The sequence below is a fragment of the Lutjanus erythropterus genome, chromosome 18 (assembly GCF_056507025.1).
Source record: "Lutjanus erythropterus isolate fLutEry1 chromosome 18, fLutEry1.hap2, whole genome shotgun sequence".
In the NCBI taxonomy this organism is placed as follows: domain Eukaryota; kingdom Metazoa; phylum Chordata; class Actinopteri; order Lutjaniformes; family Lutjanidae; genus Lutjanus; species Lutjanus erythropterus.
In genome coordinates this window covers 7,116,976-7,241,093 of record NC_139334.1, presented here as the reverse complement: position 1 = coordinate 7,241,093, position 124,118 = coordinate 7,116,976, and the positions used below count along the sequence as shown (strand labels likewise).

Here is a 124,118-nt window from a genome sequence, read left to right as displayed (position 1 = left end):
TTGCCTGCCAGTGTGGCAGATGGTGTGCTGCGGTTGACTTGCCAGAGAGAGAATTCACTCAGTTCTGATGACTAGTGGGTGTTAATCTCCAAGCACAATCAGGATTTCATCAGATCTACAAGGCACATAGGTATGCAGGGCTGCCGTGTTGGCGGCCGCTATGCTGTGCGTTATCCAGATAATTCAGTGACCCTAAAAAACACGATGTGGTTTTGTGTTAGGATGAGCTTTTATTTTGGAGGATTACTGCGTGTGCGGAGAGAGACTGGAGGATGAGAGCTGACGTCACGCATCAGCGGAAGGTAATGAGCTGCTGATTAGACACACCTGCGCTGTGGAAGAGATGTTCCTATACTACGCTGTAATCATGTTTGTTTGGACTGTATAATGTCTTTAAACGTTATCATCCACATTTTACCTGTAAATAACACTTCAGCTGCTTGCTGTGCATCAATTAAAGGCAGAGGAAGCCCGCGAGACCGTTTCCATTGAAGTGTGCCTGAGTCCAGACCTTCAATTACAGGTGAGTCAAAACTGCATCCTCACGTCAAGTTGGCGGCATACAAACAAACATACATACATTTTTCTGGTTGTCCTCTGTGACAGTAAACCAAATATCTTTAGGTTGTGGACAAAACAAGACATTTGAGGACGGCACTTAAGTTTTGGGAAATACTGATCAACATTTTTCACCATTTCCTGACATTTTATAGATCAAACAACTAATTGATTATTTAAGAAAATAATTGCTAAATTAATTGACTATGAAAATTATTTGCAGCCCTGCATCTTACTGCTGCAGCCGACCGAGGTCGTCTCAACTCCTGCTAAAGTAAACGTAAGTATTAAATTATTATCAAATGTTTAAGTATTCATTACGCAGAAAAATGGTACCTGTCAGTCTATAACAGTGTTACTGTTATACTGTATATTGTCATATTGTAGCATTTCCATGAGAACCGTCTATCTCTTAAAAGTCAACTCTTCTGATTTTATGTTTTGGCATTTTCCAGATTCCATTTTCCTTTAAAAAAAAAAAAAAACAACCTTATTTATCTTAAGAAGTATAAGCTGCAGCTTAATAAAGAAAAGTTAATCCTTAAGTTTATCAGAAAAAATCGATTCAAAATCACTAAATTTGGAGATCCAGTTTTCACTGGACAGGCAGGATAGGGAAAATGTATAGTTAATTATAGCTGTCAAATAGATGCATTTGAGTAAAAAGTACAATATTTGCCTCTGAGATGTGGTGGAGTAGAAGTAGAAAGTTGCATAAAATGGAAATACTAAAGTATGTCAAAATAAATATGAATATAGAACATGCCCCTCTGAAATATCATGAGGAATAAATTGGCATCAAGTACACTTTCTACACATGTCATAACGCATTTGTTATGACTAATGTGTTATGACATGTGCAATATGATAGCATTATCTATGCTATATTACACATGCTATGAGCTATGTGTGGTCTGACAACTGTGATGTTAAGAGGTGTCCAGACTCAAGAGTGCAAGACTGTGGCAGGTTAGAGGTGATCATTGGAGAATGATTTTACATTTTCAGTCATTCCCAGACAAAATGAGTGTAAATCAATCTGACAAAATTTGGCATAAATCAAGAATAATGATCCTCATCCGACCACTCTTCAGAATTAACGTGGATTGCTTTGAGCGTGGTTTTCAAACCATTAAACTGCCACAGCTGTCTATCTTTGAACGGTAACCACATAAATCACACCACCAGACCCGAACAAAACAGTTTTATCCTCCTGGTCAGATGACTCTCACTTCAGCTGCTACCAAGCCACCACCACCAGAAAAGATTCACTCCAAGTGATTTGTCACAGGTTATGAAGTGCAATGACTCTTAAAAAAAACTGAAAAAACACAAGATACTTTCTCTGCCAACATTGCCTGTCCACACACATTGTTGGTGCTTCATTTTCATGCTTAACTGCATGGTGGTTCCCCACACTGGTATACAGTGTCAGCAGATAATCCTGCATGTCTGGCTGAATGAAGAACCAAAATACTCATCACAGTTTGACATGTAACTTTCCTTGTGTAGCTTAGTGGAGTGCATCAAAGTGAACAGATGGTGGGTTGGTAGCAGGTTCTAAAAAGGGTCTGTCCCAATGAACCAATTCATTGTTTTTTGCTTAAAAACATTAGTTTTTTATTTCATTTTTTTGATGCTTTAACTGGCCTGTTGTGCTATTTATCCATCTAAATTGTTTTGGTTGCCAAATTTTGGAGATGTCTGCCTTCTTTTAAATATAATGGAACTAGATGACACTTGGCTCGTGGTGCTCAAAACGCCAAAACAATACACTTCAGACGTAAAAATGAGGTCTGTGGTTTATTTTGAGTAACTGGGCCACGATTTCTAGAAAGATACGTTGCTTTTGAGTTTTTCAGATGTGTTCCTTCAGTGCTTTTGTGCACCACAAGCTTAGTGCCATTTAATCTGTTATATTGGACAGGCAGACATCTTTACAATATCTCCAAAACTCTGCAACTCACACCAAAACATCCTAGATAGATAAACAGCACTACAGGGAAGAGGAAAATATGTATTTCTGATTGGGGGATAAATTATCCTTGCAGTGTTACACTGTGTAATGTGTGTATGTATGTGATGTAACAAAAAAATCACACATTTCCCCTTACAAGTAAGTTTTAAGCAATAGTGGAAAGTAACAGAGTACTTTTTTAAAGTACAGTACTTAAGCACAGATTCAAGATACCAGTATTTTACTTGAGTATTTCCATCGTATGCAGCTTAATACTTATACTCTACTACATCTAAGGCAAATGTTACTTATATTTTTTTTACTCCACTACATTTATTTGTCAGCTGTAGTTACAAGTTAATTTTCAGAATATAATTTTTCATATCAGTCTTCTGTAGTGAAAATGTCTCTTCCAAAATAGGTGAAATTGAATTGGTCTGGTAAAGGAACAGTTCATTCTGCATTATATTGGTTGAGGAAATTCTATTTCTTTACATAAATAATAAACAAAATAGTTTAAACTTAGAGGTATTCTCAAAAAGACAACAGTGCTACAAGTTATCTATTGTACAATAGTAAAACACTGATAGGGACAATACAAATTCGTATTCAAGTAATGTCTTGAATGCAGGACTTTAACTTGTATTTTCGCAGTGTGGTATTAGTAGTTTCATTATTTAACAAAGAGCCCGAATCTGCTCAAGTTTTCTGCCTTTCTGTTCTGTCTTGGTGGGAGCGATTGAGTTTACATAGTGCCCTGAGATAAGTTTGATTTGTCATCCAAATAATAAATAAAAACTACTAAAATTTAATTGAAGGAGGAGAAATGAATGCGACTAAGAAAACAATTTAACTGATAACGTGGTTGTTTTCAGCCTGCTGGGTTTAATGCGAAAGAGAACAACAGAAAAAACGAATTAATTGTCTTGTGGAGATGCTAAATGTGCTCAGCCAATTGAACATTTCCCAACGTATATCTGCTAATTTCACACATGCCTGTGTATGAAATCCAAGCTCCGCAGTAAAGCTTTCTTTCTTCGTGTAACTGTGTCCCACTTCTGTCAGATAATTATGAATTCTACTGAGGATATATACCTTTTCTTCCAATACCAGGATATAGACTTATGCGTATCTTATGACAGCTAATCAGGGACTGGTGGCAGGTCTAACCAGGGGACCAAACCTGAGATCAGACACTTACTCCCCAGCACTGCTTCACCTGTCAATAGAACAGAAAGGATATGTAAAACTGAACTGACGGCTGAACTGAAAGTTTAAAGCATTGTTCTCCAGGCGTCGTTCACAGATAAAACTTTTATTTATAAAACAATTCCATAAGAACGGGGCATTCACATTCATTGGTATGCTAGCATTAAAGGCATGGTAAAGATGAGCTGAGAAGGTAAAGACTGTAGTAGTGGTTTGCCTTTTTTATAGTACCCCAACATGTACTTTCTGCTCTGGCAAACAAAACTGTTTACAAAAATATCAGCTGCTTTAATTGGAAATTCCTGCCTTGTTTCTGATCTGTACAGTGTCAAGTATGTTTAAGAGAATACATAAATGTTTCAAAGATAGAAAAGTTTATATACACAGGACACATAAACAAAGGGAAACATTGGGCTTTAAACATTATTGCAATTTAAATCATTCAATTAAGCAGCCATTTCTCAAAAAAAACACTTCCAATGCATACACTGGAAATTACAATCTTCAGCAAAAGACAACCCAAATCCAGTAGGCTACATTTAAAAGAGGCGGGGGAAAAAAACATCAAGCTGTGTATTGCATCTTTTTTTATTTACTAATGGACCAAATCTTTAGCCAACAGTTCAAGCCTTCACCCAAAAGGTTACTTTGCTAAGATATACATAATCAAACCTATTAATAAATAAAAACAGAGTTAATTACATTAAAACCTGTACAGATAAAAAATATTTAAAATATATAGGCAAACAGTGTACTTTAGTGCACAAAATACAGCAAAAAGGCTTAGTGGCCAACATCATCTCTTCTCATGAAGTCTGACTCAGCCGCTGTAGCTCTTTGGGTCTTTTGGGTCTGTGATAGCCTTCACTCAGTGCCTCCTTTCATCTTAATTTTAGCCATAATGCAATTTGTAATCAGCAGTTACCTACAGTGTTGGGTTGTCAGAGACCAAATACAAATGAATACTTTACCAAGCCCGAACACTAGACCTCTGTGTGACAGCCTGCTGCAAACTGTGAACAACATGTAGCACAATAAAGACTCAACAAACTTCTTTCATCTCTGTATCCCGTGGCTCTAGTTGCATTGTGGACTTCCCTCCTCCTTTTAACTTTTGAGTCAAACAGACCAAGGACATTCTCCCTGTTTCCTCATAGAAAAGGTCAAAAACCAAATAAAAACTGCCAATCAGCATGAGCCACATGGAGTACGTCACTCAGACGGTTTGCTGGGAGGAGGCAAAGCCCAGAGAGCTGAGGAGATCACAGGAACACATCAGTGCTTGGCAGATTCATTGCAGTCATTATCACTGGGACAGAAATCACCTCGCTGCTCCTCTCTGGGAGGAGAAGCTGGTACTGTCAGCCAATGGGCCTCCATCAGAACAGATCGTTTAAACCTGACTTTTAGCAGGCTGGTGTGCGGCTTCATAGACATATACGTGGATGCTGCATTGTTTCGGCTTACTGCTGCAGTACATAAACGCCGCCTACATATTGGACTGGTCATGACTATCCTGTGAACAAATACATGTAAATGGGGGAGCTGCCATTTTTTTGATAAAAAACACTATAATGTTTACATTTCTCAACCGATTTCAATGAGTAAGTATGTTTTTGGGTTCATGATCTACATGGAGTACAGGTGAGAATCTCTTAGCACCTTACAGTTTGATTTCGAGGGCTATGATGCAACCATAAAATGATTACCAGTGCATCAAGATTTTACAAGAGAATTGCAGTGCATCTAAGAATTGATTATTTTCCCCCACCCCATGTTAGGGTTGGGGGAAAGTTTTATTTTGTCTAACTGTACTTGTACTTTGTATAACTTACTCCATGTTGATGAAGAACCCTTGAATAAAACTCAACTCAGAGACTGGATAAGGAACATAAACATTATAGTGCTTTTTATCCAGAAAAATGACAGTTCCCCCATTTACATGCATATGTTCAAAGGCCAGTCTCGACGAGTCCAGTATGGCAGTGATGTATGATCCAAAGGCCAACACTGTGCCCACCTATATGTGTCTTACTAAACCAACTTCTGAGCTGAGGCACAGCTTCACAGCCACCCTGGTAAAGCCTGCAGTGAGCCACAGGGGTTTCCCCTCTTGTGAAGCAGGGGCTTTGGTCAGCAAATCTCAGCTTTGTGACCTTTAACTTCTGGCCCAGTTACAGTCTGCTCTGTCCATCCAGCCCCCTATGAGGAGGTGGTATTTCCAGAGTCAGTGGCACAGCTCTCAGCTGGGTCATAGAAACAGTCTTCATTCACCACAGACGTCAGACTCTGGACGCTGAACTCTTTTTCCAGCAACATGTTGAGGTCCACCACCCCTGACGGTGATGCCGCATCTGCCTGGCTGTCCAGCGACCTGCTGTGTGCCTTCATGTTCAACAGAGCACCCTGGCTCCTCCTGAAGCTGTTGGATTTCCTCTTCACAGCATTGAAGTGTCCGCGCAACAGTTTGGGTTGAGTCTCTGGAGTGTCCCCCGATCCCTCCGGTTGGACACAGGGAGCCGGTGCACATTTTGACACGGCATCCTCCGACAGCTGAAGATGGAGGAACTGAGCCTCAATGGCGCTTGTTGGGGAATTGCTGTCTCCACTGTCTCTCCTTGTTCCCCCCTCGCTAAAGCCGTCATCGTCCTCATCACTTAGTATATCTGACTCTTTCACAGCCGAGGTCGAGCGGGGCTGCAAGTTGGATCCAGGGAGGGTTTGCGAATCAGAGGAGGTGCAAGGTTGAGGAGCCCCAGACAAACTGTAGGTCCCGCTGCTCAGGCTTCCCTCATCTGAGTCTGGCCCCAGCTTGAGATTCCCAGTCTGGGCGGAGAGATCTCCAAGTGGTTGCTTACACAACCAGGAAGCCCTGGAGGAACCTGGTAACACATGTGGAGATGGGAGTCAGAAATGCCACTCTTATCTGAACACAACACTCACACCATTAGCCCCTGTAGCATTTATGACCTAAAAAGATAGGATCATCTCTAAAGTACACGCATACTTGGCCTTACACAGTTGATTTTTAAAGCCAAATGACCTTAAAGATTTAATACCAGTCAGCAAGAATCACTGTGGACATGTTTTTTTTAGGAAACTTTCCCAGCAAGCAGTGCCTGGTACTCAAATGTCAAGTGCTGTTTATAGATCTTTAATTGACAGAAATATCTCTTCCATTTAAAAAAAAAAAGATATTTTTCATAAGAATACTTCTGAGCACTCACCCAGCTTAGCAGAGGAGGGCAGGGTGCTGCGGAGGGGGGCCAGGCGCTCCTTACAGCCCCTCTCCAACGTGCCCTCACTCCTCATGTTCCTCCTCACGTTCTCCCTGAGGATGGAGCGGATCACCTTGATGATGTTGACCTTGCTCTCAGGCACACTGAGGAGGACACAGCAAAGGTACCATAGTAACATGAGCACAGGGTATGTTAAACTTGATTTCACAAGCTAAATATAGCTTGGAACTTTGTCACCAATCCCCTTCCCTTCATTGTGTCCCCAGTGGAATGGTTGATTTAATTCATTAGGAGTGATCCCAATTTCACAGTGTGTAATGAGAATTACCAGTTTGGTCACAGGCTTCAGTCTCACCACCATCCTCATGTAGACAGTTTATACTGTTAAATTCTAAAACAACAGCAAACATACGCTCTGTGGGAATAAATGCCCAGGTAATAGTTATATCCTACTGTGTCTTCTTTGGGGAGCATGATATGAAAACCAAAATGGCTTTATTAGATTACATTAGAACTGCATAGGAATGTTTAAGTGCCACACGAAAAAAAAAACTGTCAAATTAAAACATTTTGTATTTTTTGTATTTTCTAGCGCAGGGGTTTTCAAAGTCTGAGACTATGGGTCCCTCCTTAGTTAGTTTTTACCAACAATTATAAATACTGCATCTCTTTAATCAGATCACACACATATGGGCTTTTCTATATGAGCTCGTGTTGAGAATTAATGCAATATTTATTTAATTTCCATTCACTGAGCGTCTCCTAAAATGTTGGGAGCCTGCCCCCACTTTGACCTTTGTTCTAGTGGATAAATGTTTTTTAGTTTTACGAGTATTATAAATCATTATTTCAGGTATAGTATAATACTGGGAAATATGAGGAAGAACGGTGGAGAGAGTCCAAGTCTGTACGCAAAGATGGCTGTAAATTTATATATATAATGTATATATAAGGCTAAATTTCTGGAAACTGCTTTTTTCCCCCAAGCTCTTCAAAAAGCATTTTCCCACGTGACCTGAAGTAGGTTTCTTCATGATGATGTAGCTACATATAAAACCCCCTACACTGAGTGAGAAGAAGGGAGAGCAGCGGCGCTCAAACCTACGTCACTGCTTTTTGCTAACAGCTGAGTGGATGTTTTCACTTCCAAAACCCCAGAAAAGAATGCAGAAGGAGTCGCCCTTTAATGAGGTTGGAAGTATGTTTGATAGAGTTAAAAGATAATACTAGTGTATAACAATTTGGGTCTTTTTTTGTAGACTTGACCATCCTGTCCATCAGCATTAGCAAAATTAAGATCAGAGAACGCTGCAATATGACTAAAAAGAAAATGAGACCAAAGTTTTGTGTACAGTCCCATGAATTGAGAGCTTATTAGCGGTAAACTGTTGGCTTATTTACAGCCGCTCTGACCACCTGACTGCTTGTATTTTTTCATCCTGTTGTGATGATGCTGTGTTCCAGATCTCAGCAATTTACTTTGGTGAATAGAACATTATCCTAACCAATAGAATGATAATGAAAAATACTAAAATAAGACCAAAGTTGTAACCTCTCCTTTAAAATTATCCTAATTCTGGTGTGTGTAGTGAGTAAAAAAAACAACTCTGAAATCCACCAGAATTACTCATCGCTGCTTCCACCTTAAAGTTTAATCTCTGACCTGCTGCACAGCTGGAAGACTGTCTCCGGTCTGCCTTCCACTTCGGACCTGGAGTGAATCAGCTCCCAGATGCAGCTGCTTTCTGTGCCCGTTCCTGGGAGAGTGAGGAAATAAAGGAGAGGCTTTTAATCACACAGTCCAAATATGGTTTATGGTTTCAGAAGGCGATAAGGAGGGAGGGTGGGAGCTGAATAGAAATGCCAGAAGACGTGTGTGTATGTGTGTGGGCGAAGAGAATGAGCTTAGGGGTGTGTGTGTGTGTGTGTGTGGGGAAATATGAAGGGAGAGAAAAAACAAAAAGATTTAGTGGATGTACTTTGTGAGTGATTTAGTGGGGATAACGTGGTCGTGTGCCGACCTCTTACCTGCAGTATTTCCTAATCTGACCTGCAGCGCTGAGAGCGGGATGAGCCAGCGGAACTTAAACGGGTCCGAATCTCCGTGGGAAAGTGCTGAGCGAGGGTTCGTCTGGTCATCACATGGAGAAAAGAGAGAAAAATGCCACTTTTCACACCAAAAGAAGACACCATTTGTGGCATGTGAGAGTAAATGAGTGCAACAGACACAATGCTTACCATCTTCTTCTTCAGCTTGTTTTCCCTGTAGACCAATATCACTGCTTTCTTGAACACTGGTGAGAGAGAACACATCAGCGTCTTAGTTTTGACTGCGAATGCCTCTTGGGGAAAGCCGACTGAAGGAGTGCAACCCACAGAAGCATTTTAGATGCCAGCTTGAATCCTTAAAGCATACATCAGTGCTACAGCTACTGATATTGAAATAGTGTTACTGCAGACACGTTTCTGTGTGGCTGTACAACAAACCCAACACACTTGGTTTGTACTGATTAAACTTTTAACTGCAACCAGCCATGGGTGACATAAAAAATGGATCCAATATTAAAAATTGTCCTCTATTTGGTCGTTTGTGCCCAAAGCCTGTGAAATAAAACAGTATGTGGAGCTTGATGGGAATAGCAGCCAACAGCACACTAATTTTCCACTGTGATACCAAATATTACAGTATACTGAATATGATACAGGTCATGTAAATTGCATGTTTCATTTGCATATTCCTAATTAAGCCTTATTCTTAAGCATTTTCCAGTGAAGACATGTTTGGTATACCGATATTATTCTGGATTGTAAGAGCTTTCTTTTTATACATGTATACAGCACATTCAGAATATGTGTCTGAACAGGGGTTTTTAGTGTTTTCAATCAGCTCTGTGTTGTAAAAGAAACAACGAGCCAGCAGTTTGCAAGGCTAAGGTAGAGTACTTTTCTTGCATTTCAAGGTGCATTTTCAAGCTTTTCCAGTACCTTGCATCTGTGCTAATTTCCATACTTCTATACAGAAACTCAAAATGATCATTTCACTTCTCCATCACATTTAATCAGATGTTATTATGATCTAGCAAAATTATTTTTGTGATGAAATTCTACAGAAAGGAGACACATTAAAAGAAAACTCAACACAGTTTCATGTTTCAAAATGTGTCACCTCTCTATAAAGTAGACTTGGAATCCATTTAACCTGGCTGAACTAATGTCTGACTTATTTTATTTCTTCATGTAAAAAGCAAACTATTCAGTCAGGTTGCAAATTATTATTAGATTAGTTCAAGGAGGTTCAAGCACTTAATCCAAAATCCAAGTACTTTTCAAACCTTTAACACTACATTAAAATTAAAGTGTTTCCAAGGATTTTCAGCACCCATTAACCCTAAAAACATTATAAAAGACTTGTATATCAACATTTTTTTTGATTTGCTTTGAATATGATATTTAAGCCATAGGACATAACTTATATCATCGCATTAATTAAGAGTATGTATGGTTGTATGTTATCAGAAATATTAGTGGAATATTCATTTTCATTAGCCTTGTAAAAAAAAATGCAAAAAACAATATTTTGGGCATGTAGTCATTGTTGAGTCTGGCGAGGGTAGGGGGATATGGGTAGGAACATGTCAGGGACACAGTGGTGGCAGCGGCAGTGTGCACACTCACCAAACACGGTCATTTCAGGGTCTTTTCTCATGCGACCGAGCGACGCATGCGGGTTGAGCCAGACCACTGAGGAATGCATGAGAAACTCTCCCATCGAGATCTCCGTGACCTGCAAGAGACATGCAGAAGCAGGTTTAAAACAGAGTGGGGGCAGAGGGAGAAGAACAACAAGCCAGACTTTTGGCTTTTTCACAGCTGTGTGAGATACATACTAACTACCCGCCTCTATGAATGGAGTTCACATACAATACAAAGTAGTGTGTGTACATGAGGTGAAAGCTGAAACCTTTATCTGTTTTTAATCTGAGAGCTGTTGAAAACACACAGTACCCCAGACAACATTATTTAGCATTCACTTTGAATATTCATGCAGTGGTTACCAACTAAATATTCCATCAATTTGTAAATGTATTCAATCCCTGGAGGCAATGCACAGAAGACGGCGTAAACAACATAAACTGAACAGCTCCACACTGATGTACTGGTAGTTAACTGGATTGAAGTAGTTTAAATGTGGTAAGTATTCAGTATTTGTATATTGTAGCAGGTGTCTTGTGCAGCTCCGCGTGATGTCGTGTCACCAAAGCAGCTTGATGATTAGAAATCTGATCCTGAAATGTGTATCTACCTCTTTATCATGGCCGGTCTGCTCAGCAACTAGCTGATCAAACACGGAGCCGTAATCCTCGTAGATCTTCTGCATCTCATTGATGTGACTGGCCACCTTCTCCATGGCTTTCAGAGCCTCTGCAGGGACCAGAACAGAATGAGGGGTAAACAGGGATCACTTCGTGACTGTATATGTGGCTGCTTTGCATTACAGTAGCGGGTTTTATTTGCTCTTGTACGTGTGTTTTGTGCACTGGGAAGAAAGCCCGTTCTTATATGCCAAGAACTGTCACTTAATGTTCCCATGCCTGATGGAATGACAACATGACAAAGAAATGACAAGTGTGAACATTGTCTGTATTTTTAGCACATCCTTCTCTGTGTGTGTGTGTGGGTGTTAATGTATGTTTTCTCTCCATACCGGTGAGGTGGTAGTGCTCCTCACTGTCAGCATCGGTGAGGGACACCAGCTCCCTGAGCAGCAGGGGGTACTTGAGCACCCTCTGCACCGGTTTAATCAGGTATGACTCCAGCGTGGACGAGTGTTGATTGGTGGGGTTCCTCGCATCCAGAAATTCCTTGAAGGCCTGATCCGTCTTAGCTGAAAGACAAACGCATACTAAATTAATATGAATCTTTCAGCAGTTTACCATCTTTTTCTTTGGTGTTTGTGTTTCCTGATGTACTCTGGTGGTCTCATGCATACACAGCGAGATAGAAGTGTGCTTATATTTCTAAGTCTGTGTAGGGTAGTGCAGAAACATGGTGCAATAAACTGTCTCCAGCAGGGGGTAGTGTAGGCTTCTCCTCAACTTACCATGACCACTGCAGCATTTAAGTGCATTTATTATCTTGAGCATATCACCTCTGTGTATTGTGATAAATTGAAGACAAGATGTTTAAAAGTTTAAAAAAATCAAGCAGAACTGTGATGAGCTCCTTAAATACTGCAGCTGTCTTATTTACGATGTGGTGACGATCAAGATGGGACTGAAAAGCGTAGTGTGAAATGGCAGGTATAATACAGAACGAGCCTTCTGTAAAGGTGATGACATTTTCCCTGAGCAGTATGCTTCCACCGCGCTTACCGAGGGGGGCCATTAAAGTATTAATTATAGCACTCGCAGCCACAGACAGGCAGCAGCATCGACACCTCCCAGAGTAATTGGCAGGCAATTAACGAGTCGACAAATAAACAGAGAAACTAAGGCAACCCAGGGCCCTTGGCATGATGGGAAAGGGAGGGGAGGTAATGAAGATGGCAGAGACGGGCATATAATTACTTAAAGGGCTGACAAACTCCCACAGATTTCTTAGATGTCTGTGTCCTTGGATCAGCTGGTTGTGACCAGGCTGCACTGGGGGTGTGGTAACATGCTGAGCCAACTATACACTCAGTGCAGCTATCACCTTGTTATACTTGGCTATCCTTATCTGCACTGTGCAATTACTCTGCTACATGTTAGCTAATATTAGTTTGTGTGCACCATCTATAATACTTTACACCCACCATTTAAAGCTTTGGTTAGGGAATAGGACGTATGAACCTTGTAAGTTGAGAACTTTAAATCTGACTTCTTTTCCCTTCACTCAAGCATTTGTGACCATTTTGTGCCGAGCTGGCGCTGCCCACAGAGAAGGACCAACCCAGACAATAATCATTATACCAAGATCTGTCTGAAGAGGACTGTCAGTCATTATTGAACATAAAATCATAAGTAAAAAAGACCACAACATTAAAACCACCTGCTTACTACTGTAATATCGTATAGATCCTCATAATGCTGCCAAAACAGCCAACGTGGTGAGATAAGGACTCCATCAGACCTCTGAGTGTGTCTTGTGGTATCTGGCACAGAGACATTAGCAGCCCTGTAAATTCTGAGGTGGGGCCTCCATGGATAAGACTTGTTGTTCCAGCACATCCCACAGGTGCAGGTTTTGGTCTTTGAAAAGCTATGTCAGTGTGAATAAACAAACTTTAAAGAGAACGCCTGTTTGTTTCTTCACTGGGAAAAAAAGTGTGAGAGTGACATAGTAAAAGTGCAATGGTTTTGGGGTATCTCAGTGGTTGAAAACACAGACACATATATGTAGACATTGCACTGACTGGTTTGGCTTGTTTCTGACATTTTCACTAGGTCAAGACTGACCTGTGGACAAATACGTGGAAATTAGGAAGCTGCATTTTTTTTATGAGTAAAAAGCACTTTAACATATATTTTCAATTTCAGTGAGTGGTGTTGCATTCAAGGGGTTCTGAGCTACATGAAGTCAAAAAAGAAAAAAAAAGGTTTTTTTTCTCACTCCATGTAGATCACAAACCTTCGAATAAAACTGCCCTGATTAAAATTGGTCAAGAAATAAAGTGTTTTTTATCCAGAAGAACCATGTCTCCCCTGTTTACATGTATTTGTTAATAGGTCAGTCTTGATCTAAGGAAAATGATGGCGATGGCGACGTACGATCCAAAGGCCAATGTGGAGTCTATCTTTACTCTATGGTTGAAACAGGTGCCATTGTAATAAAATCATCAGTGGTTTTAATGTTATGGTTGATCAATGTGTAGGATTAGATTTAGTTTTTTTAACAGTGCATCTCTAAAAAGTAATAAGAGGGTTCCCCTTGAAGGATTGAGGCAAAGGATATTTTTAAAGCCTGATGAGCGCACAATACATCATTAAATATTATTTTCATGATCTTTCAAAATATTTTACACCAAAGAAAACAATTTCATGCAGCAGTGTTGCTTTGCTAAACACGTTTACCACACTTTATTCTCCTCAAGGTAATTCTGACCCATCAGAGACTCTTCTGAGTGTTTTCCACCTAATCCTATTAAATATCCATCCTGCTGCTTACTTCGAGGAATATCCCACGCCATTCTAGTAATGGGGCAGATTTAAGCAGCACAAGGGGGTAATTTACCCACCCCATCCCCCCATGTCGGCAAAGAAGCCAATCTCCTTACAGTACATTTCTCTCAGTACTGGGCAGCGTTCCCAAATAGCGGCAGAACGGCCGGCGTCTTAGCAGGCATAAATCAACTTTAAAATTTCAACTTTGTCACATGCTGAGGGCAACGCAAGGAATTATTAGGGCTCTGAGGTTGTCACAGTCACATATCTGCTGCTGGCGGACAAGGTTATCCAAAGTCTGCGTATTAATAGATGTATTTGTTTTAAATTTGTCTGCTTGTGAAACAGGTAATAGCTTTGACTGTTTAGAAACCATATATCACAAAATGAAAAGTGGAAAATTTTGCTTCTCCCTCTACATTTTGTGCCTGTGCATGATGTTTGAGATGGAACAGGGTTTGCACTGAATTGGAGAGGCATCACTCACCTCACTTTCAACTACTGTGTCACTCCAAGAAATTTTCTTTCGTACATAATGGATTTATCTCTCAAGAGAGGAGGACAAACCTTCCAACAGTGGTTGCCGTGAGGTGTCTCTGATGCAACGTAGGTGCAAGGAAGCTGAATTTAGCAGCAGTGTGGGACACTTTGGATTAGCAGATGTATTTTTTTTATATATGCAACTTTTCAGTTGCATGCTGTGCAGCACAACTACAGCAGCCTTGAAAGTAATAAATGATTTTAGTGTATCCCTAGATATCAAGCAACATTGTGCAGCCCTTTTCACAGACGTAGCCAATGCTTTTAATGTTGTGGATTTATATGCCATACTGAAGATTTATCAGTAGAGGCCCATCAGAACAAACTGTTTATTAGTTTGAAAACTATCTGCCTTGGATCTCAGTGTGTGCAGGCAGAATGTTTCACTTCTAGCTCCCCTAATGTATCCAGCGGTGTGCCCCAGGGACTGGATCTTGGACCATTACTATTCATTACACAGTATATTGTATGTATCAACAGTCTTGCTCAGAATGCTAATGTACACTTTTATACTAGTGATACTGTGATATATTGTTGTGCAGCTACACCAAACCAGGCTCTTTGTCAGCTTCAACTTGCTATTAATACTGTTAAATGCACCCTGTGTGATTTAAAACAAAACTAAACACATGGCACTTTCAAATGCAGAATCAAATCATCCAGCTTCACCACCCTGCAGGGCTCCTGCAGCCTCACATTCAGCAACTGGTAAAAACGCTGTAACTGAAATTGGGTTTTCACTTCAGAAACGTCCTGTTTTTTCTTCAAAGCCAAAAAGAGACTTGTTGCTACCACCTTTCTGTCTGTGCTGGACTACAGGGATGTCATGTATTCTTCATGTGTTCAGGTGTATGTTGTACCTCTCTCCAGGACCTTCTGGACCTTGATGTGGTTGGCACAGAAGCCACTGTAGAGCTTGAAGTGGTCAGCATAATAGAGGAACGAACCCCCGAGGGAAAACAGTAGCTTCTGTAAACATAGAGGGCGACAGAAGAAAAACAAAGACAGGGACTGAGTGTCACACAGAGATGGAGAGAGAGAGTGATGCCACACAAAGCCCAATGAGCACAGAGAGAGATGAAAGAGTGCGAACATGTGAAGTCATGACCAGACAACTGTGTCCTCTCTCTCTTGGGAGACTATTCCAACGCCCTCCTCCATCCTCTCCCTCTCGCCTAACCTCTTGAGTACACTAGCTTTCAGCAGCTCACATTCCAACCAGTGAACCGCTGCCTCGATCAATAGACCCCACACCTTGTCATGTCAAGCTTATAAATCAGCCGGCGATGCTCCTGTCACACCAACTCAATTATTTATAAACCTTGAGATCTCAAAGATCATGCCTTTCTTTTAGAAAAGATGCTAAAAATGACCTGGTTGGAAAATAATGTTATTCTGTGTACTATCTACATTGAATATCTGGACATTTAATCAATAATGTGATGTGTAACTGTGTGTGCAGCTCACCTTGAACTGTGACGGGGTCTCCAGGGTGCTGAAGTCAGGTGAGGAGGCAATCCTCTCTTCCAGGGTCTGTAGAAAGACCCTCTGAAAGTCCAACATCTCTGGCAGGCTGCCAAACAGACTCTCCATCTGGGGAAGAGAACAGAGGTTAATGGATAGAAAGAGGTGAAGAAAGGAGAGGCAGCATGGAATTGTGGGAAGGTGATGGATAAGGATGTATGAGAGGAAAATGGCAAAGAAAGTGAGTGGGAGGGGAAGAAGAAGGGAGAGAGTGAAGGAATATGAGGCTACAAGAAAAAAAGAGCCAAGATGGCTTGTAATTCATAACAGTCAGTCCAACAGGCACCCTGGAGTGTTATAAAACCTCCACTCTGATGGCTCCATCGCTGACAAAGGCACTTAGGGACAAGCTATGGCCCTGCTACAAGTGCAGCACACACAAACTTCTACCATCTAACACACCCTCTCCGACACACATACCCAGAGTCAACACTTCCCTTCATTAAAAGCTGTTCGGGGCTAACATGACCTCGTCCATTTTATGTCTGGACACATCCCGCTGTCCCATAATGGCCTTTTAATTTGCCCCAGTGTTCAGTGGCCTATCGACTAGTGTGTCTTCGGAGAGGCTTCCTGTGTTTGAGGTCACGCCTGGTACATCACTGCACAAACGACTGGAAACTGTAACACTACGGTCATTAGCATGCTGCTACAGCAACAAGGACTGGACAATTAATCAACATTTTATTGAAATTGCAATATAGCCCACTGCAACTTTTAAATTATGGGAGGTGCACTATGGTGAAATGTGAGTCAAAACACCATTTCAAATTAAATATTGTTGTGCTGGAGATGTCCTGACCTACGCATCATGATTTATAGACTATAGAAAACATCTTTCTTTGGTGTCAGTTTCTGTTGGTGTAAAAGCTTGTTATACTGAAAACTAAAGCCCATTGCTCCAAAAATACACACTCTGGAGCTTGAGTTCAGTGACTGCCTGCCAGACTCCATTAACATATTGGTCAATTTAATTGTTATAAACATCTACTCCTTCAAAAAGATTCTGAATGATTTCTTATTACTCATAAACAGACACTAACACATTTGATGAACATTCAGCATTAATTTGAACTCTAATAAAGGTGAAATGGCAAACAGATCAAAATGGAAATTTCCTCAATCTCTTATGACATATCAGTCATTTTATGATTTAGTACAGTAAATATTTTACAGATTTCTCCTTTAATTGTATTGCATTTTTAAATGGAGAAAAACAATTTTTTTCAGTGAAAACGCTCTGTTTTCTGAAATCAGCACGCCACTATCCTGCGGTGTGTGAATCTGAGGAGGCTTAAAGGGTGCGTTTACTCTAAAGCTGGCCTTTATTGGTGTGTCCCTGTGGGATGATAGAAGGTCAGTGTAGGGGAATGCTAATTTGTCCTCCAGCCAGTCACAGTGGTAATGAGGGAGGATACAGCCTAGCGGAGTTCATCGACGTCACCTCTGGGTAATGAAGACTCAATGAATTCAACGTCCTATAGAGCCTCGATACCTTCCAGGACACACTGCTGGGCGTCACGCCGCTCGTCATGTTTACCATACTTAACACAAGCACTTACAACACACACTTGCCACCCACCTCATCCAGTGTGAGGAAGGTTTCATTCTGCAGCGGTTTCAGGTAGATCTCGAACAAACAGGTCAGGTCCTGCGGGAAAAAAAAGACACAGAAGAAGGTCAGTGATGAGGAATCAAAAGGCAACATTATCCCTTAATCTGGCAGTCTCTCAAAATCCCTTCAATCATCAGATCACTTCTTGTTTCTCCCTTTATAACCTCCAACTGGTCTCCCTCCCACAATCCCTCATCTCATTTCTCCATCTTCCCTCTCTATCTCGTCTCCCCCCACTACTTTAATGTGGCTGTAGCTTGTCTTGGTATCACTGGGGATATTCTCATTAGGTTGATTTATGAGCTTCCTCCTCCTCCTCCTCCTCACCCCCTCCTCAAGCAGTTGCTAGTGGTGCATGGATACGGGCGAGCAGGCCTGCATCAAGGCACATCTCCTCCCTCAATTACAAATCAGCGGCAGGTTGAAGGAGAGGAGTGTGTGGGGAGAGGGACTTAATGAAAAATGAAGAGATGAAGAAGAAAGGGAAAAAATGCCAGCAATGACAAGTGTTGCCGAGTCAAGAAGATCATGAATGTGGCTCTTTAATGTGCATCAGCGAGGAAAAGGTCGTATTGAAAAACATGAGGGCAGCAAAATGATTGGGCGGAGGGAAGATAAATAAGACTAGACAGGAGGTGGAGGGAAGGAGGAGCTCTAACTGTGACACAGGAAATAGCATCTCTTTCATGTTCTCTTGTTTATTTTAAGGCCACATTCAGATAGAATCAGGCGTTGCGGCAAAAATGCCAGTCATCTCATTCATTTTGAATGGGTGTAGTGCATTTAGGCTGCAGCAGTGGGGGCTGCAGGGGATGCCGCAAAAAAAAAATGCAGCTGAGTTTGCTTTTGGGAAAATGCAATCCAGTGTAACTCTGCGGTGGCCAATCATAAAAGCTGGCCATCAGACTCCTCCACAGCTTGAAATACCTCTGAAACTGGATCCTATCAAGAACTGAACAATTAATCAAAATGTTATTGATATCTCAATGACATACAAAATGTCAAAATATCATTTTAAATTAATATTGTCGTGCTACAGAGACTACACATTGTGTATTACAGACTTAAGAAAACATCTTTGTTTGGTGCAGATCTTCTGTAAGATCATTATCATGTTTTGTTTTTCAATGAAAATGAGAATAATGACTTAAAAAGTTCCCCGAATATCGCAAATTCTATCACAATTGCAATATTTGTAAAATAATCACAATTAAATATTCTAGCGCTATCCAGGTGGAATTTAGTGTCCTTGATTGGTTTTTTTTGTGTACCCAGCTTCAACGTCTCTTGTCTGGCTTGCAGTTTATGCACAAATTAGTCACACCAAGAGATCTCTTTTGGTGTGTGTCCATTTGTTTGATAACTGTGTTTGTGCAAGGCAAAGACTGAGGCCAGTGAATTAGAAAAACAAAACATTATTTCCTGATTGTTTCACAGCAGCTCCATTTTAAGTACAAATAAACAGCCCTGCACACACCCAACACTGCCACACAACCCTGCAGCTAATTGCTGCAGTGCCTGATTCTGTCTGAATACAGCCTGTCCCATGTCCCTCTTAAGCATAATATTTTATATTAAAGTTAAACATTTTGGGAATAAACGTTCTGTTTTCTTATTGAAAGTTAGATGATACCATTCTCATGTCTGTGCAATAATTATGTTGCAGCCAGTTAGCTTAGCATAAAAACTGGAAACAGTAAAACGGCTAGCCGGTACAGTATCTGTGTGAACAAAATCCATCTACCAGCACTTAATTAGCATGCCAGCTCTCTTTTTTTAATTAGTATATATCAAACTATAAAAAAAAAACTGCAGTTCTCCATTTAACATGGTGTTATGTGCTAAATTATTTCTTGGCTGGGAGCAATAACTTCCTTTAGTCACAACTGCTTACAGCCTAGAAATAATCTTGCACATAACCCCCCAACTTATCATTGTTTTCACACTGTACTTTCTGTACAGATTAAACAAACAAGATATGTGTTAATTAGGAAGCTTGAGAAGTGCTGATAGGCAGTTTTTGTTACCTCAGGACAGAGCCAAGCATGCCGATCCCCTATTTCCACTGTCTGTGCTAAGCTAAGCTATCCAGCTGCTGGCTCCAGCTACATATTTACAGTATGAATCTTCTCATTTAACTTTCAACAAGAAACCAAAAAAGCATATTTCCAAATATGTTAAATTTGTCCATTAAGGAGTTAGCAATTGCCAGTGATAGTGTCTTTTATTTTGTATGATGTGCAGCAGTTCAGTCATAAAAAAAAAAAATACCATAGTGCTTCTTTGTCTTGGAAAAAAAAAAAGAAAAAAGTATATAATTTTATAACCAAGGAATAAAAATGGGACAGTGAAACAGTTTTCTAAACCTTTAAAAAGCATGAGGAAGAGTTTAATAAAATATTCATGTTAGCTTCTTATAAGATGACAGAAGTGAAAGCTTTGTGCTCTCACCTTCACGTAGGACTTCTCTGTGTCCACGAGCTCCTGGATGACCTTGCGTAACCTCTCGGTGGCACTCATATGCTTGGGACAAGGTCTGAGCAGTGTTGCGTCTCCCGCTGCACCCCCTGCATGCCTCGCTGGGGGCTCCTTGGTGTCGTCCATCAAACCCCCGGGGCCTGAGCCCGTCCCCTCCTGGAAGGACTGGTAGAGTGTGCACACTGTATCCACGCTCTGTAGGGGGCGACAGAGAGAAGGAGGTGTATTTAGATTAGGCAGCTCATGGATTACAACAGCCAGCTGGATAAAATGAGGATGCATGCAGTGCATCTACACAGAAACATATTCTCAAGGATTTATTAAAATATAAAAATATAAGTAATTTACCTTCCTCATTTAAACAATTCAGCACTAATGATTTCAGCTCCATACTGTAGCTGAATGAAATAATGATGTATGTAATTCTACAGTGTACATGGCCAGTGATTCCCCTGAGTATACTAAGAGCGTTATAGAGATTTAGTTATGCACTCTATGCTAATTGGCTTTGCATCAAAGACTTTACAGTGCATCTGAAAGACTAACTGGATATCCCAGCAGATAGCATTATAGCACATTACATTATTCCTCTAAATCCATAATGGACAGTTATTCAGCTTTGTGTCTCATCAATTCCAGGAAATGTGACATGCCAAGAGATCCCAAGTGGTCATGTAGCAGTTTGTATTAGAGTGAATGGGGGAGGGGGCTGGAAGCATGTTATTTTATATCTCTGCTCATTCACAAAAAGTATCATTTCCTCCAGCCTGCTTTGTACTTCTTTGATAGGTGGGACCCCATGAAGAACTCAGCGTCACACCATTTATAGACAGAAACAGATCATCCGCTTTACTTTACACTGGACTGGATTGCCTAGGGTAGGCAAATTAACATCAGCCGTAGGCGCCACGCTGCGAAGTCTTGCCTGTGGCGGGTAAGATTTTGTAGTCTGTGAGGAACTGTGGCAGAAAATGAACCATTATCAGTCTCTCTGTTCTATTCCCTGGGATATAAAAAAGAAGCAGTGAAGGAAAAACCTCTCCCATCTCTATATTACACACCATGGTTACCACTGTATATTATATGCTCTTCAAGCACGACGGTAAATGTATGAGCTCTAAAATCAGAATCCATCCTAATTTCTTACCTGACAAGCTACTCAAGCACAACACTCCATCAGCTGCACCGAACGCTGCTAGACAGACATCAATTATGATGTGATTTCTGTGCTAAAAATAGCTCAGTGATGACCAGCCTTCCTTATTCCGAGTCAATTACATGATGTAGCATTATAATCTGTGGCCAGTCACTAGAATCAGCAGGGTGGATGACAAGTGCCAGTAATAGCAGGTTCCAATTCACTGCACAGCAACACAGCACAGTGGGACGGCCAAGATGCCAGGCAAAACAGCTGCTCAGCACTCTGCACCTTCCTGTGCGTTTGTGTGCATCGCATGAGCAAGCATTTAAGAGCAGCTCACTGCTATACAACACTGTACAGCAACATATATGGATCAATAAACCCCTTCATTCTGACACTGCAGGCATCGATATGCACACGTACACACCAAGTGGTGTGCGAGAGCTTGTCTGAGTCGTTCGGCTCTGAAACTGGTGTGAGCTACCACCCATAACCCCCCCCATCCACTCCCAGGGAGCCTGCAGACAATCAAGGCTTCCATTAATAAGCCCACGACTCATCAGCTAGCTCATTATAGCATGGTCACTCCAGAGACGGCCCTCCAATGCTTCAATATAGACTGTGTGAGGGTGACAGACTGAGAGGGAGAGAAAAGAAAAGAGAGACAGAAGGGGAAAATGCCTCTCCGTGTCCTCTATGTACGTCTGGGCTAAGCCTCTTTCAAGTGATCCACCGCCCACAGAAGCACTCCACTCTGGAGCTCTTTGAATGTGGGATGATAATTATGAAGGGACTTAATGTCTCCCTCTGCGCTGGTGGAGGGACCAGTGCTCTCATTGGAGAGCGCAGGCAAGACACGCACATGCACTCCAAAAATGGACACACCTGTACATGTAAACACAAAGAGACTGGATTGACAACAAACATCATGCTCTATCAATAATCAAAACAAGCCTACAGCCAGTTAGGATGCTAACATTTACCAATTAGATCTAAACACAGAGTGCAGCTGAAGATGATGGGATGCCATTTGTTTAGCTGGTGTTTAGTTAAAAACCAAAGAAGTGGACAAATATGATCTCATGGTGACAAATCAGTGGCTCATCAAAGTTATTATAATGCAACCTGAGGGGGAAATTAAGGTCTGACAAATATTGTCTTTGCCTTAACGTGCATTGCTTTAGTTTAATTGTTTGCCTTGGTCCTATGTCATGCTTTCACAAAAAGATAAATATGTAACAATAGGTAACAAAAGAGTCATTAAATTAAGATAAAAGGTGTAGCCTCAAGCTTCAGCTTACTATACCTAGTCTTTTTACTTAACATGTCAAATAGGCAACATTTTCACTCCTGGGTTTAAGCTTCACAAAAACAAGACAAGTCAGAAGAGAAAGATGATGTTCCTAAAACAAAATGGACAGACATTTCATACACAATAATGTTCTTTCTTCATTATTACACTGGTTTACCAACTCATTTTTCAATATATATATTTTTTTAATTTACAAAGTGAACTACACATTCTTAATATTCTCATTACAACTGTTCCACAAGTTTACTTTATAAATGCTTATAAATGTTCTTAAGTTTTAACTAAGTATAAAGGAACGTCTGTCTGAGGTCCACTGTTGTTATAGTATGTAAAGTGAATGTACCTAAAGTTATTTTCTTTGACCCACACTGATGAAAAAATACATTTCTTAACTCCACATTACTCCAGTGAGGAAATGAATTCATGTCATGACCATTTTAAGTTTTAAGTCAAGTGTTTAAGTAAAAATGACTAATTCAATCTATGTGTCACAGGAATCCTTTTGAAGGTTTGATGGTGAAGGTTAACCCTCTTCTTACATGGCTCTAGTTATACCATCTTATTTGAGTTTGAATGTTAATGTTTCAAACTGGCACCTTTTGAACACTGCACTAGACTAGTATGAAAGTACTATGTTCTCTAGTTGGAGTACATAATATATGCACTCATTTACTTCAACGTCTGATGATGGAAAACAATTTTTTTGCAAACATTTATTCTGATTATGTGCATGTCAACATCTCCCACGTAACTACAGATGCTGACACACACTATCCCATTAAACAAAATACACTCCCAACAGTGATGATGCAGCCACAGCCAGCCTTCATTCACTGATACACACTGTGGGAAAACTCCATATTGTGCCAGGCGGGTGGACAGGAGCAGATTGCCAGAAGGAAACACAGAAGTTGAAAGATATCAGAGTGACATATTCATGAAATAGCCCACTGGTAGCTCCAGACAGGGGAGAGCAGCCTTCTGGAGACAGCTAACAGTCATATCTATCGTTTTATTTCAGCTAGAGGCGCCCAGAGGAAAAGGAGGCCTGCCGGGGTCTCTAGAAACGTGTGTGTGCGCTGGGTAGCACACACCGCCACTCAAGTGCTGAGTTAATTCTCATCACACCCACACTCTGGAAGGATATGGGCTCATGTTCGTCTCGCACACACAAATGAGATGATGGAGGAGCCACAGAGCTCGAGGGGGGAAAAAAAAGAAAAAAGAGTGCTTGATTGGGCGCTCGGGAGTGTGTGCACATGGAAACACACTTTTACCTCTCACACAGCTTCCTAACCAACTCAACACTTAATGGCAGACACCTGCACTGGAGCGTGACAAGAAAAGGTGGGCAGAAAGCAAGAAAGAGAGAGGAAGAGGACGATGGGAGGAGGGGGGCAGTATACCACCATGACTCAGGAATTGCAATTGCCTCACAACAATCCCACCAAGACAGCCTGACAGCTAGCCCAAATAACCAATTAAGAGCCGAAGACGGGAGCCAGCGGAGGCGGGAGGAAAGCCCAAGAGCGCCAGGGAAGGCGAGTGGATCTGACAGCGTTGCTGTGAATTCCTATTCAGGTTTTCTTGCTGACAGGTGACAGCTCTGGATCATGTTTCTACCTTTTCTTGCCATGTATGCCCTTTAGTCAATTTAGAACAAGAGGTCTTTGTCGACCTGCAGGTAAGAAAAAAATGAAGTGAGAGGCTGTTGAATCATTTTGTCTCCATCTACTCTTTTCTTCTGACAGCATCCATCAGCATTTCTTTTCATTTTCACTCAACAGTACATTATGTCCACTTCCTAGATCACCTAAATGTCAAAGCAAAGGGTTTCATTACAAAATGCTTTTTAAAGTGAAGGAGTCCTTATTTCTAGAAAATCCCTCACATTTGCATTCCCAGCTAGCTGAAGACATGACTCACACAACTTAAACCTATATGGCAGCCTTCTCCAGACATCTCCGCACATCTATACCAACATTAATCTAAAAAGCCTTTAAAGGACCCACTCACTTTCAGGAGCAGTGATGCTTGAAAATACAGTTGGAGTGCTGATGACTTTCTATCCTCTCTTACAATGAGGACCCTTCAAGTAATGCATTAAATATTACAACATTAATAGTTTTCATCTCTAAATATTCCCTTGCTGTCCCAATCCTCTGCTCACCATGAAGAGCAGTCTGTAGAGGAGCCTCCATGCTGCTGTGGCCTGCCGCTGGGTCCTTCGGGCCAGTGAGCAGCCCTTCCTACGCAGTCTGCCGCCCCTGGACGCTGGCATGACAGCTCCACAAACAGTGTGTGGTTATACAACCGAGAAAATATCCGTAGCTTGACCGTCTTGGAGATCCTCTACCTTCTTGCTCTGTCCAACCTCTGCTTTTTATCTGATGGTCGGTCAATCCCTTCAACTTTTCTCACCGTCCTCCTTCCCCACTCTCTCATTAGAGTCCCCTGGTGCCCACCGCTCTACAAGGCCCGGGTCAGAAGCCTCACTCTTGAGTACACCTATGCCTCTGAGGCTGAGGGCGCTTTGATGGGGATCGAGCCATTGATCCTGCGTCCCGCCGTTCTGTGAGCGTCGGCAGAGAAAAAGTGCTTGCTGCCGGCTTGTTTTGCATATCAATCAGTAGAGGACGGTCTGGCCACTTGGCTTGTGCAAATAGAGGGGAGTTCTTCCACTGGCAACTATTTCCTCTCTCACTGTCTGTCTCTTTCCATCAGCACTGGTCTTCCTACATCTCTTCTTTCACATCCTGCCATCAATCCTACTTCCCCCTGTCCGTTTGCCTCCAGGTTATCCCCATCCCTCCTTCCTCTTCCTCTGGTTCTTCCCCTCCTTTTCGGCTCCATGTGACCTCGGTGTAATTTCCAGAGAGCTGAATGGAGAGGCCAGGGGCTGTATCAGTGTCCAGTCTCTCAATAGCAGCAGTACAATGCAGACTGTTCTGGCTTGTTACCTCCACACACAGAGGAATGGCTGACTCAAAAATGGGAGGCTCTGAGCCTGTGGGGGTAACAGGGCAGGAATGTTAACTATGGCCTCGCACAAGAATAAAACGTGACATGTATTGCTCATTGCACAGGGTGCTTTCACGGGAATAAATAAGCAGATGAAGGCTTAACTTGTTTTCCAAACTGGCTTGATTATCACCAATTTGTAAGAGCTAATTCCTTGTGAGAGTAGCCAATTAATTGAAGGGATAACAATTTGGCAGGCAAGGGCCAAAGGCTTTCTTCTGGTATCCTCAAAGAAGACAATGCAGGGTGAAGGTGTGTGTCAAGGTCCTTCTACTGTTCCTCTACTTCCCCTACTTAATTCAGGGAGATAACAGTTGGGACTTCTTTTAAAGTATGTGGGGATTTTGGGGCGGATTTTATTCCTTTATTAGAGAGAGACAGTACAGGAGACAGGAAGCAAGACGAGAGAGAGAACAGACCCCAGCTGGATGCTAACCAGGGCTATTGCGTTTCATGGTTAACGCCTTAATGCCTAAACAACCAGGGCACCTTAGAGGGCAGGACTTTTTATCCCAAACAAACAGAAAAGGTTTGAATGTGTCTTCAAAACATATTGTGAGGCAATTGTGTCCAAAGGGCCATACAATGCCAAGGATTCTGTCTTCATCATCTTTGTTAGCCTATGAACCAGACAAATCAGTAAGCTTGTGTTTCAAATTCAAGTCAAATTTTATCAATATAGCCCAGTATCACAACTCACAATTTGCCTCAGAGGGCTTTACCGTCTGTACAGTGTTTGACATACCCTGCCCTGTAGACCCTTGAAAGGAAAGAAAGGAAGGGAAAAACTCAATTCAAACTCAAAAAATTAAACATGTTTCATTTGCTCTGGTTGATGTGGCCATCTTCCTGTTCAGACATACTTCTACCACTCCTAGCTCTTGTAAGGCCAATCACAACTGTTTTAATATGGGGAGGGGTTGATACGATGTCTGACAGAGGAGCTTTGCTGGTCCTGGTTGTGAATCAAAAATGAACTGAGAGATTCCAGACTAATTACCATTTGTAAATTGGTCACACTAGTGAATTAGTCTGGCAATGCCAGGTCACATCTTTGTATTCTTAATCTGTTGAATGGTACAAAAGGACAGTGGAGCAGAATTTTGGACTGTTGCTTCTCGAAGGCATTTGTGGTGTTGCACTTTATTGTACATAAAAAGTGATGACAGTAAAAGAATCAACAGAAAAGAAGCTTGAACCACTCCAATTTTGAGTGTCCACACAACTGGCCATTCGCTGTGTAAAGTGGATGTGGGACGTTCTTGATGGTGGTACACGATCCAACAAGCAGTTTGTTTGGATCACTGTCATACAGGATTTTAGGCCCTATTTTGGCACATGCAAACACTAAATATTATTTAGTCTCACGTGTGTCATATTCCATAACTTGTTTTTTCCAAATAATGGGTGTGAACACCCACAAAAAAAAAGCCCAGCTCTGTCAGACTGGGAGGTTGCAAGATAAACACTAAACACTGTCTCCATCTCCCTTTAACGGTCCAATGGAGTCATTATGTACAGAGCTCAGTCTGCTTTGCAGATAAAACGCTGCTCAAATCAAAGGAGAAGCCTTGTGCTTTAGCAGCAGAGAGGCCCCATCTTAGCTAATATAAACAAACAAACATGGGGAGGGAGAGGATAAAGAAGGGGGGATGAAATACAGGCATGTCCCTGGGGCTGGCTTCACCCATCTCTCACATGAAACAGCCTTGTCATGACACTATGACAGGGGGAGGGAGAGTGAGTCAGAGAGTCCGAGAGAGAGAGGGGAGGCCCGGTGGCCGGACGGCAGGCCAGTGATTCATTTGCCATGTTAGTGGGCTATAGTGCCACGATGCCATCTTCTTTTCAAAGCTCAATAAAAGAAGACGCATGCTCATAAATCAGACTGAGTGGAGGGGAGGAGAGAGGAAGACGAGGGGGAGGGCTGGTCCCGTCTCGCTCCACTCAAGCCCATTTATGCCTTTTATTATTCATTCTAAACAAATATTATTCCGCCAAGTCTCGGAGGACTTTGGGAGAGGAGTGTGTTTTAATAATGAAGCCAGCTTCAGATTAAAGCACCCATTCTACCCCATCCCCTAGGCTATTCAGATCCTCTCCACTGCATGACTGCCAGTACAAAGGCAAACTAATGCTAGCACTATACGCTTTTCTCACTCCACCAAGATGCCTAAAACTAAATGAAAGGTTAAGTGGAAATGCTTGTTCCCAACATTAAACATAGCTTGATGACAAACAAGTCTGTGGAATAACTAATGGCAACCCCCTGGGCTGGCCCCAGTCCCCTTCCTGACCTGAAAAATGCTCAATCTGTGTGATTCAGAAGTGACCGAAGCACCCTGAACTATCCGCACCATACAACTGCCAAAGATGACATGATGCTAACAGATAATAGACCCGCCAGGCGCACAAGGTGACCGTTTGAGAGTGAATACACGACCATAAAGTCTGTAACTGCTAGTCAAACCAATACAATTAATTCTAATAGAGCCCATACTGCTGAGATAACATCATAGGTAGCAATAAAGGGAAGAGAGGCAGAGCAAAATAAGTAACACCATGACCTTTTGACCTGCTTCAATCTGCCTACACTATAAATCTTACAAGTGAACAGTTGAATTAAAGATCATCAGGATAGGGTTGAGCAGAGAGGGCTTACTGGGACAAACTGGTAGAAAAGTCTGTAGTCAGCTAGCAGCTCTGTGAATGACACTTTCTAAATGGGAAAGTCAGCATGCTAACATGCTTACAATGACGATGCTAACATGCTGATGTTGAGCAGGTAATGTTGACAGTATTCACAATCTTGGAGCCATGGTTGTGGCTGTGTTCCAAGGCGAGAACACGTTAAGTCTGCATCAATAGTGTGTAAAGGGTCGCGATGTGACAAAGCAAGCAGCACAAAGTACAGCAGAGTTTTGTAGGTATTTGGTCATAAATCAAAGTACTGGACAAATTAAATTGAAGATGGTGATGGTACTAAATGAATGTACAGGGACTCCTCTAAGCATCATGGGCATATGTGCCAAACTTCGTAACACAGTAATTCATTTCGTAGTTGTTGAGATAATTCAGTCTAAAATGTTGGTGATCAACCAACTAACATTGCCATCCCTAGAGCATGGCTGAAAATGTAACAAATATTTCATATACAGTGCACATGATACTATAAATCTATGATGTAATGCATGAGCTCATTAAAAATAAGGCTGAATACTAATAAAATGCAAATGAAAGGCATGAATTTTCTGACTGTAAACTAGATATTTTTATCAAATACAGACAGAAGGTTGTGGGAGTTGTGAGAAAGTTTGCAGCATAAGTGTGAACACTCATAGTATCAGCTACTTCTGTTAGAACTCCCACAAGCAAGGAGCACATCAGCCTATCCTATAGTTACCGCTTGTTTGTCCCCTTTGACGTCTCTCCGGCAGGACAGGCAGGCAGCCATGTCCCGAACCAGGCAGGACAGCTTGTCTTTGAGGAGCTGTCCCAAACTGAGCAGCACAGAGCCAAGGAACAGGTTCTTCTCCTCTGCCCCGCAGCTGGACGGCCAGAACCAGCACATTGCCAGGAGGGAGCACAGAGCCTGGGCAGGCGACTGGTCCCGCATGAAGAGCTCGATTAAGGTGGTGAGGAAAAGGCACGGCTGGGGGTCTTCATTGTTTGCTGTTGGTGCTGCGATCGGTATAGCTACTGCCATGTCTGCACCAGGCAGCCCTGGTGTGGTCATTCCGGCCAGATCGGGGTCATGTTGGATATGGGTCCCTGTTGGTCCCTCCGTCGCTGTTTCTTCTAAGTTTTTTTTTTCTGGTTCTGTCTTTTCTAACTTGTTTTCAATGGAGTGGACAAGGGCAGACTAGCAGTAACTGCGCTGACACCAGTAAGCCCAGATTATTAGCCTGCTCATGGCCAGATGGCAGCTGATGGGCTTAGTCATAACACACACACAGACACACACCTCCCTAAATTACCCCTCCAACTCCGATCCCACAGACAGACACGCACACCAGGCGAGCAAAGTAGATTCTCTAAATTTTGGGAAGGGGATGTTTTGTAGCTCCAAGGAAGACGGGATCATGTTTGAAGAAGATGATACAACCTATTATCCGTAAGGCATCTACAGTATCTTTTTGAAGTCTAGGGCTCATGATAAGAGAGGAGAGTCGAAACTGAATAATTCAACTTTCTGTTAGTCACACATTTTTAAAAAAGTGTTAAAACACCTCTCAGCCTCCTCGTCCTCTGAGACAGGAAAAAAGTAAGATAAGAAGAAAAGGGAAAAGTAAGAGAAACAGGACAAATGTTACCATCTGCTTATGTATATTATTCTAATTCAGAGAAGAATCATAACATCGTGACTTAAAATCAAGTAAAATCTCTCATAGTGACAACCAGACAGAGGACGGCTTCAGTCATAGCTGTCTTCATAAGTCCATTTAAATGCTCTTACTGAAACGTCTAGTCTGGACAAATGCAAAGAGGCTTAATATGTCTGTCCGCTGTTTAACCTTTGCTTTAATACAAGACATGACTAGCTACTTTACAGTGTGTAAAACATCTCGCTGCTATTTATAGCAGAAAAATAAACTACATAATGGCAGCAGTCCATCAGCAAGACTTTGTCATATAAAAGACATAACAGAATTATTGGCTTTCATTAGGTTCAACAAACACTACAAAAACAGATGAAAGCAGGGTTATAACTATTGGTTAATTTCATTATTGATTAACCTCAAAACTATTTTGGCTGTTTGGTCGATGAAATAAAAAAAAAAGTGAACAATTCCCACAACTTAATCCTAGAGCAAATACTTGCATTTTAAAAAGCTGAAACCAGTGAAATTTTACATTTTTGCTTACACAGAAATGACTTTTGATAATTAATTATCAAAAACGTTTCTGTCTAATTTTCTGTCATTCACCAAATAAATTACTTGACTGATCAGCTTTCCATTAACATCTCTTAACTGGATACATATATGTATGAACTAATGGTGAAACTTTTGTTTCAGATTGTTTCATCAGCACATTTAAGGAAAGATTTTTTACTGTTACATCCTGTTATGTCCATCTGCACATGCATGGATACATGTGTGCGAGTTTCCCGCAGTGGACTGGTGCCATGTGGTGAAACCAGACTGTGCCAGATTACTTCCCACGTAGTTCCATCTGTCTGTTGAGATCGCCTGGTACACTATAGACGTGAGTGTTCATGTGTGTGCGTGAGAATGTGTTTATGACCTGACCTGCCACCAATAAATCCCCATCAAGCCTCTTCTCAGGCTATTCAGTTGCAAACTAGTGGCGATTAGGTGTGGCATGAGCAAAATGGATGCAGCCATTCCGATTGCGCCTATACACATCCTTACAACTCGTACAACGCATGTCAAATCAATTCAATTGGAAGCGTCTCATGGGAGTTATTCACAACCAATTCAATTGTCTTTTGCAATCGATTGGTTAAGCTCATAATGGTACCACAACACTGTGTTAAACCAATTGATATGGCGCTCTATAGCCAAATATATCAGTAAGTAATTCACAGGCACTGCAATCACAATCAGTATCCTGATGGCAAACAACATTGTTAACTGTGCCAAGTAAGCATTTCACCTCAGAAACACACACAAACACACAAATCTCTCATGTAATAAGCCGAAATTGGAATGCAACGGACCAATTAATCAAAGGTAGTCAGTCTAGTGAGGCGGGCGATTACAGGGTGTGACAAGAGGCTTGAAATTAGTCCTTCCCTTCCATCCATCTCTATTGACTTTCAGAGCGCCGTGTGCACGCATGTGTGCACCTATATGCTGATACATGGCTGATTTTCTACCCGGTGACTCGATTTCTTTCTCTCCGCCCCAGAGAACAAACTGATGGCCGTGCGGTGATTAAATTCTGCTCTTCGTGACAGCAAAAATCTGATTTACCAGCACCAATATCTCACCCTGTGTTCTTTTTTTTTTTCTTTATTTTATCGCCTTCACAGTGGCTGACTCTCCCTGATGGAGGCAAGAAAGCCTTTTCCCCCTTTTGTGCCTCAAATGTGCACGTATGCAGTGACATAAGCACACACATTCATAAACCACACACCCCCTCACACACACGCGTGCGCACACACACACCTATCTTCCATTCATTCCTCAGTAAAAGACAAACGGCAGGGAGCTGAGCATCAGCAGCAGTGGTGCAGTGCAGATCCCGGCGCGGTGGGACTGACTCATGTCGCCAGGCAAACAAAAAGAGGGATGAATTGAGCCAGAATAGAGAGAGGAGAAGAGGGCAAGTTGTCCTCTCTAATCCACCTCCTGGCCGACCTCGGGTCAAACACTGGATGGCATCTTCTGACACAGGCAATTAGAATAAAGCCATGGCAGCCACAACAATTAGAGAGAGTTTCTGGATATTTAGCCTGGATTTACTATCAATGAATCATTAATGCAATGAGCACAACATGACTGCCTATTCCCTTTTTCATTTAGCCCAGATTACATAATGAGCAGGTTGGTGCCAAACATGCACTCACATTGTTTGAACAACGATGTTTAAAAAGATGCTAAATATTAGTTGAGTGACGCAGGAGAAGGTGAATATGCATGAATGCACGCATACATCGGCTCTCAGGCTTCCAGTCACATCTACATCATTAACGCATGGCTTTTTCATGATGACCACAAACACTCATTAGCTGCTCTCGATAAACACGGGCGCACACAGTCTCCTGTATTACATTACCACAGCGCTGACTGAGACGTAATTCCCGACGGGCAAGGCTCATGCTCAGTTTAATGACTTCAATAAAGTTGGTTTACATATCAAAAACCTGACCAGATATTCAACAACAGACGGGACAGAAATAGGCGTACAATCTGCCATAAACCATGAGGGACGACCATGTGACATATTTATAGAGGAGATATTTCTTTACAACTGTTTTGAGAGGGAAATCAAGTTATTAATTGCAGGGTACCTATATTGTGTTTAAAACCAAACCTAGGACAGTCAAGGCAGAAATAAGCAACAAGAATCAGGGGTGTATTTAGTCATTTTGGGGCATAAGGAAAACATAGCCATGGGGGGGCCTGGAAATCCCTAGTTCTCAACCTTTTTAACTCCTTAGTAGGGTGAACAGCCTGTGGCTGGGGTGCATATTGTCTTGTTTTTTTCCAGCACCACTGGGGTAGCTTTACTTCATTTTCAACCGTCTGTACACCAAGTTGAGCCGTTTGTTTAGACTTCACGAGTTGGCTACTGTCGTCTTCAACAGGCTGTGGCTGTGGTGGATATAATCTTTTAGCATCCTCCAACTTTGTCCTTTTTTCAACACAGCTAGGGTCACTTCACTTCATTTTCCAACAGTCTGTGCACCACGTCGAGCCATTCATTTAGCCTACATGAGTTGGCTACTGTCCTGCTCAATCATTTACGAACAGTCCAATGTTACGGGGACTGGGAGGAGGATACCTTTTTAGTGTGGGTATTTTTTAAAAAGACAGTTAATTAGTGAAAAGTTAAAAAAAAAAACTTTAGTGTAGGAGATGTTTTATTGGGCTGTAGGTAGCTGGAGCCTCAGGCACTTGCCGGCCTTTGCCTGACCTCTGCTTGAAATATGTGACAAGCAAGAAGATGTCTGCCCATCTTCAATATATTCACTACATTAACCACTGTAGCTCTTAGCAGAATGATAGATGTGTTTGTTTGAGTGAAGTTGAAGATGACAGAAGCATATTAGACAACTGTTTCTTCTGAGACATTTGGCTTTGCCCCCAGGCATGTATGTTTTCATGTGCATGTATATATGTGTGTGTAGGAGGTAGTGGGAGAGTGACACAGCCTCCTCTCTCAGTCTGCATGGCAGTAATAAGCTGTGTTTATACCTGTGGCTATGATGGAGTGTCCTAATTATGGTAATGCTAAGGATTGGTGCCAGTCTGGTTTCTGACAGCCCCACAGCTGACACTGTGAGTGGGCACAAGCACACACACACAACAATGTGCACATTTTATTCACACAAACAGATCTGGGAGGAGAGAGAGGTAGCGTGCGTGGACGTCGAAACAATAGAAATACACAGTCAAACACTCAAATACACACCCCTGTACTTCCTACCTTGCTGTGCTGGACAGGTCTGTGTGCGCAGTGGGAGTGACGGTTCTCCAGTCCTACGCACAGGGACTCATCACCACCAGCTGCAGTGCACACATCTGGAGAGAGAAAGAGGACAGTTTTAGCATTAGGTTTCGTGTCATTCTGTGCGTGTGTGTGTGTGTGCGTGTGTGGTAGTGTTTTATGCCCACACCACCCATCACTGCATGTGTACTGTGGTGGTTTTTGCTGAAATGCATCTTTCTACTGACCACAAAACACAAACAATGCCTGATAGTTATGCTCTAAAAAAAATCATGGGTGCCTGCCAGTCGCACAGAACTTAAATATGTCTCCAGTCTAAAAATGGCAAAGGCATTCAGTCAGCCCAAAAAAGAACACTTGGCAATCCTAATTAAAGACTCTGTTATCTCTCCCCCATCTGACTTCAACCCTGTAATGCCACTTGCATCACATTTGATACATGAGTTTCTGAGATCTCTACAACATTTATATGATTAGTATTTTACTGAAAAAAGCTGTTGTATGCAATCTGATACATAAATCACATGTTTTTGGCAGTAAGAATAGCTTTCATATGGTTACTAATATTCCAATATGAATATTTTCTTTAGTGAAACAACTTACAGTTACTCCATATATTGTACCTTTTTACTAAAATGTGTGTGAAAATGTGTGTATCAAATAAATTAAAGACTAAAATGCCATTTTAAAATAAATTAAAGTGGAAATTGAGATATTTCTATCCATCTTTTATACTTGCAACCTGCTCTCATTATAATCACCAGGATGTTGCAAACAAAAATTAGCAAGGGAGGAGTTCCTAATAATTTTTTAAAATCAATTTTCACTAAAATCTTCCTTGACTATCAAAATGTGTATGGAATCTTGACTTATTCAGATTATATTATAAATTATATTATATTATTTGCCCATCACAAAGTAAAATAAAAAGGTTCCTGTTTGGAAAAACAGAACAAAACCAATTGAATGCAAGATATTTCTCAAGCAATGAACAATATTTGTTTTTTGTTTCTAAAATAAAGTAAAAAAAAAAACATTATTATGAACAATTAATTTCTATAATCATCAATACATCTCCATAAATGCCCGACGTATCAGATATCATACAAAGAAAATATAAAGAAAAGTAAATGAAATGAAAAAAAATTGTCAAAAGGTCCATTAAACACGATTTTTTTTAAAATAATTATTTGGCAATTATTTGATGTGTCAGACTTTACAGAGGAAAAAACAACTCTAAAACTGTTTTTAGATAAAGCTAACCTAAAGCTAAATCCCAGCTAATAACATGTAGTTTTCCATATGAAACATCCTGACAGGACGACATTATCAGATTTGTTCAGATTTTGGCTATTTCTCATATAATTCAAGGTCCTGAGGACAAACTCTTGAGCAGTTGGCACATGAAAAAGACTTTATTCCCGATTGTAGTCCGGGAGGCAGGCCAACGTGACAGCAGGAGACAAAAGAAAACTTCTGAACCTCCTGTGGAGCCGAACTTCTCCTTCTTAAACTGGCAATCATTGTCAACCAAATATCAGAGTTGCAAAAGACATCCAGCCATCTGAATCGGAGTCTCTTGTCTTATACATTTACATCCGGCAGAATGGCTCGAGATGACAGACAGTTTCCTTCCAGGAATGCCATCATGAATGTCAGACAAGTGCTAATTTCCCACTGTGGGCATCTACCTCCCTGCCTCCTCCTTATCAGCCTGCCTGGGATCCCACGCCCTCTAGAGACAGAGCTGAAAACTGCAGGCACTTTGATCACACCACTTACTGTAATGAGGCCTTCAAGTCATTAATCCCTTTGTGTTCAATTATGGCTGTAGTGGAGGAAGCACTAATGAATTACTATCATTAAAATGATGCTCGAACACTTTCTCTGAAACTCACCGTTTGGACTGTGTCTTTGGAAGCCAAACAGTGAGAAAAGTCAATAAAAAGGCATCAGATGTTCTGTACATTTTTCAGTAGCAAGGTTTTTCTGTAAATTTTTAATTTCATTCAGAAAACCAGGTTGTTGAAAGGTCACTAAATGCCCTCCTTCCCTGTCAATCTGTCTTTTTGTTTGTATGTTTTTCAGACACCAGGTGGGTGGGGCAGGGAGTCATCAGTGCCAACTGGGAACATCTGGACCCGGTCAAGTCAAGTCACATTTTATTTGAATGGCGCCAAATCATATTACTTATCTCAGGTGCTGTTCGTAAGGAGAGACCCAATAGTTCCCACCAAGAGCAAGCACTGAGGCAACTGTGGCGAGGAAAAACTACAGCTGCATTTCAAATTGCAGACATTTTCTTTTTACTTTTAGTATGTACTGCAGCTGCTCTTACAAAGTATGTACTACTATACACGCAGTATCCTTACAATTGTTACATACTACTTTGTACTTTGAACTTTGGCCTTCTTGCTCATACATCTGTCGCAGTCCCTAATGTAAAATCTGAAGTAAAAAGAAAGAGCATGCAATTTTGAACACAGCTTTACACCTGAATTCACTGTCATCTGTCAGTGAGCTGCTGCTGTCTGTGCTCTCTTAGCAGCTCAGTCAATTTGATGTGTCTTCTACTATGTAGAGGACTGTGGGCCAGAACAACCAGAAGTGCATGCTGGCTTGGATTCTGCTTAGTATACTAGCATATTACATTTTAAAAACTATGTATTAGGATATACTTAATGTTTTGCCATATTACAGTTTAAGTCAGAGGTCAGAATTTCCCAGCTGTATTTTCCAACTTCTGACCTGCAAGAGAGGTACATGACGCCAAACGTACAGCTGACCATGAAAACTTTATCTGTCAAGTGTATCAACATCACTTTATATGCAGAACAGGTTTAACTATGTGGTAATATGCATTATTTTGAATAAATACAAGCTAATTTAATTAATGTTGCCTTTTAGTTGCTGGTTTTCTGCGTTACCATGGGTGCTGTCATATGTGATGTCAGACAACTGCTTTTTCATGAAGTTGAGGCAGGTGGATTTGCCTCGAGTTTACAAATAGGAACTCTGACTTGAAATGCACGTTTCCTGATAGGAGACTGGAAACTTTTGGTACCAGCTGTATAGAACACTAAAACTAAAAACTAAAACTAAATCTCCACCTAAACTAATCCTCCACTTTCCACATGCTTTTTATTTTTAAGTATTTACTTCATCTTGTTAAACTTTGAAAACTGCTCTTGCACTTTATGAAATTGCAGCATCATCCAGTGTTAGTCTGCAAGTCATTCTTTTCGCATTTCATCTCTGTGACTTCCTCAAAAATATTAAAAAATATGAATTGTTACAAAATAAAACACGCCCCTCTCTGCTCTTTCCAGAGAAATTTAAATTAAAAATTTAAATATATTTACGAGTAATGAAATGGGAAATAGGTAGTGCTTGTGCCTGATATCCCTGCCAGCACCAAGACAAATTTCCATTACCATGGTTTAAAATTGAGGTTATAATCTGATCTAATCTGCGGCCATATCAAATTCTTACAAAAAAAACAACTGTATCTAATCTTAAACTCAATGATAACACAGATCTGACAGTGTTGTTAAAGTGTCTTAAATTCTCCTTACCTTTAAGAGTGAGGCTTGAACAAACAAACAAATGTATCTACCAGCTGGGTATCAGCTGTGTTTGTCCGGCTGCATGGATGACCTTACTGTTCAGCTGACATTGAGATTAAACCGACCTGACAGGATACTATACATCCACAGTGATAATGAGCCCTCTGCGGTCAAAAGCCCCTCGTGACTGGTTCATCTCCCCCGGGATACACAGAGCTGTGAAACTTCATCTGGAGCTTATTCTACTGCTTCTCTTCTTCTGACTTTTGACAGTGAAGCAAGAACAAGCCTCTTTTAAGGAAGTAGAGCTCTGAATGAGATGTTAACTGTAACGGAAGCGTGGTGGCTGTTTTGTGGTTTAGGCAACAAAACTACCTACTTTTTCAGTAAATACTGCTACAGTTAGTAACAGACCATGGAGTAACTTTAGATTTACATATCATAAATAGCATTTCCTTACAAACAACACATCAAAGGACATCCCAAAACACGCCTACCTAATTATAACATATTACAAAACTGATCACACAACAAAAATGAGTAAACTGAGCTTTAACTTGGCAGATCTGGGCTTTTCACAGGTAGCATGACACAGCTTGCTTTCAGAGAAAGCTGTTAAACTGGTGCCTTCGTATGTACACAGAACTGAGAGAGTGCTACCCTGATGGGTGTGCCAAGAGTTTCACAGCAGCTAAAATTTCTCTCTCTCACCATCTGTCACACACTGGGGACACTAACAAACTGAAACTTAAGGCTATCAATATCAAATTCTCTTTCAATTTTACTGCTAAATGTCTCTCTATGACGTAAAAGGACACAGCCTCTTAGCACAAAAAAATTCCCACAAGTGACGAGATCTCCTCATGTTTTTAGCTCATTTAAAGGTTCAGATTTTTGTTTAAGTGGGGTTATATGAGGTATTTAACCATGGTGAGTGTACAGCACGCCCAAAGTTTGAAGACGCAGCAGGGGTACAGGTGCAAGGAAGCTAAGCAATGAACTTCTGTGGACAGGGTCAGCAGCAAAATGTATGTTAGTCACCTAAAATAGTTTAAGTGTACACTATATTGGGAATATTTTCACCACTTTACTTGCCATCAAACAGCCTTTCCTGACAGAAAACAGCTGTTGTACAAGCCAAACATAGCTCTCTCTCCAAAGTCACCAAACTCCTTTGACAAAAACAGTAATTTCACCTGAGAGCAGCTGGTCTACCGCTGCTTTGATCAGTTAGTTTGTGTTTTCAAGGATTTGTTCAGATGCACCGAAGTCAGACAAAGAAATAAAGAACCCAACTGATCAAGACCAGCAACTCCCGTGTTCTGCAGTGTGAAATTACTCTTTTTTTTGCCAAAGGAGTCTGGTGGCTTTGGAGCAAGCAACTTTTTTATAGTAAGTCTGTTTGTCTAAGTTCTGTCGTTGTAATTTAGCTAATATAACAGGAATATTCCAAATATAGTTATGGTTAAAACCCGAGCTCAAGAAATCCAAAATATCCCTTTAATATCATATTGATTTAAGCACCTGAGGAGGACTTGGCTCGGTGGTGCTTGCTGCGAAGTTCCTGGTAGTGGTGTTGGGGAGGAGGGGCTGGGAGGTTCAGCGCCGCGGTTGACGGCCGGGGTCCATCCCGCCTGAGGCTCAGGTGCAGGGTTTGTTCAGCAAACAGTGTCTGGATCAGTGCCAGGTCGAGGCTCGACACACACCGGCCATTCAACACCAGGATCTCATCGCCTGGACGCAGACCTGGAAACACAGATGAGTGTGTTGTCAGAAAATAGGTGGTGAAAATGACACAGATGCACACATATGAGAGCGATATTGGTCTTTCTTAAATTGGGCACCTTCATTGAATGCCAGCCCATCAGGAAGCACTTCACTGACAAAAATCCTGCTGTTCCTCTGGCTGTCAATGTGTCCTGTTACTGCAAAACCTGGTGGGAGGAAGAGAGACAAATAAGAGGCAAACAAAAAGAGGACAACAGCAGGCAGCTGTGGAAGAAGTATTCAAATTCTTTACTTAAGTAAAAGTACTAGTATCACAGTGTGAAGTATTAGATGTATCAAATATAAAAGTACTTATTGTCCATTAAAATGATACCTGACAGTGTTTTGCATTTTGCTGCTGTAGACATTTACAACTCAGCTAATTTTACTTTCTTTGTATTCTGTTGTAGGGCTGCAACTAACTGTTCTGTTCATTGTTGATTAATTTGATTAAATTGAGGAAAAACTACCAGCCCAGGAACACTTCATCCTTCAGTTTATCAGAAAAACTCTAATTCAACACATTTGGAGATACATGGTTTCACTGGACAGGAAAGACAATATTTGCTTCTGAGAAATAGAAGATTTAATAAAACAGAAACACTTGTGTTAAGTACCTCCAATTTGTACTTAAGTTTTGTACATAAGTAAATATATACAGTTACATTCCACCACCTCATGAGATGAACATAAAATTAGACACACGCAGCTAGACATAAAACAGTTCACACATGTAGCCGACTCACCGAAGTCTCCGCTGCCGCTTGGCCTGCTCATGTGCAGTGTAAACACATTAACTAGGACCACCTCCAATTGATCGTTGACCTGCACGGTGATATCAAACAAATCAATACACATTAAATAAAGAGCAGATAATGAAGAGCACTCTGTTTCTTATGTGTGCTTGTTTATGCCCTCCTTGCTCACCACGTTGCAGAGGAGCTCTCCGGGAGCCACGTATCGAGTCTCCACCACGTCCTGCCCTGTTCGTCTGTGCAGTCTGAGGCAGTGCAGGCCCGGGTCCAGCTGTTTCACCTGTTTACACAAGAGTCCCTTAATGTTCAGCAGCCTGTATGCACAAAATCATCGGACACATTTCATGCACCAGCGCTTAATCTGACATCTGCTGCACGGCCGAGGTGTGAATTATTCACCGGCTTTACACTTAGTGATGAGAAATTTGCAGTAAACAAAAAAGCTTTGCCCGTGGGACTGTGATGTGTTTATATATGTGTCTCTGTGCATCCATCTATCTGCAGTCATTCTTATGGGACAGTGTGAAGTCACAGACTGGATGAATAAGTGTGTTATTTCAAGCTCTTGTAAGCATAATACAACTGGATACGCTGCTACAGATGTTTTAACTGTTAGACTGCAAAACCACAAAACCACACCTGACATAACTAAAAACTTCTAGAACATTAAAGGGATAGTTCACATTATTTGAAGTCGGGTTGTATGAGATACTTGGCAACAGCCAGTGTATTAGCTACAGTAGATGCAGTTCTGCATGACTCCAGTTTGGAGGAGCAGAGAGGAGTAGCAGCATGGAAGTCAAGCAATGTGCTACTGTAGACAGTGTTAGAAACGAAAGGTATTTTAGCTACTTAAAAAGAGTCCACCTAAAGAAAAAAAAGCAGTATCAGTATCACTGCTATATTTAAAATACTTTCACCACTTTACTTTGCCGTGACAGCATTTTCTGACAGGAAACCACCATTATATAAGCTAAATGCAGCAGTATACCAGCAACTCCTGTCTTCTGTGGGGTAAAATGACTGATTTTGCCTGTGGAGTTTGGTTGTTTCAGAGAGAGCGATATTTGGTTCATATAATGGCAGTTTCCCGTCAGAGAAGGTTGCATAACGACAAAGTAAAGCAGTGAAAACCTTCTTAAACTGATACTGATTTTTTTAAGGTGGACCATCTTAAAGTGATTAAAATATCTTTTGATGCTGACCCTGTGTACAACAGTACAGTGTTTAGCCTTTGTGCTGGGAGGTAATACACTGTCTATCGATGACTACCTCATACAACCTCGAACTATCCCTTTAACTCACAAATACTTAAACTTACTGGAAAACACATTCTCACCATTATGTATGAATGGCACGATTGTGTAAAATTCCTCTAGGCAACTAAATCCAAATGACATCACTGTTTTTGTTTGATTTTTGCAACAACTGTCAGGGATATGCAGCAACTGTTGTGGTGTCATCATTTCTCCGCAACTGGCCTCCAACCCCACCTTGCAAGCTGCCGAGAGAAGGTCGGCTGCTGTCTGGTCTCTTCTGACAGGAACTTGGACTGTCAGGCCGTCTGGCATGTAGACAAACGTCAGCACGTCTGTGGCACCGCTGTGGCTGTCCCACACACTGCCCTCGGGGGGCGACATGGAGTAGATGCTGGTCAGCACATCCAGCCTCTGTGGGAGAGGGAAAGAGGGTAAGAAGAAAGGAGGGTGAAGGAAGATAAAAGGAAGGAGGTAAGACGGAGGAGAGAGGGAACAGAAAGGGGGAAGAAGGAAGTAAACAGAGTAAGGGAAGGAGAGAGCAGCAGACTTTGAGTAACAGCACACAAATCAATACAGTTCCATTAGTTTAAATGCTTGGCTGTGGATCAAGCGGCGGATCAAAGATGTCATACAATTAGCCTTTCAGAAATTCATTTGACAACATAGAGACGGCATTTGCTCCACATAATAGTCATCGTAATGACCGTGTACACAAGACGATTGGCAAGGGTCGACTGACAGGTCTAGACGTCCAGATGAGATCGGCGCAGCTCTCCCAGACTTATTTGGTTTGAAAAGCCACAAGAGTCATTTTGAGGAAAGTGATGTATAGAGACAATTTCTTTAAACATCAGTCAAATGTTCACATCAGCCATTTGAAGGTTATCATTTGTTGGTGGCATTAACAGTGAGGTTTGAGCTGGGTATTATGGCGGGGAGGGTTAGCCCACGGCTCAGCCTCACAGGCAGCCATTTATTTGGGGGTTTTGGTTGCGACTCTGTGTCTCTGGAGGGAAAACAGCCACTGCTGCATTGAAGGGGGCTGTGGGAGACGCCACAGTGCAGCCGAAGACCACAATTATCAAGGCCCTCAATCTTGAGGAAACACTCAATCACACCAAATATACTGAAAGAAGCCAATGATTCAGCACTTCTGACAAAGACGATATGACTTCTTGGTTAAACTTAGACATGGGACCAAGAGGGATAATTGCCTGAGCGAATAGGTCTGGGTATATAGCGATGTTTTAAATGCACTGTAAGATTGTAAAAATGGAGAGTGCTATGTGTGTGATTCTCTGAGGCTTTCTGTCTCAGGTGCATGTGTGTGAGCTTTTCTGTCTGTTTTGGAAGCTGGCTGCTTGCTGTTGATGCATCACCTCAAGAGGAAAAAGACCTTTTTCCTGCCAGACAAAAAGCCTAAAGGGACAAGCTAAGGCCTCTGATTCAGAGCATCACTTAGCTCCACACACACACACACACACACACACACACACACACACACACACACACACACACACACACACACACACACACACACACACAATGCACACAGGTAACTCAGTCTAGTCAGTCTAGCTCACAGACACACATTTGCCTCATTTTCTATCTAAATGTCCTCTTGACTAGTCTCTTAAAGGGATAGTTGAGACTATTTGAAGTAGGGTTGTATGAAGTACTTAGCCATAGTCAGTGTATTAGTTACAGTAGATGGCAGTCAACACACCCACAGTTTGGAGAAACACCAAGACTACTGCTGTATGAAGCTAAGCAATAAACTGTGTGGACAGGGACAACAATGTATTTTAAGGCACTTAATTTTAAGTGTACGCAATATTTTCAGAATATTTTCACTGCAGTACCTTGCTGACGTTTCCTGACATGAAGCTGACATTATATCAGCCAAAAATTGTTCTTTTCACACCAACTAAACTCCATAGGTGAAATCAGCAATTTTACCTCACAGAACACAGGAGTTGATGGTCTACCGCTAACTTGATCTGTTAGTTTGTTTGTATTATTGTGTGACTTTGGTGAATCCAAACTATCCTTTTAAAACACATAATTCACACAATAACACAAACCAAGTAATAGACTGAGGCATCAGTAGACCAGCAACTGCTATGTTCTGGGAGACAAAATTATTGATTTCGCCTATAGAGTTTGGTTGCATTAGAGAGAGTGACATTTGGGTTACATAATTGCAGTATCTGGTCAGACAAGGCTGTCTGACAAAAATATTATAAATATAGTATATGCTTAGACTGATACTAGTGTTTTTTTAAGGTGTACCTTTTTTAAGTGCCTAAAATTATTTGCTAAGCTTCCGTGCTGGTGCCCCTCTCTGCTACACCAGACTGGGGCCATGCCGTCCGCCATTTATTATAGCTAATACACAGACTGTGGATGAGTACCTCATACAACCCCACTTCAAATGATCTAAACTATCCCTTTAATGAATCAACGCCAAAATAAAAGCTAAAATGTTCTTAACCAAATGTTTTCCCTAACCTGTGGGGATGAAGGAAAACAAGGTGCCACTTCAACACCCACCTCTTTAGGGATGTGAGGTCATGCTTGAAAACACAGGATGAAAAAACAAGCCGTCATGGCAACTGGTTGCATAACCACCCCTTCTGTGTCCCAGCAACATGGCGTGACCGGAAAACTAAGATTTGGTTGCCTGCGCTGACCTGACCAGCGGCTGACTAACACTGTACACTCATTCATGGTCAGAGAAGGGACGTAACGGGCCGACAGTTGCCTGGTCAACGTTCCATGAACGCCTGCCAAGAGTCCGGTCCAGGCACGCGCTGGACTTCAAAAAGTGCTCTGTGTGGCGAGATGTGTAGTCTATTTACGTTTGCATTCAGCCAAATAATTCTAACCAATACTTCAGTCTTTCCTTCTAAAGTGTGGAAATTATTTCCAAGCAAGCCGTCCTCCACCCTGCAGCTTCTAAAGATGGAATGTGCAGTAACGGACGGTGAAAAATACACCCTTTCTGTTCCACTTAGCAACTGGGTGGCACAAATATAACAGTACTGCCTCAAATAGATCCAGTGACCATGAAGAAAAGTAGTTGAAGACAATTTCATAGTTTCCCCCCTATTACATCTATTAAAAGAGTATTACTCCTCATTTCCTCAAAGCTCCACCCAAGGTTCCTCTTTCCACCGCTGTCACACTTTTTTCCACACACACACACGCACAAGGTGACAATAATGACCAGCCTCACTGGCTCACACTGGTGCCTGCTCCTCAGATATGACTTCAAAGTTACAGCAGAGGTGCGTACCCGCGTGTAGCGGAGTGTGGTGAGAGGTGGTGACACAGAAAGAGGGATCAATGTGTCATGGACAAGGGTACTGACATGGTGAGCCAGTTTTGTTTTTAAAGAGAGAAAACACTTGTCTCAGCTGGTTTTTCATTTGCAGAGAGGAGCAATGTGAAAGGAGAGGGAGCTAAACTTGGATCTTAACTCTTGAACATATTTCCATAGGGATGCACTCATTTTAAATATGCAAACTGCTCGAAATTAGTGTGTGCAGCATTAAGTTACAAAAATAATGTTTAAGTAACATAAGTCAAACATTCATGCAATTTTGTCTAGCAGCGAATACATATTAACTCAGTCCGATGCTGACAGAAGGAGTGGGTGGATGGAGCATTTGCAGAGCAAACTATGCCAGTCAATGTGAACTGTTCTTTAACCTCTATGGAGGCCATTACTGCCTCCATATTACTGAAAAGTTCATCTCATATAGATGTTTATCTCTCACTGCTTTATACAGCAGTCACGACCTACAGCTAGACAGTGTCAGCACATCCTCTGCCTATTGAAATAGCTGGTTGGTTAAAATCATGACAAAAGGACAGTGAAGACCCTGACATTGGCTGGAGTTTACTTGATTTTATATTTTTGAGTTTTACAGGGAACATTTTATGTACATTTGATACATTTTATTCATTCAAGTTTAATAAGTTTAACATATCATCTTTATTACTTGATTCTGACTGGTCAGTTATGGCAAGATACAGTCTGTTATTTCAGAATACGGGCCTAGTCTCACATACGCAAATGCAGAGGAATGGCCATCACCTGCCGAGGGAGGTGAATGTCTTTGTTATTGGCTGAGGCTGTGACTCTGCCCCCTCAAAGTTCATCCAAGTTAAACTCAATGTGAAGAATGTGGGTGAATTTGTGACAATGCCCCTTAATTCTTAATTCATGTATGTGTGACCGGACCTTAACAGACTGCTTCTATGAATAACAGGCGTTTGCTGTGTATAACAAACTGTCGCTATGTACACAGTTCTGGTCATAGACTAAAAAGCAATTAAATCATTTCAAAATCAATAACATAGTTTATTGTTAGACTATAAAACATCATGCCTGCATTACGTATGTACATGCTACACGAGAGTGCACATACAGCTACTGTTAAGCTTGAGTGCACACATACAAACATACCCTTCACTTGACTTCATGTCAAAGGATTAGAGGAAGATGATTGCTTATTAGAGCAATTCAAGGGATTTTAGACCCAAGTAGGACAACAGACCCACAGTCATCGAGACAGAGATGAAGAACTGTACAGAATGTGTCGGCAAAAATCAATACAGCTGTGCTTTCCTCCCCGTCTCCCTCTTTCCCACTTCCCACCCTGAAGAGTCTTAATCTCTACTAAATCAAACTGTTTTCCACGTCCATGGCCAAAATCTAGGGAGGATCAAAACACTATTAAAGTGTCGACCCAATGAAGGCCATTATTGTTTCCCCAAACCACTTCCTGTTCTGAGTCCATTTCAAGACCCTTAATGGGGGCAGTTTTAACACTCGCCACATTCACCACACACTCATAATATGAATCATTGCATCCTGTGGAAGAGCAATCTTCATAACACCCCATCCTGCTCTGTCTAAAAGTGTCCATTATGCTCATCTGACAGCGCCAACCTTTATCTGTTCATCGAGGAAGGCTTTGATAAGATTTAAGAGTTTGAAGCGACAAACAGCAAAATGTACTATAATAAACAATTCTCTTGCTTCCTTTTCACATGGAGGACAGAACTAAGGCTCAGAAAAATATCCATACAAAAACCAAAATGTAGAAACAAGAATTTGTAGTTTTAGGTGGAGTTAGATGCTGAAATATTGGTCTTGCGGCACAGTGTCTTCCCTGAGTGTTTCTCTCATTGTGTCTACACCACAAAAAAATGCAAATTAGTGAGCCTTGGAGGCATATTTGGATGTTATTATTAAGTTGTTATTATTATTATTATAGTTAAGTTATTATTATTATCATTATCTTCATTATTATTATTATTATTATTATTATTATTATTATTATTATTATTATTATCGTTATTATTATTATTATTATTATTATCATTATTATTATTATTATTATTATTATTATTGTTGTTGTTGTTGTTGTTGTTGTTGTTGTTATTATTATGATAATATTAAGGATGGCATATTTTGTTACATTTAGCCAAAGCTAGGCTAGCATTGTCACCTGTTTAAAGCCTTTAAGCTAAGCTAACCAACTGCCGACAGACATGAAAGTGATTTTCTCATTTTTTCTTAAAACAGTGGTGACATTACAGATACAGTGATTGAAATGGTCTAATACAAGGACAGACAGAAAAGAGGAAAATATCTTATTATCAAACTCTCAACAAGAAAGCAGATACAAATAATCCCCAAAATATGGGATGACTCATCTCTCAAAATTTGTCCATCATTCCTATCAGTAAGTATCAGTGAGATCTGGGAATGCAGCAATGCTACATCAGACTAAGTTGTAGCTACATTGCCGTGTTCAGAAACTTTGATTAAGTGCAATATTATGACCAATAATGGCTAAAAATATAAGAATAATCGTTGTAGTAAAGCAGAATTATGAATTAAAGGGAAGTGTCAATAATCAAAAGCTACTACCTACAGCCCAAACTGTAAAATGGTGAATTAGTCTTGCTAGGTGAAATCTGTTGCTTTTAGACAGGACAAGGCTAGCTGTTTTCCCCTAGTCCTAGCCTAGATATGCTGCTGGTATGTGAGTGGTTTCAATCAATCAATCTTCTCTGGGGACAGAATACAAACGGACAGACAATAAAAGAAAAGAAGAAAAAAATGATCATCTAACTCTGCAAGAAGAGGATAAGAACATTTTAAAATATATCATTCTGGTTCATTGTAACCTGGGTCTTATTTCCAAAAATCTGTCCATCACTCCTATCAGTAACAACAAAATCTTTGGCAAGTCAACTGCTGAGATCTGGGAATGCAGCAATACTATGAGGGACTAAATTGCAGCAATGCTGCTGTGGTCAGAAACCTCAATATTTACTGAATAAGTATAACATCATCATAACTGTAATGCAGTCTCATTAACCAGCACCCCTACTGTCCAGCTGCTGAAGTATGAAATGAAAAAGCCTGACCAAGAGGACAAACACATGTGAAATCATAAAAGACCGTAAGGTTTGGAGCTGAAGCTCGCAGCAATATTTCACACTTTCTTGATCTAAGTATGTATAACCACACGATAACTTGTCAGTGCTGCAGTTCCAGCATCTGGCTGCTCAGATGGCCAAAATTCATGCTAAATAATTTAACACTTTTACCATAAACCCATACACTCACACTTCAAACCAGTGCTTCTGGTCAACACTCAGCACTCTCCATTAACTCAATTATGATGTAAACTGGATCCCTGTCCACATGGAAGTTTAACATGCTTCTACATCTGAAAAAATCTTCTTAGATCTTGTTAGATATGCTGTCTATTTATCTTTCAGACACCTGAAAATCAACATGAAAGGAATCTTTGCTTTGATCCTGGACCAGTAATATACACAGACAGATCCCCACACACACGTTCTGATTCTTTCACACACACACAGTGCGCAAAAATATCTTTACACAGCCCACTATCAAAGCCATGAAAGACAGCAGAGGTCAAAGCAGCAGCAGACCCATTTTTGCCATGGCTACTTCACGCTGAAACTGATAATTCTGCACATAAAATGGTACCACAGGATGGATGTGACAGATGGCAGTGGAATTTTTAAAAGATATATCAAAGATCCACAAACCGTAAAAAGTTACTGAGCACTGTGACTCACCTCGATGCTCCGGGGAGGTAGGACGTGCGTTTGACCTCCAGCGTCGCTCTCAAAGAGCTGAAATCAAGAGACGTACAGTTAGGAATACAGACAGAGGGGCACCGCACTGATTGACTCATGAGCGATTAAGTGCCCAGCCACTTCGGCAACAGAATATTAGACACACACGGTGCTATTATAGTAGTTAATTAAAAACTACGTGTGGCGAGTGCAGGGCTTTGATTCTGCTTCCAAACAGGGTCTGCAGCCTTTGAAGGTGCAATGGTGGAAATATGCCATGTGTGAGAGAGTGTAGGGGGTGTGTATGGACACTGAGTGGTTTCTATGTAGCAGAAAGATGAAAGCGTGAAACAGTCCGGTTACTGATGAGAAAGACCAGCACCCCCACCCTCTCCATCTCCACATCCACCCCTCTCTCTTTCCACTCTTGATCCATCATATCTTCCTCAGCCACCCCTCTCCAGCTCCTCTCCCGGCTTGTGGTTGTAAGGCGTGTTGTGTCAGGCTAAGCCTGGTGCTAGAGGTGACTCTGCAGCCTCAGAGGGCTTTAACAACTCCATAATACATCAGTGACATGGAGCCATCCGTTATGTGAGGGTGTAGCACCAGCCCTCGCTCAAGCAGGCCGCAGTTATCAGGTTTTGCTGAGATAGTCTGTCACCGGGCAGGAGGGACATGATGGGCGGCACGGCTGGTGATAGAAGTGGGGCATTTTGTTCTCAAATTGGGTCTAACAAAAGCTCAAAAGGTACTTGTATTCTGCCGTTATGTTAGTGTGGTGTGATAGTATGCAGGGTAGTTAGGGTTGTATGAGGTACTTATCCATAGTCATACTGTATTACCTCTAGTAGATGGCAATCAGTGCCGTAGATATAGAAATATAGATACTGAATTCGCCCATACTGGGGAGGTCAAGATCCACTAGTAAACAACACAATGTGCATTGAAAGATTCACATTTTACTACGAAATCGACTGTAACTTGCTTAATTCTGAACCAATTTTCATGCAATGGTTGGTTTGTTATAAATTAAAGAAATTGAACATGATAGTGCTTAGTAGTGGAGTTAAATTCATTTACTGGGGGTGATCTAATCAGCTCTATGTCAAAACATGAACTCTCTGAGTATCAACAGCTTCCACTGGGAACATGAAGGCTTGGAACCTTTGAACAGGCAACATCACGGGTAAATTATTTGAATAATTTCAATTTCATGAGTTGCTCCAAAGACTGTATGAATGAAGATAAAAATAAAATTTGAGATTTAGAATATTTGCATCATTTTTGTGTACTGGCAACTGTCCGACCTGCAGAGGCAGAGTTATCATATGCATCTCAGGGTGTATAGATGGATTCAGAAGGGGTATGATACGTATTTTTCTGTTTAATAAGGAAAAAAAGAGTAAGAATATGCCCTTTCTTGACATTTTGTGGTTTTATGTTGTTTATTTATTGAACACATCTGAATATTGGGGCTGAAATGCGACCCAACCCTAATGGATATAAAAATTAACATTTTTGGAGAAATTTATAAAAGCTGAAATTCTAAATAATTTACACTTGATGTTGACTATTCAATGGTTAGAGCTTGCATGTCGCAGTGGAAGTTATGGTTATTCAAAAGGGTAATGTTTTGTCATAGAGCTAATTAGATCACCCCACAGTCACTGAATTTAACTGCAAGGAAGCACCGTCATGCTCAATTTCTCATGTTTATAAAAGACCAAATTTAAAAATTGGTTCGGATTTAAACAAGTTGTAGTCAGTTTTGTGGTGAAATCTGCATTGTTTACAAGTGTACCTTCTGTGTTTTCAAGATTTAGTTCAGATTCACTGAAGTCACAACAATACACAAACAAACTAACAGATTGAGGCAGTGGTCGACCAGCAGCTCCTCTGTTCTGTAAGGCAACATGACAGCTGGTAAAGGTGGTCTGACTGCAAGGTAAAGCACTGACAATATTCTAAATATAGCTTACACTTAAACTGATATTGATTTTTTTAGGTGGCTAAACTATGTTTTGCTGCTGACCCTGCCCACAGCAGTACATTACTTAGCTTCCTGCACCGATACTCCTGCTGCTTCTCAAAAGAGACACTGTAGTCAATGCCCTTTCTGTGGATAAGTACCTCGTACAACCCCACTTCAAAAAACCTGAACTATCCTGTTAAGAACTGGCATATGGAAGAGACTTGCCGGGGCAATCGCTTTTTCTAAGGATCAGGATTAAATTTCTCCAAAAACAATCCTCAGAAGTTTCCTTTCCAACAAGAAAAACTCTACGGCTCCTGTTATGGTAGTGAGCACCCTCGTCTGACCTCCGAGCAGCAGAGTACAGTAACTCTCCCTCCACAACACGAGTACATTTATAAAGTGGCTGTAAACAGTGCCGCTTCGCCGTAAACTGACTAATTTTAGAAAGCTTTACCAACTCTCCCACAAATCCTCAGACCTTTCTGGCCTACTTCCCACAGCCGACTGCCGGCCAGCTCCTCACTGTATACATAGCTCCCCTAAGACGGATGAGAGATGAGAGAACGAGAGAGAAGGAGACGGGGGGAGAGCATGACTTTGGGGCAAGGTTGTCGAGCGCGGCGTCGCAGTGGTAAATGAGATTTAGGCTTAGTCAACACAGATGAGTCAGTATGGAAACTGTGGGAGAAGGACCGCCGGCTAACACTCTGATGTTTATGCTCTGAGAAACCGGGAGTTTGAGAAAGAGAGGACGCAGCTGAAGGGAAAAAAGGGAAGACAAATGAAGAGGGAAATTGGGAGAGAGCGAGATGAAACTCTGGGTTTAAGAGATTAAATAAGCAGGATAGAGGTAGAGGCAAAAAAAGGTTGGAGTTGGAGGATAAACTGAGAGTAAATGGGAGGAAAGCACCAAAGAAAGATATCTCAAACGTCTTGGAGAAAGCACAGTCTGAGAACCTGAGAAGGTAACAGAAGATTAAGTGCATGGAGGAGAGTCTGGCTCCTCAAGATGGCCTCGCTATCCAAATCCTTCTCCTGCAAGCACGTGTCTCGACAGCACCACATTAGAGCAGCCAAGGAGCTGATGATGTCATTTAAAATGGCCACAACTGGATTTCCCACAGAGAATAAACACAAGTAACACAACAATACTCTTTCACTTTTGCAAAAGACAGTAAACAGTAAATGTCTAGGAAAACCCAGCACTCTAGAAACCCCTTGAAGCACTCACCGCAGGGTTTCCACGGGTTCTTAAAAAGTCTGAAATCCAATAATCTGAATTTTAGGCTTTAAAATGTCTAAAACGCGATTTTGCCAGGTTGGATTACAAAGTTAACGGTACTTTTATAAAGTTGCATTTACTTCAGCCCTGCTTTTAAATCTGTTTTAGGTAAAAAAAAAAACTGTAGTGATCACTCTGAACTATAAAACAAAACCAACATACCAAAAACCCCTGATGCAGCCTGTGCAGCCCATTTAGAACTTATCACTGCTAACATGACATATCCTCTCATCAAAAAAGAGATACTTTTAGAAGTAGTAAGTTAAAACTGTAGTTGTTTCTGTTAACATTACTTTACCTAATGTGAGTGTGCGCAAATTGAGAACATCACATTCAGTGCTTGATTGAAGCTGAAAATCTCTTATTTGAATTCCACTCCGCCTTGTGCAAGAAAACGGTCTGAGTAGGAAGTTTGTAGTGTTCAGATGAGGCACAGACGATTTAGTTACATCCCCACAGTTGTGGTCTTGACCAGTCTTGAAATAAAATCCTGAGTACTCTTTGCCCAAGATTGAGACAAGACCAAATTTAAATGCTTTTGCAACCGAGATGAGACCAAAATCTTCGAAAAGTGGTCTTGAGACTGGTCATGAGACTAAGACTAGAACTTTGAATGATAAAGGCACAGTCACAGTTAAACTTAAAGCTGCCATAAAATGCCACCGGCAAACGCCTGCTGTTTTTCTGTATTCACATCGGGAGCAACACTAAAGTCTGTCATGAGACGATCTACCCCAACATTTCTATATAATAACCCTACAATGCAATAGCCCTGTACCATTTAATTGAATGCTCATGTTGAATGTGAATAAATTCATTTCTTTGCAAATAATTCTGGGACTCAGATTCTCCTTGATATTCTTCATACTCTTTTGCCAGTATGGACATAGGTCTTAAATAATTTATATCTCTTAAACTGCATTAATAAAGATCTTTAAAAGATCTGTTGAAACCTGCAGAAATCTTGTACCAGCCATTTTCTGTTCTTTATTAGCCTCTATGTAAAGAGAAAAAAAATCAGAAACGCACTAAAACAAGCCAAGAAGAGAAGGGAGACCTGGGGAAAAAATAAAGGGAGGCTGTTTAATATTTAGCGTCTTTACACCAACCATCTGCTGGTGTCTGTGGGGCTGAGAAAAGAGTGGAGAATGCCATCTACCACATATGGCTTTCAATAATTCATGTGTGTGCTGCAGCGCCACCTCGACCTTCTGCACTGCGAAATGTAACTGGGCCTCATTAGGCCGGCCGGCTGGAGTTCCCCAGAAAAATAACAACACACACACACACACCTAGCCGCTGACAGACGTGGGCAAATGCACAAACATCAATATCAGAGCAGCTGGTGAGATAGGTGAGCAAGATAAGAAACAGGACAGGGAGCATTTTGTAAGCAGTCAGGAGTCAGGGCTCGCCTACTGACGAACATGATTGGATCTTAGCTGTGCTACCTTCAAAACAAAAGCCCCCATATTGACCTCACAGCATAAAGAGAAATGAAGGTAGATTGCTGTTAATCAAAACCACACTGCTCCCCCTTCCTATAGTCTCGACAGATAAACATGGGTCCATAAAAGCCTTGAGCAAATGAGCGCTTCCTGTGGAGATTATGAAAACTATGGAGGCCAAATTCTGCCAGTAAAATAAATAAAATATTCCTATGATAAAATCATAATGGTGAGATAAAAAGTATAAATGATGAGATAAAAACTGTACACTAGACTACATCTTTTCTATCATAATTTCGGCATTTTAACTCACAATTTCATTTTTTTCAACTCATATACATATATGCATACAACATATTTATAAATGTATGACTTTTAAACACAAAGACTTTTGCCTTACTTTTACCTCAGTTTCTATATTTATGTAATGATTTCAACTTTTATCTCATAAATTTGATGTTTTTTTAATGTCATAATTATGACTCTGTCTCATAATTTTTATATTTTATCTCATAATCATGACTTTTTATCTAGAAAATTTGGCGATTTACCTCATAATTATGACTGACTGTGAGGATATTTACTACTATATTTACTTTTACTGGCAATGGGCTTCCATAGAAAACAGACCACCAGATCCATACCTTCAGGCTACAGAGTGGTGCTTTTCTGTATCAATAAATACAGTTTCATGAGTCTAATTACTAACCTGAGAGAATTTAGACCCCCACACCTCCAGCACCTGGGTAAGGAATGCTCCTCTGTGTTTATACTGATGGGAGGTGTGTGTTTAAATTTACCACATCGCAGGAGGGGGACATGAGCTTATGCGCCTCTAATTAATAAAAATCTCCTGAGGGGGAAAATGTGCTGAAAGCACGGCATGACTGTACCAATCTCTTGCTTTCTTTCATGTCAACACGGGCGTTGAACATGCTAGTAAGCAATAAGCCAACATGTTTTCAGGTTTTTTCATTAACAAATATGCACAATGTGCACTGAGGGCGTAAGTGTAAAGACACGGCTTTTCTCAGCAGGACGTCCCAAGAGAAGCATTGTGCAGTACACCTGCACACTGTGTGCATGCATGGCTTATGAATTTTGCATTCTCATGTTGTGTGTATGGGTGTAATAGTTTTCCCTGCTGAATACATGAAGTGGGGGATCCTGCATTAATGATCTGCCAATCCAGACCACCTGAAGAGTTTCATTACTCTAGGATTCAAAAGAGATTATCTAGTGTCAATTCAAGGTCTAAGTGCTTTAAACACTGGAAAGAACACTATTTAAGGACAACTTTGCTAACTTTGCACAAGAAGAATTGCTACTGATAACATTTTGGAAGGAATTTAATTTGAACATTGAAGTGGGTGTGTCATGATGTTACTGGTTGAAATTGAAATGGAATTGGTTGGTACAAGCTGATGTTAGCACACATCATATTTTGTTTTACAGGGGAAAAAAACATGATGGAATTTTGATATGATGGCCGGGCATCACTGGCTGCATGAGCAGTGCGTGTGCAGCATGTTGGAATTTGTTTCAGCGCACATATTAACAGGTTAGAGCAGCCACACAGCCCATGTGAGCAGCACGGCTCATGCTCATCAAACGTGGCTACAGCTTCATCTAGCGATTTGGGGTCTCCCCTATTCTTTCAAGAAACGCGTGTGGGTGTCTGCAAAAACACACAGTGAAAATGATCTGTTGACAGTCATATATCAACATATCAACTTTACACCAGCAACATGACACTCACTACAGTTTTAATGTCTATATATGTAGAATATGTCAGAAACATGAAAAATTGGTTGCAGGGCAGTGTTTTCCCAGTGCACTCTTTCTCTATCTCTTTCTCCATCCCTCTCTGAATGAAAGGAAAAAAATGCAACAGAAACTCTGCCTGTGTGGACACTAAGATTTTTTTTTTTGCATGTATTGTTAAATAGGTGGAAAATATGACCAGGGATGTGATAAAAAATGGCTAAACAGACATTTTTTCATTTCATCTTGACTTTAAATATCTCAAAAGATCCGTGTCTGTTCATGTTTGGTAGTACCTGTGATGCAGAGGGCCTCTTGTCCCGGCCCCTCTTTGTAAGGTTGTCAAGGCCTTTGAGCGAAGAGAAAAGGCCTCTCTTGCGCTGTCTGTAAGTCAGGGACAGTGAGCGCCTCCTGAGTGTGGCCTCATCTCTGGAGCAGATCTGAACAGATACACACTATCAGGACTGCAATCATTTAGCTACACAAAACATTACATCTAATCAGACCATCTTAATTAGGTTTATTTTCCTCCAGTAATGCACAAAGGGAGTGCTTGCAGGTTGCTTTTTGGTCTCAAATGATTAAAAGACTTTCAAGGTTACTGTTACACATCAAGTAAATCAAAACTGAAGTATCACATACAGAAAGGAATGTTAAAAAGCATCTAGGACAGGACACACTGCTGGTCCTCTGATTCTTTATGCTTCCTTACCAGTGCGTGGAAGGACGAGACAGAGAAGATGCCCAGGCGTCCCAGTGTGGTTTTGGTGGGCCGGCTGGCAATTGCCAGCAGGCTCTTTGGGTTAGGCAGTTCTCCACCCTGTAGACTGGCCAGGTAGCAGCGCATCCTGAACAGATCCATGTTAAACTTCTCCAGGTTCTGCTCCCACTGCTGGATCTGAAGGAAAAGGACGATGGTTAATATTCAGAAGGTTTGGTAGAGGCTGTGAATGTGAATTTTGTGACCGTTTTTGAGTGGTAGCTGGCAAAAAGAGAGTTGGGGAGACGTAAGGAAGGGGGGCTGGAGAGTGGAGAAGGAGGGGAGGCTGACAAAAGGGAGAGTCAGCGAGGGAGATCCAGGGTCAGCATAGTGCTTTCCATCAAGCTGCAATTGCTTGCAGATGTTGGTGGAGGGTGAGGACACTAATTGGTGGGGGTCTGATAGTGAGGGGGGACTGCATATAAAGCAGAGGAGTGAGTTTGAGCTCAGTAAATCCTAAAGCCCATTTTTTATGCAAGTCTAGAGAGAGTGGTGATGTTGCACAGACCACCCGTTAAACCTCCACCCTGCACATACACTTTTACAGTTGCATTCCCTCTATCCCCGTTGCACTGTGTAAGCTATGAGAAAGTGCTTATTTTGTTGGCTGGAGACCGCTTTTAATGAGAACACTCAAGTTAAACAACCCTCCATAACTACTGACTTTAATAGCTCTCGTCTGCACAGAGAGTTCATTTACAATAACGCACCCTATGGCGTTGTCCAATTAGCTCTTGTTCACATTGATGGCATTCTTTAGAATTAGGAACAAGCTGAGGGGGGACAGGAGGTGATGTTTTATGAACCTCTGACTTTTCGAACATCTTAAACAAAGAACTTGCACAGAAATCACCATGGGAGCATACAGGGCTGCTGTGTAATGTGCCAATAAACCCATGAAAATACCCATGTATGTGCAGGTGGCCTTGGTAAACAAGCCTTGAGTCAGTGACATTCAGCCATTATTCCCATTCCTGATGGAGAATGAGGACAACCGCTAGGAATCCACATGCTTTGGTTAACAATGACCTTGCATTTAGCATGTCAGTTATTTAAATAATTGGAAAAATGATCAAATGCTAGAGCAAGGCATTAGACATTCTCAAAGCAAGAATGGCAAATGATTCACATTTCAAATTTGAACTTTGGAAAGCTAGCATGGTTAGATTTTGAAATATACTGATAACCACAAACCCAAATGTTTCTGAGAGCTCTATCCATTGATGGAACATTTGCCCAAGTGTTCCATGCTAACACTTAAAGTTATAGCTGTTAACTTCAATAAGAATAACTTTTTGTCATATTTGCTGACACTGTCAATATATCCTGACATACATGAGACAGATAATATGTCAATCAGGTTCCTCTAAGGCTCCTAATGGCATTTGCAAGAATCCTCTTGGTTTGAATGAAAAATATCCAATCAGAGCCACCTTCACACCCAAAACATCGGTATGTGACTACCCAGAAATGAGACTCATAAATCAACTATCCAAACAATTATCAAATACCGAAGCTGACTCTGATTGATTGTTTTTGTTCAGGCACTGTTGATTTTTGTAAATGCCATTAGGTGCACCTGGATGAGCCAAAGACACCTGTTTGTAAGTCAAGTAAATATGACAAAAAAGTTCTATTTATAGAAGTCAACAACTGAGATGCTGCTGTATGACAGGCATTACTGAATGACTGAATTACTGAAACTTGATTACTGTTCTCCACTTGTGAAACTATGTTTTAGCATTTAGTATTATTCTGTAATTGTCACTTGTGGTCATAGTTGCCACAGGTCAGTAAAAGTTACAAAGTCTGATTTTACTATGTTCTTTAATTACCAGCTAATTACCAGCCATTGCTATGGACTACAGAGAAATTACAGGAAACTACCCCCTTTTGTGTTATTTATACTTATCTAAAGATGTTCCCGTCAGGTCTAATACTTGCCGTTCATTACTCTGCTGAACCTGAACTCAAAGACCTTGTACATAAATCCTCTGATAGTCAGTAAGTAAAGCAAAGCACATTTCTTAACCTGCTTTTCCTGGGTCATTATATATAACACAGTGTTCTGGAGGAACTGTGAATTAATTCCCCTGAGTAGTTTGAAGATGACTTTAGATGGGGAGGGAGGTATTACTGAGTAAATCAGATAAGCTCCTTCCTCAAAAGCAAAGACAAATTTAGGGTTGCTGCTTTGGAAAAACTCACATCTATGTATAACTGTCACACAAGATCCAAGCATGCTTCTGATTTATACGCCATCTGGATCTGTTTGTCAACAGTCGTCTTCATTCAGGGATGTTCTAAAATAGTCCTGTGCATAAAATTCGATTTGATGATTCATGCTGGGGTACAGCCTGATGAACAGGATTTTTTAATAAAGGGCCTATATGCAGTCTGTTGCTTCATGCGTCTAGCAGGCCTGAATCAGTGCCGTGACACAATCAAGCAGTATCGGTGAAAAGCGAGGCATGTTTGGACCCATCTGGCCTGCGTGCACAACTTATTTCCATCCATTTCAGAGCCATTAAGCCTTTCTTTGAACAGATTCTCATCTTTTCTTATTTGCCCTCTTTAACATCTGCCCCCGGCTCTCTGTAAAAGCCCTAATGCATAATAAGTCTTTCAATGCAACTTGATCGCACTGTGTGTGTTTGTGCGTACGTGTGCTTCTGTGTGTGAAAGTCGGTCTTCAAAAGAGTTCTCCTGGCACTGATTTCAGTAGACATGGGTGGGGGTGGGATACTTCAAAGTAGTGCCCTGTTGGTGCGAGACAACCCCACCGAAACCTTAAATCTATCATCAGCCTCTGGGCGCCTGTATCAGAGTCCTGTCCCATACCCCTCTGACCCTATCATTGACTCCAACCCCGGCTGTCTCTTTGTCTCCTCTGAGGTGGCATACTGGCTAATTGGAAACAGATACGAGCACACAGTCAGTCAGTCTCACAGTCAGGCAGTGACATCTCCATTGGTCATTACTGCAGTGAGCTGTCCAGCGAACTATCACTAGTTCTTCATAATAACATACTCAAATTTCTTCTAAGGGCACTTTAACTAAAGACAAACAACAGTCTATCCAAAACAGACATTTCCACTCTATGGTGCAGCTCAGATCAAGTCACTTTTTTTTACGTTTCCACTGGAGATATTACTGGGTACTTTTTTGGGCAAGGTTCCAAGTGAGCTGAGCTGACACTAAAACGTGAAAAACACTGTAGACCACTAATTGGTCGGAGAGAATTGTCACGATTGCTCTATGGGATGTGCAATATGGTATTTTTAAACAGCTAGGCTACCAGAAAGAGCGACCATAATTTCGTCTATTCACTTGACCCGGATTTGGGAACATGGCAAATGGCGATGTGTGGACATTCCACTGTTTGGTTACCGATGAGAGGACCCAACATGAGGATAAATGGAATGACTCCAAACAAGAAGGTCTACCAAGAAGTCGCTCAACTTTTGGCTGCACATGGCTACCATCAGACATTCCAACAGTTCAGGTAAAAGTTAAACCTCCAATGGCTTTGTCAGATGAGGATGCTTTTTGTAACGTTAACTCCGTAATCTACTTAAAAACTTTTTTCCTTTAGTTGGAAAGCTCACTCCTAACAAATGAACTTATTTTCATCCTTGCTGATAACTGCTTCATGCAAGATTCCATTTCCATAAGTGATGAAGGTTCAAGTTGTCGGTTGACACTGGCAACATCTAGCGCCACACTGCAGCATATGGCCATAGGTAAGAAACAAGTATGGCAAAACACCTGGAAATGTGCCATGTTACTGTTACCTCATCATGGTATGCTGGTTAATATAACAGGAGAAAATGCTTCACCACATCTGGCTTGTAGTCTGTGACTATACTCTGTGCTTCAATCTAGAATTTGTGGTAACTGAACATAATATACGTACATAACAATGCTTTGATGAGAAAGTGAAATATCTCAAGCTCCAAATTTAGGATTTAATGGAACTTAGAAATGTGCTTTGGTTAACCACCTTCCATGTCTTTGTTTTTATCTTCATTATTGTCAAGACAAGAGGAAATTGCTTTTCCGATGTATAAGAAATCAGTGTACATTTGAGCAGCTGACAACATGTGAACCCTCCTGGCTACGCAGAGGCAGGAAATATAAATTAGCTTTAAGAGGCACTGGCCACCTGAGTTGCAGGTAAAAAAAACAAAAAAAAACAAAATGTAGCTGGATTTTCCCACATTCCACAAAAACCACCTATTCCTTGTAAAGATATCTGGGCTCTTGCTCAGCTATAGGTTATGAGCTTTTTATACCCATCAGTAATCTGCTGTATGTGGGCTACAGCACAGCGCTGGGTGCTTTGGATTCTCCCCTTAGGCTGTGAGGAGGAGGAGGGAGAGGATAATGCATGTTGAGAGCCCATTACCAGGAAACATCTGGAATCCCAATCTGATGCTCGGGGAGCACGCTGCTCCCCTGGGCCCCTCGCGATGCGTTTGGGGACTGATGCATTTAGGCCACTTCACCCACCCACAGACAAAAATAAAGCACGAGCTTGTCACCACAGTCACAAAAACAGGAAAATTAAGTAGGGCACATCATGTGGTATCACGTGAAATAACGACACACAGAGGAGTCTAAAGATCATAATTCAGCATGAAAAGAGCAAACGTTACACCCCCGATCTATCAATGCTGTAACGTAATCCACCAGATTCTCTGTGAAATTTGTCCCGAGGGCATGAAATGACATAATGCGGGGTAAAATATGATGGAGGCATCCGATATTTTCAGCAGCTGCTTTTAAATGGACCCTAATATTTCACAAATAATCAGAATAACAGCCCAATCAGAATAAAAGTGCCTCATGTAAACAATTCAATTGGAGGCGACTGATCCAGTCCAGCTGGTGTAAACATGTAATAATCAATTTAATAGAAAATGAACCAAGTAAACACCTATTCTGATCATTTCTTTATGTTTGGAATAAATATATTCTTTCTGCACGTCTGCCCCAATTGGAGGTAGGTGATGTGTAACAAACACCATTTCCAAGAGGGACAGAAATATATCAGTGGCAAAACAGAACTAGTAGGTAGCAGATATAACTTTCCTGTTAGAAACCTTAAAGGATTTAAACATGTTAAAATTGCCCAATTTCTGTCCTGACTGCACCTGATCAAATGCAACAACTGCTGCATAAATTTCTGTCAATTTACGAAGAGACGGTCAGTAAGTGACCATTTGAATGACACAAAACCAATGTTACTTTCAGTAATTTTATAATGATGTTGTGAAAATTATGATTAAAAATTATACTAAGCTGGTGTGTTGTCTGCACACCTATTTTTATTGCTGACATGAAATTCATATTTTATGCAAGTATAAATGAATGAATGAATGAATGAATGAATGAATGAATAGAAAATAATTGCAGTTTTTTTTTCCAATAGCCTCCATGTCATGTGGCCTTACTGAACTGTATTACTACACTGGACAAATAGGACACATCTCTTTTTATTTGGATTTTATTGGACTGGTGTTTTGGTGTAAGTGCAGGGCTTTCTAAAGCTGTGTGCAAACTGTGTATGCCATGCATGCTGCACACATTCTCCAGCCTTTGCCACCTTTGTCTAAAAAATCTAAGGAAGCACTGGACATGTAAACCCATACATTTATCTGGTCACTTTATTTACTGTCCACGTAAACCATTAAGTTGGAATTGGATTGAAGAAATGTTGTTTATATAAACGTAGCTAGTGATGCTTGTATTAATCCCAACCAATTCCATTAGAGTTTCACTTTCAGTATCATTATTACCACCTAACCTGGTTCTCGATGGCCTTGCGGTTCTTGGGGTCGCTGACCACCGTCAGCTGCAGCTCGGCCATCTTCTTCATCTTTCCGTCCATGTCGATCTTCTGCAGCAGGCCACGGACCTGGCTCCGCAGCAGGCGCACTGTATCCTCCTTCCCCTGGCGCTTGGCCAGCAGCGAGGCGCTGGCTGAATGGATGGCTGTCACCCAGTTTTCCAAGTCGGTCTGGTTGCTGGCCTGGAAGGGCAAAAAGGGACAGGAGGGGAGTTCGATTTGATGAAGCAGCCAGGCCAGTATTTCCTTTTACAAGCTGGATTCAGAGAGGACACAACTGATAAATCTGTACTACTATTGTGTTATTTTATCATATATCACAATAAGATCATTGGGTGGCAAGAGGACTTTGCAGGATCAATAAAAGAAAACTTGATTAATGGCAGCTCTGTGAGAAAGCACAGGTTATACACTGAAATCAAACATAAATTTACTCTGTTAATGAGCCATTTCATGATTATAACACCGTCTTTATGAGGTTGTTCGTTCCGAAGCAGCATGAGAAATCAGTCAAACCTCCTTTAGACTGAAAATGACTCATCCTCAACGGGCCATGTTAGTAGAAACAAAAGCCCACGCTGTCTGCATGTTCCAGAGCTGATTTTCTCTCTGCCTGCCTCTGGGGCCATGTCAGCTCCACACAGCACTATTTTATTAGATGTAGGTCTGGACACCGCGACATACTGCAGTCTGGAAAGCTTGTAATCTTTAAGTGGAGGACGCTGCACGAAAAGAGCTGTGGACGGGCCTGAATTTGGTAGTGATATGTAGGTCAGTAAGCACAATGGGCAAAAAGGATGTGCTCTCAGACCCCATAGCTGTAAAGTTTGACCACATTGCTTGAAAGTTCCTCACATGGCAGGATGGGTCATTTCATATGCTACACTTGAGGGAAGGGAAGCTAATTCAACTATAACCATGTACTCAAACTGTACACTGCAGAGTCAAAATCATTCTTTGCAAAAACAGCAGCTCTCATTCTTTGTGTACTGGGTGGTGCAGTGTTTTGCATGAGACTGAGGAAAATGTGTGTGGAAATGTGTTCAAAAGGCTAAAATAGTCACACAAGCAAACTTGGAAGAAGGCGGTTTGTGTTATTTCTGCTAGAATGTAAATTTGCACAATTTGAGATAGTAGAGCAGGAAAAGTTACGTGGAAAAAATGCTTTATGCCAAACTGCATAAAGCACTACACATCCCAACAAATTTCAGATAGATATTCTGTAAGGAGCAACTGCCATGCTTCACCTGGAAGAGGTAAACGTCTCCATACGAGTTGCTGAGGCAGAAAACATTCTCCTTTTTGGGGTGCTCGGGAACAGCCTGGACGATGCTGTCCTCGGCCAGTAGAGCATAGCGAGGTGACAGATCCTGCTCTGGAGAGCCTTTACCATAAGTCTCGTAGAAGAGCAAAGTACATCCTGGAGAAGAGGGAGTAGAAATACACAAAATCAGAAAGATGGACACAATCATGCAGAAAATAAGCAAACGCACAACATCAACTTGGGAGCAGATCCATGAGGAGATGTAGGGGACGTGTCATCTCAACGTCTAAAAAGCATGACGTTGTACAGATTCAACTTTTGAAGTAATTCACAGCTTTTCAAGCTTTTGTTTATGTACACCCTATCCATCCTGCTAAGGGGTATGAACTGCATGTTATTTTCATCAGATAAAAACAAGCGTTATAGTGCTGGGCCAGTCAACATGTGTAGAGTACATCTGTGGCAAACACTCTACAGATTGTTCCTGTAGATCAAAGTGAATCAGAGAAGAGTCTTAGTGATTGTGTACCTGAAGTTTTTAATGTGAAAAAAAAGTTTCTACCATAACATACCTGCTTTTAGAATGGAGTTTGCTTTAACAGTCTGCCCACTTTAAAGAGGGTATACGTGACTAATCTGCATAAACTGAGCTGACCTACCTTCTAATAGTGAACCTTGTAAACAGCATAAAGTAACATAAGAAGTGGAGATAAAATCAATCCGTTTTACTACCTCTCTTGTAGTAAAACCTCATATAATAATAATGAGATCTGCACCCTTGATTAAGCCAAGTTTCTCTAGACTGTAAAAGTTTGGAGTTTTGAGTTGTCACATAATGTTTTCGAGACAAAACGTCCTTGTAAAGACATGTAAGAAATGAAGTTCTGCAGGACTGGGATAAATAGAATTTTCACATACTCCCAAAAGGCAACTTGGAATCATGAAAATGATAACACAGTCCTTACATAACTACACCTTTTTTTTTGGAACTTCTAAGAGGTATTCTTCAATAAATACATAAAAGCAGTATGTGTGCACACACGTACAGGTGTTTGGTGGTCTGAATTTTATCGATTTTGCCAGAAGGCAAAGCAAAAATCGCCTGTAAGCTTTTCAAGTAGGAGGGAAGCGCAATCTGTCAATGTCAAGTGTGATCCCATGGTCAAGGGCACGACGTGAAGGATGGTGTGAGGAGGAAAATCATGAGAACAAAGAGGAACCTGCCAGCTCCTCAAAACTGAATTACAAAACTCAAATTTGGATAATCTACTTCACTTTGAATTATTTTAAAACCACACGTCAGCACCTTTTTGTCTCTACTTCAAGGTGTACAATTGTTTCCCTCACCTTTCAGGGTCACCCAGTACTGCTTCCACTTGCGGCGTGTCACCAGCTCCAGCTTCCTGTCCTTATGCAGCGTGACAAGAGGCTTGAAAGAAAGCCAGCCGGCCCGTCTGACCACCCCCTGTTCCTTTTCAAACAGCAGATCCAGCTGTTCCAGGGAGCCCTCGGCCGATTCGCTGCTGCTCTCCCCCTCCTCGGTGCCCGTGGATGGGTCTCTCCTTTCGCCACCGCCTCCACCTCCTCCCTGTCCAGTGCCCGTCTCCAGCTCCCGCATGAAGTTCTCGTAGATGTTCTGGCGGACAGCGTCACTGGTCGTTTGGTGGATGGCGCCTGACGACTGGGCCCTGGAGGCTCCTGGGAACCAGAGGAGGCTGGAGACCTGGGAAGGGGAGCTGGTGTCTGCAGTGAGGCCATCAACCCCGCTGTCGAAGGCGTCGCTCAGGTCCTTGTACCTGGTTTCCTGATTGGAGAAAAGGCAAGAGGAGCATAAGAGGCTTGACAGCACGACCTACCTCAGCTACATTTAGGCAAAAACACATGTTCGCCCCCGGATTTGTGCAGCAAAGCTTACACTGAGACAAAAATCAAACTGTGCTCCTTTTAATTAGCCCAAGGCATTGCAAAACTGGAGTAGAAACTTTAGAAAAATCTCGTCAAACCACTTCAAAGTCTGCATTACAGTCTCTAAAATCTTTCGCTAGGCTGAGAAAGTGGGACAAATTTCCTGTGATGGCACCTGGGAGGTTGGAACCCCCCAGGCTCAGACAATTTCACGTCATTTGAGGTCTGCTGTGGCTTCCCAGTTCCCCAAATGAACACTTGATGGAATTGCACTCTTTCAAGCCTAATGACAGCATACCTACACTTGACTAGATTGCAACATTGATTCTGCCCCTGGCAACAGAGTGGAGTGCTCTCGACATGCAGACACACAGTATGTGCCATCATGTCGAGCTTATCCTCCGTCTTTTGTCTCACTCAGCTTCATCCATGTCTTCTTCATCCTTATTAATGCTATTACTATTGTTGATGTTAAGCAAACAATTCAAATTCGCCAAATGGCTGGAATAGAGCTCAAAAGCACATACAGAGTCTTTGCATATATACAGAATAACTATTTGATTCTTGAATGGGTAGCTCAGAGTTCAGAGCTCATGTTCAGCTACAGGGCAGCAATGAACTCTTTGAACCCTCAGCGTTCACTTGAGGAAAGCCTTTGTGTGACTATTACGTCCACCTGCCACTACGAAACACACACTATTTGTAAAATACAGCCATAGGAAAAGTGCACTAAGCACAGGGTGGGTCTTTTTCAGCTAGTTTCCTTTAGCCCTAATGTATCCGCCCTCTCCCTTTAGTCTTCCAGCTGTTTTTCATTATGAGCAGGTTCCTGGCCTTTGGCATCAGGGTTGTGGTGTGACCTTTAAACCCACAACAGAGCGCTGGAGTCCAGGTGGAGGGGAACCAGAGCTGGAGGTGCTCCTGATTTCGGTTGACCCTCTGAAAAGAGGCACTGTGAAGAAGCATCTCAGTGACTCATCCATGAACTGGTTGCAGGCCTTGAAAGTCACTAAAGCCGCATTTCCACTACATGGTATGGCTCGCCTCAACGCTTCTCTACTTGATTTTACTACTTCTGCTTGGTTTCACTGCAGATAGTACTGCCTTACCCTAGTAATGATATTCCAGCAGTTGGGAAACATGACACACATGGGTGCTTTGGTCTTGAGAAGCTGCAGCCTTTATTCACTGACAAACTAACCTACACTGTACATTTACTGCCAGTTTGAAAACTTCACACTGCTCAATACATCAATGCTTGATACTTTTAACAACCTTACTTACTATGCACAAAAAAGAGCTACACTACTCAAACTACTCAACTACTCAAGGTTTCTGCCTGTTATAAATAACTTTTTGCCTACCATGATGTTTTAGTGCTTGCTTTTGGGTCTCTGTAAGTAATATAAAGAGTACAGTCCAGACCTGCACTGTATGTGCCCTGAGATAAGTTCTGTTATGATATGGCACTATATACAGTAGATAAAACTGACTTGACTTGAAATATCCCCAATTAAATTACCAGGATGTCAAGCCTCTATGAAAAATTTTGTCTCCAAAAACAAAGCCCTCCTTGTCACAATTTATCACCAATACCTGGTGCTGGCAACACATTTTAAGTTCTTTGAGTAGCCAAACCTCATTTAAAAGATTCTTGAGGATTTTTGCAGGGAGAAACAGCCACCTATCAGCTTTATTTCAAGATAACAAAGACTGAAGTAAATCTGTGGGTGCTAGCCAGCCCCCTAAATCAGTCAAGCAACAACACATGATAGATTAGCATGGCATTATGGCAAGCAGGAGATTTACAGGCAGACATTACTAATGTAAAGTGAAAGCTGCGTAACACTTAAAATGAATACTGTCAGTCTACTACATATTTGTCACTACAGGATCGAGTGACAGTGTCAAGGCAAAGCATCTCATATATTTCACTTAGCATTGTCGGCTCTTTAAGCACAAGGAGAAGCTCACAAATTCTTGCTCTTGCAGAGAAGAAAAGGCCAACTAAATGCAATTATTATTCTGTTTTGTCCTTTGGTTTGTTGTCAGACCCAACTGACTGAACACCAATCCCTATTAGCAGATTTACTCTCTAAGGACAGCCAGGGGAGCCCAGAAAATCTGCACCACACAACAGCCAGAACAACCATAAGTCATTCATTAACATTAGAGGAGGGGTGGGGTTAAATCTTCAGCTAGGATTTAGTTTCACTCTAACAGAGCCTCTCAAAGGCTTACAGCTATTCTCTTGGCAGTGCCCAAACAGCGTTCTTAAAACTTTTACAAGGCAAAGCTAAACGAATTAATGCAGAAACAATTGCTTTCAAGCCTCAAAGACAGAAAGGGACACGAGTTCAGGCCCAATTCCAGCTAATGTTTTATGTCAAATTAAAGCTATTAAGAATGTAGTGTTTGCAGGACGAAATCACATGGTTCTGAAAATCATGCGCAGGCAAGCTGTGGTTATTTCTAACCTCTCCTCTGACCCATGCCTGTATGAAACAAGTATCATTTTACTACTGGAAAAATGTATCAGCTGTCTGCTCTGTATCTCAGGTGCTAGTATTTCATAATATCACGCGGCTCCATTCCAAATTACTATGCACTTTCATCAGCCATCAGTTGAAACCGTCCAAAACGCATACTATGCAAGATTTTCCCCCCAAATGATGTATAGACTAATAACAAAAATAATCCCTTTCAATCATCACCCATCACCAACCAACAGTGAGGCGGTGCTTGCATCCACAGAGACTCCACTCGTACCTTCTTATTTTCTCATTATTTTGCTGTGTTTGGGACGCTTTACCAACCCAGAAAACTAGCATGTGATGTCCTGGCACATTCAGCTATCTGTCTGGTGTGTTCACAAACAGCAACTGACACATCCCACATATTCTACCTTAAATAAATAAAATGTAATTCTTGGCCTAAAAACTCTAAATGCCATTCGGTTCAATCAACACCCTCACAGCCTACATGTGCGTATGACTGCAGACAAAAGGGCTAAAACCATGTAACAAGTACTGTATTTTCAACAACTAAATCACAATCAGCATGCAATAATGTTACCCATGTACGCACCAAGATGTAGTCGTCATGACATCTGCACATCAGCCCCGAACTTCTCTTCCTAGCAGGATCATCCATATCTTGCATTGTAATAGGAAGTAGCTCTCATCCTTGTTCCATCCTCACAAAAACAACCAAGACCCAGCGCTGGCTGCCTTACAAATTTCATTTTATGCCGCCCCACTGTGCCCTGTCCTCAGACAGCTGGTGTTGTGGTGCTAAGGAGGACCAGAGGACGGTGGTTGGTTCCTGGCCATGCCAGGACCACCGCTGTGGCTCACGATCAAATAAAGCTTGCCAGACAGGAAACTGTCTGCGCGTGGCTGCTACTGATGCTCTCTCCTGACTACTAAGCTGTAGCTCTAAAGCTAGTACTAACTAAAGACCAAAAAAAATAGGGTGATGCATTTATCTACTGAGTGTTTAAAGAGTTAGTTTGAAATTTTTTAAGTGAGATTGTATGAGGTACTTGTCAATACTCAGTGTGTTAGCTACAGTAGATGGCAGTCAGCATGCCTACTTTGGAGAAGCAGAGGACAGGGACAGCAACAAAATATATTTTAGCCACTGAAAAAGGTCCACCTGAAACAAACAAAAAATACCAGTTTAAGTGTATGCTATATTTAGAATATTTTCATTGCTTTACTTTGCCGACAGACAGCCTTTCTGATGGGAAACCCTTTATATAAGCCAAACATCTTGCTCTCCAAACCACTACCACTACCACTGGTTGGTTTAGAGAATTACCAACCAAATATATTTGGCTTATATATTGTTGGTTACATCAGAAAAGGAGGTCTGATGGCAAAGGGGTGAAAATATTCTAAATATAGAGTGCACTTAAACTAGTTTTTTTTAGGTGGGCCCAGTTCTCCAAACTGTGGGCATGCCGACCTGCATCAACTATAGGTAATACATTGACCATCCTAAGTACCTCATTCAACCCCACTTTACATAATCCGAACTTCCCCTTTAAACTATGAGGGATATAACTTATGGGGTGACTATGAACAACACATGTATGCAACATATTATTTTACATACCATGAGTATAAGATCCCTGTATGAACCCTGTAAATGATAAAGGAGTCTTTACAAACTGCTGAGTACAAGAGCAAATCAATATAATCCCCAAAACCCGTCCTGGCCAAACTCACCTGAGACCTCCTCTTCTTGCGGCTGAGGCTGCCTGTCCAGTCACTGAGGCGTCTGATGCGGTTTTTGATGGAGTCTTTCTTATGGAAGCTGAAATCAGCTACAGCCTGCTCCTGGTGTGGTTCCTGGTTGGGATACTGGTCCAGATCCTCGCTCAGGGTGTGGGCTTTGGGCCTGCGACAGGGCAGGGTGTATGAAGAGTACTGGCGGGCCTCGATGCATTCTTCTTCCAATGGAACATCAAGGACTGAGGCAAAAGAGGCCCGGTGTGTCCTTTGGACTGCAGGCTGCTGTAGCTGGGAGGACAGGTCCCTGGCTGTGGGAAACGTAGCAGCCATTGTGGGGTCCTTGTAAAGGTCTGTGATGGACACAAGGGGAGACTGTTCAGTGAAGGAGTCCAGCTGGTGGACGGGGGAGTGGACAAGGGTCCTGCTAGCAGAGCAGGGTTGGTCCTGTTCACAGAGCTCCGTGCTGGGCCCCCAGGGAGAATCATACCAAGAACCATCTGAGCTCAGTGAGCTCCCTTTGCTGGTCCTGGCCGTGGAGGAGGTAGAGGCTGGTGGTGGACCACTCCGATGGCCATCCTGCCTGCTACCACTCGAACCAGGCAGACTGGGAGTGGAAGCAGACTCCAGGTTTGGAGAGAACTTGAGGAGTTGTACGGGACCAGAAGCCTCGTCCAGAAGGAGCGGATTGCCTGAGGTGTTGGTGAACTCCACCCTGAGACTGCCATCTTTTTTGATCACCACCCGCGGACTGCTCTGCTCCTCTAAAGCCTCATGTTCATCACCCAGTCCATTCAGGGTGTGTCCATTAAGTTCAGCACCATACGGATTATCTTCATATTCATCAGACATATGTCGCCTTCGTATACCACATCCAGGCGATCGATGCCAGCGATGCTCACTCGGGCTGCCCCTCGCTCCCCTTGAGATGTAGTCATAGTGCCTTGGGGAGTAAGGCTGGCGGCTTTTCGGAGGGGACAGACAGCCACGGCCAACACACCTAGCCTTGTACCCTGAGCCCACTGGGGCACTTTTCCACCACGTATGTGGAGACAGAGCGTCGTCTTTGGCTGAGCGGTGCTTCAGTGAGCATGGCTTCTGTTTCCCCGGGAAGACAAAGCTGGTGCCTTTGGGGCCCTGGATGCTGTATTGGCTCTCTGAATTTCCCATTGCTGCCTGGAAAAAATAAAACAAAGAATTATGCTACTGGAAAAGCCATGGCACTCACTCACAAGGCAGTATATAAATAACATGGTATGTCATAATGCCAGCTCATCAGACATAAAATTAACTTATTACTCATAAACAATAATGACTACACTCCCATAAAATCATACACACACATAATCGTTGTGTCTGTTTCCAGAGTAAAACAGCAGCAAGTCTAATATCTTCCTCATGCCTTTTGAAGACAACAGCTATAAGTAATTCTATCACATCTGGTCATTAACCTGTATGGTCTACCCCCCTCTCATTTTACTACATTCTTCCATTCTGTCTATAGAAAAGTCAAGTCCGACGAACAGGCTTTAGGCTGTCATGGCTGTTATGTGTGACAGAGTTCAGGACAATGAAAAAAAATCACTTCCAGACTGTGCAGAACACTCTTACATTCATGACGGAAAGCTGTGACCAGACAGATGTTTCATTACAGGGTTGCTGATGCTGTTGAACATAAACTGCAGGGACTGTAAGAGACTGTAAGACTACTGCTGTCTGTGTTGTGATTACGTAACAGGTAACACAGTCTTCCAAGTCTCTGAATTAGAACACCAAGTAGATTAGGGTCTAAAACAAACCTAGCTAAAATCTGTGGAAGGGCTATAACACCCTAGGTAAAGGTGCTGTAATACAAAATCCAGGTTTAAATCATGACTAAATAATGGATATTTTAAGGACCGACATATTTGATGTTCATATATAGTTGTAACTGACAGATTTAATGTATATATCAGGGTCCTATGTTATCATAGTTTACCAAAACTAAACTAAAAACTAAAACTAACTGTGAAAAAAATTGAGTTAGTTGCACCTTGACAATGTGTTGTATTGTAATACCTATTCTGAATATCGCTTAAATCTTGCCCCCAGACAAATACCCCCATATTATAATAATGTAAAATCAAAAACTATCACTGAAACTGATAAAGAAAAATCAACTAAAACCAAATATTTTGAAACAATAATAACTAAACTGGACACCCACTCTGGAAATTAAGTGAAATAAAAAAACCTCTGAAACTGTGAAAAATGAAAAATGAAAAATACAAAACCATAATAACTAATCAAGCATATAATACTGACGGCTCAGATATGAAGGCCAAAGTTGTTCGACTCACCTGTCTGAAAGTGTCTTTTCAGATTGGAGCTTCTATGTGCAAGGTTCCCTCCGCTTCATTTCTCAAAATAAACTGATTCCTTTGTTGTCTGGCTCATCTGAAACACACAGAGAGAAGCTGACTTAGTGCTTAGTCTCTTTCCACAGGACTGTAATTTATCACGTACAGTGAGCTCCATGTTTGATAACAGGTGTGCCAGTTGAACAGTCAACCTAATCCCCAGCATTTGGGAGAGAACAGTAGGCGGCACTACTTGTTTCTGACTGGTATAAAGAAAGACAGTGCAATACTGACAGAATCTGGGATTGTCTTCTAGCAGTTTGAGATTTTCTCTATCTGGAAAAAAGTTTGTTCTTACTGGAAAAATGGCAAAAATGAAAAAAATGGTTCAGCCAACATCCTGGAGAGAAAACATTTCCTCTAAAAAACTCCAACAAACTTCACTCCATCCTAGTTCCCAGTTATATCACATCAACTGAGCTTCGTGCTGCACCAGACAGCAGAGTACAGTAGTGCCACCCTGGCGCTACAGTATGACTAGTTCAAACTACTCCACTCCACCCCCCCCACCCCCAAGTCCAGCTCTCCTGAATGAGGCATCCAAACCAAACATTAGTAGCATTTTTCCACCTCCCCACAAGTAAATGACGTCGTCTTTGATCGGGGTTGGGAAAGTTTTTGAAAGCCGGCTACAGTTTACCCGTCTGTTTATTTTTAAACCCTGGAATCCTGGCTGGCTCCTTTTCTTCACTAGTCACCGCCAAATTTGTCCGAGGGCAGGATCCAAAACCAGAAATGGCTGAGTGAGGAGCGCTCTTTTTGTGGAGGCACTGGGGCATCTTCCGAGAAGCAGTGTGACTCTGTCTTGTGTGTGTGTAATATAACCCAGTTACATGCATGTAGCGCACACTCCAGGAAGGCTTTCAAATAGTGCTAACTCCACTAAGCCTCGCAGCACACGTACAGCATGTGTAAGGTTACAGTGTAAACACCCCCTGCCAAAAGCCCTAACCTTCAGGATTAAGTGATCTGCAGCATTAAGAGTTTATCTACTCTTGCTTGGATGCACCTTGACTGTGAGGTGAGATTAAATACTGTTGGCTGGCTGAGTAAATGGACTACTGTAAGAGAGTGTATGAAGTTCAGAGGGAAATTCCAGGGAGCTTAAATATTTTAAATGTAAAACACATGAGGCACTAGATCCTGGAGTTTAAGGCCAGGGCAAAGATCCAGAGTAGTGTTACAAAATAATCAAACATGACAAGGAGCCACACAAGGAAATTATTCTCTCCTTCTTTACACTGTTTACAATGAGTGTGAAAAAGTAGCACTTGAAAAGCGCAGTGGAAACTTGGCCAGAGACTCAGCAGGCCTGGTAATGAACTTGAACCATTACTCTGAGCTGATCAGAGGATTAACCAAACACTTGCTTCATTCCTCGTGAGGTAGAGTGAACCAGAGGGAGGAGATACTGAATAAAAGCAGCACTGATACTGAGAGAAACAATCTAAGCACTCTAACCCTGAACTCACCTACCCAAGCAGCTTTCTGCGGGTAACACACCAATAATTTCCAGCTTTGTCATGCTTGTTGAACCAGGTCCATGGTTCACATGGACCCCAGGCAAAGCAAAGCTTATGGCTGCATGGTCAACTGCACTTAACCACTCTCCTGACTCTAAGCATTTGAGTCCCCCTCTTTAACCTAAATCTGTGGGAAAACACATTTTTTCCTACTCAATTCCCCAAATTGTCCATTACAGCCCGTGTCTAAAATTCTTGCAAATGCATACAAGAGTTGACCCTTGGAATCTGTTAGCATCAGACTTATGGACTTGCAACTTGAGTAGGACTTGACAATAACTTGGACTTGAGCCTTTTGGCTTTAAAATAAGTTGCACCAAGGACAAGGATTTAAGGAAGGAGGTATGCTATTTGTTAAGAGGTGTGCCACAAATCATTTTCCTTAATTTCTTGAATCAACTAACTTAAGCACTATTCATTCAGCAAATCGACACTTATTTCCCTACAATACCCAGATCCATTTTGTTTTAAACCATTCCAACAGCTCCAATCAAGTTGCAGGAGAGAACCATAAGAACTAAAATTGCATTACTGAGCCCCAGTTGCAAAAAAAATGATACCAAAGATAATTTTGTCCATAAAAAAATGAACTGTAGTAAGCAAAATGAAGATGCAACAACTTCCAACTTTGTTCAACATTTGAAGTTGCAATAAAAAAGGCAGTTCAAGGCTAATATTAATATAGGCAGCAAGCTAATGTTTAGCTAACATTAACTTAACAGCTAAGTAACAATGTAAATCAATGAGGCTTGAAACTCATTACTTTATCATGACTTGTTTAGGACTCAACGTGTCAGGCATAGAACTTGTCAGTATTGACTTTGGACTTGTCTGAAAAGACTTGAAACTTACTTGTGACTTGCAAAATAATGACTTGATGAAGTCACTGTGGGTAAATGGTCCCACCTCTGGTTAGCATCACTAGTTCCCAGTAAGCATGGCAAGTATAGGGATATTTTGTGGGTTTTCTTGTATCCAGAAGCTACAAAGTGATGGTAAAGTAATTTTAAGTCTCTCTACATGAATGGAGAGTAACTAAACAATGCTCTCTGTGGAGTAAAGGCCAAGGAAGCAGCTGCTGACAACACTCGGCGTCAGCATAAAGCTGCTTGTCGAACTTGTCACCATGACTGCCTTCTTTTAAACACCACCACTGACGCTTTTCTTGCAAAGTTTATTCACACAGAGCAGTGCTGTGGGTATGAAAGGCTCAAAGGCATGCCAACACACAAACCTAAAGACACACACGTTTGCCTTCTGCTGTGTCTTGAACTGGAGTATTGTGCGACTGTTTCAGGAGAGAACAACAAGACAAGTCTTCCTTTTAGCTGCAAACCAGCGCGCCCAGTCTGAACTCTCCCTCCCTCTTCCCCTTCAGTCCTCTGTTCTCATCAATAGGCTTCCTACAGGCCATCTGCTCAGGGGCCAAGGGACCACTGGCACCCTTAACGCTCCTCGACACACCCCATGACCTGGCATTCTTCTCAGGCTGCCCCTGGGTGACTCCCACATAAGCTCCATGTTTAGTCTGGCACTACATGTGTCTTGGTTCTAGAGCTCAGACGAATGGTGAGGAATGGGCCACACCTCGACATGGTATAAACACAGTAGGTACATGAAGGCGGTGTGCTAAGGAAGTAACTGTCTCTTTCCTACATGAGGACCACCGTGCATTTGTTGAAAAGTCTGGAGAACTATGTTTGACCCTCTTGTCCTTGAATCTAAACTTGAGGAACAAAGCTGGAGGAACAAACTCAGAGGCAGCAGTGTGAAACACAAGGGAACTCCCCAGAGAACTGACATATAGCATGATGATGTTGGTGCAGTTTTCTAACCTCCTTTGCCATAAAACCTTAGAGATACAGAAGGCCTGTTGGACTTCTTTAACGATTTCCCAAAAGAGTACATTCAGTAGAGCAATACTGATGAAAATAAAGGTTAACCATGTGGTACAAGGCTACCAAGGGAGCACCAGCAGGGATTTTAACATTGATTTCTCATTGAAAACAGGATGATATTCGGTTTTAACATCCAAGATCTCTTTTCAACCACAATACACGTACACATTGTGAAGAAATTCCTCCAAAGTCATGTTTTACTAGTCTACACAAAGATGTAATTTCAACATTCAGGTCATGAATACAAACTGCACAGGCTGATCTGCAGCCATCATGAAGCTTCCAGGGCATCGTAATGGGAGAAGTTCTTAAAGTAAAGAAATTGCACTTCTTCCTGTAGCCTAATGTGCATGTGCAAGTACTTGGACATTTGGTTTGAGCTTCGACTAATTCGAAGGTATATGCACAGTGAAGTAGAATAAAGAGCATGAAAAACACTTTTAGTCCTGTCCAACCAACTGGAGTTCGAGACCTGCCTGTACCAATTTTTTTCTTCTCAGAAATTTCAGAGTAGTTTCTTAGGGAGGGTTAAAGCTGACAATAGGCTAATATTTGCACATTGTAGAGGATGAAAAATGTCACCATTGCAATTCCTGGTTAAATACCATCTAAATGTGAACATTCAATCAACGTCTTCAAACAGCTACTTTAAAGCTACTACTAGAAACTTTCAGATTTTGCTGATTTTGGAGGCCCCTGTGGACAAAAGCAATAGTGTTTCCATCACCATAACCACAAAAATATGACATAAAAAATAAAAATTCTGCAAAGAAAAAATCTTCATGTTTTGTTTTAACTGGTTAATATATGACTCACTGTAACTCAGTCTGGGAAAATGTAAACACAGACGAGTTTCATTTGATTTCAAGGGTAATCTGACCTGGCAGCAAGCTTTAAGAATAACTACACAGAAACAGCCAAGCTTGTCACTGATGGTCTGCACATATAGGCCATAATGAGGCATCACTATGAAACTGAGACTGTCTCACAACCACTTAAAAAATCCTTACAGTAGCTTGAAATGTTTTTTCGATGGAAAAATGTGCACTGGATCAATAAATGTAGTTCTGCTGGGAGAAATCATCTATCAACAATGCAAACAACAAATAAAGTGGCAAAGACAATCTCAAACAATCGAAAGTTCCAATGAGGTTTCATGCTTTTTCAATTATCATGCTGTGAATTACTAACCATGAGGTCATCTGTTATTGGTAGTGACTGTTAACACAATCTCACTGCCTTCCTGCTGTCAAATCACAGCCCATGGGACTCGTGTCTTATCACTTTCCGCTGGCACTGTGACAACTGAGCTCTTAAAGAAGCAGTGTGCTTAAAGCTTCACTCTTTTAGACACAGGTTCAATTCAAACTCATGCAAAACAACCCACAATTTCTCCTAGTACAAAAACAACAACAGGAAGCAGAGAAAAGAAAGTATTGGAGCCAAAGAGCAGGCCGACTCCTGCTGAGTTTTTGTCATATGAACCAGATTTAAAGTATCCTGCGGTTGTTTGCTTATGAGGAGAAATGCCTATCTATGAATCACTCGCTGAAAGCCCATATTACTGTGCGGCAGATTCAGCCAAAGCCACCAAACATCCATCACAGTGCTTGTTAAGTGTCTTTCGGACTTTTTCATTATGCATTTAGAAGCTCCGCACCTGGCTCCTGACCAAAAATGACATGGCAGCTTTCTGAAAGATTTATACACGTATGCCACTGTCATTCCTGAGTGATGCCAAGAAAAAAAAATGTCTCTAAACATTTCAAACAATTTCAGCATGAGATACAAAAGTTTAGACAGTGGTAAGTTTGTCAAACTCTGTTATTCTCACGATTGAGCGTGAGAAATGAATGAAATGTTGACAGACCACAGCAGAAGTGATAAAGGCTGAGATTGTGAAGGGTCACTTTGTTGTTTCTTTTTTTTTACAAGGCTTTTACAGCAAGGCAGACCAAACTCTAGAGATAAAACTAAAGTACAGACTGCTATCTAACAGATACAGGTGGAAACTAAACAGCACTCACACTTGCAAAGACAGACTGGAACCCACACCTGTGGATCTGGACAATAGGAAACACAGGACAACCTCTTCACCCGAGGCTCCTCTTAATCCAGTAAACAGGAGAAACAAAGGAAGAGACAGATAAAACACAGAGCCCATAACATGCCTTACCTCTGTGGCCCGGGCTTTAATCTAAGAGCTCTTTGAACAGCTCGCAAAGGAGAAATCTAGCTGCTGTTCTCTGATCTCAAAGTGGATTCTCCCTGTGAAGGCTCGTTGAGTCTTAAAGCAACATGCACACACACACCGCATCTGACTCACACACACCCAGATGCACTGAAGGACACGTGGAAACTCCCTCCCGACTTCGAAAGCAGCAGCGAATCATAATCCTCCTGGGGTAACCCTTGGTAACGGAGCGCCAAGAGGAAAAGCAACCAGGAGAGCTGGGAGGAAAAAGTGAAAAGTTCTCAACAGAAGAGCTCTCTCAGGAAGAGAAGTAAAAGATGTTTTATAGCTCTCATCCATTTTGAGAGAAGGCTCCACTACTCCACCGTGTTGTTTTTCCTATATCCCGCTTTTCCGTTGGCTGGGAGGAGGATGCAGGGAACGTTACAGCCAAGGCGGTTTTCCATAGCTGTTTGAGGCGATTGGGCCAGACAAGCTGGCGTAAGTTGGCTGCAGAGCTGCCTGGGAGGCACTGGGGAGGGCGCAATGACTGGAGCTCTTGTCTGACCCTAAATACCACAATGACCCATGGAGGAGGAGGCCAGGAGGCAGCCAGCTACTGGGGAGACGGAGAGAGAGTGTGTGTGTGTGTGTGTGTGTGTGTGTGTGTGTGTGTGTGTGTGTGTGTGTGTGTGTGTGTGTGTGTGTGTGTGTGTGTGTGTGTGTGTGCATTCTATGGAGGCCCATTACCAGAGAAAACTTCAAGTCATGATAATTAAAAAAAAAAAGTTCTTGCTAAGTCAAAATGAGATAGACTGTGAGCTTAAAAGTCATTTATTACATTAAAAGTAATATCACATAATTTCACAATTTTGACTTTTTATCTCATAATTCTGACTTTTTAAATCTCAATTATGATTTTTTTTCTCTTTATGACTTTTTAATCTCACAATTTTGACCTTTTACCTCATAATACAGAATTTTTATCTCATAACTTTTTACACGATTTTGACCTTTTATCCCAATTACTGTTTTGTCTCATAATGACATTTTCTCATAATCGCACATTTTTATCTCATATAATCAAACTTTTATCTCATAATTGTGGTTTTTCATCTCATAATTTAGAATATCAGAATTTATATCAGAACTTCATCTTTTTATCTCACAATGATGTTTTATCTCATAATTATGACTTTTTAGCTGGTAATTTGCGATTTTTTATTATAATTTCAACCTTTAATCTGATAATTATGACTGTGTATCTCATAACTTTGATTTTGGATTATGAGTTCAACTTTTTTTTTATCTCATAATTGTCTTTTTATCTCATTATCATGAGGATATTTTTTTTCTTTTTCTGGCAGAAAGGAACTTCCATAGTATGCAGTGAGCATGAGCCAGAGAATAAGAAAAAAGTCCAGTGAGTGAAGACAGAGGCTCGGTGTGAAGAAGAGCACGGCCACAGAGGAAACTACACAGGAGAAACACAGGGAGCATCATGAAAGCCTCTAGGTGCCAGAAGGGACAAATGTGCATCTCATTTTAAGGAGAAAATTAAAAACGCAAAGAAAATGAGTCAAAGCCTTCCCTGGAACAAAAAAAAAAATCTGAAATGCACTCAAAGTGTTGTGACTAAGCCTCATCCCACCAGAGACGAACTTGAGACCGCCGTCGGTCTAAAAACACACGCATGCCTCCATTTGTCTATGGTTCACATAGCTGTGGTCACACAGTTAAACTGGACCCATTCAGAAAGCCACACCAGAACACAACACGGCATCAGAACTGGACCAAGTGTGCCAGAACACTGCTCCTAAAGCTGCTCCCAACTCTCTCGAGAGCCAGTTTATTCCAGAGGAGCTGAGTGAATATTATGGGTGTTCAGGGAGATGTCGCAGCACTCCTACAAATGGAAAACATGAGAGCCCATGTAACTAGAATGCTCAATCGGCTTCTTCTCTAAAAATTCATCTCGGGACTGAATAGCTATTCAAAGTCACGACCACGCCACGCTGTATGAGCAGCTGTGGAATAGTCTTCCATCAGCCTGCTGCTTGACATAGAGACATCAGCCACGGGACACCATATTAGCAGCGTTCACCAGGGCTAAACAACATTGTTAACAACACAATGGTGCTCACGGCCTAGTCTGAGCTCCTCTCAAAGCCCTTTGTCCAGCTATAGATGGAGGCTGCTAAAAGGTTGGTCAACAACACGCTGAAAGGAGTGAGGCACTGAGAAAGAAGGAGAAGGCAGGGCGGGCCGCTGTGATGCATATTCATACTGAGCAGGTGCTGGGTCTAATTCCACACGGCCAAATGGTCTGACCCCTAATTAAGATCAATTAAGGCCCCAACAAGCTCTCCAGAGCCAAATTAAATCCCTCTATATTCCAAGCTTTGGCAACTGACTCCGGCACGCATCTCAAAGTAACTTCCATTCACATGTCAACTGCTGAACTAATGCAGTACATCATGATTACTATTCATACTCAGCAACCAAGGAGTAACCAAGTGTGGCACAGGAAAATGCATATCCAGTAGGCTTTCACAGGGAGGAAATCCAGAGTACTACTGATGTATGTGGTGAAACAGGTTTCAAAGAGTTTATCAGTACAGCTTTGCTTTGAGATAAAGCTTTCAAACACCCAGAATCCCCTCTGATACAGAAGCCCCGATGACCCCTGATGGCCTCTCTAACTGCCACTCTGCCCACTAATGTCAGTGTGACAAAAATCCATGTCCCTCACAGAAATCTTCTTCTCCAATTTGTGACCACAATTACCACCATGACACCAACATTAGGTGATAAAGCAGCTTCTTTTATGGCTGATAGTGAAAGGTAAGGCTTCTGTCATCTTTCAGCATTTCCAAACATTTCACTTGTCCAAATTTAATAAATTCATTTATTGTTTTTTTAGCCACACTAGCAGGTTTTGCTTTGTGTACGTGTCTGTCTGTCGGTCAGTCAGTCTATCACTTTGGTCCAGACTGAAATATCTCAGCAAGTGTTGGATGATTGTTGGTGATCCATGAACTTTTCATTTAGCATCACTATCAAGACAAAATGTTTTTGTCCAGTATTTTTATGAATGTTAACAAGTTAAACTAAGATGGTGAATGTGCTTAATATTCAGCTCAAAGTGCAGCCTTCCAGAGCTGCAGCATAGCTGTAGATTACATACATCTTTTATGGTCCAAACAACAAATTGTTTGAGAAAATGATCAAGAGATTAATTTATAATAATCCTTAAAATAATCCTTAGTTGCGACCCTAGATCCAGCACAGCACTTTACATATTTTCAGTACCTCAAGCACCTTAGATGGAGGCATCCCATTTCTAGGTTAACCTGAAAGAGATATTGTAGACACCTTAATTTTCCTGTAAATGATTCTTTCTATGTAAAACACATAAATTATGTCATATTTAACCTCAAACAGATTACTTGCAATAATCCAACTAAATGAAAAACTCACACTGGTCGAGGGATGCTCGTGGGACCGGGGCTGACAAATGTGGTGCAGAAAAGAGAGTTTGGTGGGCGGGGGGGAGTCAGAGAGAGAAATAGAGGGAGTTTTCAGTCGGCATACTAATATTTCTTGTCTCGCTGCTAAACAGCATGATGGAGCCACTCTCATAGCTGGAGGCCGTTTATGGTTTGATGCCATTGATTATCCTGCTCGCTGGGGACTGCAGTCTGCGGCAATTTGTGAACGAAAACTCCTCTGGGAGGAAATAAATTGATCTTAATTGCTCGTTTTAAGCAGAGATTAGTACACTGCCTCACACAGAAACATGGATTTAAATATCACGGGGCCTAGGAATTGGAAATTATAACTAGATGGTCGGAGAAACTGGGGGTGTAGACTGATGGAATTCACTTAAGCTGGGATGCTTTAAGTCAGGGTGAAAGGTCAAGTCTTTTGTTTAGTGCTTGGCTCCAAACCCACTCCATCTATTTAACAATTCAACTAATGGGGGTTATCTTGTGGAGAAATTTTCTTAACGGAACATTTTGCATGTAAAAAATATAGACTGTCTTGAAAGAGACAGTTTGGAGAAAAAGAGAGAGACACCAGCTTGGAATAGCAACAAAAGGTATTTTAGCTACTTAAAAACAGTCCACCAAAAATAAACTATTGTTGGTGTAAGTGTACATTATACTTAGAATATTTTCATTGCTTTACTTTGCTTTCAAACAGTCATTTCTGACAGGAAACTGCCGTTATACAAGCCAAACGTTGCTCTCTCCAAACTAACCAAACTCCACAGGCAAAATCAGTAATTTAATCTCACAAAACACAGGAGTTGCTGGTCTATCGCTGCCTCTGTATGTTTGTTTGTTTGTGTCATTGTGTGACTTTGGTTAATCTGAACTAACCTTTTACAATGCCAAAGTTGCACAATAACACAAGCCAACTAACAGATTGCTGCGGTGATAGACCTACATTTCCCATGATCTACAACACAAAATTACTGATTTTCTCTATGGAATTTGGTTCGTTTGGAGAGAGCAATATTTGGCTTATATAACCATGGTTTCCCAACAGAAAAAGGCTGTTTGATGGCAAAGTGTTGAAAATATTCTAAATATAGCATACACTTTGACATTGTTTCTTTAAGTGGACCTGCTTTAAGTAGCTAAAATACCTTCTGTTGCTGTACCTCACTGAACCCCACTTTAAATATTCTGAAGTTTACTTGTAGGTGTTTTTCCAATAATGCACTCCTCCTACATGTAATTGTGAAACGTGTACAAATACAAAAATCTGTGAAATGCAAATATTAAAAATGTGACTCACGATCTGTGACATTTAAATCATTCAAAGGTTATTCCTCCCATTATCTCTCCTCCACTGCTCCGCCTCTGCCTGATCATCCCTCTGTCCCATACAGTGAAATCTTTATTTTCTGCCAGCCTCCCCCTGCTGTCAGCTCAGTTCATTTTCTACAGATTGGAGCTCCTGTCAGACATGGCAGCCCAAAACACGGAGCGTCCGACACGACTTTAAATTAACTGGGATGTGTCGCCGCATGCAGGCTGTCTGCTAACAAAAGGAGGGTGATGCGTGTGCCTGTGTGTGCACGAGAGAACAGCACCAGAGGGTTCCTTCTCAGCTAAAAAAAAAAATCTAAAATGAGAAATGTGGTGCAAACATCATCTGATGCTTTGTTTAGGGGAGACACTGACTCAGAACATCCTCAAGGGGGTGTCAGTACCCATCTTCTGCCTGAGTGTGTGTATGTGCTTGCACTTTTACATGTGCATGTTTTGGATGGCAGAGGGAGGAAGAGGTTAACGGCTCTTGCAGAAAGATGGAGCGTGTGTGAGATGAAGCAAACAGCTGGACAACTGCAGGTGCAAATCAGCTTTCCATCAGCTTCTCTGCCAATTAAGCGGCTTAATGGACAGAAGAAGGTCGTTTTGAGGGTTAAATCGGTGAAGGAAAAAGACACACTCACACAGCATGTACTTGAACTTGATCCAGAGCTACAGTATCTGGCTTTCAGACTCACTTGATATTCCCACAATTAAGCTGGATTGATGTCGTGGTGCAATCATTATGCTCTCACACACACCTCAACATCTGTGCTGCATCAGAATATCTCATCTCAAGTCTTTTAGTCAGCCTCATGGCATTAAGCTGTATTTGAACATACATGCTATACTAGCAGTATGTACTGAATTGGCTAGGATACAGTATGCAAACAAAAGCTCAATCTGGAGTATGCCAAAAATTCACAGATGTCATACCATTTTGGAAAAAACAAATCTACAGTATGCAATGGACCAGTCTGCTGTATCCCACAATACAACACGAGGGCACAACTATTCAGGTCAAGAGGAAGTTTTTCAAACTTCATATGTTTTACAGCTGTGTATTGGCAAGAATCTGACAATACAATATGGATCATGATATAGGGTTTTGATCCAGTATATTGTGTATAATTACACAAGATTGCTAATTTTTAAACCAAATTTTAGGAAAGCTGTCATAATATAAAGATCACACTAAAATATGCATAACACCTGAGTCAAAAAGTTACATTTTTTATGCAATCAGAAGACTTTAGATAGATAACAATACTGCTATGCAGTCGGGGGTTTATACACAACACAAAATAAACTACTGCCATGAATCCTTGCATGTGTCACAACATTACAATACAGCGTTCTTGAGGATCAATACAATACCACAAAAGATAATACTGTGATACTCAAGTGTAATGATATTACTACTATTAACTCAATAAATTCACGACTGATCATTTATCAGGTGAGAAATCAACAGTGTGCGTTTCAAATATTGACAGTTATATGAAAATAGATGGTGAAACAAAGATGTGTTCCCACATTTTGGCGTTATTAAGCTTCACAAGTGCCTGCCTACCTTCTTGCCCTGCAGTCACACAAACACAAGCCACAGCAGCCAAAACACCAAAGTTATATTACATTTTTGGCTCATTTTATTCAAATTATGCAGCTATTGCCAAGGGGGGATACGGTCAAACCAGCACAGACATCAACAAAATCACCACGAGTCAGCAAGTTTTATGAAAAGGCACACAGTTTGATTGAATCAAGAGTAATAAGGATAACATTACACGTTCAACAGAAATACTGAGAGAACTAGTTCCAACACACGTTACACTTGCAGGGAAGTAATGTGACAAAACTAAGCAAATCTGGTTCCTTCCAAATGTCATACAGGCCAGTCTCTGAGGTAGTAGTTTATCTTTGAAAAATCCTGAAAATCCAAATAATATTTTAAAGCACAAAGAGGTGAAACAGCAATGGCACTTGTGGTGGGGGTTTGCCATTAGACATGCTGTCTGATTTCCAAAACCAGAAACCTAAAGCTAAGGCTGGCCTACTACGCTGCAATATTTACTGATTTAATAGCTTCATACCGCATACTACTAAGAAAAGCACTATGCTTTATCACTGGTGGACACTGATGGAGAAAAAAAAACCTTACAGGTTGCCCCTATAAAACATGATAAAGTGCCCTCTACAGTTCCTCTTCAGTGAAGAAAATGCAAGTGCAGTGCCATATTGGCTGCCCTACATACTAGAAAATTAGTTGGCCTCTACGTCCCTCTAAATGGTCACCTGTGTGTTTTTATTACAGAGGTGTAGTAGTTGTGTCACATAATATAACAATTTTAATCTAACCCAGGGATCATGACTGTTTCACTATAAATGCAATGTAAATTTTGGCATTTTGGCATTTTTGCCCCTGCTCCTCAGAAAACCTGAGTCCGCCATTGTGCAGTATGCAGTACATATTACATCTTGTTGGCAGTACAATAGGTGGGTCCGAAGTCAGCCATAGTCTAACCAAAGCCAAGCTAAAGCTATTAGAGCTCCTGTCATTAAACTGCAGAGTTACAAAAGAAAATGCCTGGAGGTGGTGGTAAAAGTAATAGAATGAGTGACAGGTGGTGCATACGAACCGTGTGGAGTCTTTCGCAGCTACAGAGTCAGATAAGACACCCCGAGGCTCCTGGGAAAACAAGCACACACCCAGCCCTGCCCAGGAAGATGGGGGCAAAGCGCAACCACTTCCTCACACAAAAGGGAAGGAGAGATACCTAATTATCTCCCCGGCGATAAGAGATAGGGGGAGAAAAGTGCCTTTGAGGCGGAGAGAAGGGAAAAGAACGACGACATTAGTGGTTAACCTTCAGGAGTTTGAATCTCAGGCATCATGATTAAAGAGAAAACCTTTTTCTCCTCCTCGACTTTTTGCCATGGTTCACGGCGACTTTGTATATTTTGCGAACGCCTGCATAATACAACTGCATTAAACCCATTCGCAAACTGTATTATCTCCAGTGGAAGTGACTGTGGCTGTCCTTTGTGCGCTGCAGGATAATCTGTCACACGCGCCGTGCTGTGAGCTCTGGTGATTAATATGATCAGCCCGCGACTCACTCGCTCATTACCATAGCGGTAGCCACTGTAGTATACTGCGGCAGTCATGTGAGACACACTCCAGCCTCCCAGAGGTGATCCATCAGAGATCATTGACCAGTGAGGTACAATATCAGTCACACAGAGCCAGCTGCTAGGTCACACACAATCACCAGAGGTTTCAGGGAAACAATGAGGTACTGGGGGACTTGGGAGCAGGTACGAAGTGTGTGCGTACAGTAATCGATGGGTTCACACAGAATGCAGAAATCGTACAACTTATACAAAACCACACTGTAAAAATACATTTTGTCTGTAATTGAAAAAGTAAGTGACTTAATTTGAAAAGACAAGCTGAGGTTATTTTGTAACGATTCAAAATAAACTTAATCCAACTTGGTTGTACATGTGAAACACACATATACCCATGAACATTTGCATCTTCAAAGCCTTGAATTTTGTGTCCACATTTCAACTTCCATGATCCCATTTGTCCATCAAAAAGTGTGACTTTTCATGTGCACTATATGGCCACAAAAGTTATTTTCCCACTTTAAACATTACCTCTAAATGCAACACCTGATCCTATGGTGCCAAAAAACTCACTGGGGGCCAACACTGTAAAGAAAAGAAAGAAAGAAACTATTTGTTCTGTTAATTATTCAAATAAACTTAATTATAATTTGGCTGTACATGATAAAACATGTTCAACAAGCTTAAGATATTAAGTTGAACCAACAAATGTTTAGTCACACTGACAAACATTTCTAGCTTTTAACATTTACTACAATTTATTAACTTTTAATTATCTAATTCAAAATAAGCCTCCATGAATTATCTTTTTAACAGAGACACAAAGGGAGTTTCGGTTTCTTCAAACTATGAAAAGAAGGGTCTCAGGTGAGTTTTGACTATCAAATGATATGCTGATCCACTCTGTACAGTACAATCATTCAACCCACCAATTAAAGTCAAAAGACTTCAAGTTAGAGGAACTCATGTTTCTGAATTGTTCTGAAAATAAATAGAAATTTTAAGTTGAATGAACTTGATTGAATAAGACTTAATCTTAACTTAATATTTTTGTTAAGATAATGAGAAAAGATTAATTGTTTCCACTTAATTTCTGTATGATCTTTTTTACAGTGCACAAACACACGAGAGCCATCAATCACTGGACTCAACAGGAAAGAAAACCTATTGAAGGGGTGAAAATCGATTCATCTACAAACTGAAGAGGACAAAACAAATCTCTCAAAGGGCCCCAGACGTGAACCAGCTTTATAAAAGCTGTGCCTTCCACTCAAAAATGACATGCGGCTGGTGAATACAGCTCTATCTGGGGTAGTAGGGCAAACAACCAAGACTGGCTTTGTCCCAGCAGACACACACACACAAACACAGAAACCACACACACACACCTGCTAAGCTGGCATGTCCTGCTGCAGGGGAGGGCCAAACCGTCCATCCAGATGCTCTATGGGTATATATATGTGTGAGAGTGTGTGTGTGTGTGTGTGTGTGTGTGTGTGTGTGTGTGTGTGTGTGTGTGTGTGTGTGTGTGTGTGTGTGTGTCCTACTCTCATCCATCACTGCCAGAGACGCGCATTAATCCCTCTCTGCATTCTTGAGGAGCTCTGACGCCAGAGGGAGCTTGCCCTTGTGGCCTCCCCCACCCTTGGTCTAAGAGCACCAGTCAAGCGACTATTGCACGCTGCAGGAATAAAACTTTACCCAGAAATCAGTTGGCACAGTGTGCACTGATGGATCAGGAAAGGTTGACACTAATGGATATGGTAATTTAATGTTATCTCCCTATGCCAAGGCGAGCCATATGTTGATGGTAAACTAGCGCTCCAACTGGCAGTGTTGCTCCTTTTATGGGCTATTAAGAGCTTAAGTGTAAATCACAGCCAGGCCATACAGGACATGAATCACTCAACACACTTGGATCAAATTCATGAGCATTATTCTCTTGACCACACAGGTCAGGACAACATCTGACAGATAAACAAATAAACAAACCAATGAAAGCGATAAGCAGGTGAAGAAATATGAAAATAGGTAACAATGGGGTCACGGTACCTGTTGGTACAAGCTCAGCACTTTCTCAGTTTATTCATCATGTCATGTCTGCTGAAGCTGTAAACTGTGACAAACTGACAGGAGAAAGCCAACATGACGCTATTAGAGGTTGTCAGACTAGTCTGGGCCTGTCTGGATGGTTTGTTCATCTTGGTCAAGGTTAAAATAGGCAACAAAGGAACTGACGCTCAGCTAGCCATTAGGGCCCATTACCTGAGGTAATTACAGCCCTTATTAAAGCCTTTCTTCTACCACACAGGCAGATCTGAACGATTGCCTCTGTTAAGTGCTCAGGATGGACTTTACCAGGTGAGAACCTCATCTAAAGATGGCATGAGATGATTCAGTGACAGTCAGATTGCTTTTAATGCTGACACTTACAGGAGAAATATGTGATACATACATCTACAAAGACTACTCATTAATCCATTAGTCAATGGAAAGAAAATTAGCTGACAACTGTTTTGAAAAAAATTTGTCATTTCATTTAATATTCAAACAAAAATATAATTTTACAGAGCATTTTTCACATTTCCTAGACTGAACAATCGATTCATAGTGAAAATAACTGGCAAATTAATCAACAATGGAAATAATCCTTAGTTGTTCCCCTGGTAATATATTTACGGTACCAAATCATAAAATGACCCTGATATGTCATGAGAGATTTAAAAAACCTACCAAGCTGAAATAATGGCTTCTCTGACAACAAGGCTGGAGCCAGCATGTTTCCCTTTGAAATCTCCATTCAGGTGTGGAACATCTGTTTTTGTTTGCCCATTTCACGTTTATTAGAGTTCAAATTAGTGCTGAATGTTTGCCAAATGAGTAAATGTCTGTTTATGAGTCATAAGAAATAATTAATAATCTTTTATATGTAGTTTATAACTGAAGAACTAAACAAAAAGTTAATTGAGTGTGACAGGCAGAAAGTGATGGTCACTGATATCCAGAGTGTGTATTTTTTTTTTAGCAGTGGGCTCTTGTTTTTAAGATAACAGGCTTAAACTTCACATTGACAGACAGCTGACAGAGTTATAAACCGGTGTTCAACTTAAAGTGTAGGATTTGTTGTTGCTTGTCATTGTCAAAGTATAATGTTGTGTAGGTTTAGTGTCCCTGCAGGCAACCTGCTGGTCTGGGGAAGTCTGAGGAGGGCATGAGGGGAAACAACTGGCTTCAACCATAAGATCGTACATTAAATAGAATTTCAATCTATTTAATATACTGTCTATGGCTTTAACTCACTGTTTGGACCCCAGTACTCATTTTTGAATGTTAGGGTCTTACATATTGCTCTTTTAAAGAAATGTCTGAAAGAAGTGAGACCGAGCTACAAACAATCAGGATTATCCTTCTCTAGCAGAACGGAGGATTAACTTGTTCAAAACAAATTTCAGGACTGCTTTGCTCATTAGAAATGACCTTTTTTGCACCGGTGAATCCGAGACACATCACTAATGCATTAGACAACTCAGGATTGTAATTTCTTTCTGTTTAAAATGAAAATGAATGTGATGATTCACCAGGGAGGCTTTAGTATTCTCCTCACACTGTTGAGTCTGTGCAAGACAAGCCTACATCCTTGTGTCTAGCTGAGCTGAGTGGAGCCAGGCGAGCGGCTGTAGATGGTCGGATAAAGTGGAGGGGTTGTCAGCATGAGGTCGTGGACCTACATCAGAGCCCTGTAAACACAGGACCACAGTCTGGACGGCTAAATAAACCATCCATCAGGTGAAATCACTGCTGTTTAGACATCCTGCTGTACCTGGAGCCTATATACATGCATGTTTACATACACACAGTGTGTAAATGTCCTTAAACACTCATGCAGCCTTTAAAAAGGAAGTATCCCACTTATAGTCCAGCTTTAGTAAACATGGTCCGGAGCTCACAGGCAGACAGAAGTCATGTAAATCTTCACATAAAGTAACCATCCTTGGACGTAAAGCTGCTCACAGCTACTGGCTCTCTACAGAAACTAATATTCTCTGCTGAGCTGGCTGTTGATCAAAGGTGGGTAAATTCCCGAAGCAATAAACAGGTTATGAAATAAGACCAGCTTAGTGCAATCTTGCTCTTACAGGAAAGCAGTAACACTATTGCTCCTGTTATCATTAACCAAAACAATATGTTTTATTGCAGCTTCTAGCCCAGCTGGCGATAATATACAGTATCTGTTACTGTCCATAGCACAGATAAGAGGAGAGAAATCTGAGCTGCACTGTCTGCTCAGCATCCTGAGAGCACTGATGATGGGTGAGACAGCTGGTAAGGAGCCAGACACACACATAGACACACACACACGGAAATTTTACTCATCACCAGAGCTACCGGTTCTGGATGTCTGAGGATACTCTGTGCATGCAGCAGGCTCTTAAATATCTGCGTAGGAAGGCAACTATGTGCACATATAGTATGAGCCTGTTACAGGCAGACAGCTAGGTTAGAGATGCACTGATTGTGAAATTCTGGGCCAATAAAAATGTTTAAAATAACCATTTAGGTAACAACTGATGCAAGACAAAGAAATGTTCATTATATACGTAGATATACAAAAATAACTTTACTTATATAAAAGCACAATATGCAACATTTTCCTAAAAACTGTATTGATTCATATAAACATAACTCTTCTAAATCCTCACTTATGACCCACTAGAAGTGTGTGGAGGTGTCTGTCTCTGCAGAAACCTTGCCCTCTGCCTGTATTTTCTTATTATTTTGCTATACTTAGGCCGCTGCTCGGCTTCCGCCTGTTTGGCAGGGTTTGTAGCCCCCAGTCAAAAAAGCGCACAGGTTTTAAGGTCGGAACTCTATACGAAATGTTGCAACCAATAGTTACATTGCTTTCTGTCTCTTTCTTCTACTCTCCGTCTGTGAGAGCTGCAGAAAGCATTTCTCTCTCTCTCCCTCTCTCTCTCTCTCTCTCTCCTTTGACTGTATTCACTCAAAATCCAGGACTGTGCAGAGGTGTGGGCATATTTATTTCTCAAACAATCAGAAAGTAACATTTTATTTCATTGCTTTGTGCCCGATAACAGCACTCGCTCTTTTAATCCACTTTCTATGTCTCTCACCCTCTATCCCATTCATTGAGTCGGGGAGGAGGTGCCACCTTTGAACAATGTGATTAGAAATAATCCTGCATAATTTACCTTTACACTGTCTTTGAATGAGCGCACCTTACGTCATGACCTCACCAAGTCAGCAGCTGGGTATGTTATGCCAGCTACTGTTGTCTAAGTCCAACTGCAAATAATCAACAGAACATGTAACCAGCACAAAATTGATGCAACACAACAGATAAAAAGGAAAAACAGGCAAATATCAGCTGACACAAGTGTTTAGCCAATATATAATGCATCCCTAAAACAAACAAACCACTACTTTTGATTGGAAAGAGCCACAAGTGACCAATAATGGCAAGCAGTGTATTGCATCTGTCTGAGGGGAAATGGACTTTTTTTTTTAAGTGTGAGAAATGAGGCCACACATTGACACGTCAACCCCCACAAACAGGTTTAACACCTGCGGTGAATGTGTGTCAACACAACTTTGCATGTCTCCTTGCCTCTTTTCCAGCAGATGCTCAGTCTGTGCACAACCCATGACCTAGTTTCTGTCACCAAACTATGTCAGAGGTCAACATGCAATTCAGTGGATTACATAGAATGTTGTGGGAAACCAGTTTGAAGAAAATTTGCTTGGTAATGTGCGTGCATGTGAGTTTGTGGCTTTGTCTCTGAGTCCTTCTCCCTTCAAGTAGAAACAGATTTTGACTCTTAACCCAGGCAGGAATTCTATAAAGCTCCCTCTACAAGGAGCCCAAATGGCAGAGGTGAGATTAGATTTCACTGTTGAATTATCACAAGAAATTAGCTGGGAGCCGTTATCGACTTGTAATCCAGAACAGGTGCTCGACAAAGCACTGGAGCGGCACTCTGTTTAACTGGGAAAGTTAAATAAACGCAGCAACAACAAAGACTGACTTGTGGCGGCTACAGGAAAAACACCTAAACCAGTTTCTCTAGTCACGCGGACACAGAGGCACGTGAGCTAATTCGATTGCTGCAGAAAAGTCACAGACAAATCTGTGCAAGACAAACTCCTTTGTCCTGCTCTGCAGAGCCTTTTCACAGAGGAATGCAGTTCATAAAGGCCGATAACGCAGAAACAAGCCAGTGCGGACACCAAATCATAGAAGGGCATGGCAAGGCTCGGCTAAGTGCTAGCAGCTGTGCCACATGTGCACCGCTTTTACCGACATGATTAAATTAAGGTCCCTGCCAGCCTCGTTATTATCCCATCCATATAGTGGAGGCTAAAGAATGCCAATGAGGGCCGCACTCATTATGCAGTCGTCATGCACCGTGCCCAGAAAGAAACAACTACTTTCACACGATCACAGACTGTAAATCAACAGCTGACAGGCTTCTTTTGTCACTCTGAAAAATTATAGGTCAGTCCTTAATTTTCATTCTGTAAAAATAAATTCTTCCACCAATTGAATTACTGCTCACGGGCAGATGCGACAGCCCGGTGATGTCCCACAGGACGGGGCTGGTGGAATCAACAGACAGATGCTCGGACCAGCGGAGGTCACGGAAGGTCAAGCTGTTCCATTATGAGAGGACAAGGGTGGTATTTATTCAGAGCCTTCTCCTCCTAAGCAGGGGTGGGCTTACAGAGAATGGGGATGGATACTTAACCCTTCAGGCAAAAGGATGACTACAGACCATCCACTGTTTCTCTCATTACTGTTGGAGAAATGGCAACTGTTCCACCCACACCCACAGCACAGAAGGTAAAAGGAGGAAAAAAAGGCACAAAAAAGTTGCAGGAGAAATTCACAAATTATCCGAGTCCTGAATGATCAAGAGAAGGCACTGCCACCCAGGCTGGATAATAAGAAATGGATAGGGGAATGGGGTGTTCTGACAATACACACACTGCCACAACTCATGCACTGCAGCCCACTTTAAACAGCAATAATGACCACAGAGGCATATAGTGGTTTAAACAATCTAACCTGATCTGACTTGTCTGCAGAGTCTGCAAGGCTGTTTTGTCTCACACTACATCAAAGCGACTGTGATGTACCCAGTGCACAGCATACAGAAAACGATACTAAACTTTTTCAGTACTTGTTACACTATGTATGAACGCGTCTCAGCCTTGGACTCCTGTGGCTAGCCAAAGCATACTGCATGGCTTGACAAAAAGCCCAGACATTAAGCCTGATGATATGGATGCTGGAATAAGATTGGAAAGAATGAGTGCAGTCTTCCAGCTTGTTAAAATACTTGCCGGCCTAGAAAAAAAAGGCCAGTGGCAGTGTATGATAGCATGATTAGCACAAGCAGCAGTCATGTCTGGGACCAAACATGAACACTTGTACCCCCCACCCCCCCACACACATACACACATACATCACACATCATCATTTCAGAAAAGCTGCCCACTGACTAATGGGTTACTTTCTCTTAGAGAACACTAAAGGGCCAATTAAGTGTTTTTAAAAAAATAAGACTTATGAAAAATGTATCATTTCAAGGCAACTATGTAGGGTTGGTTGGTTCCCAACTCGTGATCTTTTGGTTTTGTCTAGAAACTTGAATCTTTGAGTTTTAGATACAAAAACATAAATAATGTTTAATAATTTAATATTTTCAATCGCAACCATTTAATTTACAAACACCCAAATAGTGCAAAATTGGGCTCATAGCTTTTTCATTCACAGATTTTGTTTGGTTTCTAAAACTCAAAGGCTCAAGTTTGTCTAAAGAAGAAAAGTAAATTATCTCAACAAAAGATTATAGGTTGGCAAAACTTGTGAGAGTCTATCTTAAAACATAAGAGTTTGAATTAAAACTCAAAAATGTATTCAAGCCAGCTGCCTTGAAATTATGAGTTTTCTCAACTTTTTTTAGTGTGCCAACAACAAACAAAAAAGTTGAAATGTGTTAATTAAGGTTTTCACTTCTTAATTCAAAATTTCATCAGCTTCAGGACAAATGAACATATGATTCATCGAATAAAAGTAGAAAGCATAGAGAGAAATGATACACGAGGCTAATAATATAACATGACTGTGTAAGTACAGCTTACACCCAGAACTGTAAAAATCATCTCAGCTATCAGGAAACCCCAGTTCCTGGCGTTTCTTGACATTGTTATTATTAGTTTAAGCCTGGGCATGCCAGCATGAACCTATGCACTGTATAATATTGTTATTAGTATAAAAAGAAGGCAACCGCAAGTTTCCAGTGAGGCTGATGTCTCCACGCGAGTAGACCACGAGGCTTGCCGCTGGAGACAAAACCACTCGCTCGCACACACAGAAAATTACTACCGAGGAGCAGGACGAGCGCCTAAAGAGACAAGGATGGTTTTCAAAATAACTTCAAGAAAATATCACGGTTATTAAAGTCATTCTTTTACAGTTTGAGGCTTTGCCAGGCAGAAACAGACATTTGGACTGAGGAAATTGGCAATCCCTGATGAAAACTGTCTAAGTCAGTGTGGACACCTAAGGCAAAAAAAGTGAAATAAAGCTTTCTAGTACTTGTTTGTATTGACAAAGGAGAAGAATTGCAATAACTTCAACACCAAAGTGTATCCAGTGCATGTCACAGAGTTGAGTGACACAACATATTAGTCACCAGTCAGGGCGTGCTCTTTGGATCACTAACCTCATGAGACTGTGAATAAATGATTTCACCCTCCAAAGGGGAAATGATTTATAATGAATGACTTCACCGCTGTATGTATTCACTTTACACCAGATCCTCCTGTCACATGCGAGGCAAATATCAGTGAGTATATAAAAGGGCGGTGGATGTAGAGAAATGCAACATCTCTCAGAGAGGTGTTTTTCTTCTTTGATTAGGCAGCAAGATTCATGAAAGCTGACGAGGTCGAGATCAAAACTTTCAGCCTTTAGAGCCAACAGGCGGTTCACACACAGCTACTCCATCAGCGCTGATGATGAAGGATTTGAGAGTTATGCTGCATAAAACAGAGTGCTTCTTATTCAGCTAGAAAGAATGCAACAAGAAGAGCTGCTATTCAACATGTAGCCCCACATACTTCAGCAGTGATTTTCTAATATGCACACACACAGGATATGCACACATCCCTAGTAGCTGTGAGTCAGTCGTTCCCCTTTTTACCACAGAGCGCCAGTCTAAATTGTAGACACTGCATGCTCACACATCATCCACATCCAAGGAGATCCATCTGGAAAAGCCAACAATGGTACCGTTGAGCGGGTCAAACCACAGGGGAGGTTTGAGGGGTTGAGTGAGATGACCCATAATGTCCTCACCATAGCATAAAGTATCATGGCTAGGACACAGAGGAAGGTGAGGTCACAAAGTCTAACCAAAGGCGAAGTCATGACCATTTGAAGGCTGTTTTAACTTTGTAGCATTCACAATATCTAGACTTTTGTGTCCTATTTTATGCGCAAAAAGTGTTTCATAATTACACCAGGAAACTGTGGTCACAGTATTAGTTACCTCTTTAGAGAAGAAATTCAGAATTTCCGGAAATGCTTATTCACTTTCATGCCTAGAGTTAAGCTGTGCTTCCACCACAGAAACATCCAGGGACTAGGAACTTTTGGAGGACCAGGGTCTTGAACAGGGATGTTATTTTACCCCCCTTAAAGTTCCTGCTTGGCAGGTATATACACACACACATCAATAGCAAAAAATAACATTGGCATTTTGGAACATAAAACAGCTGACTTAACAGACTATTCAAGTCAAGGCATGGTGGGAAATTAGTGCTGTCATGACAATATTTAAGTGTGCCTCATTTTGATCCACTTGTATTTGCCTGTTAAAGTTACTGCACTATGGTACTAATGCAAACTCAAGACTCCCTGTATCTGTTCTAAATTTCCTCCTCTGTCCTCTAACATTTCAGCACATTGTGTGAGTTTATGATATAATAGGGCTGGGCGGTATGACAAAATTTTCATATCACGTTTTTTTTAAAAATCATATCGTTTCACGGTATTTGACGGTATTTTTTTTTTCATGCAACAGTGTTCTTACCCACATTTTCTTCTACTGAGAACAGAATTACTGCAGTTGATTGTCTTCAAATAGCCCATTTTACTGTCACAAGGACTGTATCATGTTTTTTTTTTATGTCCAGACAGGTAAAAGCATGACCCCTTCAAAGTATGGTTACCATCACATGGACGACTATACAATTAAACGTCCCCACCCACGCTAGTCGGCACCAGAAATACTAGTCATTTAAAATATTTAAAAATGAAATATTCGTCAATTTTTCATTCATGCATGATGCCAGTTATCTGTTGCCGCACGCCACTAGTCGGGGCTGAGTCTCTGACCCTGCTTGTGTGAACCGATCGCCGTGGCAACACCGGATGTTTACATCAGCGAGGTCGGACAGATGATTGTAGACTGTGACAGAATACGCTGATATATATTCACTCGACTGGAGAAATGTGACCGCATTAAGCACAGGCACAGACATAAACCTGCAGGCGGAGCTGCTGCTGCTACTACTAGCTGCTAACGTTAGCCACACTGTGTGTCAGGCTGGCAGCTAACGTTAGCTCTGGGTCACTTACCTGCAGACACTGTGACCCTCTTCGGTCTAAAAAGGTGAAGCATAAGCGTGTAAGGTTTGTATTACACAGCGCGAAGTAGCGCGCATTTCAGCGGCATTTAAAGTACGATTTGGCGATTGTAGATTGTGATTAACGTCTTCAAATGGCTCTTAATATACACAGTATTTTTTTTCGGACAGTGTTTAACATTATAAATTAATACATTTTGCCTTGTGTTTTCTTAGCGACTATTCTAAATTAAATTTGGCATCTAATCAACAGAGAAATTAGTTGTCAGGAACATCCTTAGTACACACGCTCAAGCAAGCATACCTGTGGTGTTGGTGTGCAGCAGTGAAATGGGTCCCCGCTGAAACACTTTGCCGCCGCGCACGTTCTGGACGTTGTTTGGGCTATTCACCGGTATGGCGGTATATGAAAAATTCATATCATAATGAAAATTAAGATCGGTTTTCGGTACGAACCGGTATTCCCAGCCCAGCCCTATGATATAATGAAACACATTTCACATTTTCCGTACAGTCCCAGTTTGTTGTCTCTTTGTCAGATTCTAAAAGTAAATGTTATGGTGTGTCCCACAGACACACCAAATTTCAAGAGCTGAAAAAGCTTAGCATAAAGACAAGAAAAAGTGAGGGAAAGCAAAAACAAAAAAAAAGTTCAAAACTAATTTGTCTACCAACACTTATAAAGCTCGCTGTTGTGTTGACCCTCTGATAACCTCCTCTGGATCAAAGTAGTAGTGCTTGGAAAGAGTGAACAGGACTGGATCAGTGGGAGTCTATAAACCAGGTTTGTTTTCTTGGCTCCAGCACCTTTAATAACATTAGGATCGAGCTGTAGACAAATTAGGAGTCAGCTTCTCCAATGACAGTTGAATGTCAAATACCATTAATAGCCTCTGGTATCCCCTGTACAGACAGGACACACGTGTGTCTGCTGTGTTTACAGCAGCCTGGTGGTCTGGTTGTCAAACCATCAGGTTCAGAGATTCTGTAATGTTGTATTGCGCTTCTGTGAGTGTCAAGTCTTAATTATCCTCTGACACACATGTGAACCCACCTTGATGACCCTGCTAAAACCTTTAAAAAGCAACATTTATGAGAGGCTGGCGGCATCTGCTATAACACTGTTGGAGGAAGAGGGAGTATTAATATTGCAGGACTGTCCCAGGTTGCAACAAGCTCAGCAGCAACCTGCAGTCTGTGTAATCTGCTTGACTTAACATCAGCCCATGGAGGAAACGACCAGCGATAAGACTGACCTTCTTGACTTTATATAAATGCTGTGCCCATGCGTAATGTTTTTGTGGTCATGTGTTCATGTGGCAAAAATATGCAAGATCTGGAAAGCAACAATGACAATCCCGCTTTTCTGACAAGGTTTCTCTTCTCCGCATTGGTTTGTACAAGGCTTGCTGGGTAGAAAAGCCTAGACATTCCTTTGCACCTGCCTTTGCACCTGCGCCCATCAACTGTGAAAACCACCCGAGCCGCAGTAGACTGTGCATCCAGGGTGGCATGGAGAGCTAGCCAGGCAGTGAGAGCAAGTTGTTCCCCCTGGGCCAGAGAGAGCGAACCCTGGGTTAAACAGCGCTTATGTAACAGCCAAACAGAGATCATGTCTTGGCGCTAGCAGAGCAGAGAAAAGTGAAGTTGGAAGTTTCTGGGTGATGAGGAAACCCAAGTCAACCGTAGTGAGAAATGGGGAAGGGCTAGTCAATCTTTGGGCATCCAGAGGGCGCCATAAAAATAAGCAGGCCCACACACAGGCTCTGCTCCTGCCGCCTGGCTGATCTGTTACTTGGCTTCCTTCTTACATTGAGGGTGTGATGCATATTATACCATTTTACTGCTATTTCACACAGGCGTGGACTGCAAAAACTGATGAACCTGATAAAATGTTTCTACACCTACTGTTTCTTTGCTCTTATCTTGACGAGCTTGACAATGAGGTCCTTCACTCAAATATCTCTTTTCTTCTGACAGCTGAGGCCTGTCAGCCAAATAAGCCTTGATGATGGTATCGCCCCAGGAAACAAGTTATTTGGATACGTTTACCTCTTTGGAGAGAAGGATTTTCAAGAAAGCTTTAATTGGCCATGTTAACTGAGTGAATGCCAGGATTGCCAGTGACCTAAAGCAATCAGGACCCTGTCTCTGTTTACACTGGCCGGACGCCAAATGACTGAACCAACATGACAAGGCCTGGAGACTGAGGAGTGGAGAAAAGAGCTTATCTTGCTCGGAGATCAAACCACCGACTGCTAAAGTGGGGAGGGGGCTGGACAGGGGAAGGAGTGCTAATGAGCCTGAAAATGTTCCCCAACATAACACGAACACAACGTCTGCCAGAGACCCCTCCAAAGCACTACACGTCTGTCACAAAGCCCAGGAAACTGTGCAGATAAGGGCACGTCACGTCCCGTGCAGTTCAGTGGAGCGAGCTACTGAGCAAGCAAAAGAAGGGAAACAACATCAGTATCTTGTGAGACTGCAGAGTTAGAGCAATTTTGTCTTGTGATGAGAGATATATGGTTGCCAGAGGTAGACTATGATGAATGGACTATTGGACAGTTGGATCCATGTGTGGTCAGTGATGGATTTGTGCACATCAGAACTCTCTTTCCCATCTGCTCTTTCTAACTTTATGGTGCTTAGATTTATCGGTCTTCTTTCAGAAGAATCATATCGTGAAGGGATACTAATCAGACTGCAGTTATGCAGACATTTATCTAAATTAGCTAGAAAAAGCAAAGAGATCTGTCACAATTAATACTGTTCAGTTCAAAGAAATGATCATAGCTTTGATTATTTCACAGATAATTCTGAATACATTAGCAGAATCAATTGCCTAGCTTGAGGTGCTGCAGACAATGCATCAGAAAAGGGTGGGCTTCCTAGCTTTCATCAGAAACAATATGATCAGCCAGCGTCCACCCACTGATGAGCAGGTGGGATGTGTTTGAGTAAATGTGTACCCAGAATTTGCACCATCCATCATTGGGGCAACACAAGACACATGGCGCCAACAGAACATCCAGGCACCGAGCACTTTGGCCTGTAGCACCAGCTGTGTTTGCCTTTCCAATAGGACAAGGATAGTAAGTGAGACCTTCTGGCTACTGGACTGAGGTGGGGCAGATCAATCACAATTTGTATTGTTATGAGGATTGACCGAGAAGGCTTCTTAAGAAGGCTTAAGACAACAATGAGAATGGTGAAGAATGGGGGATTTCAATACAAACAGGACTGTTGATTGCCAACTAGGTATGGAAATCGACAACCATGACCACTGAGAACAGGCGGAGAGGCGGCAACAGTCATTTCACGAAGAAAGTTCTTAACAGTATTAGTTGTCTGTAAAGTTATACTTTCAAAAGGGCGGAAACTAGGGTTGGGACAATGGACGATGCCATTGTCAATTACAATGGCTGACAGTCATCGACCACTGAGCCCTTTACATCATAACATTGTGATTTAAAAGCTTCTGTATTCGAAGTAGTATGTACACTCTGAGTTACCATACAATTGTTGCCTAGGTTGCATTTTGACACATGTAAGAGAAAATAAAAAGAAGCCGTTGCTGCTGTTCATTGCGCTATGTCTCCATGTTGTGTTTATAATTTTATTTTTAAACACAACTAAGTTACAAAGATGCTTTAGACTTGGCACTGATGTTATAATCCAATGTGATGTTTCGCCATGGACATGCCAATTTGGTACACATCATTGAACCCTAGTCCGTATGTCTGTTACCAAGGGTGGATGTTATGCGAGGGCATCTCTTAGCACTTCATGATTCTAAAACAATTACTGATGCATCAAAGCTTTTAGGCTAGCACTGCCATTCAGATTGTATCCATCTGCAGTTGCTCACACTCAGCTATCCTCAAGAAAACTCAAGAAACAGTCAAATTTAGATTGTGAACATAACACACTCACGCTACAGCCAGCTCAAATAAGACTGATCAGGAATCAATAATGGAGCTCAGAAAGAATTAAACCAATATCAGAGAATCAATAATGGTATTGGCATGAATAAAATCTTAGCCATTCCCATCCAAACACGTCCCGTCTTTTGAAGAGGGTATCAGAAAAAGCAAATATCATGATGCAACTTGACTTTTCCAGCTTGAATTCATAGTCAAAGGTTTAAATAGTATTTTACACACAGTGGCAGCAATGTGCTGAAAGAATACACTTTGAGCATAAAAGATCATACGCACATGCTCCAACAGGCTTCTCTGCAGCAGCTGGATTGTCAAGATATCAAATCCCATGCGCAGATCAATACAGCAGCAAATGGCGTCCATACCCAACACTCTTTGTCCTCTCCACCACATTGTTCATACATTTTGATAATCAAACTACTTCTTGTATATCCACGGCTTGTAAATCACTTGGTGCTGAGACGGCACCTTTTCCAGACTGAAATATCATATGCCGTCTGCTAAGCTTACAGGAATTACATGCACTGCTACTCAACTGCTGCCACAGGGGCTTTTTGCCTCACGTGCACCATTCGCCATATGAGTTATATGACCATCAATAAAAGAATAGTAATGGCATGTCTCGCGGTTATTTCTTTAGGGTTAATGAAAGTCTTGATCACAAGTGAAGTCGTCTGGCACTGTTTAAGAGCTACCTCACTCCCTTCTTCACCAACACCCAACCATCTGTGCTTTAACTCTTAATCAGACACCTCATTTGATACATTGTTCAAGCGCCTGCCGCCATTTAATCTTCATTTTCTTTGCAAACACTACCGGCCATTCTTTAGCAGGTGACCCAGAAGGGGTGCAATTCAATTTAGACCGATGCATTAATCTTTTCACAGGTCCGGGAGTTGTGGCTGTGAAGAGGAACATGAATGGGCGCATCGGTTCAGCTGGATGAGACCCATGTCGCTCTGCTGAGCTGGACAGAGGGTTCCTGTTTGTGCAGCAGAGCAAAGGATCTCGTGTTGGAGCCAATACACAAAGTGCAGCTGACTGAACAAATCCCTCAAAGTAGATGTGTGTATGTGTGTCCACCAGCTCAGTAGCCACAGCAAAACAAGTTAAATTCAGAGTCACTGAATTATGCAGCACACAAGGCACAACACATCTCTTTTTGGGTGTTTTTAGTAACAGGATTGAGTTATTATTTTTGTCCAAACTGCCACTAAAAAACAGGGAGGGTTATGTCTCTGTTGTGTTGGTGATAGCTCTTCGACATGTAGTTGTGTGTGCACCCAGAAGGGGTCAAACAAAGCCAGCCACGTGTCTTTTGGTTGGTGTCTCGATGAGTGCGGTAGCAAATGAGAGGCCTCGGCCAAAATGCTGTCAACGCCAGCTTTCAGTTCACCTGCTTTTTATAGCAACCACTCCAGACGCTGCTGGCCGTACACTACCAGCAAACACTTTGAAAGCCAAATATAATCTCAACCACAGAAACAAGAAATAGAAACATACAGGCCACCATTATGCCTGCCTGACTGGAGTGCATGCACCGAAACAGAAGCCTCGAAAGGACAGTTTTTACTGTGAATACGCTGAGAAATGGACAAAAAAAGAAAGTTTTTTTTTTCTCAATTTGTTCCTTCTGTCTCAAAGATGCAGCAGTCACATGGAGCCCCAGTGGTTTCCCCCTGCAGAGCCTCTCTCTACCTAGAGACCTTCATCCCCATGTGACAATAAGCACAGATGTTACCCATGCCTGATAAGTCACATGCACGCCACCTTATATGGAGAAAAATGTGCAGCGGAGAAGACATGAAACATTGGCGTTTCTCGGCTAGTGTGCTAGCACTTGAGAATTAACGATGACGGGCATTCACACACAGCCGTCCAAATGGCTGCGGAGACGAGTCCAAGTTTCTCTCTCGAAGAAAGTTACTGTTCGCGCAGAGCACCAAAGCATCAATGACAAAGACAGACTCAAATTGCTCCTCTTGACTAGAGCTCGACCGATACTGGATTTTTGAGGCTGATGCTGATACCAGCATTACAGAGTAAAGAAAAAAATCAGATATTTATATCAGTTAATATACACCAATATAGAACAAAAACGCTGTGATAGGACAATACAATAAGACAATACAAGCTAAGCAATGCCAATATCAATATATGCCGATATTCTTTAAATAAAATATAATATTTAGGATATATGCATGAACACATATTTTGCCATGATCCCTCAAAAGTGATCGACAGTTCTGAAGAAGATATGTAATGGAGGCAGGATAATTTACAGTTTAATAATAAACTTTATTGTTCAATCAAAATGACATTGAGCAGTGAAACAACTTTCACTGGTATGTTTTAATAATTATAGATATAGAGGAAATAAAGCAAATATTAAATCTAAATTAAGAAAAAAAACAAATATTAGTAAAATGCTGCCTATAAAACAAACAAAACAACAAACAAAAACATTTTGCAATATGTTTGTGTTTTCATTTAGGTACATCTTGGACAACATATATGCCAATGCCAATACGGCTGTAATAGGCCAATATCAGGCTGATAATATCAGTCAACTGATCTATTGTTTAGGCTCTGCTCATTGCATAACTCCACAAAGTTTCACTCACTGTTCATCAACTGACTTTCAAATATATTGTTTCGTGAGGGAAGTTCTTGTGGCAATGATGTCACTGTTTCAGGATGTTACTGAGCCCTTCAACTTAAATTAAGACGAGAGAAGAGCTGTGGATGCCTGTGAAGCAACTCTGTGCCACCCAGGAGAGAAGGGGTAGCATTACATTTCCCTTTTGTCACTGGTAAACAACTCTGACAACTGACAGTCCTGCCAGCTGAAAGGCATAACTCACAACCCGTGTCACAAAGGGAAAGACTGAACAAGCAAAACGAAAAGGAAATTACGGGTCACACTCAATCAGTATCACTCTTGGTTCAAGACCCCATCTCAACCCGGGGAAAAACAGAATAGTAAAAACATAATGTTCCCCGTGGTCGAGGATTTCTTTGCCGCAAAAATGTAAACCACATAGGCAAAAATATGCATGTGGTGCCACAGCTTCTGACCCGGCGATTTTCTTACTGATCTCCACTATATAAAAACAGGGTGCACACATGAGAACAACAGCAATTATGTAAGTAAATAACTCTTTCTGTATAGTTCATTTAACAGGCAGGGGAGGGCTGAAAGGCCAAATGAAATCTAAACCAATCACAGCTTGTTCCATCTACAGAAAAATAAACAGAAGACATTCTTTTCTCTTGCACTCATGTTGGGTCAGACTAATTCCTGCTTAAAAAGTAAATGATCAGTAGCCATTTACAGCATCCACTCATTTAATTTATCATTCAATAATCATTAATCACATTAATTACCATTAAAATATCACATTACAGACACATAGAGTGGGGACAGCCATGTTCTTCAGTGGAACATGCAATGCAGGGGGGAGGTTAATGAAAAGTTGATCTAAATATTTGATTAAACAAACAGTGGTTTCTGGACTTTTAGAGGTCTCTCACAGAGAAATCAGGGTCCCCAGCAAAAATATGAAGTTTAATTATATAACTATTTACTTAAATTAAAGAGTTGAGACTTTTATATTTTTATAGTGGGCCATAGTCTGCATTAAAAACCCAAAGATACACTACCAGGTTGCATTATGGGATATGCAGTGATTTGGACCTTAAACTGTACGTACCATAAAAAATGATCCAAGTAAATGATTAGTAACCATTTACAGTGCATCCACTTATCTAAGTTATCATTCAATAACCATTAATCACATTAATTACCATTAAAATATCTAATTTCCTCAAGAATGAACTTCACCTAAGCACAGCTGCAAGGATATTGGACAGCCAGAGCCTTCAGACAGATCAATGGCCTGCAGCCAGCCTCTGCAAGTCAAACATTAGCCTGTGTTTTTATTATTACAACCCTCCCCAGCAGTGTGCAAAGGTAGCAGGACAGTCAGACTGACACCTTCGCGTGTGGGTTTCCATGACAGAGGGTCTGCCATCCCAAAAGGCATGCCAGGACTTTCGCTCCTGCTCCTTGGCTCTGTTTGCCCCCCTCACTCCAGGGGTCCCGGGACCCTTTTGTTGCCTCTGTATGTGTTTAGAGAGCCCTTCCACCCCAGCACACGGCCAGAACAACAATACAAGCTGAGGGTAAATCACAGCTAAACACAACAGCAGAACATTTAGTGGATTGGCCCATGCTCCCAATGTTTCAGTTCATAAATCAGAAGGAAGAAAGAGAAGCAATAATCAGCCTCTGTGACACTGCTGAGGGCTACATGTTGAACATCTCCACACTCAAGTGATCTATTGTGTCTATGGAGTGACACCCAGATACCTTTGGTATGGAGTTTTAATTAATTCCCAAGGCTGAACATGCTGACAGGGGGCAATTTATTTTATTTATCAAACCAAATTAGGTTTCACATTGCACAAAGGACTTGATAATCAAGGATGCTGCATTCTAATTGGGAAACTGACAGTATTAATATCTAATTATAATAAAGATAAAGGGAGAGGTCATTCTGTGTTGTCTAGGACAATACACACAGATGAATAACTACTTTTTAAACACAACCCTCTCACATTTTTTTTTCTTTCACCATGACACAATTATAATCAGGGACAACACGACAATCACATGTTTTAGCAGGGAAATTATTTCAGTCACAGCTGCTAAAGCGAGATTTACTACTCTCACAACAACCAATGAGAAGTCACTGGTGAAATTAACGCCGCATATCACACACACGCCAACAAACTTTTGTTTAATAGACAAACTTTGTGTGAATGTCCCGATTAAAGACGCGTTTAGGGACAAAGCGCGCACACAGAAATGAGCGGAGACCTTTAATACCAACGTGACTGTGAGAGAAGTTCGCTTGCAACTTACCGGCGTGTGTTTCCTCTGATGAGACATGCCTCTCGCGGTGTCCGCGTCTTTCCCTCTCCGCTAACCGCTCAATATAACGTTGTTGCATTTAATAGAGACATAAAAAACGGATTTTCTTGGAGCGTACTTCCACGGATCCTCTGTTTCCAGACCAAACGTTCCTGGGACGGAGCGCCAAGAGACTGCGGGCTCCTCCCAGACAATGTGGGGTTAAACTCCTCCTTCCCACGGACACACAGAGAGGGGGGTGGAGGTATTCTTCAGTACAACACAAAGTACCGGCGGAGATTAATGAAAAATATGTCTAAATATATGGTAAAATACAGAAAATCATGGGTTCCCAAACAGCGGTTCGTGGACCTTTGAGGGTCTCTCATGTAGATGCCAGGGTCCTCAGCAAAATCAATTAAGGCTCAATTATATGACTATTTCACTAAAATTACAGGGTTGATACGTAATATATTTTTATAGAAATTTACAACTGAAGCTATTTGGTTTGAAAGAAGTGCACATTTAGGAGACAGGTGTGTTTTATAAACAATGTTATCAAGTTGTATTATGGGAAATGCAGTGATTTTTGGAGCTTGAAGTGTATTAGGGACTAAGGGTGGGTTCACATATGAAGGTCAAATTCCTGAACTGAACCAGTTTGAGGATGATATATTATTTCAGTTTTCCAACTATAACTAAAACAGTGAAGAAACTTGTAAACACAAGTCATGTGTTGGAAATGTCATTTGATTTTTGGTAATATAGTCTTCAGGTAAAAAGACAACGAATGGCCCAGTTTGGTCATCATGGAGCACTGTCAGGTTCTCTTCACGTTGGTTTTGATCTTGAGCACATATCAGCAGACTTTAGAGGACCAAACGTGAACGTCACTCAAGACAGTGGGTATTAAATCATTTAACAATGTGGGTATTTCTCACTTGGTTGTGAGACCGGGTTTGTCCCCTGTCAGTTCATTTTGATAGCAAATGCACTGCTAGCTCACTTGAAACCAAAACAGGAGGAGAAGACGCTTTTTAACCAATAAATTTCAGCTACAATGTTGTGCGTCTGTGACTGGTTTGAATGGTGTTCAGACCAGAAATGAACAGCTAGATCTCACTTGACAGAGGTCCAAGACCACCCCTTTAATGCAGACAAGAGAGCAGTAGTTTGGTTTGCACCACAGTTCGAGTCCAGCATTCACACAAACACAAACGAGTCACCCCAAGGGGAGAAACGCTTCAGGGTACCAGACTTAACAAGGGTGGTGGGACACATCCTAGAAGCCAGAATATCTTTGCATCTGCTGCTTTGATTTTAACCTTTCCATTTTTAAAAAAAAAAAAATCTGTATCTTATGACTCCTCTGACTTTATGGAGATTCAATGCTAAATAGCTAAAGTAACCCAGAAGCACATGGTGGATGTGCATATAGATGTGTTTATACTACACTGGACGTCTGCTACATGGACAAGTTCACACATATGTGTATGTGTGTACGGTCCATGTGGGTCCTCGTGAATATGCAGATAACAAATGTTAATGTCATATGGACCCTCACAGACACAGAGACATCCAAACTAAATTAAACTTTAGACATTGTTCTTGCTATTTCATCACAGGTTTCACTGCACCAAATAAGGTGAGGTATGTCCATTGTGAATGAGGAAGGGTTTAACTTCACTACTTCACTCCCTACAAGTATTCACAGACACAATATCTAAGTGGGTGTTTTTTTTTTTTTAAATCATCTAATACCAGATTGTTTCAGCTGTGCTGGGACAAACTTTTTGGATTTGTAGTCCTGTGAGGAGCTATCTTTCAGCCCTTGACCTGAAAAGTTTCCTGCCCTGAGGTTCTCAAACCAACTGTTTCGCTTGGTGAACAAGGCGAACATATTTTACATAACATCACCTACCCTATCTGTCACGTGGACTAATGATCTGATAAGCAGCATGACAGTAGACAGGTTTAGTCTCCTCAGACAATCAAACAGCATGCCAGTGAGGAGAAATGTCTTTGTTGCTCTTGGACTTAGCATTTTTAGTATTCATTCCTTTCAACCCACATCCAAATGCCTCCACACGCCCGGATAACACAATTGCGATGACCAGACCTTCCTTCCTGTAATCTCACTCGCAATGCTTGTAAACCTCAATCCAGCCTTGTGTTTCGTAATGTGGCTCTTTGGCCAGGCGTGTCGGCCGGGCCAGACCCCTCTAATCTGCATATCAGCCCCTTTACAGCTGCTACAGCAGGGTCCGAATGGAGATGCATATCTCTGTGAAACTGTAGCTGTACTGCTCTGCTCCTTTCATCATAGATCAATTTAGATCTGTCAGCCCCTTGTGTCCATTTACTTGTATTTAGCCACAGGATATTCAGCACCAGTTAGGCAAGCACAATGTTTTGAAATCAACATATCTTGTGCATCTTTAAGAGTGTCAAAGGATTATGGAGACAAATAACATTGTGAGAGGACGTGATGTGAATCATTACAAATGGAAACATGACAAAACTTTGGTTCTTGACCGCTGCAAACACTAATGCAACCCGGATTTCTTATCTTTTTATTTGTCTAAAAGAAGAACATTATGTTGAACCATGATTACTGCAGTAATCCACTGAGGAAAAATATCCCCACCCATGATGTAATGTTGTTCAGTGCAGCATTTAAGATCTATTCTGGCCACATAGAGGCTCTCTGTGTCATCTGGCAGCTTTCAGGAGTTCTGGTCACTCCGCATCTCATTAAACATAATTGGCTCTGACAGACATCCTGCCGCCCATCATCTTTTTATTTCTGTCTGACACAAGACAACAAGCCTGCCAGGGCCTTTCCCATGAACTCACTGAAGAACTCGTACCAATGATAGCTGAAATATTGGTATTGCCAGCTTCGTTTAAAGGGATAGACCAGATTATTTAAGATACCATCATATGAGGCACTGATCAATATATATATTTAGAATATTTTCATCATTTTGCATTTTTTGATAGAAAACTACAGTGATATAAGCCAAATATTGCTCTGTCTAAATCAACCAAACTCCACGGGCGAAATCAGTAATTTTACCTCACAGAGCATCTGAGTTGCTAGACTACCACAGCCTCAATCTGTTAGCCACACAATAACACAAACTAACTAACCATCTGAGGCAGCAGTAGACCAGCAACTCCTGTGTTCTGTGAGGTAAGATTACTGATCGCTTCAATGAAGTTCGGCTGGTTTGGACAGCGTGACAAAGAGCGGCTTATATAATGACAATTTCCTGTCAGCAAAGGCTGTCTGACTGTAAAGTCAACCAGTGAAAATATGTTAAATATATCATATACTTAATCTGCTATTGATTCTTTTTTAGTTGGGCTCTTTTAAGTGGCTAAAATACCTTTTGTTGTTGTCCACAGAAGTCCATTGCTTAGCTTCCATGCTGGTGCTTCTCTCTTGTTTCTCCAAACATGCTGACCAGCAGCGATTGTAGGTAATACGCTGACTATCAATAATTACCTCATACAGCCTTACATCGAATAATCAGAACTAGCCCTTTAAAAGACAACAGGGAGCAGAAAAACAGGGAGCTCAGCCAGCATTTTCTTATTTTTTTCTGCTGATGCCAAACAAATATTCTACAGATAGGCAGGCAGGTATGGGCTCACACACACGTACACACACTTATCAACACCTCAGCAGCGGCTTCTCAATACCCCGACTCCAGCCATCCTGACTGTCACCACTCTGCTCCGCCATTACGGCCACTCTAATAGGGTCGTCATTGTAATTCTGTGTGTATGTTAGTGTGTGTTACTGTGTGTGAGAGTGAAGGAGGGGGGCGACAGATCCCCTGCTAAGTGATTTTCTCACTCTTCTCTCTGCTGCCTCCAGTACAATGTGATGCAGACATTATTACTACTGTATGAGGGCTGGCCTTTTCAGAGTCCACATGCTATTACCACACTCATTTGTCATGTAGCCTTTAATGGCTTGCTGTGGCTGGGAGAAAATGCTCTCGTAGGCTGGTGTGGAAGATGCTCTGCGGTCTGTCTGGATGAGAAGGTGGTTTTTGTCCGTCCAGAAACACAAGGGAGGAGTTGTCATAAGGTGTGTGTCTGTGAGACATAAGAGAGGGTTATAACCAGACGCTCTCACGCCACACCCTCAGACAACTCCTCACTTGTTTCTAAATACAGCAGCCGACATTAAAGCATCCACAACCACAAGAAAAGGAGTGCAGCAGCTCACGCAGTAGACAAAGGGAATCTTTACACACAAAAGGCGATAGAGAGAAGATCAGATATGAGAAAGCCAGGTCATTTTGTAAAAAGGCTTTTAATTGAACGCGACAAATCTGATCCAAATGATAGCTTGCAGATTCCTGAGGGCCTAACTAATGAGAAATCAATGACGACAACGAGTGAACCACGTGTCACAGCAGGCAACCTCTCACGCCAGGGTTATTCTAGTCATTAAAGGACAGACACAGCACTTAAAGCTCCTGATTTACCTTCCTGTATGTGTGATTTCATTAAAAACTTCAGACCTTTTGCTGTAGAAAAAGAGCTCTGGATAACAGCATACAGGAATTTAGTGAAAATATTATTATACACTTTAATATTCTCAAGTTCAATCCATTTAAAATTTCTAGTTTTTCTTTTCAGATGACTTCAGAACTTATAAACACGAGCTTTTCTGACTTGAAGCTTTTTAAGTCAAATGAATGTACTGCTGTCAGTTCACTCAATCAAGGGCGTATTCTGTGCTCATTTTGAAGAAAACACTACCAGTTTTGTCCACAAGAGCCTCCAAAATCGACAAAATATGAAAGTTCCTCATAGAAGCTTTAAAATGACGTGCACTGAGTATTGCACAAGACCTTTTTAAATTAATTCCTTGAACTGTAGCCCTGTGAAAATTACCCAGCAGCAACATCACCCACAGTTTCATTTTGTGCAGAAATATATCCAGCAGTAGGAGTTATAGATGATGGCTGATGGAGCAGGTAGATGCTTGATAGAGCAGCCTGCGCTGCTATCAGAGGATATATAAACCTGTATGGATGTATTGGAGTGGAAAACCACATTTGTGATGGATCTGTCACACATGCATTGCATCATCTGTCTGTCTGACTGCATGTCTGCCACACAGATATGTCATTACTGAGAGGAGAGAGCAACAGAAAGCAGCGAGGGGGGCTCAGTGTGCCTGAGCTGTTGATTACTTGAGTTCTAGGTGAAGAAACTATCACAGGGGTGTGACAGAGTGAGGACTTGAATTAGGGTTGTGTGTCCCTGTGTGTGGAGAAAGGATCCAGATACTCATTTGATGAATGGGTGGATGGGACTGCTAAACAAAGACAGAGCTAAAGAAAAAATAGGCAAGTGAGGCTGCAGCTGTGGAAAATAAATTCTCACTCTGGTAAATAAAAGACCATATTTGCACCTGAGGCTACTGTGTCTGCAAGAAGTGTTGAAAATTTTGCTGTTGTAGTCACAGGCTGACTGAACTGCACCTCCATGTTCTCATTCTGGCTGATTGCCCATTTCCATCTACCTGCAATCATTACTCTCAAATGAATCATCTCAAGGTAAGCTGACTGAGGTTGTTAGAGGTATCTGCACCTCTCTAATAAATTAAACAGGGATTATCAAAACAATGTCATGTCATCAATCAGTCATCACGATCATTTCTGGAGAGAAATCCAAACAAGTTCAGTGTAGATGATTCCAAATTGTGCAGGATTTCAACGTGTACCTCACACAAGAAACTCACAAAAGCAACAAAGAGAAGAAAAGCGAGAAGTTGCAAAAATTGTTTCCAAACCTAAGGAATCAGGCAACAATCAACATTTTTCAGTTACACAATATTTATTATTTTTATATTTTTTTTCCATGCCCTTACAAAACAAATCCGACAAGATAAAAATGTTGCTTGAACTGGTTGCAGCCCAAAGAAATATGCAACCTGTGTTGATGAGTCTTCATTTTAAGGGGTCTTAAGTGTACTGCCATACCACATTAGGTGAGAAAAATGTGTGGGAGTGAATGTGATTGCTGCCCTACAGCGACACTATTCCACATCACCTTGCAGGCGGAACTCATTTGACAAATCACACTTTTAATTCCAAATGCCCACCAGTGCCATCAGACTTTTCATATTTGTCTTGTTACCCCTAAAAGTTAAATCTGACATGACAAAAACCAGCTTGATTTGGATGGTCGCAATTCAGATATATGCAACCTGCATTAAGAGGTGTTTGTTTAAAGTGGTCACAAACCACAAAAGGTTGCAAAACACTATACGTTCAATCTTAAGTATACTGCCATGTGAAAGTAGGTGAGAATAATGTGTGTGAGTGAATGTGATGGCTGCCCTACAGCGACACTATTCCACATCACCTTGCAGGCAGTATTTGCATGTCACAATTCACACTTTTTATTCCAAATGCCCACAAGTGCCGTTGGATAAGCACCAACAAGAGAAACGGCCTTCACCGCCTGTCGTTTTTCATGCTTTATGCAGCACATGAACCAAGATGAATATTCTCACATCATGACATAACGAACCTAACATCAGAATATACATGCAGTGTATCCAGTTTATGGTATAACTCGATGCTGTCTCGCTCAGATAAGCTGTGTGGATACATATGAGCATCTGTTGTGTGAAATAGTGAAATCTGTTCAATAGTTCTCTTAAATCCCTTAAAGCTACAGTGCTACATAAAGAAAACTCGGTGAACAACAGTGTTTTCTTCATCCCTATAAGCCCCAATGTTTTATCAGCACTGAGATTCCTCTTGAGCAATGATGCCCACCTACCTTAGCTCAAAAACATCCAGCTGTCTGGATTTCCTCTCTGGCTATTACAGTGGGAGAATCTGCAGAGACTGACAAGAAAATTGCTTATTCAAAAAAACCATGTGTGTCTTCCCACCAGGCTGTGTCAAGTCTGGCACACGGGTGGCACCGTACCGCATCCAAACATGGAGAGAGAAAATATGACTGATGGGCTGATGTTGGACAGCTCAGTGTGCGGTCAGCATGACATCAGACCTCCGTCTAAAAATGCACCGAAGGAAACACACGAGTGCCCATTTTTACATCTCCTTTAACTGGATGTAGGGCAGATTTGACAATGACAAAGTTGGGAGTATGTAAGTAGCCAAATATATCCCACATGAGAGAGAGGAAAGGATATAAATGATTGAGAGACTGTGGGGAGATTACTTTATGAAAGAAAGATCAGGACTGGACAAGCCTCGTCTTTTATAGGCTCACAGGAAGAGAATAAGGAAGCGGCCCGTAGCTCTGGGCTAGAGTGACAATTTAAGCTGCTTCAAATCTCTTCACTCCTGGTCAAATGACTATAACCACAGCCTCGCAGCCAGGGGCCATGGGAGGAGAACCCAGAGCAAACACAAGGACACTTGATTGAGTTATGATAAGCTTAAAATTGAGACAAACGCGAATAACATATTATGAGCCACTGAGCGTACACTGAAAATCAAAAGCTCTATTCAGGAAAAATGGCAAAGGCTGATTCCAATGAGCCAAATGCAATCATTCACTCTGAAGTGTCATGTGATTTGTATTGAGCTAGATTCTCCTCATTCTAATTCAATAACGGCATCACACACAACTGAAAACAAGGTTTACAAGGACAAGGACAGTTGAAGGCTGGGAAAAACAGACGTGTTAATTACATTTTTAATTGCAAAAACACTGTCCAACAGAATTACTCTTTCACAGATTAAAGTAGCTACCGTGGTGATACTGCGGGCCTTTGTGGATCCCAAGCATCATATAGTCAGTGTCAGAAACAAATGGGTTCTTTATTGCTCCATTAGGACCGTGACTGTCCCCCCGCCCGCCCGCTAAGGTAACATTCCCACACCCATTACCTCCTCGCTCCCCACTGCGAAACACTTTCACACCCATGTGAAGGGAGCAGAGGACAGGGCTGTTAAAATTACCTTGTTAAAATTTGCTCATTTCAGTTTCTTAATTAGAAACACTCATCCTGCTCTTTCCCACAAAATCATCGCCTACCAGTAACAGTACGACGCAGCAGAGTAACAGAAAACACCAAACCCAAGCCAGGGTGGCAGTTGTCTGTCTGGCAGCTCAGGTTTTTAAACAAATTAGGAAATGAATGACCTGGAGCTGTTAATGGAAAGTTGATACTTCCCTCCCAAACAGTCTGGAGTGGTTTGTTTACTGGCCCCGTGGAAGCACGCATGGTAACAATGGATTAGTGTGTGTGTGCCGGTGAGCTTAAATTTCCAAGTTTGTGTCTGTGTTTAAGGTTTATAGGCAGTTTTTAATGTCTCCTTGGGGATCAACTTCAGTTATTATGGCAGGTCTGTCAAACTTTTGAGTTTTCTGCATGTTGAAGTCATGTGCATGGGACTGTAGTCAGAGCAATCCACAACATTATTTGGAAAGTGGTGGTTTTACATAAAACAAGAACAAAAGTATAAGGAATGCTTTAAATATTGTGTTGAACTCTCATGAGCCACAATCATTACGTCAGCATGTCTGGCTAACTAGCTTACTACCTACAGAAGTAACCAAACATAACTACCATGAAGCCAACTAGTAAGGATTGCAGGTTCATGACTCACAAACACTTTGTATTGTACACTGTGTGGAAACCAGTAATGGATGTGACCAAAGTCAAAGCTAATGTTAGCAGCTCTGTCCCTCTTTTAAAGGTCCAATGCGCAAGATTTATGAGGATTTATTGACAGAATATGGCAGAAATGAAATATAATATTCATATGTTTTCATTAGTATAAATGATCTGAAAATTACAAATGTTCTTTTTTCATTATCTTAGAATAAGCCCTTTATATCTACTAGGGTGTGAGTCCTCTTCCATGGCCGCCGCCAAGTTGTCCTGTTATGTTTCTACAGTAGCCCAGAATGGACAAACCAAACCCTGGCTCTGGATAGGGCCTTTTGCGCTTTTTGTGAGTTGTGCAGGGGTGAGGTGAGGTGTTTGTTTTCTTTTTAATATTAAAATAAAAATACATACTGTCTACATGGATAACATACTGTGGATAACTTTACCTAGACATGTAGGTTCACCTTCAGTCTTTTGGCACAATATAATTAATAATAATAATTAATATATAATTATAATCAAGTTTAACCTATATTTGAGCACCTTTCACAGGAGTTTTGTTTTAAAAGAAGTCAGCTGGGGAAAAAAGTCACATAGAGACAGTGTTTTTAACCAGCTCATGGAGCTAAAATTAGCTCCATGAGCTGGTTAAAAAAAATCTGCCAGTGTCAGTTGTCATTTCAGCCTGTAAAATATTATACAGTAAAATGATATACAATAAAATTACTATACATTTCAAGAGGGAAATCTGTCAGAGTTGTAAAGTGCATACGCTGTGTGAGAACAGAAAGCTTGACAGGTGTAGCAACAGTAGCTAACAATAATCATGTTCACAATAAGAACAACTGCAGACTTATGAATTGGTCTGTGTGACCAAGCTGTGAAAACAATGCAGCAATAAATTACAGACTATAAATGTCACATATCACTCAAGCTTGGCATTGAGTCAGGTGAGATTAATATTTTGTTATTCAGGTCCATTTTGAAAATCATGAGTATTCACACGGGAGAGCTGTGAACAAAAGAAGAGCACTCAACACGTTTCCATTTTGTAGCAGCTGGTCTCCCCTGGTGTTTGTGTTTCACAGCAGCCTTTTGTGTGTGTGTGTTTACCTATTAGCCTGTTTAGCTAATAATAGCTAATGGATGTGTGCATGTGAGACTCTTTTCATTTGGGCTGTGAAATCGGATTAGTTCTCCTGTGTGCTGTGGTGTGTGTGTATATATACGTGTGTGTTTGATTTGACAAGAGTGTGTATGAGAGTAACCTCTGCATAGAAAGGGCAGAGTATCCAATATTCAGAGGACAACACAGGGTGTGTGTACAGGCAGTGGACAAAATAACTGAAACACCAAATGTTATATGATATGAAGTATAGCGTGTTTGCACTTCTGTCACAGTTTGGTCAGTAACCAGGATTTGTGACCATTTAGAAGCTACTGGGATGTAAACAACAGAGCTGCTTATGCACTGAATTGACTCGGCCAGCAGGAAAGGGTGCAAAACTAAGGAGGTAAAGATCCCTACAAGCTGGTTCCTTCCTCTTGAAATTATGAGGCAACAATTTTGCCTTCTATTTCAATCCCGACATAGTGAACTACTTTGTATTTTCGCCAGGTTCATATACAGCTGAAGACCTTACATGTTAAACAGGTTTGGAAGCCTATGCACAGCCTAGACTTGTAGTCTTGACACAGTATCAGCTCATCAGTGAGATATAGATTGTGAAAGCCAGTAGGTACTGATCTTATCGTTTTTTTTTTTTTTATTTGTGTGTTTAAGACTTTTAGGATTTAAAGTCTAATAGTCTCATAGTACAACTTTTTGGATCAAAATGCTGATCTGCCACAAATAAAACATGAACAAAACATCTCTCTTCAACTAATTTATCAAAAAAGACAACCAATGAGAAATTAGTTTCTTATTCTTATGAATTTATATTTGGTTGACCAAAATTGCCGATTTTTAGCAACAATTGCTTTTTTCAAATGGAGCTCATGAACTCGTTATTACGACGTGGGAATTATGAGTTGTGAGTTCAGTTGCGTTGTTTATGTTCAGTTCCTCCAACGGACCCCCAGATTAAAGATGTGCTCTGAAAACACTTTGTAGTGTCCCCCCTTCACAGGAGATATTTGCTGATTTGTGCTTTTGCTCTACAAATCCTGACCTGTGGGTAACAGGATATTGGAGCTTTCTATAAGAAGGAATGGCTCCAGGTCTTCCCATCTAAACAGGTTTAATGTCGTTTAGATGTGGTTATTTGGGAGGTCATGGGAAGCATTCGAGTTCATAATGATAATACTAACTGGGCAAAGTGGGCATCTGCTGCAGGGCCCAGGAATTCAGGAGGTCCCAAAGGCTCCAGGCTTACTGTGCGTCAAATGGTTTGTGCTAATTCAACTATAAATGTGTTCAAGATCTTAATTATTTTAGATTTGCACTTATACTTTGCATAAATTAAAGTAATTTAATCAAGTTATACACAGGTAAGCCTGGGGGCAGTGTTGTGACTTATAAAAACTAACATACAAATTGCAAAAAGTGAAAGGATTGGGGGTTTATAGGGGCCCAGCAGCTCATTATTTTGCCCTGAGGCCCCACAGCAGGTTAATCCAGCTCATGTTCATTACAGATGAACAGCATTCTCTTTTTTCTTGTCAGGGCTCCAGGCTTGGCCCGCTGCTGTTTTGAACTAATCATCCTCTCATTAGTCTCTAGCACAGATTTACATTTTTTAATCAATTGATTTATTTCTGTTGATGAGGTTTGACTTGGGTCAGAGGATCTTTTTCAGCAGTTTGACTACTGGCAGTCTGGCTGAATTTACCAGTCAAATTATATGTTTCTAGGACTCCAGTGCTCCATGTTAACCCTTTAAAACAGATGACAGTGTGTCCACTGAATGTGTGTAACAGGGTTCATCTCAACAGTTAAAAAATGAGAATTTCAAACAGTTCTGATGCTAAATAGAAATATATTAAAATGCACATGAGTGTTGCAGTTTTGTATAGATGCAAATAATGGACCTTTTGGAGCAATCTTTGCCTTGTTTTCATAGAGTCTGAACTGAACGGCACATGAATATAGTTACTCAACTGAAACGGTTCCAAATATAAATGCTGGCTATGTTAGATATATTAGGCTAATATTCAATTTTAAAAATGTATGAATCCACAACCCATTTAATATAAACCACAAAGCATTCATTAAAAAGGGATTGTCAGACCTCTTTTACAGCTGACTCACACCACTAATTGGTACATTGGTTACTTTGCCGGTGTAGCTGACTTTTACGATGATGTGATGATATGATGATGAAAGTTATCTCATATGAAATGCTTCTGTTATTTTGTCCAGCTCCTGTGTGTATATATATATATATATATATATATATATGTATATAAGCTCCTACATGCTTACTGTTGGAATGGCACCAAAACTATGAAAATAAGATCTATGTGTAAGATTTATGTGTAAGTCACATGACCAGATCTACCACTTATTCTGCCCTCTCCAGCTCTCTTTCCTCCATTCTCTGTCCACTCTCTCGCTACCTATAGACGTATACGTAGACATCTTATTGGCCTTTGGATCATATGTCAGACTGACCTGTAAACAAATACAAGTTAACAGGGGGGCTGCATTTTTTCTGAATAAGTTATCCATAAAAACATCACCTACCCTGTTTACATGTATTTGTTCACAGGTCACTCTTGCCCTGTCCACTATGGCGGCAGTGTTAATGTATCGCAGCAACGTGCCGCAGCCATCAGTGAGGCATCTATGTACGTGTATGTCCATGGGCTGCCCTCTCTGCTTTCACCACTTCACCCACCATCCTGGCTCAGAATAGTCTGGTCTGACAAGGTCTACCTTCCTCACACAGTAACTCTAACACTCGAGATGAGTGCCAGGTTCATGTTTCTCATTTTCTCCCCCCCGGTGTCCCATGTGACACTCAGGACATGGGGGGAGGAAAAAGATGAGGGACAAAGAGAGAAAGGGTAGAGGCCAAACAGGTTACCAGGGGAACAGATTGTGTGCATGCTCATTAATACTCCCTCCTTCACCTTTTCAAACCGTCTGCACTAACCCCCCTGATGATTATTTTCATTATTGATTAATCCTCTTAATTTTTCAAAATTATTCGATAGGTCTGTTAGGTGTTGAAAAATTCTGAAAATTGCTCATCACAGTTTCCCAGAGCCCAAAGTGACGTCTTCAAATTGCTTCTTTTGTCCAACCAACAATCCGAAACCCAAAAGCACATTTCTGCCATATTCTGCCAATGAACACAAGAAATCAGCAAATCCTGACATTTAATGCTTGAAATATGACTAACACGATTAACTGATTGTCAAAACAGTTGGCAGTTAATTTTCTTTTGATTAACAAATTGATTAATTGACCAATCACTGCAGCTCTACTGGTTCTAGTTCTGACTTTAACTTTCATTTCAAGTTTTGTTTGACTATCACGTTCTGTTTAGTTTTATGTTTAATTCTAATTTCAAAGTTGCATTACTTCTCTGACTCAAAGTTTACATAAACAGCTCTACAAAGGTAGCTTTTGTTGCAGGGATGTTGTACAGAATTATATCATATAAGCAGCGTTCTTGTTGTGTCTATTGTCTGACATGAGTGCAGACTTTAAACTCATCCCTTTTTCTCTGATATTTCATTACTTCTGGCATGCTCTATCTCTTTAGCACACGCTGTGCTGAAGAAGCAACATTATCCACAGTAGGAAGACTGACAATTTAGCAGCAAAAGGCTGCTTTTGTTTTATTATTTTTATAAAGATGAAATAAAATACAATTAAAGCAATTATGTAAATGTACTCAGGTAGCCAGAATCTCTGTTCAAACTCACATCTAGAAGTACACAAACATGATTAAAGCAGCAGTCATAAGCATAAAAAATAAGATTAATAAAATAATTAACCATCCAAATACCATCACGGTAAATATTGTCACAGTCTTTTACGATATTGAGACAATTTTTTAATGTTTAATTTATCTACATAAAACTGATTAAAATTACTTTTTCTTTACAGTAACTAAAACTTCCCTGTTTTTTCACACAACATGTAAAAGTGCTACGAGCAGTTCAGCCAAGGTGAAGTGGTAATTTAATAGTCTGTGCCTCATCTCGGGCCGACTAACTGGTGATTTTCCTCTAAAAGGGTGAATTCATGTAAGGTGAATCCCTCCAGTTTGAAGAGTAATTTACTGTTCTGTATAGCCTCTCTGCACATGATGGAAATAAAACCTAAAAATAACCTTTGAGCTCTTTGTTCAACTGCTCTTTTAGTTTAGGTTTATGAACCGGGATGTAGCTCCCATTGAGAGGCTCAGTTACCAGGCAATCTGAGCAGACTGCGACACGCTTCACCGGGGAGTGAAAAAACGAGGAGAGGATGGAGGGCGGAGAAGGAGTAAAGAGGTGAGAGGGGAATGTTCGTAGGAATAAGAAAGGATAAGGGGAGGAAGCGGAGCAGAAGAATAATGAGGGGAAAGAAAGAGGGGGGGAAAGTCCAACCATGGAGAGACAGAGGGGAGAGAAAATAGATGTAGAATTAGATGGGACAATGTGAGGAGTGCAGCATCAGCACTTCTCTGCCTATCACTCATTTGTCATTTCATTTGCAGAGGCTGCGGGGCAAAGCATGTATACTTTTCATATCATATAAAAAGAGGACAAATGGTCCCTGACTTACAGGGAACAGAGGAGGGAAAAGGAAAAAAGGAGGAAATACTGTCAAAAAAAAAAACAACAACAAAAAAAAACATCATAAAGGAACTAATGTTTTCTCATTAAATAAATACATGTAAATATGCTAGTTTTATTATTCAAGTTAAATTAACTTAAAATTTCAAGTATTTATTTATTTTCAGATCATATCAGAAATTGTAAACATGAGTTCCTCTCACAAATCACGATGAAGGTTAATGTTGAATTCAGTACCCTGATGTTTGTAAAGTTTGTCTGTGTTACTGAAGAGTTGTTGGTTCAACTGAATATTGTAAAGTTTCCATTAAACAGTTAATGAAGAGCTTATTGCTTATGTGTTTCCTGTAAGTCAGGTAGATATGGAGAGACTTGTTGCAGACATTGATAGGTTTTTACAGTAGCTAATAGCACTGAATGTGCATTACACCTCCCAACATGCAGCTAAAGCAGCCCATGGATGTAATGAGAGGAGGACTAAGAGATCCCAATGAACCCAGTTAAAGCTAAGGACATCAGAGGGATAACCAGTAAATAATTTCTCCATAAAATATGATCCAGTTTCACGCAAATCAGTGAATAAAGTTATGAAGTTGTGCTTTGGTACAGTAAGGTCTGTTCCCCCAGAAACACCCAGTCCGCTCCAGTGAATGGATGTATCCTCCTTCCATGCTCCGCTATGTCATAAGCAAGAAAGCGTTACAGTGTAGGATGAATCATCAACTGATTCAAATTTCAATCCAATTTCAGTTTTCCAGAAAAAGACAAACTCTGAAAAACAATTAAAAATACTTGAGAATATCTGCAAAACGGCTGTTTGTCATTACAGGGCCAAATTCTGGTGTGACATGTAGCACAATCTATATCTGATAAAAACCCTTTAAATTGATTTTAAGATTAGTCGTTGTTTCTCACAATAATGAAAACGGTGACCATGTTGAAGGTTACTACTGAATTCAGTCCCTTGTTGTTTGTGAAGTTCATCTGAAAGTTGTTGTTTGAACTTAATATGTTAAGTTTATTGAGCATGGTTTTTTGAAGATAGCCCAGACACTAACCTTTTTAAGTTAAAACAAATTTAGGACAAAAGAAAGATTTGATCTTCTAATAATAATTGTGGGATGATCCACTGCTGTTGGTCATGTTTATCCACCTGTTTATTTACCACTACACCTCCATAAGAATTAACAGGAAAGGAGAGACTACTGAAAAGAAGGAAAGAGGAAGGAAGAGAGTGTGAGAGTATTTCCTCTACATCTTCTCTGGGTCATGGACTTCTCAACCCTGATTACACCACACACACACACACACACACACACACACACACACACACACACTTTCTCACACACACTGATGTGACATCTGCTGTTGATAGGCCCTGTCACACTGTGGTCTCTGCTGGGGCTGGCCGTCACAGATGTTCTCAGCGAGGTCCTCAGTCCCTCCCTCCACCCCTGGGAGAGTTCAGAGCGGCAGTCCAGAGAGACATGGAGACAGGAAATCTGTTCTTTTTCTATTTAACTGGCCAGCAGATCCATATTACATGCGCACACACACACACACACACACACACACACACTCACACACTCAGATACACACACTTCAGACCCTTATTACCAAATTAAACAACATGAGGACAGACGAGAGAGATTTATTCAGGAGTGTGTTTTCTGAGATCAAAAGAGAAAGTGTGTCTGTGCATCTGATGTGTGTGGGTGGGATAATAGGAAGAGGTTGTGTGAGACTGTGAAGAGTGTGTAGGTGTATGAGAGAAAAGTGCAAATGTGTTTGAATGTGAGAAAAAAAAAAGTGTGTATTTGCTTAAATCTGTGTGTGTGTGACAGCCCAGAGATCTCTACTGCCTGCTGGTCATTAATAAACATGATCATGAATGTTTAATCCCCATCAGCGGGGTGGCAGGGGAACCCTCGTGGGTGATATTGACAAAGTCACACACACACACACACTCGACAGATTGGAGGAGCGGCAGGAGGTAGGTTTGAAGCGCTCAACGCAGGGTTAACCACTCGTGAGCAGGACATTGGCTCTCCTCTCCTGTGTTTTAACATGTGTAGGAGGATGAGAATTTGTCTCTATAGCATCTTTTAACACACAAACCTTCAAATGAACCTCAATATAAAAGACTTTCTGTGTGTCTACAGACTTTAAAGAAATGACTCATAAAAAACAGTGTGAGAAACAGTCATATTTAGCCACAGAGGCTCATTTTTCCTGAGGAAAGTTGAATATACTGTGTAAATGGGCCTGGGGGCGAGAAGATTCCACTTAACTACAGCAAACTTTCAACATATTTCAGGAATTTATTAAGAATGAGCGTCTTGAAACAAGACAGAATGAAGTAGATCTCTGCATTAAATAATAAAAAACACTCTGAAGACTGATTGAAGAAACGCTATGAAACAAGTTGATGTGTATTAAAATCACGTAGCATTAATCTCAACTCATTTGCAAATTCTGCTCAGTTGTTGCAAGGAAATCAGATTCCTGGGACCTAAAATCTGCAATTATTTTCTCAAAATTATGCTACTAAGAATTGGACCGATAAAATATTAATTTTCCTGCATTCGCCTTGCATTTAAATATATTGTAATTAGACACTTACATGATGAATATTTCTGCTTGAATTGTTTTTTCTTAGATAAGGAAACAACATTTTGATGACGCCTTCTTTCTGTAATATAAACCAACAGGAGTAAAAGTGATTAAAAGTTCCTCTTTACATCCATGTCTGTCCAGACTCTTATAATGTATGTAGTGGAGACTTTGAAGGAATTTAATAGATGGTATTAAATGTATTTTTTGGGGGGCAAAATTGAAGTCATCACCATGTATAATTCCAGTGAATCATTTCCGGAGAGAAACATGCTGTCTTTAGTGGTGGTTTATGGGGCTTATATAGTGCTGACATGTTCACATGTATTCACCAAATATGTTCGAACATGTCGAATGTGTTTTGAAGAAAAACTCACTTTTCCCTTTACTCCTTTCTTTAAGCGTGTGTTATCACTGTAAATACCATCAGAGTCCCATACAGTGTCAATACATTGTGATATTCAATATATTGCTAAGTGCTTACATATATTTTACATCTCTAATGCCAGAATGTCACAACTTTAGGTTTCACTAGAACTCATTCCCACTCAAATATTCTATGAGAACTGTTGACAGTGTGCTCTGTGGATAACCCAAAGTAAATGGGACATTGTTTCTGGAAATAGATGTTCCAGTTGAATTATTAGCGCCTGAGCACCGAATTGTGCGAGGACCCTATTGGATTTGCTCAGATGATCACTTTTCTTCCTTCTCTTTGTCGCCCTCAGTCGCATATTTGAGAGACTAAATGTGCTTGATGGTGCATGAAACTTGGCACATGCATTAGTTGTGGTGAAAAATTTTGTACGTTATAGCTTTTGTCGGTGGGCGTGGCCAAATGGATTGGCCGTGCTCTCTAAATAGCAGCCCCCACAGCATGTTTCACTGATATGTGCAAAAATCTGTACACACATATATCATGTCAAGACCCACAAAAAAGTCTCTTGCACCCGTCACCTAAACCCAACAGGAGGTCAGCAACGCATTGTCCATGTTTTGTTTAACAAATTTCTCCTACAGAATTCATCATAACGACTTCAAAACTGGGGGTACATGCATGGTACATAGACATTCCTGATGAAAAATGATGTGGTGCAGTGTCCGAAAATCCAGAACTTTGTTGGCCGATAGGTGTCCAGCCATGGGGGCTGGCCGCCACATGCCCCAGCTGGCATGGAAGTGTGAGGACCCATCCAATGCTGCATGCAACTTTGATTTTAAAGTAATTTTTCATTTCTGTGAGTCCATGTCAATCCAACTCTATTTCACACCTGATATGCCTCATTTGGATGTACAGTAAATGATAAACACGGTTCAAACATCAGTAGAAGGCACCACCATGTTTGATCACAGTACCTTGATCCTTACAAATCTGTCGACTCCCTCCCACTGCCCCCCCACCCCACCCCACCCCCCGATTCTGGTGAGTCAGGAATTTCCTATCTTTTTAATTTGACACCGTCTGCTCCGTCTCATGCGCACACTTCTGAGTGACGCCTCCGACTCTCAGGAGGGAATCTGCTTCCAACCATCATAAACAAACAGGCAGACAACTCGGAGGGCTTCAGGGCTAATTACCCGCTAGCTGCAGCACCATGCCACCATAACAAACATCACAGGGAGGGGGGGGGGCAAATAAAGTCACGTGTGGGCAAGTAGACACACACTCACACACACACACTCAATGGAAACAATGAGGCTTGTTTTTCTGGTTGATGAACCAGGTGTCACATCTGCAGGAAGAAGCTGAGTCAGCCTTTAATAAGCAGCTTTTATAAGGTCTTCTCTCAAATGATGACAGACGTGTGAATGGAGGCGACACTCACTGCATGAGAACAAAGTGGATAAAAAATGTCTGCAGCGTATTAGCAGTGTGTGTGTGTGTGTGTGAATGTGTGTGTGTGTTTGTGTGGAGTCTTCTTAATCGCACAGCCTCTGTACACTTAGAAATAAGAGTTTCAAAGTGGTTCTACATGAGGGACTGAGGTTCTCTCCAGGATCATGTGCTTCTGAAGAGCTTTTTTTCTTGAAGAAAAGGTTTCTCAAGACTAAGAGAAAGGGCTCCATTTAGAACCTCTTTCATCCAAAGAACTATTTTTGGAACAAAGAGTTCTAAAAGGATTGTAGAAATTTGTGGAACTCACTAAGTATGTATACTCAGTTCTCTGTAGAACCCCTCATAGGGAGTTCTGGATGAAACCGTACACAGATCATTCTAGGTCTGACCCTTTATGTTAGGTTCTAGGCAGAACTCCCTGCAAGACTTCCAAGTGGAATAAAAAGTTGTACCACAAACAAAAAAAAGGGTTATTTTATTAGGACAAGCCGAAGAACCCTTTATGGTTCTAGTTAGAATCTTTATTTCTAAGAGTGTAGCTGCAGAGGGCGCAGAAATGAGACGCGACTGTATATGATCATAAACTGGATGTAGCTGCTGAGGTTAAAAGAGTGTGTATGACTATAATATAATATAAATGAGTGTGTGTGGCTGTAGTGTAATATAAATGAGTGTGTGTGGCTGTAGTGTAATATAAATGAGTGTGTGTGGCTGTGTATGTACATGCAGTCGCTGTAATGAGAGCAGCTCTGATGTGAGGCTGCAGCCGTACCTGCCTGTCTTTACTGATACATTTCATGTTTCCACGTGTCCCCCATTTCCAGGCACAATGTGCTGCGCTGTCAATCGCTTGCACCGCTTGCTCAGCATCCCAGCACACCTCCCTCTCTGCGTATCTCCCCCGCCTCCCCCAAACACATGCATATTCCTCGTTTGTGTTGGCAGATTTAATAAGCTCCCCTGTCACACAGATTACACACCAACACAA

The 124,118-nt window shown here is 41.3% G+C and overlaps 1 protein-coding gene across 2 annotated transcripts; it reads right to left on the bottom strand.

The window, feature by feature from the left end:
- Nucleotides 1–5,385: 5,385 nt before the first annotated feature.
- On the bottom strand, nt 5,386–104,530 carry tiam2a (TIAM Rac1 associated GEF 2a). Of its 2 annotated transcripts, none has more exons than XM_084741844.1 (27): nt 104,334–104,530; nt 71,180–71,276; nt 68,838–70,016; nt 64,048–64,504; nt 62,684–62,856; nt 61,395–61,619; nt 55,538–55,723; nt 55,122–55,265; nt 48,357–48,413; nt 41,457–41,633; nt 40,136–40,243; nt 39,955–40,033; nt 39,286–39,375; nt 38,966–39,187; nt 33,855–33,949; nt 20,236–20,457; nt 17,752–17,820; nt 16,113–16,238; nt 15,506–15,614; nt 11,669–11,848; nt 11,267–11,385; nt 10,639–10,747; nt 9,202–9,257; nt 8,992–9,094; nt 8,627–8,720; nt 6,952–7,106; nt 5,386–6,606 (listed from the first exon to the last, which is right to left on the bottom strand). In XM_084741844.1, the coding sequence occupies exons 3-27, from the start codon at nt 70,008–70,010 to the stop codon at nt 5,927–5,929; spliced, it is 5,208 nt and encodes a 1,735-aa protein (XP_084597970.1). In that variant the 5' UTR covers nt 70,011–70,016; nt 71,180–71,276; nt 104,334–104,530; the 3' UTR covers nt 5,386–5,926. The 2 variants fall into 2 exon arrangements, with proteins under 2 accessions (XP_084597970.1, XP_084597971.1); XM_084741845.1 differs by lacking the exon at nt 104,334–104,530 and adding an exon at nt 76,837–76,978.
- Between the last annotated feature and the right edge of the window lie 19,588 nt (nt 104,531–124,118).

Excerpts from the sequence above, each read along its gene's own strand:
- tiam2a (XM_084741844.1), bottom strand. The coding sequence starts at position 70,010 with ATGGGAAATTCAGAGAGCCAATACAGCATCCAGGGCCCCAAAGGCACC. Across the intron at positions 55,266-55,537 it reads TCTCGTCCTTCCACGCACTG|ATCTGCTCCAGAGATGAGGC; the intron begins GTAAGGAAGCAT and ends GTATCTGTTCAG. Across the intron at positions 9,258-10,638 it reads CCCTGAAATGACCGTGTTTG|TGTTCAAGAAAGCAGTGATA; the intron begins GTGAGTGTGCAC and ends CTCTCTCACCAG.